General features: G+C 41.2%; 3 protein-coding genes across 3 annotated transcripts; 2 read left to right on the plus strand and 1 right to left on the minus strand.

Moving 5' to 3' along the window:
* Window positions 1-3,516: 3,516 nt before the first annotated feature.
* Window positions 3,517-68,575, minus strand: RBPJL (recombination signal binding protein for immunoglobulin kappa J region like). Its single transcript, XM_081947554.1, has 12 exons — window positions 68,383-68,575; window positions 37,988-38,102; window positions 32,879-33,001; window positions 28,038-28,108; window positions 24,310-24,425; window positions 19,347-19,521; window positions 17,654-17,791; window positions 15,202-15,314; window positions 8,797-8,937; window positions 7,040-7,195; window positions 5,598-5,701; window positions 3,517-3,965 (listed from the first exon to the last, which is right to left on the minus strand). Exons 1-12 carry the CDS (start codon window positions 68,390-68,392, stop codon window positions 3,692-3,694), a joined length of 1,536 nt encoding a protein of 511 aa, XP_081803680.1. The 5' UTR covers window positions 68,393-68,575; the 3' UTR covers window positions 3,517-3,691.
* On the plus strand, window positions 38,047-110,037 carry MATN4 (matrilin 4). Its single transcript, XM_081947553.1, has 13 exons — window positions 38,047-38,176; window positions 82,993-83,102; window positions 85,063-85,632; window positions 86,402-86,524; window positions 87,536-87,658; window positions 93,122-93,244; window positions 94,014-94,136; window positions 94,607-94,729; window positions 96,799-96,921; window positions 99,440-99,853; window positions 106,623-106,775; window positions 108,127-108,231; window positions 108,652-110,037. Exons 2-13 carry the CDS (start codon window positions 83,027-83,029, stop codon window positions 108,708-108,710), a joined length of 2,115 nt encoding a protein of 704 aa, XP_081803679.1. The 5' UTR covers window positions 38,047-38,176; window positions 82,993-83,026; the 3' UTR covers window positions 108,711-110,037.
* Window positions 110,038-124,550: 14,513 nt separating this feature from the next.
* On the plus strand, window positions 124,551-126,994 carry WFDC5 (WAP four-disulfide core domain 5; the record flags this gene model as incomplete). Its single annotated transcript, XM_081949180.1, has 3 exons — window positions 124,551-124,635; window positions 126,084-126,218; window positions 126,864-126,994. The coding sequence occupies 3 exons, from the start codon at window positions 124,551-124,553 to the stop codon at window positions 126,992-126,994; spliced, it is 351 nt and encodes a 116-aa protein (XP_081805306.1).
* Between the last annotated feature and the right edge of the window lie 17,185 nt (window positions 126,995-144,179).

The following is a 144,179-nucleotide window of genomic DNA, read 5'->3' on the forward strand; positions in this document are numbered from 1 at the left end:
TTGAATCCATAAAACAATTTAAAAGAAAATAAAACATTTTCAAAATAGCCAAGGGGTTCTCTGTATAATACCTCTAAATATCCATTTCCAATATCTTATCTTTTATATTACACATCATTCATCCAAGAGAAATTCTAGATGCCTTTCTGAATGTACATTACATTTTTAAAGGGATGCATCAAACAAAACACAAACATATAAACCAGAGAAATTATGATAAAACTATAGCTGATTCACATAGTACAGTAAGCCACAATGCAGTTTAATTTTAGTCAACTTAATGCCCTCCACATAATGACAATTCATGGCACAGGTTTCTCCTTTCTGACAGTGATCGACATGATAGTGCACCAGCTCTGGTGAAGGCTCATAATTTAGTGGAAATTACATTTGGCACTTATTTAAGTAAACAGGTACTGTATACAATAAATTCATTTTGCTTTCAAATGTTTGAAAGGCACAATCAATGAAACCCACATGGTAGAAGACTAAATTATTTGCACTGCAGCTCAGAGATATTTTTTCTAATCTGGTGTCATCCAGATATGGTAGAATCCCTGGATTTCTTCACACGTGGGAATTCTGGATGTGGCAGTCTCATCCTATTTGGATAATGTTAGCTTAACATATTAAAATAGCGATACTGTAGTGTGACACTCTCCTGACTCTCACCGGTATCTATAAGATTGTTGTGAGGGTAACATAGAGAGATGTAGGTTTAGTGCTCTAGACTTGGGAATGAATAATAACAATGCTGTATATGAAAATAAAGTACACCTTGCCTTGCAAAGGTGTAGTTAGAATTGGCTGGGCGCTGAACTGGGCTGCAACAGTAATCTGTGAATGGCTAGAAGTACTTTGGTGTGTCAAAGGTGGGTCACCTGTTAATGAGATTAGCGTTCTTAATGAATAAATGAACTGAATCTTTGATACTGTAGAAGTACCCGAGTTAACATAAAGCGATATGGATGAGAGCCCAGACTTAGAAACTACTGGCATTAAATGATTGCTGTGCTAATCTGAAGCACATCAACCACAGGATTTCAAATGGCCATAAAAATAAAATAGGCTTCTTGTTGGCATGGCTCACTTGGCTCTCTTAGGAAACTGACAGTCATTAGCCTGAGGTCTGTTCCACCCATCTCTTTTATAAGCTTTCAAGAGTTCATCACAGTTAGAAAAGTCAGTACAGTTTTGGCAACAGGTTCTCTTCTAAATTGGCACTGGATGCTAAAACAACATTTCTTATAATTTTGGATTGCCCCTTTGGTGCTGTATTCATCATTCAGAGTAAACCTTCAAGCCAACGTTGTGTATGGGACATTGCATAGGCTTCCCCAAATCCTTTGAAACTTGCAAGAAACTTATTAATAAAGAACTGTGCACACATTTATATATGAAGGGGACCGCATAGTGGTGGTTCAATGAAGGGCCTTCTTTAGGTGGACCAATGAATGGAATATTGTTTAATCTGCCCTCCTCCTTTTCTACTGCCTCTTGCAAGAAAATGTCAAACTTTACTGCCTTCTCTCTCTCTCTCCTCCAATAGCTTTCAGGATTGCATTGCTTGCTTAAAATTAATTGGCAATTGGACTCACAGCTCTATCTAAAAGGGGGTATAAATCTTTTTCTGAACACTTAAAAAAGGCCCACTAGCATGCTATTTTCCAGCACTTTCGGATATTATTACTTCCTTAAAACTAGGATTAGTTAAAAATTGTAGTTAAGAACTGGAGACAGCTTGCCGATTTTGACAACTGAAGTTGGAGAACTTAAGCGTGTGGTGGCAGCTCTTTGAAGCAACAATCCCAAAGAGCGATCTATTTCTCTGGGAAAAGGCCACCTTGTATAAAATGTTGTGTTTCAGATATTTGACGACTATGGGAAAGTGGTTCTACAGTAGAGGTTCCTGGAGGTTCATTCTCAGCTATTAAAGTGAGGAGCTGGTATCTCAGTGACTCAGGGGTGGGTTCCGGCTTCTACTACTGCCGGTTCACTCATGGACACACTTCGGGTGCACTTTGGGGGTGTGCACTTGATGCGCACTATGCACGCATTCACAGAAGCAAAAACCAAGATGGAGGCACCTACAGCGCCACCGATAGAACTGATTTGGGAGTGTGGCAGGCCGAGTTACTACTTACTCGGCCAAACCGGTCCAAACCAGTAGGAACCCACCTCTGCAATGACTGTTAAATATCAACCGAATGGTTTGGGTGGGGGCAGTGGTGGGATTCAATCGGTGTAGTTGAGCGCGTGCTCTGTGCACTTGAAGAGCATTTGAAAACAGCTCAAAAACTTACCTTCTACTTCAACCCTGGTGAGTAAAACAGCTGAGGTGCGGCAATGCGCTCTGCCGCGCCTATCAGCTGGGCTTCTAACGAAGGAAATATAGGTCAGTATAGTGCAGGGGTGGGGGGGTGGGCCCACCTGATCATCGGAAAGAACTGGTTCACTTTCAGCTGATCGTCGGAGTTACCGATTTGCCCGAACCAATCCAAACCAGCTGAATCCCACCTCTGGGTGGGGGAGGCTTTTGTTTGAAGCAAAAAGCTTCTAAAGATATTCCTCCCATTGACAATTGGGTATCTTCTTGAAAGTACATAAATGGGGGATGTCCTCTTTTTAAAATGAGATTTGTTTGATATGATTTGTTTCATCTTATTTATGTAACCATGTAACCACTTCACATATTCATTTGACCTTCATTGGTTTAGAAGTGCTCTGAAAACCAAAGGGAGGTGAAGAGGAATACATTTCTGTACAGCAGAAACTGGTCTAACTACAATTCCCTTCAACTGCCCAACAGACTAACAGAATAGCAATAACACTTAGACTTATATGCCACTTTATAGTGCTTTACAGCATTCTCTAAGAGCTCACAGCATTCTCGAAGCAGTTCACAAAGTCAGCATATGGTCCCCAACAATCTGACCTCAAGAAGGATGGAAAGCTTGAATCAGCCAGAATCGAACTCCTGGCAGTTGGCAGAATTAGCCTGGGATACTACATTCAGACCATTGTGCCACCGTGTCTCTTGTTGGAATAAGAGAGTTGGAAGGGACCTTGGAAGTTTTGTAATACAACTCCCCATCAAATATTCTTTTTTGGATCTCCAATAGATAAAACCACACCAGCAAATAAAATAAAGAAGTTTTAAAAAAAGCAATTGTGACAGCAGTTCTGATATTTTTTATCTCCAGCCTTGCAAATACCTGAATGCACCCTTTTACCAACTCTCACATTTACATTAAAACTATCACTGCAACATGAGCACTAGAATTGCTCACTGTTGCTGTGTTTTAGTAGATACTTGATAAATATGCAACATGAGTTTCTCTGCCTACATTGATGCAGTTACAATTATATTAAATATACACAGAATTATATAATATATATTAATAGTATATTCTACTGAGAATCATATTCTTTAAGATGCCAAATAGGGAATCTAGGCTAAAACAGCAATCTTGTTCCCTAGTAAAGCAATGCATTGCTATTAAGTAACTCCCGGCCTTCTTGTGTTGAAGCACAGAGCTTTATGCTTTAATATGTGTACAGAGCATGGTTTAAAAATAAAATGCTCATACGATCCTATTTTAGAAAAACCACATTCCATAATTTTAGAAAAACCATGTGTCTGCCACAATTTCTGCTCTAGCCAAACAATGCTGACCATACAGTTCCAGTTCTAACTTTGCATGAAAAGGTGATAATTTGTCTTAGTGAATTCTTGATGGATGGTACTGAGCAAGGTGTCAGAATCCTGCACCATTTCTGGCAGGAGGGGTTGGCCACACAGAAAACTCTGTTCTGGTGTGTATGTGAAGCTGAATATACTCGAATAAATCGGACCATCGTTCCTTAGTAGCAGAAGGGGAACAGTGATTGGGTATCGCAACCATCTCCAATCAGGGCTGAATGCAGAGATATCAGGAACAACACACACTAGTGACCTGGAATTCCTAAACAAAAACAAAACAAAACAAAAACATGGGTTTGGCTGTGTGCATGAACACATATTTATATACCGTATTTTTCGGAGTATTAAGACGCACCTTTTTCCCTCAAAAAAGAGGCTGAAAATCTGGGTGTGTCTTATACACTAAATGCAGTATTTTTTGCCTCCTGAAACCCCACCCGCTTCACCAAAATGGCTGTGCAGAACCTTTAGGAGCCTTGCAGAGTGCTCCTGGGGGCCGGGGAGGGCAGAAATAAGCGAAAAATTGGTTGTTTTTTGCTCAATTTTCCCCCAGCCCCCAGGAACACTCTATAAGCCTCTTAAAGGCTATTCCTGCCCTTTTTTGAAAAAAAAAAATGGGCCCGTTTTCACAAAAAATGGGCCATTTTTGGGAGTTCTGCAGAGCTCAAAAACTTTTTTTAAAAATTTGCCTCTTCAAAATCTTGGTGCGTCTTATACTCCGAAAAATACAGTACATATCCACAACATGTGCTTTTTCTCCTCCCCGCTCTCCTCACAGGATAAGCTCACTAGATTTTTCAAGCAGCTAAATTGGAACAGTAGAACAGCCAGGGGTGGGATTTGGAGGTTCTTCGAACTGGCCATAATGTTAGCTACGGGTTTTCCTGCGAATTCGTAGCAGCCCACGCCTGCATTCACAGATGCTAAGCCTGTTAGACTCAAACAGCCACTTTCTGATTGTCGACATTCATCCATGAACTCTCCAGTCTTTATCTTTCAGGCTAAACCTGGTTTAGCAAAGGGGAAATCCCACAGGCCAGATATGTCACATGCTGGCCATGCCAACCCTGGTTTAGCAAAGGGGGGAAAAGTCACAATACGTCATGTGATGACAACATGACGCCGTGGGTTTGACACCCTGGGGCTAACCCATCATGCAGTGTTGTCTTGTGAATGAAAATTAAATACCTTTATACACTTCATCTTGATTTTCTAGCAAAATACACTGTCTACGAGAACTAGTGTGGGCAAAGTCAGAAGCAAACAATCTGAACCTAAACCTATTCATTATAGTAGTTTTCCATTAACCTCTCTTCCATCAGAAGTAAGAGACCTTGAGCTGGTTGTATTGTATAGCCAAGAGAAAGAGGCATATTGTTGAAATGTTGATTTTACTAGATAGAAGGCTTGGGTTTTCTAGTTCACAGTGAATTGATTTTTCCTTTGTAGCTTTTATAGTTTTTTCAATAAACTTACTTAAATCCCTACCCGTGTGGTAGATCTGGTATCAGCCACAAGATGCCTGACATTATATACATGAAATAAAAATTGGAGATTTGGGGACCCTGTTTCCAAACTTATCAGAAAGGGAGTGTTTGTCTTCTTTTCACAGAAACCATACAGTTACATTGCTGCTGCTGTGCGATTTAGTTATCTCACTTTTCTTTGTCAGGCACAGGGAACTCGATATTTTAGAAGGTGCTGCCTTCTACTACCGGTATAAGTAAAAAAAAAATGAATTACTAAACACAGCAACCAATATTGCACCGCTCCATTTCACTCAATCCTGATTTCTCTGGAAGAGATGCTTTTGGAGGTTGTGCAAATAATAGTTGCTGTGAGCCTTGCCCAACCGATCATGCTGTGGGTTCAGGACAGTCTGTATCTGCTTTACCTGTACATAGTCTCTGCTTCCACATCTCCAAACCAAATTTTCATGTTTGCATGGAAATAGTTGCCTTGGACTTCCAGCATTGCCACATCCCCTCCACCGGTCAGCTATGAAAAACAAACCCAAGCATAGGATCGTCCATCTTATCATGAAGGTACAATATAGCCATTCCTCCCAGCACTTTGTCCTAATTTTGATAATTAATTAATTTTGACAATCTGGAACTGCGCCATCTGCGATTGAACCTAAGCATGGTACACAAAATTGTCTGATACAATGTCCTACCTGTCAACGACTACTTCATTTTCAACCTCAATAATACTGGGGCAAACAATCGATACAAATTCAAGGTAAACCGCTCCAAACTCGATTGCAGAAAATACGACTTCAGCAACAGAGTGGTCAATGCTTGGAATGCTCGACCTGACTCCATTGTTACATCCTCAAACCCCCACAGCTTCAACCTTAAACTGTCTACTGTGGACCTCACCCTATTCCTAAGAGCTCCATAAAGGGGGCATGCATAAGTGCACCAGTGTGCTTTCCATCCCTGTCCTATTGTCCCCATTTATTTGTACTCATTTCCCTTGTTCATGTGCGTGTTCATACTTATACCTGTTATCTTGTACATGTTTGACAAACTAAATAAAATAAAAAATTTATAAAATACATTTTGCACCTCTATGGACTTTAAAACAAAGATACTCATATTTTGACCTGAAAGTTTTTGGCTTTGCATGAAAGTCTATAAACTGTAACACCTGTTGCCATACACACTATCCATTAAATCTAGGGCTGAGTGTTGAATACCTGGAGAAATGTGGTTTCCCAGGTTTCTGATATATCTGAGCCATGCTCGGAGGGGTAAAATGTACTGATGCTTATAGAAGTCACAGTAATATATAAATAATTTAAATGGGAAAACAAAAGACTTTGATATGGTTCATATAATGTAGTTTCCAAACTGCATTAAGAAAATGTGAAAAACCCTCAGGTTATGCTTACTCTTATGCCTCCCATCGGAATGCTTCCAAGATACAGAAGAACACAAGGCACCAATGTAATTCTTCATTTTAGTCTTATCAATAAACATATCTTTCTGCAGCCACACTTCAGTTGCTGCTTTCTGTTCCCCAAGGAACTCCACATTAGTCTTGCACTTTCTATATTAATTAATTCATACAAATTGCCAGTCTCTGATTCAGTGAAAATGGAATGTTTTATCTAAACAACTGTTTGTAGAGATGATTGTAGAAGTAAAGAACAATTTAATACACTCTGCACAATCTTTTATTGCCATTTCAAGGAGAGGAAGACTAAATGAATCTTTTTTTGTTGTTACAACTCGGGATAAAGTTATTAAGATGAAATAGCCAATGTTTTGTCCCCTGATTTTTTGCACAAAGCAGCAAGGCAAAAGAGCATGAAAAAACACCTCTATGTACCTCCAAAGTTGTTATAAGAGGGACAGGACCCACTGGATTCTGGATGCTGGTTGGGTTGAGGCTGAATGAGTATTCCACAGCTTCTGTCCCAATGATGGTCCAACAGGAACTGTCATTGAGCAATTCTCGGTTTATTTCTTTGGGACAAGGAGATGCCTGCATAGTAATAAATATCAACTTTGAATATATTCATCAATGTGATTATAAATCATTTTTCTGCCTACTGAAATGCAATTATTCTACAAAATCATCACAAATACAAAGCAGAGAGATAGATACTGGTAGATAGATTTATTTAAAACAATCCAAAGTAATAATAAAATTATTTAAAAGCCAGCAAATTCTTGATTAAAATGCAAATAGAAATGGAGCCCGCCTGTCTTACTTTGAAAGAAAATTCTTTCTACTTAGAGCTAAGGAATGGAATTAAGGCAATCCCTTTCAAAATTGGCAACTTTAAGATGTATAGACTTCAGCATGCCCGCTGGGAATTTTGGGAGTTAAAATTGCAAAGTTTGAAAATCACTGAACTAAGCGAACCAAGACAGCACTGACTGCACTGACCATACAAATTTCCATGCTAGCTAGGGATCCTCTAGTCCAGTTATTGTGAATGGCAGGTTGGGCAAGCCTAAAGCCTGATCGGTTATGGTAGTTGCCATTTTCTACTAATGTTTGATAGAATGATGTTAGTGAAATAATGAAATGCTCGAATGGTTAAAACAACTGAATTATACTGGTCACGTAAACTTTCAACTTTCCATTTCAGTATTTTTACCATGCAACAAAAAAGAGCAAAGTTTTTTTTTTTTTTTTAGTATCTCCCCAATTAATTTTCCCATTTCTACGTTGCTGAAGTGGCCTTGATTATGGCCATGGGAAACTGTAATCATATCCAATTGAGATAAATCTTGGTCAAGCTTTGGCAATTACTTCAGTGTGCTCAGGGGATAATGAAAATAGCCATCTGTAATTCTCCAGTTGTGTCCAATTAATATAGCGATATACAATCATGCACTTTTCCTTCTCACAAGTCCCAATTTTTATGGGGAAAAGGGCTGTAGCCAGGGCCGGATTTAGATGAAAAGAGGCCCTAGGCTATTCCACTTATGGGGCCCTTTCACCTCCCATTTTTAAGTTTGTAAATTACATCAGAGATAATAAAATACATCATTACTGTGATATATATCAATATATTAAATGAAACATGTTGCAATTGGTACTAACCTTTATAAAAAATGTGGCACAGATAATAAATAAAAATAAAAGCCCCCTCTTGATCTTGAGGCCCTAGGCTGAAGCCTAGTTAGCCTAAAGGAAAATCCGGCCCTGGCTGTAGCGTCAGGGTGGTCTATTCAGATAGTCTTCTTTATATACTGAACACATGAAGAGAAGAGTGACAATGTGCATCTTGGCCATTCTCTTTACCCTTTATGGATAGCAGGTAAATTTCACAGGTATCTAACAATAGTTTTCTAAAGGTCTAAACCTTTTTGGAGCCTGTGCACTCCTAGAAGTTTTACCAGCTCAAAAGATTTGTTTATTCTTGAAGATTAAGGAGAATGGGGAGGAGGGACTTATTTGCTCACATTTGCTTTCACTTCTCATTAGTTGATTTGATTTCCTCCTCTGACTACAAGCAGGACCATACTTATTTATACTCAAACAACTTGAACAGCTTCAAACTTTGTGGCTACCTGCATTACACTTAATTCCAAGCTAGGTTGGTTCCTGAAAGGCAACTGCATCCACATTACCTGGTACTGGATAACTTTTTCTGTTGAGAGGCAGAGGTACATCCTATCACTCCCATGAAACTGGAATGCACATTTATGCAACTGGGAAACTGGTTCATCCACATCCAACATTACCAATTGCTTAGCAACTTTGCGAATGATCTCAAGAATAAATAGACATAACAAAAGCTCAAAAGAGAACATAAAACCATTTGACATTTGCAGTTCAGATTTTTAAAACTGTGCTTCAGAGGGCAGAATAGGAAGAAAAATGGCAAGCTATGCAAAGTCCAAGGATTGTACTCGGGACTGATGCAAAGCACTCCAACGACGACAACTATCTACTCTTTGAATGGGAACTTACAACCAAGCGTCCTCCACCCAAAAAACTGTGCACTAGCTATGGGAGGTTCCCAAACCTATAGCCATTCAGTCTTGCCAAATTGAGCCTGAGCCTGTCCTTTCCATGAGATGCTGAGCAAGCATCTTGATGATATCACTCATCAACCAATTGTATTTGACCATGGAGGAGGAGCTTCCGGAGGAATGGCGGTCGGCCGATAGAGCTCCGTGTTTTGCGGGGCGTGTTCCGGGGAATTAGGAGTGCTGCCGGCCCCTTTTCCAGCATGGGGGTCGGGTCCCCCAGTAAACAGCTACCCTGGTTTCGTTTATGACCCGAACGGGTCTTCCAGGGTAGCTGGGTGCCTGGGAAAGGCTTGAAGAACGAAGAATGAAGAACGAAAAATGCAGCCGATGGGGGAGGCGCCCGGAGGAGCCGCAGAGAGACCGTCTGCGTTTGGAGCTGTTGAAGGAGAGGCAGACGGTCTCGAAATGGCGGACGGAGAGCCAGGAGACGTGCCGATACCAGCGAATTTGGATTTCAGGCTGGAGGCTGGCAACCTAGGACCATCAGAGACTGTGGATTGAGGAGGCAAAGGCTGGAAGCGCCGGAGGACAAATCCCTTGGCCTGCAGCTTATTATGAAAGGTAGCTGTGGGAGCTATGGGAGGTTTGAAAAGGTTTAAAATCCATGTTGGCTGAATTTGCGAGGATTGGAGACCGGCCAGGACTTTTGAGGCCGGTAAAGACTGGATGGATAGACCGAGAAGGAGCTGGAGGAAGGAAGGAAGGAAGCTGGAGGAAGGAAGTTGGAGAAGGAAGCTGGAGGCCGAGGAGAGGCCGGTGGGAGCGGCGTTGGGGCCTGGAATGGTGTTTTTTGGGGGACTAATGCGCAGTTACAGGCCAAGGCAGGATTGAAAGCCTTGAAAGCCTAGGACCTGGTAGGAATAGGACCATGACTATGATGCAGGAGGCTGCATAGAGACTGGGGGGGGGGGGAGTTTTATTGGCGGATTGCCAGGAGGCCCTTGTCATCGTGCATTTGACTGCACCCCACCTACCCCCCCGGCTGACTATTTATTAACAACTGCCCGGATTCCATCTGCATGTGCCCTAGAAGATCTCTGCCTACCCTATATGATTCACTGCTGATTGACCATCTGCTCCCTGCCTATTTCCAATTACAGTCCAACTACCCCTTGCCATTTGCCACCTACCACCCACCGCCCCCACCTTTTGATTGTCATCTAACCAATTCATTATTATTACCCCCATCTAAGTCTAATGACCGGACTATTCTGTTTTTGCTGCAATTGTGTTCTTCAAATTTTATTGGATCATGACATCTTCAGCACAGACCCTAAGCCCCGATGACGAACTTTTTAACGTTTTATGTATTCAAGGTCAGACCTTATCCTACTGCGAGAGTCCCCCCTCTCGCAGGTGTGGCCCTCCGCCCTTTCGAGGGCCCACCTTGATGACGGTTTTATTAATCCCGAGAGGTGGAGGAAGCGGAGACTCAGGGGGTTTTTAGTTAGTTGCTTTTTAAATATTTGTAGGGGTGGGGTTTTAGGGGTTGTGGGGCGGGTGGGTCAGATCAGGAGCGATGTGAGAGCCGGGCCCCTAGGTGTGGTCGCGAGCAGAGGGGGCGGAAGGGAGGAGGAGGGGGAGGATACCATTCCTATACAGGGCTCTTTAATACCAACAGTCGCAGGGAGGGGCAGATACGAGGACAGTTTAAGAACTCACAGTCGGTTGGGAGACCGTGGTTGCTGGTTACACCCGGTCGCTTGTACCAACCCCCGCGTTCTAGGTGGTCAAGAGTCACAGACCCAAGGCCTAAGGCTGTTGTTATGCAATGCGAGGTCCGTTGTTAATAAGGCCCCCCTCATCCACGATCTAATTTTAGAGGGGGAGCCGGACCTCGCGGGAATAACGGAGACCTGGTTGGGCCACGAGGGAGGTCTTGCCCTCGTGGAAATGTGCCCACCAGGATACCGAGCATTTCACCAGCCCCGGGCCCAGGGAAGGGGCGGCGGGGTGGCAGCAATTATTCGGGAGGACTTAGAGCCGAGGGAGTCTACTGTGCCACAGACGTCCGGATGTGAAGCCCTTGTTGTGAAATGGGGGCCTGGGAGACAGTTGGGCCTGCTGATAGTATACCTGGCTCCTCGCTATACATCAGCAGCCCTGCCTGAACTACTCGAGCTGATCGCATCGGTGGCGGTTGAGACCCCCAAACTTTTAGTGATGGGGGATTTTAACCTGCCGTCGGTGGGAGAAGCATCGGAGGGGGTTCGGGAGTTCATGGCTTCCATGACAGCCATGGACCTGACTCAAATGATTCAGGGCCCAACACACGAGGGAGGACACACTCTGGACCTTGTTTTCGTCTCTGGCCAGTGGCTGAGTGATCTGGGAGGAGGGGACTTAACCATCACTCCCCTGTCATGGTCAGATCACTCACTCCGTCTTGACTTCCCTGGTGCTACCTCCCGCCGCGGGGAGGCGGAACCGGAAAGTTCCAGATGGTTCCGCCCCAGGCGCCTGATGGAACCTGATAGGTTCCAGACGGAGCTTGGGCCACCTCCTGTAACCTTGACCCGCCCCCGGGTAGGGGACCTGGTGGTTGCGTGGAATAATGCAACTACCGGGGCCTTGAACCGGATGGCGCCTTTGCGGCCTCTCCGGCGGCAACGATCCACCCTAGCCCCTTGGTTTACCGAGGAGCTGAGGGTGATGAAATGCCGCAAGAGACGTCTAGAGAGTCGTTGGAGATCCTCTCGCTCCGAATTTGATCGAACACAGGTACGAGCCCATTTAAGGACGTACCTTGTGGCATTGAGAGCGGCCAAACGTCAATATTGTGCCACTCTCATTGCGTCCGCGGAGAACCGCCCTGCCGCCCTGTTCCAGGTGTCCCGCTCCCTCTTGTTTCAGAGGCCGCGGGAGGCCCCTTTACAGGGCAGGGCAGAGGAATTTGGTAAATATCTGCAGGATAAAATCGCTCAAATCCGGAGAGACTGGGTTCCAGTCAGTGGTCCAGTGGAGACGCCCACGGCGAGTCTTGAGGTTTCGATCTGGGAGGAGTTTGACTTGGTTGCCATCGAGGATTTGGACAGATTGCGTGGACGACTGCGACCCACCACATGTTTATTGGACCCGTGTCCCTCCTGGCTTGTACTGGCATCCTGGGAGGTTACACGAGACTGGCTCCTGGGCCTAGTGAATGCTTCGTTGGGCGAGGGGTCCCTCCCGGCCGCCTTGAAAGAGGCGGTAGTGAGACCCTTGCTCAAGAAGCCTTCCCTGGACCCTTTGGAGCTAGCCAATTATCGTCCTGTCTCCAACCTTCCCTTTGTGGCGAAGGTTGTAGAGAGTGTGGTGGCCTACCAGTTCCCACGACATCTGGAGGAAAATGATTATCTAGACCCGCGCCAGTCCGGCTTCCGCCCCGGTCACAGCACGGAGACGGCCTTGGTCGCGTTGGTGGATGATCTCTGGAGGGCCAGAGATAGAGGTTGTTCCTCTATCCTGGTCCTATTAGACCTCTCGGCGGCTTTTGATACCATCGACCATGGTATCCTGCTGCGCCGGCTCGAGGGGCTGGGGGTCCGGGGCACCGTCTTGCGGTGGTTCGGCTCCTTCCTTTCTGACCGGACGCAGCGTGTGTTGACAGGAGAAGAGAGGTCGACCCTACGCCCCCTTATTTGTGGGGTGCCACAGGGGTCGGTCCTCTCGCCACTCCTGTTCAACACATATATGAAGCCGCTGGGTGAGATCATACGTGGTTTCGGGGTGGGATACCATCTGTACGCTGATGATACTCAGCTGTACTTTTCCACCCCGAACCACCCCAACGAGGCCATCGAAGTGATGTCCCGGTGTGTGGAAGCCGTACGGATCTGGATGGATGACAACCGACTCAAGCTCAACCCTTCCAAGACGGAGTGGCTGTGGGTACCAGCCCCCCGGTTCAGCCAATTAATCCCATCATTGGCCATTGGGGGCATTCATCTTGCCCCCGTGGAGCGGGCGCGCAATTTGGGCGTCCTCCTGGATGCCCGGCTGTCCATGGATGACCATGTGACAGCCGTGGCAAGGGGGGCGTTCCACCAGGTTCGCCTGGTGCGCCAATTGCGCCCCCTACTGGACCGGGATGCCTTGCGCACAGTCACTCATGCGCTGGTGACGTCTCGCTTGGACTACTGTAACGCTCTCTACATGGGGCTTCCCTTGAAATGCACCCGGAGGCTTCAGTTGGTCCAGAATGCAGCCGCGCGGGTAATTATGGGGAGTACTAGGTACTCCCATGTGACACCGCTCCTGCGCGAGCTGCACTGGCTTCCTGTGGTCTATCGGGTGCGTTTCAAGGTTTTGATAACTATCTTTAAAGCGCTCCATGGCTTAGGACCTAGTTACTTGCGGGATCGTATTCTGCCCCATACATCCCTGCGACCAATTCGCTCGCACAGAGAGGGGCTCCTCCAGGTGCCGTCCGCTAGACAATGTCGTGGGGCGGCGCCTAGGAGTAGAGCCTTCTCTGTGGCGGGCCCAGCCCTGTGGAATGACCTCCCCCCGGATATTAGGAATACCTCTGACCTCCGCTCCTTCCGTATTAAGCTTAAGACCCACCTATTCCAAGCAGCTGGCCTGGCTCAACTTTGATCTAACCATATCGCTCCTGACGGGTTTTTAACCGGGTATTTTAATTATATTTAATTTCTAGGGGTTTTATATTCTGTATTTTAATTGTTTTTATCAATCGACCTCCTCCTTGTGTATGTCTCAGTGTATGTTTTTGCTTTATGTTTGTTTTGTTTACATATTTATTTCGTATGTTTTGTTGTACGCCGCCCCGAGTCCTTCGGGAGAGGGTGCGGCTAAGAAATAAATATATTATTATTATTATTATTATTATTATTATGTATAACAATATAATGATACCTAAACATGTGCCATTGGATGACTCAATCCAACAACCTCATGTAGATGTTAAATAAGATCAGGAACACAGGTGAGCCCTATGGAACCTCACTTTTTAGGGACTTAGAGGTGGGACCCTTCCCCACAACACCAGTTGGAACTGAATCCAGAGGAAGAAGAATCACTGCACATTCCCAGACTCCCAACACTTCCAGACTCTTATGTTTGTCAAGAAGGAGATTATGATCAATAGCATTTAAAGCCACTTTGAGGTCAAGGAGGACTAGAATGGATATCAACCATTCCAATTCCTTCAGAGGTCTTCTCAACTCTGACTGAAAGAGGTCCACACATCAAAAAAGGAAAATTTGGAAAGATATAGTGCAATTTTATACTAACCAAATGTTTGTGGAACAGATTTTTGCTTTTCAGCAGGTCAAGAGAGAAGTATGAAGGTTAGAAAATGTATTCATTAAAAAAAGCACATGGCAAGCAAAAACAGCCTGTGGTTTTTTATTTATTTATTTAATTTATAGAGCTGCTCATCTCATGAGCAAATGACTGTGCGGCATACAACAAAATCTAAAATCGTTATTGTTAGCAAATATTAAATACTAGAGAATGTTGGATGAATATGGAGTTGAGGTAAGATGCTTGAATGTGATAACAGTATATGGTGGAAGTACAGCATGTGTGAGAATAAATGGAATGCTTAGAAGATATGTCAATTGTCAAGAATATAGTAAATGTTGCTAGTGATATCAGAAATGTATTGATTGGAGATATAAATGTCACTTATATAGTCTCTTCTCTTTCTCTGGTTCTGTCAGTGTCTGTGAAAAAATCCCCAAAAGTCAAAAAGGAAGCTCATCCATTTTGTCACATGGATGATGCCCATACAAAGGGAGCTACAATTGCACAACCACATCTTTTTACATTTATTGTGAGTAATTCTGCTTCTCTATTAGTCTGCAGCAATCTTCTAATATTACGACTGACAAATATCTCTGCTTTATGTAGCCACTATATACATTTTGTGTATGTATAGGATGAAGAGAGAAAATGATCAGTGCAAGCACCAAGATACTATTGTAAAGTTATAGACTACTCCAAAATGTTACTTCTGCAGTGCTTTTATCTTCTAAGTTATTATTAAAACCTTACCAGAGGAGGCAGTGCTAGCCCAGTAGTTGTACAGATAAGCCGAACTCTGGAACCATACCGAATGTAGACTTCCCGCAGTGGAAACTCACCCTGGGATTGAGAACAGAACTCATCTGCATAACAAAAGAAAAGGAGAGAAAAACAAAAGGGAGAGAAAGACTAAAAGATGATGACAACGGGCAGGAACTGGACTTAACCACAGCACTGTATCGAATGACAAAGTGGGTTTTAAAAATGGTACTTAAGATATAATGTGATTTTAGTCCCATAATCATTACTCTATCTGTGCCACTGATTGCTGAATAACAGCAAATGTCCACTGAGAGACAGTAGGAAGTAAGGGGAGAAGCTAAGAAGGAAGACGAGAACAAGTTGCAAAGGAATGGATGAAAGCATCTTGGTACAAAGAGCTTCCCTCTCCCATTATCTGATGTGAAGTCACAAATCATCTATCTTGCAGGAGGGCCCTACTTGTGCTCCATTGGTGTATTTGCAAATAAACTAGACAATAAAAAAGGTTTCAGTATGCTTTTAATTTTATCCACCAATAGGTAAAGGTAACATATGTGCTAGTCGTTCCTGACTAGGGGGCAGTGCTCATCTCTGTTTCAAAGCTGAACAGCCAGCATTGTCCGAAGATGTCTCTGTGGTCATGTGGTCGACATGACTAAATGCTGAAGGTGTATGGAATGCTGTTACCTTCCCACCAAAGATGGTTCCTATTTTTTCTGCTTGCATTTTTACATGCTTTGGAACTGCTAGGTTGGCAGAAGCTGGGACAAGTAACGGGAGCTCACTCTGCAGCACTAGGGATTCGAACTGCTGATCTTTCTGATAGACAAGCTCAGCATCTTAACCACTGAGCCACCATGTCCCTGTAACCCACCAATATAATGGTGTAATTCAGTACATTGAACCCAAATAAACCAAATTATGCTTCAAGACAAAGTATGAATTGAAACATTGATGCACACATATACACCCTCTCCTTCTTAACAGAATAAAAAATAGCAGAGTTGGAAGGGACTTTAGAGGTCTTCTAGTCCAACTCCCTGTTTAGGCAGGAAACCCTATACCATTTCGGAAAAATGGTTGTCCAATGTCTTCTTAAAAACTTCCAGTGTTGGAGCAGGAAGTTCTTCCTTCCTTCCTTCTAGTTCTTCCTTTCCTCCTTCTCCTAGCTTGGAATCTCTAACCTTTGTGGGAGCCATTGGAATTTTTGCAGGACACAGAGGCATTGTGGGGAACATGGATTAAAATTTCCCCTTAATTTCTTTGTAAACGGGTTACCAAAGGACAGACATGGCAACTGAGAAACAAGTTAATGGACCCAATGTTGCCATGCTTAGGTGCATTGTGTACCAAATTTTCTGAATTTGGGGGTATCCCATAATGATCTACATATTATTTAACAATAAATTCTTATGTTAAAAAATATCAACTGCCCATCAAGCTGCTAACAAGCATTGTTTTCTGAAAGCAATACCCTCCATATGTATTGGAATATAAATCCCAGAATTCCCAGCCAGCATACTCCATCCTGATGATTGCCTTCTCGGGAAAGGTTATTTAAACAATAAAAGAATCCATAAATGGAAGAGCAACTTCACAATCAAGGACATCTGCCAGGGAGATCAAAAAAGGCAAGATGGCTCCTATGACCATGTGGTGACATCTCTTGACTTTCTTGAGTTCCCTTACATATGATGTCAAGCCCGAATTTGACATATGTGTAGCCATTTTATTTAGCTCTCTATTATGCTCATTTATTCCTTTTCTTTTTCTTTACTGCATAAGAGGTTTTTTTCAGGGTTGTCACATTCTTAAGGTGGGGAGGGGAGCGAATAGATAATGAGGATTGTTTTTGTGACCCTCTCTCCTCTCTTGGGAACAGAGGCTTCTCCTGCTGACATTGGAAGGTGGTGACATCGGGCAATGTGGACTGAGTGTTTATTGGAGAATGTGACTTTTGTGGGATATTTCTAAATTACAATATTATGTGGTGTAATTCTGGTTTGTGTCAGATCCAGAATTACAACAGACTTTGCCAATTTGATGTCTACCCAAATAAAAATAAATTTGTTTTGGAAGATGAACTTTGCATGTTTCTTTTTTGAACGGGCTTCATCACTTGGAAACCTGACATATGTCCCTAGTCCTAGTATTGGTAACAATGTTACATCCATTCCTTTTAGAAGACTGACATCTATTTCAGATGTTAATGTGATATGCTAAATCACCTGTCTCCAAAGCTTATTGGAGGTTGAAGCCTAATCTCATAGAATCATCATGTATTCTTTCACTTCAGTATCAAAGTTTATTCTGCCTGTCTCCATTTTGATACTCTTCAGCCACTCAAGGTCAAAACGTCATTAAGCAATTGGGTAAACAGATTTGCAGTTAGGCTCCAGCATGAATGATTAAACCTCTGCTTGTCCTAAACCAGCCTCACCTAGATGAAGTGTGAAGGCTGCCCACTGCCGGGCACTTGCGGTGAAGGCATCACCCTCAACAAAAAGGTAGCGAGTGCTGACAGTTTGCGAGCGCAGGCGGTTGAAGAGAGAGACCTTTGACCCAGATAAAATGCACACTAGGAAATTGCAAGTGGGAGAGAGAGAGAAAGAAAGAAACAAGTTTGGAGTTTTTATGTGTATATTTAGATTTTTGTTGCCATATGTATACATGATGCTACTTTTTCACATGCCAGATGAGCATCTATCTTATATGGAGCTCTATCGTTCCTCTCTATTGTAGTTGTTTCCAGAGGTGGTATTCAGCAGTTCTGACCAGTTCTGGAGAACCAGTAGTGGAACTTGGAGTAGTTTGGAGAACTGGTACATACCACCTCTGACTAGCCCTGCCACCATCTACTCTCTGCCTCCCGAGTCCCAGCTGATTGGGTGGGAATGCAGATTTTGCAGGAGCCTTCCCCTGGAGTAGGGAGGGAAGGCAGATTTTACAGTATCCTTCCCCTGCCGTGCCCACCAAGCCATGCCATGCCATGCCCACCAAACCAATCCCACAAAATCGGTAGAAAATTTTTTTGAATCCCACCACTGATTGTTTCCTGTATCACATTGCCACTCTAGGTTTCATCTCTATTGTTCCTGTGATGCATTTCCTGTTCTTGTTGTTCTACTCACTATAACAAGATGGCTTCTGGACATGATGGCTGGTAGTGCGCTTACTACAAGAAGCTACATGAAACATGGGGGCATCTTATACATAGGGGTGTCTTATAAATGGAAAAATATTGATATTGTAGTTCTAGGCACATAGATACAAATGGGTTAAACCGAACAACCCAGGTAGGATTGTTCTACACGGATGTGAATTGATAAAGATGCTGTCGTTGTGACTCTAGCTTTGCACCTCTAGCTGGTCAGACCTTCCCTTGCCCTGAAGCTCTTCTGCTCTGTGTTATCTCCTTTAACATAAGAAGCTACCTAAGCCCAGGGTTGGGCTCCTGGGGGTCCGCAGGGGTTTGGGAGAACTTCTAGCTAAGATTCTGTGCAGTTCAGAGAACCTCCAAATCCCATTCCTGACTGGCCCCACCCACCCCTCCCCTCCTCTCCCAGGGATCCCGACGTGGCCAGTTTTGGATGCAGGTAAGTGCAGGGTGCGCACGGAGACTCAGGGAGGGTGAAAAACGGCCCTACAGTAATTTTGGGAAGGCCAGAAATGGACCTGTTTCTGGCCTCCAAAGGGTCTCCAGAGCCTGTGGAGGCTGTTTTTGCCCTCCTGGAGGCTCGAAGAAAACCTCCGGAGCCCTGGGAGGGCAAAAAGCCCCCCTCCATCATGCAGGAGGCTGACTAGGCCATGCCCACCATGGTCACGCCCAACCAGCAACTGGGCAGAGAACCCCTTGCTAAAATTTTTGAAGCCCACCCCTGTCTAATCACCACCTACCACCCCATCATTGTTTTAAGTGGCAGCATCTCTCCGAAGGCTCAGAAAGAGAACTTTTCCATCTCCGGCTATCTGATTTTATTCCCTGAAATGTCAAAGCAAAGCAACCTTGTCCTAGGCACTAGCCTGTCTTAATACACTACCACCTTCTTTAATGTATTCCAATCCACCACCTCTCCTGGCAACAAGGCCACCCTAAAGGACTTTCAGCAACTTCTCTTCATGGAAAGACTTACGGTCTGTGTTCTTCAGGGACTGCTTTTTCTGTGAGGGCTTGGAGATCACTTTGATCAGCTTGCTGTGGAATGTGCCAATCTCCTGCCCATTGCTGAAGAACAGCTTCAGGGCTAGCTGGAAGTGTTTCCTTTTGTCAGAGTCTGAGATGTAGAGTGCTTTGGCGCAGCTGAATTTCTACATTAAAGGAATAGAGGACATTCATTGTCATGAAGAGAAGGAGGGCTTGAGATCTGAGGTTTAGGCATAATAACCTGGGCAATTCCTTGAGGAGCAGGAAGAAGAGCTGCTAGTCATCAGATTAAAGACGCCTGAGTCCAGGGAAGAATTATAACCTGAGAAAATATCTCAGACAAGACTCTCCATAGTTCTCATGAGGATAAAGAGAGGGAGGGAGAAGGACATTCAGACTTTCAAGAGCCATAGTGGTGCAATGGTTAGAATGCAGTACTGCAGGCTAGCTCTGACCATTGCCAGGAGTTCGATCCTGACCTGAGGTTGACTCAACCTTTCATTCTTCCGAGATTGATAAAATGAAGACCAAGATTGTTGGAGGCAATGTGCTATTTCTGTAAACCACTCAGAGAGAGTGAAATGAAGTGGTATACAAATCTAAGTGCTATTGTCATTGCTATATTAAAACTGTATTGGCCTGATTGGCTCTGGTTTCCTGGTCTGGTCTATTTTGAATGGCTGACAATAGCACCAATTCACTGGGGGAGAAAAATAACTGGAGGCATTGGAGTAAATAACACTAGGAAGTTCTCGGGTGGGACCCAGAAGAAGGGCCTTCTCTGTGGTGGCTCCCTCTCTCTGGAACATCATTCCACCAGAGATTAAAATGGCTCCCACTCTAGTATTCTTCCGGAAGGTGCTAAAGATCCCGTTCTGCTAGTGGGCCTGGGGAACCTAGAGTGGGACGGAAGCTTGTGTGAGCTGCTGTCGCTGGAGCAGGGGGTGGGGGTGGGGTGATTTTGTTATCCTATATTAATTTATTTGATCCCTTTTATTAGTTTTATTGTTTTAAATGTGATTTTATATTCTGCACGCCACCTTGAGTTGCCATGGGTGAATAGGCGGCTGGCTATATAAACTCAATAAATAAATAAATGATTAAAATATTTGAGCATTATTGAGCAATATCATTTCAAGTGGCAGAGCTATTAATATTTTATTTCATAAGGACCTTGGCTAAATATAGAGCTTTTCAGCTTCCTTTTTCTGCAAAGGTTTGTCCCCACAGAAGAAATATGATATACACAAAGTGTTGCCTTTGATATTTACACTCTTTACATTTACACTGCTGGTAGAAAGGTTTTACAGCATTCTGTAATGTTTCCAAAAATTAGCTGATTGGAGGTAGAAATGGAAGAAAAGAAATGGAAACCTTCAAATGATCAGAATGACCCTTAAATTATACCAAACCCCCAGAAACTCTGCACACTCTAGAAGTGTGAATTCAAGTCCCATAATTCTTAGGAATGGCTGTGCTCACTGGAGAATTCAATACATCTTGCATGTGTCCAGATTGGAGAAATTTAAATTATACTATCATTAATCTTAATAATCATTTCTATTTCACCAAGACTTAGCAAGGATTCTTTAAATAACCTGTCATCACAACAACCAACCAATCACAATGACTTACTACTAGTAGTCTGGCTTTATTTTGTGCTACTTAAGATAGTGTACATAATGTTCCCACCTCTTGTTTTCCCTACAACAACACTGATTGGGCTTAGAGAAAGTGTCTGACCCGTGTTATCAAGCCAACTGCCTTGCCTAAGAGATGACAATAACTTCTGGTCCCCCATTTTCTACTCCAGCAGCACTTTAGCCTTTCTAATTCCTGCAACCAATGTCCAGAGTAAGTGAATCAGAGGTGGTATTCAGTCAGTTCTGACAGTTTCTGGAGAACCGGTAGCAGAAATTTTGAATAGTTCAGAGAACCGGCAAATAGGCTGGCCCCGCCCCCGCTGCCTCCCAGCCTCCCAGCTGATCTTCTTTTGTTGCCCTGAACAGGAGAACAGAGTTGGAAAGCAGGCTAGTGGGGTGGGGAGGGAATGGGGATTTTGCAGTATCCTTCCTCTGTCATGCCCACAAAGCCATGCCACATCCACAAAACCACACCATGCCCACAGAACCGGTAGTAAAGTTTTTTGAATCCCACCGCTGAAGCAAAATGATACATTTAATTGAATATACTATTCCGAAAGATTGATATGGAAGCTTTGAAGCACAAAAGGAGCAGAACAAAACATTGTAAAGCATTAGTAAAGAATAAAGTGGTGTGTTTAAATGGTTAATGTAATCATGACCACAATGTTGTCAATAAGAATAAGAAGCAGAATAAGACTTAAGCAAGACTCTATCAGATTAAAAAAAATTCAACTGTAACTGAAGTCCAAATAACGCAACCTCCTTGCCAAATATTGTGAACAAGTGTATAATCAAGAAATATAAAGGAACAAGTTTGAAAGATCTCACTCTATGTCGTCCAGCTTTTAGAGGGTCTCTTATCAACACGGGCTCAGTTTGTCATCGGCGAGAATGACATGTGGGATCAAGTAGCTCCCACTAAAGTTTATAATAGTCCCCATTCAAATCTTTTGTGGTTGATATAAAGGGAAAGGTGGCTAGGGATGTTATTACAGGTGAAATGCAAAATATGGGTCTTGTGGATGCTTTATTGACTTAGCAGTTAGGGAAATCCAGATGGAGAGGCATATTCATACGTATTTGCTTTTCTGACTGCAAAGAGCCTCCTAGGTTTACCATTCCCAGTCATCTTGGCGCTCTCTCTGTTCTGATAGGTTTGCTTTTACAATGAGTTAAACATTGCAAACACAAAGGTTGCTACTGTACCTCCACTGGCCCTCTTGAGGCCTCTGCATTCTTTCAGGGCTGTGATAATGCTGCGGACATTTTTGTTCTATTGAAAAGATGCCAAGAGATCCCTCTCACTCTTGATCTTTCTAGTGTTTTCTTTGCCTCTTTATCTTCCAATAAAGAAGGCACTTTTACTTGGCAGCAATTAGGATCAGGCTTTGCAAGGTAAATTCTGGCAGACCTCCCACTGCCAGCAACATCAAAGGCCATAGCAAAGGGAGATGAGCTTCTTGGAGGCCCCTAAAGTTACATTTTTATGGCTGTCACATTCAGGAAAACAGTACAGAAGAAGAGTAATTGGGCTAAGGATTTTAAGAGCCATGATGGCACAGTGGCTAGAGAGCAGTACTGCAGGCTACTGCTGCTGCCTGCTGGCTGCCTGCAATTTGGATGTTCAAATCTCACCAGGCTAAAGGTTGACTCAGCCTTCCATCCTTCCGAGGTGGGTCAAATGAGGATCCAGATTGTTGGGGGCAATAAGCTGACTCTATACACTGTCTAGAGAGGGCTGTAAAGCACTGTAAATCGGTATATAAGTTTAAGTGCTATTGCTATGAAAGATTCTGAGGAAGTGGCTGATGTTTGAATGGCTTTGATGAATATGCAGGTAGACCTCACTTACTGAGGTCTTATGCAGCAACCATTTGAAGTTACAATGACGCTAAAAAAAATAACTGCAACCAAGGTACACATTTATGACCCTCTCAGCATCACTCAGTTTGTCATTACAGTCATTACTCTTGTCCTGTACCTGACTCATTTTTTTTCTCCTCCCACCCCAAGAGACCAGAGAGATTGCCTAAACAAGGGATTTCTTCCTGAGTTGCTTGGCTTTGGAGCCCAGCTTCAGTTGCTGCTTGAAATTGACAAGACCTAATCCATTTCACACTAAGGACTTTTGTTTGCCTCCTAAGCAGCTTGTTTGGCAAACAGCTAAGGCATTTTCTTTCCATGTATACTCCCCATTATATGCCTGCTTACTCTCTTGTAATCCCTTCCTCTCCAATGAATGTAAATACAAGCATAAATTCCTTTCTTGCTAATTATCCCAGCACCAGGATGAGCATGCCAAAGACAGGGGAGAGGGGGAAAAGGAAAGCTGAAGTAAGCACAGTCTCAATCATACGGTTTTCCATTTACCAACTGCATCCCTTTGCAGTTGTGGGTCCAATTGTGGTCACTAAACAAGAACCACATGTAATAATTAACACTTTAACTTACTAAGGGACCCGAATTTAGTTACTTCTGGGTAGAATCAGAACTTCCCTATTCTTGAAGTATTTTTAGCTTGCTGACTATCATGAGAGTGCATTGTATGATCACAAGGAAAGAGACCTTTCTTTGCAATAGTGCCCTGATTGTGCAGTAACCTCTGTTTGGAAATGTAGCAGCTATACGCTTCTTTTTGACACTAGTTATAAATCCATTTCTCAGATACATTTAGGTCATTCATGCGAGCAATTTACTTTAATGTCTTTTGAGATTTCTTGAATGCTGAAAGTTAATACTTTATCATATTAACTTTAATAATACATTAGGATTTTAAAAATTATATTTCTGTATATAATAAAGACTGTTTAAATAAAAAACCCCAAGAGAATAAATAAGGAAAATGCAAACTAGGCATGACGATAAATACGTCTTGCGTTTATTGCATTAATAAAATTCTTTGAAGCAAGTGTGGAACAGGGCAATTTATTTTGCCTCCTGTCTTGCTGTCCTGAAAAAAATCCTTGTCCTGAACTGCTCTTTGTATTAATACAAGTATTTATTATTGGCACTTAAAGGGAGAGGTTTTTTTTTTCACAATCCAAAAGAATTTTCACCAGAACCATAATAAGGAGGGAAAGGTTAGCTCCCTTTCTGCACTTGCTGAAATGCCAAAAATAATCAGTGTTCCCAAAGGCAGGATTTCTTTTAAAAAGTGTGCATTACACTCTGAGATGCATTTAACACATCTGATCTTCAGAGGAGTTTGGCAGCTGCTGCTAACTGCCAGGTTGGCCTGTAAAATGCCACACACCCCTTACCTGCAGTTTAATCATTGCTACTATATATATATTTGAGCCAGCTTACCTTGCAATCCAATTGTTCTTCGAAGTTTAGCTTCTGCATTTCTCCATGGCTACTTCCCATGCTATCAAGTCCTATATACCCACATATCTGGGAACTGGACCCTGTTACATCTTTGCCTAGACAAAAAAAGGGAGACAGAAATGTCACATCACGTGTCCAGGAAAAAGAAGGAATGAAAGCTGAAACAACTCTGCACTTCTTTTTTCTATATATGCTGTAATACCTGCTAGCTATTTATGTTACAGAATTGCATTTCTACTCCATCTTTCTTCCAATATGGAACAAAACCTGAGCCAGATATAAAACAGCCCTATTTAGCTTTTGTAGGTTAAATGTCTGTTTCAGATTCTCAGTCATCCAGGTCATAGTTGTCTCAAAGGTGTTATTTTTTTTCTTCTCCAAAAGGCTTGTTTTGGATTGTTTTTTTCCTTGACGAAGAAGAAAACATTTCCCTTTGCATCCAAGAAGCTTCATCAGTTCTGATGGGGGGCAGTGGGATGGAAGGATAGGTACTGACAGTTGATGATGGGGAGATGGAAGGGTAGGTTCTGGCAGGATGGTGGGTGGGGAATGGAAGGATTGCATTTCTTTGCAGTCATGAGGTTCTTAGCACTCTCCCTGAGAGCTCTTGAAGCCACTTGAGAGCTTATCCCTGCCCTCAGGGTGACCTGAATCAGGGTGCAATTCAGGAGTGGGTTTCAGCCGGCATTACTGCCGGTTGGCTCATGTATGTGCTGGATGTGTGCTGCGCATACATGCATAGTTCAATGGAAATTGTTCTGCACATGTGCAGAACTAAAAAGAAAGATGGCGTCGACGGCGACTGGGGAACCAGTTCAGGGGTGTGGCCAGCCTGGGTTGCTGCCAGTTCTGCGACCCAGGCCAGCACACCACTACCAGTTCGGCTGAACTGGAACTGGGTAGGAACCACCTCTGGTGCAATTGGCTGTGGAATCTTCTTGGAACCACTTGCAAGGGCTGCGTTGTAAACTGGAGATAGTTGGTGTATTATTCCTCCCTCTCTGTTAAGGAAGAGGTGTTCAAGTCTAACATAGATGGGATTCTTTTACCCCTCTTTCAAACCAATGGTCCTCTATATCCAAAATGTGGACTGTAGTAGGATGAAGGATGAGCAATTGTCTTTGATTTGCCACATTTCTATTTCTTAATTTTATTCATCTAAGTCATATCTTAGTTGCATACCGTATGTAGATTTCCAAGAGAGCATCCGGTATAAAATGCTCAATACAGCTATATGCACAATTTCTTTCAAACACACTTTTATCTGATTTCTTAATCAGACTTTAAAAGATATTTTCTTTAAAAAAAACTCTACAAAAAATTATATACCTAAGCACAAAAAATGGTGTAATGTTCCAATATACAGATTATTTTTTTGCAAAATATGTATTATCATGTAAGCAACTATTGTTAATATATTAAGGGTATTTTTCTTCTGTAATCTATATATATATTTATATATATAAATAAAGCATATACTTTGTGCAAAAGATAAAATATAAAAAAGAAGAAAAAGGATTAAGAAGGAAAAATAGTGAAAGGGACGATGCAAAGGAACAAGGAAAAGAAAAGAAATGTAAGAAGAAGAATTTCCAACTTTCTTTGAAACAAATATAAAATATGTGAATTTTTTGATAGAAAATTCAATATTGCACAGCATTTCAATAATGAAAACAATTCTAATTGCAAATCCCAAAATTAATATAACATTTATTTTGCTTTCCAGCAAAAAGTCCAAAAGGGATTTCCACCAAGAAACAAAGCTAGACAAAATCTTTCTCTATTTTGTATTTTTATGCATTATATTTTTATTTCTTGTTTTTTTGCTTTATTAGAGAAATGTGTTACAAAATTCAAAATACTATGGAAAACTGTATTCTGTGAATTCATTTTTAAACTTCATATTAAGTCAGTTTCTATTTAACTGTGAATCAAAAGAAGCACTATTCCATCACTAGCTGTTTATCATGTAATTTTAGCCCATCCCTGGGAATTAATCATGCATGTTAGCAGCATGAGCTTTGCATGTTTATGCAAGTCAAACTGATATATCTTCCCCCATCAAGTAGATTTGCAAGATCCTTTACCTTATAAAGGAATCAAGTGAAAAGGAAAAGTGTCATGCATGCTTTTTCCTGAGCTGCAATTAGCTTCTGTTGATGAAAGAAGACAAGAAATAGCGTTGCTGGTAAAGTTTTTGAAATTCTCCACCTAGTACACTTTCCTATTTTCCACATGAGCTAAACTTAAATGAACAACTGAATGTCTACCAACAGGGCACAAAACCCCATTCCATAGCAAACTGGCTCTGAATGGGGCATTCTGTATATAAGCATGTAGTTCTTATTCACTCCCTCCATTCCACATGCTTGTTGATATGCTCAGGAAATTCTAAAAGATCATTTTTCCAAAGCTGAGTTTGGCATATGCCTGGGAAATAACCTCCTTCTGCCCTCTTGTTGTGCCAGCAGATCATGAGTCTAAATTCTCTGTGGTCTGGATACAATTCCTGTAACGGCAGGCCAAGCTATAACCCAATTGCCGCAAGCTTTGTGGCATTTTTTCTTTCTTTCAGGCTACCAGTTAAGCTGAAAAAGGAATGCTTCATTCCCAGTGCAATTAACAGATGACAAGTGAACGTGGAAACAGAAGCCAAAGCAACCTTTTTCCTAAAGGAAAACACATCTCCTCTTGTTTTCCCTTGGAGCTCTTTGGCTAAGGTTGTTCGGACAAGGCGGAAGAGCCTTAAATTAAGCAAAAGAGTTGCTGTGACTTCTTGGTTGTACATGGTAAACAAAGTTGCATGGTGCGAGAGTATACTGATGAGTGACTGGGGAACCCAGTGCCAGTAACAATGATGGTGATAAATGTTAAATACTTCAAATTTGTGACTTATTGCAGCTCTAAGAACTTTTCAAGTTTTGCATTGTTTGCTATTTTGTAGTGGGTTTTTTTACCAAGCTGGTAAGTGTTGCATTTGAAAGCAGACACACCAAATCAAGTAGCAGGTGCATGCTCAGTCTTTTGTGGTGATGACCAATAGGAAGTGAGCATCAACTGGCTGCTGAAGGCTGAAGATCTACCACTGCCCCATTTGGCGACAACTCGGTTCCTCTATATCCTCTTTTACAAAAACAAGAAATAAAAATATCATGTATGAAAATACAAAATGCAGGGGGGAAAGCCCATTAGATATATTAATCTGTTGTCTTATTTCCTTCTTAGTTTTTTGTTATATCTTTTGAATGGTGTGTAAATATGGTTTATCTCTATGTGCATATTAATGGTGGATGGAAGGGGAAAAAAGGATGCTCACAGTTTTCTACCACAGATGAAACTATGGCTGAGTTTGTCCACATTTAATAAAGTAATCATTGTGTCTTCTTATTGCTAGTTGATGTTCATGGATGTAATCTTCTAGTCTTAGATAGGCAGAAGATTCCAATACTATATATTTTCTTCTATTGGAACAGTAATATATATTCAATTCTATTAGGATATTAGAATAATAGACTTGGCATTCAGGATTATCATTCTCATCTAGGTGCACCCAGTAATTTTTGTGATGGGTACCTGGATTTTGCAGTCCAGTTACAGTAGGCCAAATAATTTTTTTTATCCTAATACAGAAGGTGTCCACAAACAGTTTCCAAACCTCTATAATTCTAATTATTGGGAAAGGAAGAGTGAACTAAAATGGATTGTACCTTCAATTTCTTCCTTCTTTTGTTTCCAGCCTGGTCCACTGAGATACACACATGGGGGTGGGCAGAAGAATCTGATAAGAAAAGAAAAAAATATGTGTAGTAAACAGTTAAACTAGGAAAGTTTCTTTACATTTCTATTTTTCTGGAGAAATAGATTTCAAAATATTTATTATTTTATAAAGGACCTGCAGAAGGCTTGCAGGTGCACAGGAAATCATACCATAGTTTAGCATGATGTATAAATTCAAAATTATGATGTGGCAAAGAAAAAGGGTAACATTTGTCTTCCTGGTAATTTTATATGGGGCTCTAAAAGTGCCCCTTGATTTCACTAAACTATCTTCTGGGCCTGAAAAATTATTTAATAAGAATTGGAAAGTTTGTTGAAAGAAGTCATCTTATTAAGCTTCAATTGCTGTTTTTAATTGTTTTGGAAAACAAATGTCCTCATACTATTAGTGTTTTTCACCTTATGGATTAAAACAGATAAAGGACCTCTCTCATCATTTAGGTAACATACACTAGTATATATCCTTGAGATTGGATTCATATGGATTGTGCTTAATTTTTGTATTCTTAACTTTTGTGACTATCTCAAATAGTTCATTTTTCAAATAATAAAGTATTGTAACTATGACTGTGTCTATGACATGGGTAACATGTTTTACTCAAACTAATTTTGGGGATTTGCACAACATAGAAAGTAGTGAACTAAAAATAGAGCTGGGTTCACTCAAACCACCAGGTTAATAAATGGCTGGCTAATTCAATGTGTATGTTTAATAGTAATAATCTGCCTCAGAAATGTTGTGAATTAGGGTGCAAAATGTCTAGATTTCTTTTCCATTTTTGATTCTAAGTTTTCTTCATGACCATAACAGAATAGCAGAGTTGGAAGGGATCTTGGAGGTCTTCTAGTCTAATCCATCGCTCAGGCAGAAAATCCTGCACCATTTCAGACAAATGGTTATCCAATCTCTTCTTAAAAACTTCTACTGTTGGAGCATTTACAGCTTCTGGAGGCAAGTCTTTTCACTGATTAATTGTTCTAACTACCACGAAATTTCTCCTTATTTCTAGGTTGCTTCTCTCTTTGATTAGTTTTCACCCATTGCTTCAGGTGCTTTGGAGAATAGCTTGATCTCTGCCTTCTGGTGCAATCTACTACAGCTACTGGGGTGGCAAGAGGATTAGGCTAAGAGTTATTGGCTGAATTAACAAAGCTCCAAGTCAGAAATAAATGGTGCCATATACAATGCCAATGACTGCCCTAAGTCACCTATTAAACTATATAACTCAATGTAGATTTGTTCAAAGCCATGTCTAATCCTAACCCCATGTCAGACAAGCTTTCAGATTAACCCTGCATATATCCTGGAGAAACATAGAAACAACACAAAATGAATAAATGTAAATGTTTTTAAAGCATTAGGCTTGGATAGATTGCAATTATAATTGTAAATAAAAACAGTGACACTAAAACAATAATTCAAACCCATAAATCTTGCTTCTTCTTTGATCATAAACAGTGTTCAGAAATTCTTTGTTTCTTTAAGCACAATGACTTTCGATTGTGTAAAACAAATTTGCTTTTCCTTTTTTTTTAATGTTTCCAGTTTCAGGCATCTGTACAAAGTAAGCATGATCATGAACTCATCAGCCCTGCACTATTGAAGATGGTGATACTTATACAGGGGTAAAACTAAGTAGAAATAAATCTTATTCCTATGATTTTTTTCCTGGCCTGGAATATGGAATCCTCAAGAGATTAAGAACAGAGATTACATTCCCTGGCAAAACCTTAAACCGGCTCTCACCACAGATTCAAAGATTTGAAAACATGTTTTCCTGAGTGGTATTTGGGCCTTCAAAGTGTGATAGGAAAATTCCAATAGGAAACAAAGGCAAAAACACAAGCAATAATTCTTACTTTAAGATCAGAGGTTTAATGTTTCTAATAATTTGGAACATTAGAAATGAATAGATATAAACGATATAATAGCAGTAATACACGGCATTGACATATTAATGCAGAGGGCCAATGAGATATAGCAAGTCCTACAAGGACTGCTAAAAATCAAAGAGCTCCGAGCCGATGTTGAATCCTGTCCTTTATACTGTTCTTCTAACCACATACTTGCTTCACAACTTCACTAACTGTCACTTTCTGTGAACACCTGTGTAACATTACTTTCAATTCCTCATTTCCAACAGTTTCATTCTTCCTGTTTTAAATGAATCCATATAAGTGCATATTTTGCAAAAACACATTTCACAGTTAGCATCATTCATACCACATTGGTACTGCATAAAACATCAGTAACATTAAAGATGATAATTAATGAGAATGAAAAAAAACCATAATGAATAGTTGCATATTCCCGTGCAACAGTAATATCTTTGAGGTTACTAATTTCAGAGTATTATAGAGCCCATTCTATTTCACACTATTTCGTACTATTTCAAGTTTTACTTAAGAAGGTCAGAGGTAAATATTAATTTCTTTTATGGGAAAAAGCTGAATCAAATCAATTTTCTGTGCTATTGCCACAATAGAGTCAGAGCCAAACAACTTTCAAATCATGCCAATTTGTGGAAATAGATGACAGCATGCAATTGTTTAAGGATTTGGCTTGCTTGCAAAGGGAGAAATGTGAACAAATTTGATTCAAATCCTACTGCCTGTGTGCTGCCACAAGCTATACTCCTTTCTGGAACATCCTGGAGCTTTTGCAGAGAAAAAGAGGTAAACAGGTTGAAAGAAGTTGAATGTCAAGCTATCTCTGGCATAGAAGCTATCCTCTTCTAGGTTTCCCTTCACACATGATGACCCAGGAAACAGGACAACCTGACCAGCTCAGTAATGATAAACAAAGTAGGTGAGGAAAAAAGTCACTGTCAATGTATTCAGGGCATGGTCACCTCTGACCCAAACTGTCTCCAAAACATGGGAAATCCCAGTTTTTAGATGTAGATAATTGACAAACCTCCCACTAGGAAATTAAAGTCATCCAGAGTCTGGATAATTCATTCACATCATGAAAGAAATATTTGCAAGAGTGGGAACAGGCATCTGGCCAGGTTCAGACCAGCTATCAGCAGCTCTCTAATGAATTATTTAGGAATGAGTAGCAGTTGCAAAAAGTTTGGTTTCCATTAGGAAATTAGGAAGCAATCCAGAAGGATCTGTGATAATGCAGAACCTTTGAGAAACATTTCCACTTTCTAGTGATGGGACATCTGTCAACTAGATGAGGAGAACATGCGTGCGAGTGTACAACTTCAAGCTGAGATACTGCTTTCCATCTGGCTGTCAATGCACAGCCCTAATTGGAAATAAAAACTGTCCCTGTCTTGCCATGGCACAATTGCCTCTGTCTGGAAGCTTTTTCCTTTCCTCAGTTCAATGGGAAACATGGCTCCCTTGCTGTTGCTTTTAGAAAGATCAGAAAGTACCGCTTTAAAAAAGGAAGAGCCAAATTCTCATACATGAACACAAGCAGTGATAACTGTCAATGAGATTTGAAACTATTTGTTCACTTCAGGGCCAAAGTATGGGATTCTGAATTGGATCAGCATTATATAACCAATAAATATCAAACGGGAAAATACGGTATTACTGTTATTGCAGCTCAGCTAATGGCGGAATTGCCCCTCTCCCCCTTGTTCCCTTGTAAGTTTCCTAGATAGGAGAGTCATCAGGAAATTAATTGGTGAGGGAGAAAAGTCATACTAAAATATAAATCAGAATAGGCAAACCGCTTTTATTAAATGTTTTGGAAAACTAATATAAACAGAGAGAGAGAGAGAGAGAGAGAGAGAGAGAGAGAGAGAGAGAGAGAGAGAGAGATAAAAGAAAAAAAGAATAAAATACAAATAATTGAAAAAATAGGTCTAAATTGTAGTGGAGATTATAGGTTTCTGATATATCATTAATTGCTTATGAATTATAGAAAATCTGCTTTACAAAATTAAGCATTGCTATTAAGCTTTAAACTGAGAATGCATGTTATGGAGCTTGGTCCAGACAGTGCATTAAAAATAACTTACAATACAATAGCAGAGTTGGAAGGGACCTTGGAGGTCTTCTAGTCCAACCCCCTGCCTAGGCAGGAAACCCTATACCGTTTCAGACAAATGGCTATGCAACATCTTCTTAAAGACTTCCAGTGTTGGGACATTCACAACTTCTGGAGGCAAGCTGTTCCACTGATTAATTGTTCTGACTGTCAGGAAGTTTCTCCTCAGTTCTAAATTGCTTCTCTCCTTGATTAGTTTCCACCCATTGCTTCTTGTTCTACCCTCAGGTGCCTTGGAGAATAGTTTGACTCCCTCTTCTTTGTGGCAACTCCTGAGATATTGGAACACTGCTATCATGTCTCCCCTAGTCCTTCTTTCTATTAAACTAGACATACCCAGTTCTTGCAACCGTTCTTCATATGTTTTATCCTCCAGTCCCTTAATCATCCTTGCTGCTCTTCTCTGCACTCCATTAAAATATTGACTCTATATAGAAAAACCCAAATTATGAATGAGATACACATCTATGTACTAAGATATAGTTCAGGAATGTTCCAGTTAGAATTGTCCCTGCTTCCAAATTGTAAAGCAATGACTCTCAGCATCTATCACTATTTGTGAAGCTTTTGAAAATTGAATTTTAGCACCTTCCATAAGATATCTATCTGGGTAAACTAGAAATCAATGGACTATCAAGAGATCCACAGTGTACTTCACATAGTGTGCACTCATGTGCAAAGAAGTAGACTTATGCTATCTAAACTATTGCAGACATTTCCAATGAAATCTATTTTTAACAAGGAGTTCACATTGCTTCCTACCTTTTTTCATTCCCATATGATTTCTGAGCAACTTTTGCATGCAGTATCAGCACTGTCTGATAGGGGAGCTGAAGATATCTATGCACAGCATCTTGGAGAGGGTCAATTTGCTCTGGATTGGACCTTTATGGAAGATAGTCAACAGTACATATTTCGTATTTAGAAAGAATAAAGCAAAGCACCAAGAAAGTGAAAAAGAAATACCGGTAGAAAAAAGTAAATGTAGTTATAATCTTTGTCCAATCAAACAAGTTAATTTTGCCATCTTTGTTATCTCTGTTATCGGTTCAAACTACAGTAATCTGCTGTTGTGGGTATTTCAGAGTCTTTCCATTTTGGGCCATATAATATAGGTAGTCCTCAATTTAGACCAAGGTGCAGTGCAGTGGCTCAATAGTTAGGTTGGTGGGCTTGTTGGCTGGGAAGACAGCAGCCCAGGTTTGAGACCTGAGTGCCATGTGATGGGGGGAGCTCCCATCCTTGCCCCAGCTCCTGCCAAACTAGCAATTTGAAAGCATGTGAATGCAAGTAGATAAATAGGTACCACTTTGGTGGGAAGGAATTAACACTCAATGATGTCATGCTAGTCACATGCCCATGGAAATGTCTTCAGATAGTGCTGGCTCAATGGCCTTGAAACAAAATTGACCAACCCCTCCCCTTATAGTTTGCAAAATTCCAACTAGTGGAATAAAGTTCGCAGGGACTCCCAACTTACAACCATCCGTTGAGTAATGGAAATTCTGGTCCCAGTTGTAGTTATAAGTTAGGGTTACAACACCAGGTCTACATCTTGGCCAAAATGAGGCTGGGGGTGTGGTGTTTAAAAGAATAATGACTATATATGTATATTTTGTTTTCTCTCTTTAAAAAAAGAAGAAGATATATGCTAAAATTAAATATGTATATTGAAAAGGAATTATAAATACCATCAACATAAAATGGAGCTTGCTCAGAAGCTGAAATACACCAAGTAAATGAGATGAAGAGTGTGAAGTAGAGGGGAGAGGTAAGGGAAGAAGAAAAGGAAGGAGAGATGGCAGGGGGGAAGAGGAGGAGAGAAAGAAGGAACGGAAAGAGGAGAGAGGAGAAGGAGAGAGGAAGGGGAATCAGAGAAGAGAAAGATGACAGAGGGAAGAAAGGGGGTAGTGAGGGGGAGGAGAGAGGGAGAAGAAAGTGATGGATAAGGTACAAATATGGTGTATGGAGAGCAGAAGAGCCAATAATTGTTTTTGGGAGTTGATGGCAAGACAAATTGATGTAAACATTTAATAATACAATATGATGTTGGCTATGTAATAGTATACATGTGGTTGTATGTTATGAAAATGGAAACATAAAAAACTTTATTTAAAAAAAAGTTAGGGTTACAGCACTAATCATATCTAAACATAATTTTTCATGGTTTTTTTTTTCAATTGGTTGTCCACTAATCCCAGTGAGAAAAGTTCTGGTTTCAGTTGAATGTTACCTAATCTTTAAACTTCTTTGTATCATTATATGTATTTGAACACTAAAATGTCTTGCTTTTGTATAAGTTCACAGACATGATAAAATGTCCCTTTATTTGTTATCCATCTTTGCAACATAAATTTGAAGTACGGTACCTTTATAAATTCTAGACAATTTTTCTAGAGTCAATAGGGAGGAAGTGTTATATATGTAAAAGTATGCATGCTTATTCAGAAACCCAAGTGAATCAATTTGGGGATAAAGCAGAAAGCATCTGCATGAATGTAAATAGATGAACAAATAAAAGTAATTTCATTATTGGTATCTGTTATCACCTGCTCAACCAAGAAAAAAGGTGCAGTATGCTTTCCAAGATCAAATTGCAGATCTTTCAGAGAGGCACAAAATAGTAATTGAGAACTTCAACTATCTAACATCTGTTGGGAAGCAAATAATAGCCTTATTGGTTATGCTTCCAATGCATTTGAATAAGCCCTCTCATTCTTCTCCCCTCGTTAGTCTATACTATCACTATTAATGTTTCTAATAATAAAGGAGAAAAACAATTTCTCTCCGGACATTACCGTAGTTAGTATGCATAAAAATCTAGGCAGATGTAAATAAATTTTCAATTATACCAACTCAAAATTTGATGAACATGTTTTATCCTTGATATTTCCAGTTGACCAGTCTTCAATTCCACTTGCTTCTGCACAAGCATGAACACAGAAAATCAAGGCAAATTAAAGGGGGAACAATTCTTGTGTGCCAAGAACATTTTATTCAATTAAACATATCAGGACAGAAAGCAATGGAATGTGATTTGAGTTGCTGCACAGACAACTCAAGTGCATTCAAGATGAGGTGCAATAATAATGTGTTCCAAGACGATAGTTTATATTTTTAGGAATCATGTGTATTTTGCAAATTTGAGTCTCAGCCTTTTCATGTTTCTATGCATGGTTTTTTTTCCTGTTTATTGTTAATTCAATAACTGAAATTTAAAGACAACCAAAAGCATCACACCAATGAAACTGGATTGCTAGGAACTTTAAAGACAGTACAACTGAACCTTAACAATGGCCATTGTAAAAGCCCATCATAATGGAGAATTGGATTATGTAGACTAGGAGAAGGTAATTTTTTGGGGTCGGTTTTGACAGTACAAAAAGTGCATTCTCATAAAAAGTGAATTCTCATGAAACAGAACAGGGATGTGATACTCAAGGCTCAGGAGCTGTTGCTGGAGCTGGCCCAGAGGGTGCTTAGATCTGGCCTGAGGGGCCACCCTAGAAACATCAAAGGACTGGCCTGTGATGCCTCTGTCAGCAAAAACAGAGCTCGGGAGGGCCACGCGAAGGAGGCCATCGCAGCCAAAAATGGAACTCGGGAGCCCGTTTCCATTGGCAGAGTGCTTGGGCTACCACAGGCACCCCCAACACGAGTGATGTTGAACTGGCTGCACCCATCCTGGCCATGCCCACCCCAACTCCCCAAGGTCACACACAACCCTGATGCGGCCATCAATGAAATTGAGTGACACCCCTTCTATAGAAGAAGTCTCAGCATTTACACAATATTTAGGGCAGTAGGCATGGTCACATGTCACACATTTATCAGATGGCAAACTGCTGCATTCACTCCTCATACACCTACTGTATTTTAGCCATTTTTCTACCAGCATTTGCCATCTCCACCAACATGATGCTTCCTGAGTTCCTTCATGCCTTTCATTTCTCCCGTCTCTTTTGTTGATACCAATTTCTCTTCAGGCTTCCAACAAGGGACTGCAGAGGAGAGCAGAGTACCACAATTCTATTTGGGAAAGAAGGCATGGTCGCACTACTACGATTTTAGCAGGAGTGTAGTAGAAGAAACTAGGGCATAATTGTGCAGTTATGAAATGATGTCCAGAACTGTAACTTCCAGATGCAGCATTATTTTCAGAATGTGGCTTGACCACTCTTACTCATTTCAGCATTCTGAAAACAATTAGCTGAAGCTGAAGAAGCTTCTTGGATGAGAAGTGAAACATCTTCAAAGAAAAACCAGAAAGTCCAGTTGCCTCTTGAAAAAAGCACCTTTGGGACTTCAGAATGAACGGACCCCCAACCATCATAGGTAGACTGGTCAATTGTTGTACACATCGTACATCAGAAAAGCTTTCCTTAGATTTAAACAAATTTTAGATAGCAATAATTGTTTCTGGTCCAAATTTCTGTGGCCAGAGAAATTAGTTCTCAACATTCCTTTTTGTAGCTTCCTTCTATATACCCGAAAATGACTAATGTCTCACTCAACATCATGGAGGTATAAGACTTAGGATTCCATCTTCACTGGTTAAGTAGAAACATTAAACTTAGGCTGAGAATAATGGAAAGGATGTGATTTGCAAGCATTAAGAGTTGGCGAATTTTTTCTTGTGCCAGATGGAGAGAGAAAAATCACTCCAGCAGCAACGGAAATATGAGTCAGAGATCTAATTTCTCTAGCAATAATGTTACTAGGGATCTGGATTGTTACATTAACATTCTTTTAAACATTTTTATTGTATTAAAAGCAATGTACTGAATGCAATTCACTTTGCATTTTTCCACAGAGATTACCCTTCTGATTGCCCTTTAATCAGACTATGGTGTGTGATACTCACAATTAGACCCATTACAGAAGTCTTAGACAACAGGGAATTGCAATTCCTCTAGTTGTCTCGTTGTATGACCCGCAACACCAAATAAATCTGTATCATCCACATTTTAATAAATGTATTGCGTTTGCACATTTTAAAGTAAAATACTGGTGCAAAGTTTTTAAAACGGTCTTTAAAGTCTTTAAAGCTGTCTAAGGAAAATCTCTGAATCTTTGCACTACTATATGTCGATGAAGATTCTCATTCATCCAGGTCATGGTTGTCCCCAGAGGTGCTTTTTCCTTGAAGACCTTTCCCTTCTGACAGAACTGAAGAAGCTTCTTGGATGAGAAGCAAAACGCCTTCAAAGAAAAACCAGAAAGTCCAGTTGCCTTTTGAAAAAGCACCTTTGGAGTTGCACTACTGTAGCACTCCTGTGTTTGGCTTGCTCTAAAGCTAGGGAGGCTTAATGTGCAGAAGAAACGGAGGGGAGAGTTACTCTGCATTCCCCCATTCAGGAGATGTGCCCGATTTTCATTTGCGCTAAAGTTGGACTTCGCTTATCTTCCAGATGTCAGGGATTGTGCGGGAACGCAGACACATTGCTAGAGACACTACTATTAGGATTTCCTGCCCTTGACCTTGTCTCAAAGGCGCCCAGCTAAGCCCATCACTATCACTCCTCCGGAGACAGGGTCCAAGGAGATCTTCGTGCAGAGGGGGTTGGTGCTTGGCAGTGTGGAGGGGGGGGGACCCCGCGCGCGGCGCCACCCATCCTGCCCGCATGGGTGGTTGGGTGGGGCCGAGGCAGGGCAGCCCCGCTCCCCGCAGAGACAGCCCCGCTCTTTAGCCCCACAGAGGAAGGGGTCAGCCTTCCTCCACCTCCCCCTTCCCGCCTCTCCTTTCCACCTTCTCGGTTAAAGACAGCGCTCTCCTCTCTGGCTCCTTTCAGTCCGAGCAGCGGCTGTAGCGCGAGTGTTTGAGCGGAGCTGCCTCCCCACCGACGGCTCCGCTACTCCCTCCCGCTTTACCTGGACCAACACCGCGGGGAAGTCGTCCTCCCAGCCTCCGCTGTTCTCGCTGGTTCTCCCGCCGAGCTTTCCTGCCGGCCCAGGTGAGTGAGGGGTTCCGGGGACAGTCGGGCACCTGCAAGACGAAAGCACGACGTTGAGCTCGGCTCCCGGGGCAAGGCTCGCGATTGATCTCCATCATCTCCAAAGGTGAGTTCCCCAGGAACCGCCTGGCCACGTGCAAAGTGCAAAGTGCAAAGCCCAAGGATTCTCTTGGCCGCTGCTTTGAGAAAGCCTGGAAGGCTAAGAAGGGGCAAAAGTCGCGTGGGGCTGCAAAGATCTATTCACACTTGAGTGTGAGAATAGGGCTTTCCCCTCACTCACAAATCTGACTTCATTTACCATCAGGTACCACCACAAGGCCTGTAGAAAATAAGGCATTTGTGGCATTTTAACTTCTCTTGAAAGCCCTTTGGGAAAAGATTGCAAAATATTGAAAAGAAACAAGCGGACTAGCAGTTCTCCAAATAGCCAAGGTAGCTTTGTACTTATTAGTTTCTTACATTTCCACTGACAGTTTGTTAAGCAGTAGTACAACTTATTTTTATGGTACTTGGTTAAGTGTATGAAGGCAATTTAGCAACAGGACTTTCTTGTTTTTTCTTTGAAGATGTTTCGCTTCCCATCCAAGAAGCCTCTTCATCCCTCACTGGATGATTTATCCATATCCATATCCATATCCTGATTTATTCTTCCATTACCCACCATCCAGTCAGAGCTGAAGAAGCTTCTTGGATGAGAAGCAAAATGTCTTCAAAGAAAAAACAAGAAAGTCCAGTTGCCTCTTGAAAAAAAGCACCTTTTTGGATGCTTGAGAATCTTCTATTCTCCAAGGCACCTGAGGGTGGAACAAGAAGCAATGGGTGGAAACTAATCAAGGAGAGAAACAACTTAGAACTGAGGAGAAATTTCCTGACAGTTAGAACAATTAATCAGTGGAACATCTTGCCTCCAGAAGCTGTGAATGCCCCAACACTGGAAGTCTTTAAGAAGATGTTGGATAGCCATCTGTCTGAAACGGTATAGGGTTTCCTGCCTAGGCAGGGGGTTGGACTAGAAGATCTCCAAGGTCCCCTTCCAACTCTACTATTGTATTGTATTGTATTATTCATGAACTATTTATTGGCTTGATTCTCACTAAGAAGTATATATAAAATCTTTATTTTCTAGTATGTATGATCAATCATTTACTTTTACTCATACTCTTTTTCCCCTCACTTGATTTATTATTCCCTATCCTTATAAAATTTCTACCAACCTCCCAGTTAAAGTCTCTTGCCCTTAAAATCCCAAGATTTGTATATCCTTCTGACATCAGTATTTCTCTTGGCAGAAAGTGGAGGGAGATAATGAGGAACCATAGGGAACAATCCTGTTCCCACCAACCTGCTGACTGAGGTTTGTCAGCCTGAAGTTTCAGCAAGGGAGACAAATTAGGCAACTCATTTGTGAGGAGGGGAGATAGTGTCTTATTCTGAGCCAGATTATTGCTCCTCCGCCAGATTAGGAACCTCCAATGATATCAAGGGAGACTTAGTTAGAATTGCAGCTAACTTGTTGAAGCTTTCATTTGAGGCACATCTGTAGGTCAAAGCCAGCAAGTGGCTGAAGCATACACTGGCCAGAGGTAGCAAGAAGGCAACATGCATGCCCTGAGATATTAGATATTTAATTCTCAAATGCAGATGCTTGGCACATACAATGATTCTCTTATATTTATTGCTTTCACAATATGTCAGGGCAACACTCAGTCAAAGAGTATATTTACTATTGACAAATGACCTAAGTAAAATGGATATAGACATATAGCCCCCACCCACACATTATAGAAGCATATCTTTCTCAAAATGGTATTCTAGATATATTGGACTATGCTGTCCAATATTCCTGCTTATCTTGCTGATTAGGGATATTGTATATAATAGACAAACCCACTTGTAAAAAGAAAACCATCCAATATCCAATTGGCCTTCATAGACTTTCAAAAGCAGAACTCCACTTTTTCTTATTGTTTAGCACAGACCTTCCCATTTATTAAGTATTTCTTTCATAGCCTATGATCCATGCTACTGACGATCTATGGTTTCCAGCCAGTTTTATCTTAGGAGATGGTGATTGGCCTCATTGTGAGCCTTGTGGCTTAGTAAGAATTGGAATCTGGTTCTAATCATTCCACTTCCACCATGCAGTTGCTATTCATCAAGCTATCTTAAGAGTTGCAAAGATGAGTTGCCACTAGAGAAGAGAGAAATCAGGTGTATGAATTTAAGATGTAATCAATTATGTTTTTCCCCCTTTCTTAATCAGTAGTTCAGAACAACACCAATAATTTAAATAACTGGATTTTTCTAGATAGAGAAAAGATAGAATTACAATTTGAGATATTTTTTTTCTCTTCCCTCACCCTTTGTAATTTTTGACTTCCTGCCACCCACATATGACTGATACAGAATGTCAGTGGACCCTAAAAAATAATCTCTACATTTTTCTTGGCATTCTAAATCCATTTGTGGCAGAAACACAGAATAGTGGGAATATCCTAAGACATACTTTTTGCTATATAATATGAAATCAGAACATTTCCTATTACAGTTATAATAAACTCGAGTTTATAGAGATGCAACAATCATGGTACACTTCCTGCTGTTTTTAATATTGAAGACTTTTGATTTGCTCAGTGCTGCTCTGGAATGTGAAATGCTTTTTACAGCTGTCTCTTTGTGGCTGTACATTTTTCTTTTGCTTCAATTAAGATGCTTCACTGCAGTGCTCTTAAGCATGACAAGTTCTAAAAAGGTATATCAAGGTTTATTCTTTACATTTATTGAATGTATACCTTCAAAATACATACCATAATGGTTGGTGCATGCAGTAATGTTTGCATAAATAACCAATGACTTTCAGCATGTTCTCTAAGTTTTTATGCATGCAGAATCAATTAAGGAACTATACGTATCAGGCCAGAGTTTGTTTTTATAATTCCTTAATTGAATAAAATCAAATCAAATCAGTTGTTCTTCCACATAGTCCTGGGAGATAAGCAAAGTTAATCAACATATTATATTTCCTACATAATGTCTATATCCTTTGTGCCAGACATGAGCAAACTCTGAAAAGACACTTGCTTATATGTAGTTTTTTTTAAAAAAAAAGATTTGGCTAATTCTAATGATTCTAATACATCAATTTATTATGGAAGCCATCTCCAGAGAATGTTAACCATTGATTAATGGTTCAATTTTCATTCAAAGCGTTCAGTTGCTTACACCTAAGACTTAAAATATCACCCCAATTTCATTTAAACATGCATAGTGTATATTTACAGAGTAGCTATAAACTTGCAACAGGTATCGGCATGCCAGGTTATCAGTGATGCCCCTTTGAGATGATCTTTAGTTTCTGTGCTTTATGCATTAGTATTAAAAACATTTGTTTAAAATTGTCCCAAGAATGAAACAGTTTAACAAGGTTAGGTAGAATACACATCACCCCCCCCCCCATGATGTTGAGACCCTAGGAAGAGTGCAGAGAAGAGCAACAAAGATATTAGGGGACTGGAGGATAAAACATATGAAGAACAGTTGCAGGAACTGGGTATGTCTAGTTTAATAGAAAGAAGGACTAGGGGAGACATGATAGCAGTGTTCTAATATCTCAGGGGTTGCCACAAAGAAGAGGGAGTCAAACTATTCTCCAAAGCACTTGAGGTAAGGACAAGAAGCAATGGGTGGAAACTAATCAAGGAGAGAAGCAGCTTAGAACTGAGGAGAAATTTCCTAACAGTTAGAACAATTAATCAGTGGAACAGCTTACCTCCAGAAGTTGTGAATGCCCCAACACTGGAAGTCTTTAAAAAGATGTTGGATAACCATTTGTCTGAAGTGGTGTAGGGTTTTCTGCCTAAGCAGGGGGGTGGACTAGAAGACCTCCAAGGTGCCTTCCAACTCTGTTATTCTATTCTCTTCAAAGCTGCATATCTTCAAAGGAAAAAAGTCTATGTGTTTTAGGTGAGAATCCCAGGGCTAAATTGGGCTAAGTCCAACTTGAAATCAGCTGCTTCAATAAGTTAGTTTTTTTAAAAAAGTAAAGCTGGGGCTAAGTTGCAGAGAAAACTAGTTTGGTGTAGTGATTAAGGCATCAGGCTACAATTTGGGATACTGTGAGTACTAGTCCGCCCCCTCTACCTGCCCCCAAGGTCTGTGACTTTGAGCCAGTCACTTTCTCTCTTTTCTGAAAAGTCTTGCCAGAAAAATGGCAGGGATTTTGTAGGCAGTCTTGAATGAAAGGGAGAAAAAAAAGAATTTTCTGTGATTGAGTGAAATTCTTATTAGAAGCCAATCGTGTATAGCAGAAAATGGGAATGGAGAGAAAAATATTCTGTAGAATGTTCCATTTTTCCAAGAAGTCATTTAAGACTGGCTCCAAACCCCTTGAGTTATTGTGACTTTCCCCCTGAAACTGAATGCTTAAGGCAAGCAAAACAAATTATCTTTCAAATTTAGGCCTCCATCCCCTGCAGGGATCGCCAAATCTGTATATGGTCTCATAAAAGCTGTGGTGTGTGAGGACACAGAAGTTATTTTTTTGGAGCAAAACTGCAGAACCTTTCTTTGGCATTTGTCCCTAAGAGAGTAGCCCAATATAGTCAATGGGATTTACTTCAAAGATGAAACTGGCCCCATTTCAAATATGAATTCCTGTCTGGTATGCGGTAGCAGAATTTGGTATGTCTTATTTATTTACTTAGTAAAATGATACTATCTACCTAAACTAGTAAGCTTTTTCTTCAGCCTTCTGGAAAGACTGTGCTTGAAAATGTTGTTCTCTGCTTCAAAAGGATGTTTTTCTCTTTTTTTCCAAAGTATTTCATCAGATGTTGTTCATTAAGAGAGTGGTTACATCGTTTTTTCTTTCTTCATTTGATTTTTATTGGCTTATATTTTTTTAAAAAAGAATTCCATATAAATTAATGCTTGGTTGGTCAAAACATAATATGTCTCTCTGTGTTAAATATCCTAACAGTACATATAATCTGGGGTATTTCTTTTAAGGAAAGGGAAAAGTCTGTTCAGCCTTAAAATGTGAAGCAAAAACAGAAGTGAAAAGTTAGCAGATACATGAACATTACATCTGACATTTCTGCAAAAGTGTTCAGTTTGCAAACTGGAGCGCTCCAATTTAGAAAGGCATAATGCAATCTTATGCATATTTCTCTTGAATATCGATTCCATTATCTGGTAAATAGCTGTAGCACTATAGCACTTAGACTTATATACTGCTTCACAATGCTTTACAGCCCTCTCTAAACGGTTTGCTGAGTCAGCATATTGCCCCCAACAAACTGGGTCCTCATTTTACACACTTTGGAAGGATGGAAGAATGAGTCAACCTCAGCCCTGCTCTGCTTAAATGTCAATTAGAATTTTTTTAAATTTTATTTTTATACTATTTTTTTCTCCTGAAGAAACTGGTGGATAATATTCCAATGAACACAATGCTTGGGTTCAGAAAATTCAGTTAACCAAGCTTAACATGTTGCAATGATGATGCAACCTTTAGGTCTTTTAATTAACCTATTGAAATCATATCATGGGAATTCAGACATTGGGGCATACTCCTAAGTAAATGTGATGAAGTGAAGCTGCGTAAGGCCAAAATGTTAATGGTTGCAATAACTCAGCATACCACTAGCATTTTCTGCATAGTATGATGGTGTTCCTCAATGTGCAGGACACTTCAGTTTTACATCTATGGAGATTCTCAGTCACCCAGGTCATGGTTGTCCCAAAGATGCTTTTTCAGGAAGCAACTGGACTTTCTGTTTTTTCTTTTCTTTTGAAGACGTTTTGCTTCTCATCCAAGAAATGTCTTCAACTCTGACAGGATGAGGAATGGCAGGATTTTTATTCCTTGCAGACAGCTGGTCATTAGCATCCTTTTAGAGGGTCTTTGAAGATTTATCTGCATCCTCAGGGTCAAATGAAGTAGTGCTCCTGGTTCCTGTAGTCTGCAATGTTTTTCCCTCTGGAAATCAATTCCTACTCTCGCACCATTCAAATGATGTTAATCCAAATTGTATAGCAAAAAGGCTGTATAAATGGAGGAAAAATTGCAGACTACAGGAACCAGGAGCACTACTCAGTTGACCCTGAGGATGCAGATAAACCTCCAAGTGCCTCCTTGACCCTCTAAAAGGATGCAAATGACCAGCTGTCTGCAAGGAATAAAAATCCTTCTATTCCCCACTATACTGTCAGAGCTGAGAGAGACGTCTTCAAAGAAAACCCAGAAAGTCCAGTTGTCTCTTGAAAAAGCACCTTTGAGACTTCAGTTTTACATATAATAATAAAATAATAATAATAATAATAATAATAATAATAATAATAATAATAATAATAAAAACAGAGTTTAGATTTAGTCTGCTCTAAACATGACATTAATATCCACAGTATTTGACAAAGTTACTTAGATCTCACTGATCTTCAGAAGTTTCCTCTAAAACATGCCTATTTATGGAACCAGCACAAAATCTATGGCTATGTGCATACAAGGGATTCAGGTAACCAGTAAATATTGTGAAGAGTGAAGAGATAACACCTTCCCTAGCATGCAGAATGTACCACCAATTCTGAAGTCCAGTTCCTTACTTGATTTTCTTCTTGTAGATTAATAGTCTTCTCCATAAATACAAAATAAGATATAAACATTGTCATAATTAATATGGCTGCTGAAATTCAACAATAAACTCAACAATAGCATCAAGAAGATAAGTGTGATGTTTCAGGATGATAATAATGATAATAATAGCTGCAACATGCTGACTAGTCTACTGATCAGAATGTGTCCAATGACAGTGTGAATGCAAGAAGAAAAATATTTTTGCAGGTCTTCCTAGGTATCGGGTTGCACAACCATTTGGGTGAGTAGCATTGTTAACTGTATCTCAGCAACAGAATGCAGGGTCAGGACTTCAAAGTCAATCTGAAATCTTGTGTATGTGTATTGCAGAGAGATTGGGTCTTTGGCTGTCCAGCCTAAACTAATTCAGGATTCAATCTTACTTACCAGGGAAATAAACCCAATTATTTCTGAGTCAAAAATGTTGAGTTATATTCTAATAATAATCTATTCTAATAATGATAAAGTTAACTCCACAAGTATTTTGATAAGTTTAGGAACAAGTAGATAGCTAGGAAATATGATGTAAGATCCAATCTGCCTGCTGAGCTCCAGATAATTTTGAGCTATTAACTGATTTCACTGTCACTCACCTGGGGAGCAGGTTAAAGCTGTTGCCATCTCTAAATGTGACTTTCTGTTCCTGGCAATACTGAAGAAGCCTCCCCCTCCCCTCAATATTTGCAGAGATTTCTATTGTGCATAATTGCAATATCTGCACAACAGTTTTCTAAAAAAAATATGAAAAGCATACAAATCAGCAATAAGATCTATGCCTTGGAACATGAATTATTGGCTTTGACCATAAGACTTCCATTAATTATTTTTATTGCTTTATTTGGTATTTAAATTATGTAACCCCCTACTTGATATATGACTTTAGTTGGCTAACAATTGGAATTAAATAAAGACAAATTGAAGCAATTTAAAAGGAAATTAAAAACATTCACAATGTGTTTGGAATGACGCAAAAATATACAATACAACGCTAAGGGTGGGTTCATCAACTGTCTTGTCCAATACTCAAGGGCATAGGCAGATCTTCAGAACCTTTTGAAAGGCTGCTAGGACTGAGTTCAGTATTTTTCAACCTTGGCAATTTTTAAGATGTGTGGACTTCAATACAATACAATAGGAGAGTTGGAAGGGACCTTGGAGGTCTTCTAGTCCAACCCCGTGCCTAGGCAGGAAACCCTATACCATTCCAGATAAATGGCTATCCAACATCTTCTTAAAGACTTCCAGTGTTGGGGCATTCACAACTTCTGGAGGCAAGCTGTCCACTGATTAATGGTTCTAACTGTCAGGAAGTTTCTCCTCGGTTCTAAGTTGCTTCTCCCCTTGATTAGTTTCCACCCATTGCTTCTTGTTCCACCCTCGGGTGCCTTGGAGAATAGTTTGACTCCCTCTTCAAAGCATGTTGAGTGGAGAGTTTTGGGAGATGAAGTCCACGCATCTTTAAATTGCTCCTTTTAGAAACCACTAAGCTAATTGAAGGTATGCAAAGTGATAAGAGAAAGGGTATGATGGTCTAGCGGTTAAGGTGCTGGGTTTGTCGACTGGAAGGTTGGCAGTTCAAGACATAAGATCATATGATGAGGTGAGCTCCCATTCTTGTCCCAGCTCCTGCCAACCTAGCAGTTCAAAAGCATGTAAATGGAAGTAGATAGGTACCACTTCAGTGGGAAGGTAACAGTGTTCTGTGAGACTTGGGATATAGTGATGCTGGCCACATGACCATGGATGCATCTTTGGACAATGCTGGCACCCTTGACTTGGAAACAGAGATAAGCCCTGCCCCCTAGAATAAATGGACTGGACTTTTTTTCAAAAAGTTTTTAAAAGGGGCCAATGCCATACTCCACCCAGTGAAAAGGAATGGACAAGTTCCAATTATTACAGGCATGAAATATGATTCAAATAGTAAATAGTTTGGGGGAACAATAGATTTTCACCCAAAACTACAATATGATATTAGTTCATTCCATTGGAAATGTCAAAGGTTCGTTACACTGGGGAAACATACTTTATATTGGTTAAAAATAAACACGTGTGTGCAAAGTTTTCAATTCAATTTCAATTTCAATTTATTTGTGCTTCTAGACCGCCCCCTCTCCCAGAAGGGACTCGGGGCGGTGTACAGTCCATAGAGAATATCACAAAAATACAATAAAAAATTAAATATGTACAGTTTGGAGGAGGTTAAAATGCAATTAAAAGAACTGTACAAAGCTAAATAAATATATATTTTTTTAAAATCCCTAAAACAAAATCCATGGCTCAAGAAACTCATTTCTTACTGACTTATAATTTGATAAAAAATATTTCATTGAGTCTGCAGCCATAAAGAGAGTTAGATGACTCTATAAGTCCAGGCTATTTATGTTTTGTTTTTTCAAATGGGAAGGGGGGACCCTTTTGAGTCAATCTTGACAATCTTAGTCCCAGTGCTCTTCAATATCTTCATCAATGATTTAGACGAGGGGATAGAAGGGGAACACATCAAATTTGCAGATGACACCAAGCTGGCAGGAATAATAATAATAATAATAATAATAATAATAATAATAATAATAATAATAATAATAATAATAATAATAATAATAATAATAATAATAATAATAATAATAATAATAATAATAATAATAATAATAATAATAATAATATAAGATACACAGCTGGTATAGTTAACTGGACACAAGCTGATTTGGACATTTTGGACCGAAAAACCAGGAAACTAATGACAATGCACTACAGTTTACATCCACGCAGTGACACTGATAGATTATACCTGCCCCGAAAATCAGGTGGCAGAGGATTATTACAAGTGAAGCAAATAGTTGAAGAAGAAAAAGATGCACTGGCTGATTATTTAAAAGAAAGTCAAGAACATCTATTAATCGAAGTAAAGAACAAAAATCTATTGAAGACCCAACAGACAAAACAAGAATACAGAAAAGATGTGATAAAATCAAGAATGGAGAGTTGGCAGAACAAAGCATTACATGGTCAATTTCTGGAAAAAATAAAAGATAAAGTGGACAGTAAAAAAACTTGGTTATGGTTAACAGCAGGTACATTAAAGAAAGAAACAGAGTCACTAATCCTGGCTGCGCAAGAACAAGCTATCCGCACAAATGCCATTAAGGCCAAAATCGAAAAATCCTCTGATGATGCCAAATGTAGACTTTGCAAAGAGGCTGATGAAACTGTTGACCACATACTCAGCTGCTGTAAAAAAATCGCACAGACTGATTATAAATTGCGGCACAATTCAGTAGCACAAATGATCCACTGGAATTTGTGCAAAAATTATAACATTAAAACAACAACAAACTGGTGGGAACATAAGCCTGAAAAAGTCACCGAAAATCAGATGGTCAAGATCCTGTGGGATTTTCGTATACAAACAGACAAAATACTAGCGCATAATACACCAGACATCACACTGGTTGAGAAAAAGAAGGTTACAATCATAGACATCGCAATACCAGGTGATAGCAGGGTCGAGGAGAAGGAACATGAAAAAGTCGCAAAATACCAGGACTTAAAAATTGAAATCCAACGATTATGGCACAAACCAGCAGTGGTAATTCCAGTGGTAATCGGCACACTGGGTACTATTCCAAAAGCACTGGAATTACATTTAAAACAGTTAAAACTTGACAAAATCACCATCAGTCAAATGCAAAAAGCCGCACTGCTTGGATCTGCATGTATATTACGAAAATACGTTACGACGTCCTAGGCCCCTGGGTGGGGCCCGACTAGTAATCAATGCCAAATCCGGCGAATCAACTGGCCGCTGTGATACAATCTAATAAAAATAATAATAATAATAATAATAATAATAATAATAATAATAATAATAATAATAATAATAATAATAATAATAACAACAACTTTTATTTCTAGACCGCACCCTTTCCTAGGCAGGACTCGGGGCGGTGTACAGTCATGTTAAAACCATATACAAATACATAGACATGAACATAGACATAGACATAGACGTGGACGTAGACGGAGGAGGTAAAAAATATACTGTACAATATTTAGTTAAAATACAAATATTAAAATTCCCTTAAAAATTCCCCAATAAAATGTTTGCCAGGAGGTGGAAGATGGAACTGTCAATCAGCTAAGCCAGCTAGTCGGAACAGGTGAGTCTTGAGCTTCTGTCGGAAGGAGCAGAGGTCATTGGTAATTCTAATATCGGGAGGGAGGTCATTCCAGAGGGTTGGGCCCATCACAGAGAAGGCTCTACTCCTAGGCGTCACCCGCTGGCACTGCTTGGCGGATGGCACCTGGAGGAGTCCCTCCCTGTGAGAGCGGATAGGTCGTAGGGATGTATGAGGTGAGATGCGGTCCCGCAGGTAACTAGGTCCCATGCCATGGAGCGCTTTGAAGATAGTAACCAACACCTTGAAACGCACCCGAAAAACCACAGGCAGCCAGTGCAGCTCGCGCAGGAATGGTGTTATGTGGGAGTATCTTGATCCTCCCATGATAACCCGCGCGGCCGCATTCTGAACTAGCTGCAGTCTTCGGGTGCATCTCAAGGGGAGCCCCATGTAGAGAGCATTGCAGTAGTCCAGGCGAGACGTCACCAGCGCATGAGTGACTGTGCGTAGGGCGTCCCGATCCAATAGGGGGCGCAATTGACGCACCAGGCGAACCTGGTGGAATGCCCCCCTCGCCACGGCTGTCAGATGGTCATCAATCGACAGCCGGGCATCAAGGAGGATGCCCAGATTGCACGCCCATTCCACGGGGGGGCAATAATTCGCCCCCTATGGCCAGTGATGGCGTCAACTGGTTAAATCGGGGCGCCGGTAGCCACAGCCACTCAGTCTTGGAAGGGTTGACTTTAAGTCTGTTGTCCCCCATCCAGACCCGCACGGCTTCCAAACACCGGGACAACATTTCGACGGCCTCGTTGGGGTGGTTTGGGGTGGAAATGTACAGCTGTGTATCATCAGCGTACAGATGGTATCCGACCCCAAAACCACGGATGATCTCACCCAGCGGCTTCATGTATGTGTTGAACAGGAGGGGTGAGAGGACCGAACCCTGAGGCACCCCACAAGTGAGTGGCCTCAGGGTCGACCTCTGCTCCCCTGCCAACACACACTGCGTCCGGTCGGAGAGATAGGAGCGGAACCACCGCAAAACAGTGCCCCCCACGCCCATCTCTTCCAGCCGGCGCAATAAGATACCATGGTCGATGGTATCGAAAGCCGCTGATAGATCTAATAGAACCAGGATAGAGGAACAACCCCTATCTCTGGCCCTCCATAGATCATCTACCAACGCGACCAAGGCCGTCTCCGTGCTGTGACCGGGTCGAAAGCCGGACTGGCGTGGGTTAAGATAGACTGCTTCCTCCAGGTGACGTGGGAACTGTTGTGCCACCACACTCTCTACAACCTTCGCTAAAAAGGGAAGGTTGGAGACAGGACGGTAATTAGCTCTTTTTGTGCCACCTATAACAAAAGCCTTTATTTTCCATTTTACCCAGATGGTGATTTTATGCTATGCTATCATTGGAGAAGACAAGCTATTGAATCAGTTTAAAGTACCGAAAGTATATTTTGAAAGTAACTCTACTTTCCATATAATTGTCTGAATGCAGTAAATCCTATATATATGCACCTGTGAAATTCAGGTTAGATATGCATACTGGATAAGAAGCTTTCCTTAATGAAAACCTCTTATTCGTGTTTTGCTGGATATGGAGATTTCCAATCCTCCAGCATATGGTTGTCCCAAAGGTACACCCCCCCCCCAAAATAATCCTGTAAAAAAATAAGCTTGTAAACTATATTTGTGCAAATTATGTAAAACTTCAGAAATGGTTCCATGGTAATATAGGTTTTTAGTTTTTAGTTCTGTGTAGATTACTCTATGTTTCAAACTTGCATAGAACAGATGACAGCCATGCCATAGCTTGACTTAGTCACACATTATTAATGAATATAAAAATATTTTATCTTTAAAATTCACAAATCTTACATTTCAGTTTGGAAAGAAAAACCAAATCCAACTATTCACCATCAAGATTAATTCCTTTTTCAGAAGCCTTGCAAACTTTGATTAAAAACTAAAGGGCATCAAATATAACTCTGGGACTTACCGTAAATACCCCTCTCAGATTGCAAAGGAAATTGGACGGGATGCATACATTCCTACTAGCTTACAGCAATATTGTTTTGATTCCTGATCTTCTATGTTATTTTCACACATGGAAAATCATACTATCGGAGAAAATCAAAATATAAATGTGGAAAATTCCAGTGAAAGTTCCGGAGAAATGTAATGAGAAAGGTACCCATTAAAATGTATTATTAAAAATATGTATTTGTATTCACCAAACCATGTCATATAGCATTATTAAAAAGAAGCACTATTTCCCCTTTAAATCTGATGATGAAGAATTGGGATATCAATGAACTGAATAATAAACCTAAATGATGATCTTTTGGATACGCCTCTCCAAGCTAATACTCTCAAGATATGTTAAATTACATTTCCTACATGTCAGCCGGCAGGGGATAATGGCAAATGCATTTGAGCATATCTAAAGGTCAGCATTGGATGACTTAGAACAGGGGATGTCAAACTTGATTTCATTGAGGGCCACATCAGGGTTGCGTTTGACCTCAGGGGTGGGGGTGTGTGGCCAGCTCAACATCACTCATGACAGGGGTGCCTGTGGTGGCCTGAGGGCTCTGTCAGTGAAAACGAACCACGGCCCTCCTGAGCTCCATTTCGCTGGCAGAGGCACCGCAGCCAGTCCTTCAGTGTTTCCAGGGTGACCCTGTAGGCAGATTTAAGCACCCAGTGGGCCATATCCAGCTCATGTGCCTTGAGTTTGACACTCCTGATTTAGGAGATCTAAGAAACCTTAAGTTAAAACCCCAGTGAAATGGGTTGGAATGAGAGGAGAAATGCACATGTTGTCCCTGACTCCTTGAAGAAGAGGCCAGATTTTTTTTTAAAAAAAGAAAGATAATAATAAACCCCTAAACTAGGATTCATAAAATATATGGTACAAGACGTCTAGCACTAGCAGTTTCTGAATAATTCCTCTGCTGTGATTAGATGCTACCTTGTTGTGTTGTATTATGGAGGACACAGTCCTCTTTCTTATCCAATTTTTCATCCAACAAATGATGTGGAGCAATTCTGAGAGGACAAGTCCAGAAAATGTTCTTATAAACCAAGGCAGAAAGAGCCGATTCTACTCTGCATTGGCAGAAATCCAGTACACGATGCATCTTTACCATCTGAATTTATTTAAAGATTCAGACGTTAGCATGAAGCAACCTTCCTGCAAAGGCACCTTCCAGATGTATTGGATTATGCACCCTATATTTCTTACTCTCATGATCCTTGCTTAATTCATTTTGGGTGTATTAGCTGAAGAGTTGAACACATCAAATTGTGTAGGTTTGGAGAAGATTTGTCTGAGGCGTTTGAAAATCATATTAGATAGACAAAATACAAGTTATTATAGATGTTGTTGTTAGTTGCAAAGTTATGCCCAACTCATTGCGACCCTATGGACAACATTCCTCCAGGCCTTCATGTCCTCCACCATCCTCTGGAGTCCATTTAAGCTAATGCCTACTGCTTCAGTGACTCCATCCAGCCACCTCATTCTCTGTTGTCCTTTTCTTCTTTTGCCCTCAATCATTCCCAGCATTAGACTCTTCTCCAGTGAGTCCTTCCTTCTCATTTGGTGGCCAAAATATTTGAGTTTCATCTTCAGGATTTGGTCTTCTAAAGAGCAGTCAGGGTTGATCTCCTCTAAGACTGACCAGTTTGATCGTCTTGCAGTCCAAGGGACTCACAGGAGTCTTCTCTAGCACCATAGTTCAAAGGCCTCAATTACTTGGCGCTCAGCTTTTCTTATGATCCAGCTTTAATAGATATTAATCTATTTAATAGATACTTAACAGATCTTAATTTCATTAAAATAATAAAGAGAAGAATTGATACTGAAGGTATAGATGTCCAATGGTTTAATGCAATAAAAACATTATAGCTCTATTAATAAAACAGGAGCACAACAATAGTGACTGGGTTTGTCATTATAAAAATACTGGTACGGAAGCCAAGTATTTATTTGCATAAGTAGCATTTTGTCTCAGCAGTGACAACATCTGGCTGACCTTGTCTTGGCCTACATCAGTGCTTCTTAACCTTGGCAACTTTAAGGCTGGCTAAGGAATTTTGGGAGTTGAAGTCTTCAAGCTGCCAAAGATTGAGAAACATTGTCTTAGATGCTTAACTGAATGGGTAGAACCAGGTAATACCAGCTAGGTTGGGAAATTAAAAACAACAACAAAAGAAGATGGCAGGCATGGCTGATTGATCTTCTATTGTTTCAAGAGAACAAAAATGCATCAGAGGTGGGTTCCTACCGGTTCGGACCAGTTTCGCTGAATTGGTAGTGGTTTGGCGGCCTGGGTCGCCCCTGAACCGGTTCTCCTATGGGGCCACCATCTTGATTTTTGGTTCTGCGCATGCGCAGAACAATTGTAATTGCACACATTTAATTTTTTTCCTTTTCAAACATTTTGCGCATGTACCCACCTCTTTTTGCATGCACCGAACCAGCAGTAATGCCGGGAGCAACTCACCCCTGATATGCATCCATGTAATTATAGGGAATAGAACATTTTTTAGAACCTCTTCTGTAGGTATGGCCTGTTTTGTGGGAGTGGCTTGCTGGCCATGCGACCGGGTGGGAGTGGCTTGGCAGTCATGTGACTGGGTGGGCATGGCCAACTTGCAAAATATGGTGAAACTCACTTAACAACACTCTTGCTTAGCAACCAAAATGTTGGCTCAGAAACTCTGGCATTTGAAGCACACAAGTCTTAAAGCTGTCAAGTTACAAGACCCTTGCACCCCTAACCCTTTAGAAAAAAAACCCCCCAGGGGTGTTCAAACGTAACAGCTTTAAGACTCATGGACTTCAGCTCCCAGAATTCCTACATCCATCCATCCATCCATCCAGACCCACCTATTCCAAGCAGCTGGCCTGGCTCAACTTTGATCTAACCATATCGCTCCTGACAGGTTTTTAACTGGGTATTTTAATTATATTTAATTATCTAGGGGTTTTTAAATACTGTATTTTAATTGTTTTTATTTATCAGCCGACCTCCTCCTTGTGTGTGTCTCGGTATATGTCTCTGTTATATGTTTGTTTTGTCCACATATTTATTTCATATGTTTCATTGTACGCCGCCCCGAGTCCTTCGGGAGAGGGTGCGGCTAAGAAATAAATATATTATTATTATTATTATTATCCATCCATCCATCCATCCATCCATCCATACATACATACATACATACATACATACATGCAATTTTTATGACTCACCAGCATCTGCATCTATAGATAAAAGTATGCCAATAAAATGTACATTCATTTCACTGTCTCCCATCTATGATCCAGCTAGAAGTATTCATCCATCTATGATTTTTTCCCCACATTTAAAATGACCTTCATCTTGACAATATTCATTTTACATTTAGCATAAAAGATAGATAGTGGATATTGCATATCAAACATTTTGTATATCATCTTAAAACATGCTCACTAAATATCGGAATTCCATATGATACCAAACAGAAAATTCTTTTTCCTATAAAAAAATTGTACTGAGAAAATGGAATTAATTTATTACATCATATTGTTCTTACCTTGATATGTACTTTTTAAAAAATTTAAAATGAACGATAATCTAACTAGTTTCCTCCTCTTGCTTTATTAATGTTATCACATTTCAGAACCTAAAAAGCCTCTGGTATTTGATCGTCCTCTTAAATCAGTGACAATAGATGAAGGCAAGATCCTGCAACTTGCTTGCCATGTAGTTGGATCACAGCCCATTAAGATCCAGAGGCTCAAAGCTGGGAGAGAGCTTAGATAAGTGTTTCTCAACCTTGGCAACCTGAAGATGTCTGGACTTCAACTCCCAGAATTCTCCAGCTGGCTGGGAAATGCTGCTTCTGGTTGGCAAATGGAGCAGCTCTCTTAGAGATCCAAGCAGTAACTAAAACTGATTCTGCAGAATATGTGTGCAAAGCCTCAAATGCAGCTGGGAGTGATTCTTCTAAGTCAAAAATGGCAGTGAAAGGTACAGTTAAATTGAATATTTAGAGAGAGAACAACAATTCAAAGGCTGCCTGATCCTCCATCGCTCGCTTGCTGTTTCGCCCGCCCGGATTGCCTTGGCACCACTCTGGCTACCTATGTCCGTCCTCGCCTGGCAGCTGCGGCAAAGTCATCAAGATGAAGTGGCTTGGAAGCAAAGGGCCCTTGGAGCCCTGCCTAAGCAGCGGCGGGGTCCTCTCCCGGCTGGGCTCTTCCCTCTCACTCTTCATCTTGATGATGTTGTTGCAGCTGCTAAGTGCGGACGGGTGAAGATAACCAGAGCAGCACCCAAGCGGTCCAGGCGGGCAAAAGAGCAAGCGAGTGATGGAGGATCAGGCAGCCTGATCCTCAGTTGCTCACTCACTCACCGGGAGGTGCGGAGAAGAGCGCAAAGTCCAGTGGAGGCAGGAAGGTTCTCGGCGCTCTGGGAAGCCACGAAAGTGACTGGGTAGTGCCGAGAACCTTCCTGCCTCCGCTGGACTTTGCACTCTTCACGTTCTCCTTGCGACTGCAATAGACGTCCAGAAGCGGCCTTTGGGGCTAATGGGGCCTGGGCTTCCAGCCTGGCAGCCCCCGCCGCTTCTGGATGTCTATTACAGTCACGAGGAGCCCACGAAGAGCGTGAAGTCCAGCAGAGGCAGAAATGCAAAAAATGACGCCTACTACTCCCTTGCAAGGGGAGGTCTCCGCTCCCCACCCCACCTGTCTGGAGCTGCCAAAAGCTTTAGACTCTGGTGGTGGTGCTAGTTTCCTGCCACTTCAGCATCCCTGAAAGGTGACTCTGCATCTCCCTTTCCTTCACCCCTCCTTCCTTCAAAAGCTGTGAGTCGCTTTCTTAGTGCCAGTTGCCCCGCTGGCATGGCCCCATGCATGCACCTCCTTCTCCCCCTCCTCCTCCCTCCTCCTCCTCCCTCTCCAAAAGCTCTTCTCCTCCTTCCCGGAGCTCAGCGGGAGCCAGGCACAAGGGATGGGAGGCTGCTTTTGAAACTATACCTTGGAAAATTTCACTGGGAAGGGAGGAGGGGAACCAGTGGGGGGGATGCCCTGGAATGCCCCCATGCTTTGCTGGTGGCCACGCCTCTTAGGCAAGTTCAGGGAGTTCCTAGGAGGCCGGCAGCACCGGACAAGCTACCACCCGCGAGCGGCGATGGAACAGGCGGGGAAGCAAGCGAGGGGGTGGGACAGGCACTCCGTAAGGAACCTCTTCTAACTGGTTCGGTAGATTTGTGGAACCTCTTCTACCGAAGAGGTTAGAACCGGCAGAAATCCACCCCTGGAATAGAACTTCATTCAGGGACTCTCACATTTTATATGGCTTTCAGAAGAAGGTTAATAAGAAGTCTCACTTATAAGCATAGATTCTTGATCCACATTAACTTTCTATTTTAATTGAACTGGATGATAGGATTCATACGTTATCTTACTATGGTTTACTGAATAAAATACATTTGCCTGTCAACATTGCATGCTAGACCAAAACCATTATGACTTAGTTCAGTGTGTGAATCTGGTCTGTATTACTTGGTTAGGTAGCTATAGATAAGATTGTACTCGAAGTCATTCCATTTTCCACTGTGTGAAAGTTTAGCAAAGTCCTTAAATACATCCTTTAATTAAAATGGTTAGATATGCCGATAAACTTCTGGTTTATCGGACTGTAACTTGCACTATCCCTCACCATGTTCATGGTTGTACCTATGTAATGCCAACATCTATAATATGTTATGATCTACAGCCGGCTTTTTTCCTGATTTCAACAGTTGAAAAATAATAATGAAATAATGCAATGGCATTATATCGGTAGAACAATGGCAGGGATAAATAGACCTTATGAGAAGTTATATTAACTTGATTTTAAAAACAGTGCTCTTTTTAAAGTTGTCATCTCTTGCTAAACACCCCTACAGGACAAATGAAAGATACTTCTTCAAATGCCTAATGAGGTTTATTTTAGGTTGATGGTCAGTTCAGAACATAGTTGGCTATGTAAATAGATGTTACATAGCTGTGGTTGTAATGATGTTAGCTTTGTAAATATAAGCAAAACAGAGATTCAGACAGGAATTCCTTGTGGTATATCATAGAAAGCAGAAAGCACACATATTAAAACCTTTTGGAAACCTTCCCAAATCATCATGTACAATTATTGACTAAAAGAAAGTTGATTGGAAACTAGTTTCCCTCTCCGCCCCATACACACAAAAAAGTATTAGTATTTTCCTCCTTTTTGGCTTAGATTAGCTTAGATTGTGTAAAGGCATCTGAGGACAAAAACAATTGTGTTGGCTGCCTGTCCATTTTTCAACAAACTGACATCATTTGTATCTATGTATTTGGGTTTTGATTCAGCTGGAAGATTAATCACTTCTCTAATTCTTTTCCAATGAGGACTTTATCTTCATGCAGTTGATTTATTTTCAGTCTCATTTATTTCTATTGATTCCTTTTCTTCTATATCATTTCCCCCCTCTAAGGTTGATTCTTAACTTCACAAAAAAAAAAAAATATTATCTGTCTCACATTCAGCACCAAATATACAAATATATCCAAACTTTATTATAAACTGTCGATTCAACCATGCTTTCAGTCTTATATTAATTCTTTTGACATATATGCATATCGGTGGAATTATGGTTAAACTATGAATTTATAATAAATTATTTTCTAAGATTTCCATTCTAATTCATTCTAGGGTCTCTGAATGGCTGAATCATTTTCTCTTTATTCTTTCATCTTGATTTCATCCGCCCATCCATTCATGTCACCCAGCACAATCAAGTTTTCCCCTTGATCAGAATGCATGCAATCCTCCCAGTTTTTTCCCCATGATCACCATTCATTAGAGTACGATATGACAACTGTCATCAATTTATCATTGTATACTTTTATATGCACCTGGATGACACCAATTCATACCTTTTGGCATACAGTTTAGACCAGGGGTGTCAAACTCGCGGTGTCACATTGTCATCCCGTGACGTATCGTGACTTTGTTCCCCTTTGCTAAATCGGGGTGGAGGTGGCCATCACATGACACCTCTGGCCTGTGGCCCACGAGTTTGACACCCATGGTTTCGACCTTTCGCTCATAATTAAACTTACATTTTTATACACACAAACACTCACACAGTTCCACTTCATCGGATTCGTTCGCTTTTATTAAAGTCTGTTAGATTCTTAATTTTGCAGACTCACGCCACATTTACATATATATATATATATATATATATATATATATATATATATATATATATATATATATATATATATATATATATATATATATATATATATATATATATATATAGTATTTGTGCTGATAAATAAATAAAGGGAGACTAGTATAGATCTATTTATTTATTTATCAGCACAAATACAACACAAACATAGCAAAGGCAACATTAAAAATAAAAATATGGTTTTCTGCCTGGATGGTCTTCTGTAATGAGCTGAAGGACAGAAAGGGGGAGTAGTGAGCTCCCTCCCATATTTGGGCATACCAGGGGTTGTAACACAAATACATATATATATATGTATTTGTGTTACAAATACCTGTGGATTAGTGGCTAATACATCTGCCTAATATGTAATACAGCCCAAGTTCAAATCCCAGTAAGGGTATGGCTAACTAATGAGAGCTAAATAGCTTGAAATAGATCTATACTAGTCTCCCTTTATTTATTTATCAGCACAAATACAACACACACACACACACACACACACAATTTTTTGAATAAACAAAAACACCTTAAAATCATCTTCCATTACAAATTGTAGAAAGTGTGTCAATTGGTTACAAAGAACTTTCGTGCATCCCTTCCACAGTCATCACCTATGATTCATATCAAGTTATATATTTTACCTCACATATATTTATCTATATATTGCTATCATCATACCTCATCCTTCATATGACTATAGTTGTTTTAACGTCCCTTTATAACAAACATTCCAAAATTCAAAACAAAATCACATAATGGCATTCCCTTATCTATTTTCAATATCATCCAGCCACATTATATCTTTATAACACATTCAAAATAAAAATTAATTATGTTTAATAACAAAATTTTTAGATTTATTTTCTTAATCATTGTTTACAATTTATATCCAATTTCCCTTTTATCATGTCAATACAAATTATTACATTATCATTATCAGTCATTTATTTAACAATAGTTTGACTGTTTAACTTACTTTTTTCCCTTTTTTCACCATTTAAAATGTATACCAAATTTCCTCTTATCAAATCAATACATATGTATACATTGTTATCATTATCAATTATATATCAAACTTTATCCATTATCACTTTATTTTTAACATATGCTCTAATTTAACTAAATTTAACTAGTATTTTATTATTAATTTTCATATCTCAACCTGTGTCTTTCCAGTAATAGTGTAGTCCTATTTCTTTTGCCATTTTTGAAATTAGTCTTCTGGTTATTTCCTTAATCAAATTTGTTTGGACTTCTCTTTGCAACTTTTTGCTTGTTACATATCTTGTAAAATCTCGAAACCCTCCATCAACTTCTTTAATCAGCTTATCTTTGGTTATCAGTAGTGTTTTTGTCAAAGTTTCTCTCCTTAAGTCCATAAATTTCTTCTTCTTCTATACCTTGAAATCTGGAGTAAAGCACCTTTCCATCTATCTTCCCTTTCCTTGTTCCACTCTTTCCATCTCCAATCACACTCAGTTCACTGTCAATATCCACGGTTATCTTGCCTCTTTGTTCATTTTTTCCTTGGGTTTTTAAGACTCTAGCCTCCACTTTTTCCATTTGCTGGATATCTTCCATTTTTCCATCAGGTTTTACCACATTACAATTTATATTTTCAATATTTTCCCATCTCTTTTCAATTCTCTCTGTTGTTTCTAATAATTTTTGAATTCCAAACATAATCTGTTGTAACGTTATGGGGTTTTTTTTTTATGTCATCCCATTCTTCCAATTAGTAAACACTACCACTCTGGTTTTAAAACAAATCTTTGTTTTCACTTCTTTCCAGCTACCAACAAGCATCCAAAGAGCACCTGTGTAAATAACCCATGCTCTTCTCCTTATTTCTTCTATAAACAAGCTGAAGCCTTTGAAGTGCAAGGTCAAAATGATCAAAGGGAAAAAAAGAAAAAGCAATGTTTCCAGATCTCAACCTCCAACCTCCAAGTGGCAGTGTAACATCTTTTCCCTCTAAGATTACTACCCTCTTTATATTCCTTTTATATCTTCTTTATGTTTCAGACTTAGAAGAAACAAAATTCTTAAATGAAACAAAATAAAAAGAAAAAAAATCCATCCCAACAGTATTGTAGAAATAAAGGGAAAGATTTAATCCATAGGTAAAAAAAGAAATAGAAGAAGAAAATTCTATACTTTCACTTTAAAAAGTGAAAAATGTTCACAAAACTTCCATCCATAAAAAAATAAAAATAAAAAAGATAACATACTGTCCAATAATACTTAATTTCGCCGCTTATTTCCTTTTCTTTACCAGTTTAATTTAACTTCAATCTTTTTTGGGCAGTCTTTTATAAAAATAAAATTTCCTCACCAAATGGACACACTTTCTCTTTCCGCTTTCCTCCCGTTGCGGAGCTGTCCTGACTTCAGCAGCTTGAGGCTGTGCTTATTGTCGCCGGCAAGAAGAGATCCTCTTGGATCAATCAGGGACTTTGCTGTGTCCCTGAGATCAGCAAGATGTACTCTTCCCTGTCACCATCTCTTCGGGACGGTTTAGGTCCGAATGGACCACCCAGCGGCAAAAGTGTCGACTGCGATCTCGGAGCTCCGAGATCGCACATCATACCGTCACGGCGTCAGCTCCTTTCTCCCTTGCCATGTTTATTTTTCAATCTTTAATTTTTGTTCTGCTCTTCACCATTTATTTCTCTTAGATTCCAAGTCTCAATGTTCTATATGCTATGAACATGACCACATGCTCTTTCAGTTTATTGTAATCTAGCATACAGTACAATATATTACAAGCCTTAGTCATACCCATGGCACATAAGCTGTTCTTTGCCAGTAGTTATGGAAATCCCATGGCACATAAGCTGTTCTTTGCCAGTAGTTATGGAAATCCTGATAAATTCTGACATATTTTGGCCGTTCCATCATGTGTAAAATTATTCCAGTTTTATTCCAAGTATTCTCACTCTGTTCTGTGCAAATTAGGATCTCTAATCTAGAGATTATCTTGCAAACCAACATATTATCACACTGTTCTGACCTAGGCTTTCCCAGCAGCATGAAGCTGTGTCCGCATCCTAATAAACCCCTTTTATTTAATTTACACTGAATTCCTCTCCAGCAAAGTCTTTCTTCTCCCACAGTCTTTCAAGATAGTTCACAATTACTGATGTTTATCAGGCCGATATCTTTAAGACACCACAATACTTGGCAAGACTGCAGGAATGAACTAATTGTCTCCTGCAAATAAACACCTGTCTCCTCTTTTATTCCCAATGGGGGGGGGGCATTCACCATCCAACTGTGGCCTTACTCCCAAGTTCCAGGGGTGGGGGGTGGGAAGTCAGGAGGGATGGGAGAGCCAGGCACCTAGGTGTGGTCGAGGGGGGAGGGAGCGGAGTGGGGGAGGAGAGGGAAGATAGCATTCCTGTGCAGGGCTCCTTGATACCAACGGTCGTGGGGAGGGGCAGGTGCGAGGACAGATCAAGAGCGCGTAGTCGGTTGGGAGACCGGGGTTTTTGGTCATTCCCGGTCGTTCGTACCAACCCCTGCAGACTAGGTGGTCAGGTTCTACAGACCCAAGGCCTGAGACTGATGTTATGCAACGCGAGGTCCGTTGTCAATAAGGCCCCCCTCATCCACGATCTAATTTTGGAGGGGGTGCCGGACCTCGCAGGAATAACCGAGACCTGGTTGGGCCACGAGGGTGGTTTACCCCTCGTGGAAATGTGCCCGCCAGGTTATCGAGCATTTCACCAGCCTCAGGCCCAGGGAAGGGGCGGTGGGGTAGCAGTGATTATCCGGGAAGACTTGGAGCCGAGAGAGTTCACTGTGCCACAGACATCCGGGTGTGAGTCCCTTGTCGTGAGATGGGGCCCAGGGAGGCAGTTGGGCCTGCTGATAGTATACCTGGCTCCTCGCTATACGTCAGCGGCCCTGCCTGAACTCCTCGAGCTGATCTCATCGGTGGCGGTTGAGACCCCCAAACTGTTAGTGATGGGGGATTTTAATCTGCCGTCGATGGGAGAAGCGTCTGAGGGGGTTCGGGAGTTCATGGCTTCCATGACAGCCATGGACCTGACCCAGTTAATTCAGGGCCCTACTCACGAGGGAGGCCACACGCTGGACCTTGTTTTTGTCTCTGGCCAATGGACGAGTGATCTGGGAATAGGGGATCTAGCTATTATTCCCCTGTCATGGTCGGATCACTCACTTCTCCGGCTTGACTTCCCTGGTGCTACCCCCCACCGCGAGGAGGCGGAACCGGAAGGCATTAGATGGTTCCGCCCCAAGCACCTGATGGAACCAGATAGGTTCCAGACGGAGCTTGGGCCACCTCCTGTGGATCTGACCCGCCCTCGAGTAGAGGACCTGGTAGACGCATGGAACAGTGCGACTACCGGGGCCCTAGACCGGGTGGCGCCTTTGCGGCCTCTCCTGCGGCGACGAACCACCCTGGCCCCTTGGTTTACTGAGGAGCTAAGGGTGATGAAACGCCACAAGAGACGCCTAGAGAGTCGTTGGAGATCCTCCCGTTCCGAATTTGACCGAGCACAGGCACGAGCCTATTTGAGGACGTACCTTGTGGCACTAAGAGCGGCCAAACGTCAATATTGTGCCGCTCTTATTGCGTCCGCAGATAACCGCCCTGCCGCCCTGTTTCGGGTGACTCGCTCCCTCTTGTTTGAGAGACCGCGGGAAGCCCCTTTACAGGGCAGAGCAGAGGAGTTTGGGAAATATCTACAGGACAAAGTCGCTCAAATCCGGATGGGATGGGCCCCTTTCAGTGGTCCAGTAGAGACGCCCGTGGCGAGTCTTGAGGGACCGCTTTGGGAGGAGTTTGACTTGGTTGCCATCGAGGATTTGGACAGGTTGCGTGGACGTCTGCGACCCACCACATGTTTATTGGACCCGTGTCCCTCCTGGCTTGTACTGGCATCCTGGGAGTTTACGCGCGACTGGCTCCTGGGCCTAGTGAACGCCTCGTTGGGTGAGGGATCTCTACCGGCCGCCTTGAAAGAGGCGGTGGTGAGGCCCCTGCTCAAGAAGCCTTCCCTGGACCCAACGGACCTAGCCAATTATCGTCCTGTCTCCAACCTTCCTTTCTTAGCGAAGGTTGTAGAGAATGTGGTGGTACAGCAGTTCCCACGTCACCTGGAGGAAAATGATTATCTAGACCCGCGCCAGTCCGGCTTCCGACCCGGGCACAGCACGGAGACGGCCTTGGTCGCATTGGTTGATGATCTCTGGAGGGCCAGAGATAGGGGTTGTTCCTCTATCCTGGTCCTATTAGATCTCTCGGCGGCGTTCGATACCATCGACCATGGTATCCTGTTGCACCGGCTAGAGGGGCTGGGAGTCAGGGGCACCGTTTTACGGTGGTTTGGCTCCTACCTCTCTGACCGGACGCAACGTGTGTTGGCAGGGGAGCAGAGTTCGACCCGGAGGTCACTCACATGTGGAGTGCCACAGGGATCGGTGCTCTCGCCTCTCCTGTTCAACACATACATGAAACCGCTGGGCGAGATCATCCGTGGCTTTGGGGTGGGATATCATCTGTATGCTGATGATACTCAGCTATACATTTCCACCCCGAACCACCCCAATGAGGCCGTCGAAATGATGTCCCGGTGTTTGGAGGCCGTACGGGTCTGGATGGATGGCAACCGACTAAAACTCAACCCTTCCAAGACGGAGTGGCTGTGGCTTCCGGCCCCCCGGTTCAACCAGGTGCTTCCATCGCTGGCCATTGGGGGCGTGCAACTAGCCCCCATGGAACAGGTGCGCAATTTGGGCGTCCTCCTAGATGCCCGGCTGTCCATGGATGACCATGTAACAGCCGTGGCTAGGGGGGCGTTCCATCAGGTTCGCCTGATGCGCCAATTGCGCCCCTTATTGGACTGGGATGCCCTACGCACAGTCACCCATGCGCTAGTGACGTCTCGCCTGGACTACTGCAATGCTCTCTACATGGGGCTTCCCTTGAGATGCACTCGGAGACTACAGTTGGTCCAGAACGCGGCCGCGCGGGTGATTATGGGGAGGTCTAGATACTCCCCTGTAACACCTCTCCTGCGCGAGCTGCACTGGCTTCCTGTGGTCTACCGAGTGCGTTTCAAGGTTTTGATTATGATCTTTAAAGCGCTTCATGGCATAGGACCTAGTTACATGCAGGATCGCATCCTGCCCCACACATCCCTACGACCAATTCGCTCACACAGAGAGGGACTTCTCCGGGTGCCGTCCGCCAAACAGTGTCGGGGGGCGACATCCAGGAGCAGAGCCTTCTCTGTGATGGGCCCAGCCCTGTGGAATGACCTCCCCCGTGACATCAGGATTATTTCCGATCTCCGCTCCTTCCGTGTACAGTTGAAGACCCACCTCTTTCAATCATCCGGCCTGGCTCAACCGTAATCTTTTCACATTCCTCCTGACTGTCTTTTTTAAATTTTAAATTTTTATTGTATATTGGATTTTTTATTTGTTAATGGTTTTAATTTGTCTTAATGTTTTAATCTATTACCTCCTCCGTGCATGTATGTCTTTGTATATATGTATGTTTATATATGTCTTGGTGTACGCCGCCCCGAGTCCTGCCCGGAAAGGGAGCGGCTAATAAATCCAAATTTATTATTATTATTATTAAGTTGGCCCTTGTTCCTTAGCTGCTCCCTTCATCTGGCAACTCTGTGCATGCGCACAATGAGAACAGAGTCCAGCTGTTCGTCTGCCTCTTTGATGTCTGCCTCTGACGGCAGCTGATAACTGTCAGATGGCCCTGGCCCCATCTCTGCCTCTGATGCAGAGCCCTCATCAGAGCCTTCCCCAGACTCCAGGACTGGCCCATGTTCCTCCCCAACCTCCTCACTGTCCGAATCTTCTGCCAGCTCTGCTGGCCACTGGCGGGCCAGAACACACACATTACAGCAGGTAGGAGAGGTAGGCCCAGAGGTGGGTTCCTACCGGTTTGGACTGGTTTGGAGAATAGGTAGTAACTCGGTTTGCCAGGCCCCCAAACTGGTTCTCTCATTTTGTTTTTTGCTTCCGTGCATGTGCAGAAGCATTTTTTTAGTACTGCACATGTGTGCGTGGAGTGCATCAAGTGTGCATGCTCAGCCCATCCCAGAAGCTGCCAGAACCCACCCCTGAGTAGGCCCTTGATTGATATACTTAGGATTGTCCAGAAAAATATGATTTTTGGAATTTAAAATATACCTTACAATTACAGTAGAATCGTAGAGATCTGGACTAAAACAAACAAACAAACGCTGGAATCTTTGAGAGAAATTCAAGGTCTTCTGAAACCCCTCTTTGTATCTAAAGAATTTGCATCTATTTTAGCATAGTTTTACTTTAAACGTTTTAGTGGTTTAGTGCACTGTTTTTAATCTTTTCCCATGGGAATAAATTTGGAGCTATTTTAGACAGACTAGTTCAAAATCTGGAGACATCCGCTCTTGCTCTGTAATACATAAAAGGTAAAATGATCTCTCTGCTTTACAAAGAGCATTTTGTTCAGCTCTCTCTCTCTCTCTCTCTCTCTCTCTCTCTCGCTCTTGCTCTCACTCACTCACTCACTCACTCACTCACTCACTCACTCACTCTTTCTCATCACCAGCTCTGACTGTAAGGAGCTGGGTCAGGAATTGAACGTGTGGTCCCATGTGGGAAACTATTTGTTACTGTGTTAAGGACAAGGACAGATTCATGTTTCAATTATTCTGGATTGGTTTGTTGGCTGGTAAAGGGGACTTGATCAAAGACTAATGAAAAAAATGATTACCAGCCCAGTAGAACATTTTTCTGAGAGCCATTCTTTCCTCAGGATGACACACAGAGAGGCTAAGAGATAAAATAGTTACCAGACCTCTTACAGGTGTGAATTTGCTTGGATATTTTCTTGCTTTGACAACATGGCTCAGCAGTCCTGGAAGAATCAGGACTTTTTGTTGAATGTAGTACAGGTAGTCCTCGACTCAAAGAGGACTTTTATTTAGTGACTATTTGATCTTGCGGTGGCACCGAAAAAAAGGACTTATGAGCAGTCCTTGCACTTACAACCATTGGAGCATCCCCATATGGTCATGTGATCAAAATGGTGGCCGTTTGGCAACTGGCATATATTTATGATGGTTGCAGTGTCCTGGGGTCACATGATCACTATTTATGACCATTCTAGCTGGCTTCCAGCGAGCACAGTCCATGGGGAAAGCTGGATTTGCTTAATGACAGCCTGATTCACTGAACAACTGCAGTGATTTACTTAAGTGGTCTAACATTGGTCACAACTCACTTAACAGCTGTCTTGCTTAAAAATGGAAATTCTGCTTCAAATTCTGTCATCAGTCGAGCACTAACTGTGATGCTTAGGAACAAAGGAAGTTGCCACATTTCGAGCCAGATCTCGGTTTAATTTAGTGATGGGCAACTGTAGCATTCTGTATATAGTATACCATTTTTTCAGAGTATAAGACACACCTTCTGCCGCTCCCCCAAAAGAGCATGGAACTGTTGGTGCGTCTTATACACCAAATACAGCCATTTTTGGGCTCCTGAAGCCCTATCCCTGCATCCCATTTTTGCGAAAAAGAGCAGTTTTTTTGCAAAAATGGAGGTGTTTTTGCCTTCCCCCAGCCCCTAGAAGCACTCTGCAGGCTTCAGCAGGGCTGGGGGAAGGCAAAAATGCCCCATTTTCCACCTGTGTTTTGCAAAAATGGGGGCATTTTTGCCTTCCCCCAGCCCTGTTGAAGCCTGCATAGTATCCTGGGGACTGGGGAGGACAAAAACTTTTTTCTTACTTACCTCTTTGAAATCTTGGTGCCTCTTATACACCGGTGCGTCTTACAGTCCAAAAAATATGGTAATTTGAAATAAAGCTTCCATGATCCTTCTCTATTAGCCATGCCAGCTACATCTGCTGGATTTTACAGTTCAACAATATCTGGAGTGCCAAAGTTTTAACTAGGATTTTTTTTCTTGATTGTATCTATTATTATTTTTTTTGCCATGAATGGAGTCTGGAATTTTTGACATGTCTGATGTGCTCAAAACTGTTCCAAATATTTCCAGGCAGACTCTTTGCAATCTGATCTGAACAAAGTGGACCACATGTCATCCTCCTGTTCTCCCATTATATAATCCTTTCTTCAGTGACCTATAGCCCTCCTGGGTTATTACACTTTTAAAAACATTTTATTATTTTAAAAATAATAACAGAAAAAGTAAAAGAACAAAAACATACATATACCATTAGATTGGTCATTTGTATGACCAATGTAGCACTAATGTACTGTACAGCATGTCAATTTCTCACATCATGTGAAAAAGAAACCAAAAGCCAACAAAAGATCCATTTTTCAGCATATTTAATTTATACCTTCAGAAAGTCAGTGAAATTTTAATATTGATAATTTCTCACTGGCTGTTAATGCAGAGCTCTGTGGGGGTTGCTCCTCCTTAGGCTAATACCATTGGATATGTAATCTGGGCCACTTTCCACTTATAACTGATACATGGTGGACTTCTTCATCCCAGAAGCTTTGTTTAAGACTGTAGCCATTATAAGTGCTAAAATCAAAAATAATGCGAATCTATTAGTCTCAAAGTAGAGTTGTAGTGAATTATAATGTACTGTAATATCTAAAGTGTTGGACAAAGGAGACCTAAGTTTAAGACTCTTTCAACCAGAGAGCTCCTAGAGTGACTTTGGGCCAATCATTCTCCTTCCACTGAACCTACTTCACGAAATTTGGGGAGATAAAATTGAATTCTCCGTGTCAGTCAATCAGTCAACCCATCCATCCATCCTAACTGAAATTAAAAAGCGCCCTCAAGCTTAAGTTCAAATGTATCTTGCAAACTCAATCAGATGTTTCTTGTTCTGTTCTGCAGAGATTCTTTCAATCTTTTCTCCTATAAAATTGCTTTGCCTGCCAATATCCTCCATAAAATGTTACACCTCAAGTTGAGGATTGTACGATATTTTTCAGGCTTGCTAAGAGAGCAGTATCAAGAGAAAGAAACCTTTGATGATGCTGGGTAGGAATTTGGAGAGTTGGAATAATAAGAATCAGGAGACAAAGAGTGGACATCTCTGTTTGTCCCAAAGGATTTCAACTGGAATATTCCAAGTATTTCTGATAAAAGGTAGCCAGGGATAACAATCAGAGGAATTATTACTGTGCAGGCTGTATTGAAACCCAAAGCAACAGCTTTTGCTGAAACTCAGTACGTGACCAATAGTTCATATATGAAACTTGGGAAGGAACAGGGCAAGATATTAGTAAGCAGAGTTGAGTTTCATATTAGCTTACCTGGCTCCATTACGTGATGAGGGATCCCTTTTTGCTTGTGGTTACAGTATTCTAGGAAGTGAAAGGCATCAGCTGGGTTTTCTGTTCACTCTTTGTTCTTCTCTTTGCTTGTTTTTATACACTTACAGTAAGTTGCAGGTAGAGATAAGGCTTTTGGCTGATTCCTGTCACGTCTTGCACGAGGCTACTTACCTCCTGGCTAGTTTTCATGTGAGCACAAATATGTTATTCCCTCCATTTAGATTACAAAGGTCTTTGCTTTAAAACAAACAACCAGTTGAGAGCACCTTGGCTCTAGAGCAAAATGTCTTTGTTTGTTTTTTTAGGTCCCAAGGCCTCCTACTCAGATGCTAAGTTTCCAGTGCTGCTCAGTATTTGCACTTCCTTTCCCCAGCTGTTCTCTAATTGTTGATTTCCCACACACATTCTGCTACCTTCTCCAGCAGGCATAATAGTGGATAAGATGGGGAAGATACCACTTAAACTGGTTGCAGATTATTACATAAGAAACCAAGGAGTTGGAGGAAATGTTGCAGTGGGCTTCCTCCTGTTCCCTGTTGTTCCCTGGTCATGGATCTTCTGCTTCTAGGCCAGAGGTAGTATTCAGCTGGTTCAGACAGGTTCACGCCAACCGGTAGTGGAAATCACGGGTGGGCCTGCCCATCCGCCCCGGATCTATGCCGTCCTAGTTAGGCATGTTTTTGTGGCCAGGAGCATGCACGGAAGGCGTGTGCATGAGCAAAGTGCATGTGCAGAAGGCCAGGAGCATGCGCAGAAGGAAGTGGGCATGCGTGGGGTGAACCGGTGGTAACAAAATGTGAAACTCACTGCTGTTCTAGGCCAAACTAGGAAGAATAAAAATGTCTTGGCTCTTGTCTTTCCATATTCTCCATAGGAATCCAATAGCAAATAGAAGAAAAACTAAAGAGCAAGTAGTATATTCAGAATAGTTCTACTAACAAGTAGCCTGGACTAAAAAGAAGAATTATCAAATAAGCTGCACTGAAACCCCAAAACGGCTTTTTTTTTTAGAAACTCAGTCCTTGACCAACAGTATGAAGTGCAAGACATTGCTCTGTATGATACTGTAATGTATTCTGCAGTGTGGATGATAGACACTTGTCCTATTGAAAAAAAGAAAAAAAATACAGTTATAATTGCAATTCTTAAAGTTTGTGTGCTGGTAGAATTAACGGCATATTTAACAAACTCCAAACATTTAAAGCGGGAAGTTTACTGACGTTCTGCATGTTTTAGTCTTATCTTTTCTTGATCTGCCTCTACTGGAATTGGTAGTTCGACTCCCCTACTCTGAGCCAAGAATGCATGTATCAGAAACAGTTGGCTCTGAGGAGCTGCAGAATCATCTTTTTCAAAAGAAGAAAGTCCATTATAGCACCGAGTGAGCCACTGTTCTAGGCTTTCTCCTTTCAGAGCAGAAATATACTTGCTTTTTGGATTGTTCCAAATTGTGCAATTATTCCCCTGTTAAGGAAACTCTTGCTACTCTTGCTACTGTTAAATAAAGTGAAAACAATCTATTTCCTATTTTTGCTTTCCAGACTGGCATCTCGTCTCATGATTCAATCTTAGAAACAATTTTAGCTCTGCTCAGGTTTTCATCTGAACATAAAAGTTTGAAATTGAGTAAAAGAAAATCTTCATAGGCTGGCCCCTCCCACTTATTTCACGGCCCCAACCTTCCTTAGCTGGAGGCTGTTTCCAGACTCTTCCTCTCAAGCAAAAGATTTGAAGGATGGATCACATGGGAAAGCAAATATTGATGAAGCTTTCCCATGTGATCCATCTTGGGAACGGAATAGCAAGACAAGGATAGGACTGGCAGGATGCAAGGATAAAAGGAGCGGTTCCACCATCTGTGTGTGTATGTGCCCCTCTTAGCCCGGTTTTAGACACACCAGGCAAATAAATTGGATTTGGGCAGATAGTTTTGTCATGACTGTGAAGTCTATAAAAATGGTCAAGGTATTGCACATCCCCAGTCATGAACTGTTGGCCGATAGGATAATAAAACAACAGAGTTGGAAGGGACCTTGAAGGTCTTCTAGTCTTACCCTCTTTTTGAGCAGGAGACCTTATACTAGTGATGGCTAACCTTTTTGCCCTCATGTGCCAAAAGCGTGTGTGTGCGCATGACAGCATGCATGTTACAACATGTGTGCCCCTGTGCACACACGTGTTCCACCCCCTGCACCCCCTTTTGGGCCTAGCAGGCCTCCCTGAAGTCTCCTGGGACCAAAAAAGCAGCATGGGGGTGCACCCTTCTGCCCCCTCTACATGCCTACGCTGTTACAGGTGTTATGTTGGCCTTGTATGCAGCTTTATTCCTCTTTAGCATTCATCTCCATTGTTCAGCGATGCATTTGTATATAGTTATATTCTCGAAGGCTTGTATAGTGTTTTGCAGAGACCCGAAAATCAGCTGGCTGGCATGCACATGCTTGGTGGGGCTCAGCTGGGGGACAGCTCACGTGCCAGCAGAGAGGCCTGTGCGTGCCACCAGTGGCACACATGCCATAGGTTCGCCATCATGGCCTTATACCATTCCCGACAAATGCCAGCCTAATCTCTTCGTAAAAACCTCAAGTGTGATGGAGCACCAATAATTCCTGAAGGCAAGCCGTTCCACTGATTAATTGTTCTGTCAAGAAATTTCTCCTTATTTCTAGGTTGGCTCTCTCCTTGATTAGTTTCCATCCATTGCTTCTTGTTCTGCCTTCAGGTACGTAGTCGAGAGTGCATAATAAGAGAGGCTACTCATTCATGGATGTAATGATGGAATCATTCACATTGTGGGATCATCCCAACAAATAACATATAATGATATAATAATCTCTAGTATGTCCATTGTCCACAGTCTAGTCAAAGCCTTTGGGATGAGTTTCTTCGAAAGCTGCGTCCATTGTGATCACCAGGGAAATGAAGTAGTTGCAGATGGGAGGGAATAGTTTTTAAAGCAGCTGCATGAGCCCTTCAAAAGAAGCAGTTGCTTTGATGATTCAAGGAGAGATGGTTCGTTTATAGACATGTATCCTGCCAAATACCTCTTTGGTATCTTGTATATTTAAACGTACAGCTTCACAGTACCTATACACACACAATCACAGTATTTCAGCTTCATACATTATGAACACATGTGCACATTATGCACATTATTTAGTCCAACAAATTAGGATAGTGTGTATTGTGTAATCCTTCAGCTTTGTAAGTTATTCGTCTTTCATTTTTTGGAAACAGAATAAACCAGGCTCTTTGCCCTCTTGCTCCTGAGGTGAGGTTTGGTCACAATAAACCTCTAGAAATGTTCACAGCACAATTGCCCCAAACTGTTTTTGGGCTTTGGTTTGCCAAGTGTCAGGGAAGTGATCAGGTGCTGAGACAATCGGGGGTTTGTTTGTTTTTTTAGCTCCAGAGGCAATGTACAACTAGTAAATAAAGGGATTTTAAACCTTATTGTTAAGCAAGCAAACAAATTTAAAAGCATAGCATAAAAAGCATACATGCCAAGTAAGATGACACCCACATCTCTTACAAGCTGCCAGGAGCTCTTTAATAACAACAGCAGAGATGGCCTAAGGGTGAACAGTTTCCACCATACCCATTTTTTTCGGAGTATAAGATGCACTGGAGTATAAGACGCACTGGAGTATAAGACACACCAAGGTTTTGAAGAGGCAAATTTTTTAAAAACGTTTTTGCACTCTGCAGACCTCCCAAAAACGCCCCATTTTTTGCGAAAATGGGCCCATTGTTTTAAAGGGCATGAATAGCCTTTAGGAGGCTTGTAGAGTCCTTCTGGGGGGTGGCCCCCCAAAAACTGAGCAAAAAATGGCCCATTGTTTTGCAAAAATTGGTCCTTTTGTCAAAAAGTAGCCAATTTCCCCCTCATTTCTGCCCTCCTCAGCCCCCAGGAGCACTCTGAAAGCCTCCTAAAGGCAATGCACGGCCATTTTGGGTGCGGGATTTCGGGAGGCAAAAAATGCTGTATTCAGTATATAAGACACACCCAGATTTTCAGCCTCTTTTTTTGAGGGAAAAAGGTGCGTCTTATACTTTGAAAAATATGGTAACTAATGCTAGGTTTTGTGTAGAAGCTCCCCACCAACAACAGCAACCTGACAGTTTTTATCAAAAATTGCTACCATGATTTCATGGCCCTGCTATACTCCAGAGACTGCAAGACCTGTTCTTGATTGTCTGGCTCATGACTCTGGGATGGGAATCAAAAGTCTTTTACAGTGGGAAAGTCTTTGAAGCTACATGATATTTTCCACTCCCCTTCTCCTTTGTTCCGCAATCAAGAGTTGAAAAACAAGCAGGCTAGCTTAGAATGAGTTCGAAGTTTCTAGATTTTTCTTAATATAAGGAGAAATCAGAGTATGTCACTAAATCCTCACGATAACAATGATCTTCTGCATTACCACTGTAGGCTTATCGCTGCTTTCCCCCACTCCTGTCAAGAGGAAGAAAAAAGAACATAAGATATGAATGAAACAAAATTGGCTTTAGGAGGAGATAATAATGCATACAATCCAATATTCTGCATCAGGGGTCCTTTAAGCTATGTCAGTGTTTCTCCATCTTGGCAACGTAAAGGTAACAAGATGTGCCAAGGTTGGGAAACACTGGGCTATGTTATGGAAGGAATTGGATGACCAGAACAGTGTATAAACCCACATTTAAACCTAAACCATATGGTTTTGACTTGGTCTTATAGCTCAACAATCCATTCTGAGTATACAAGAGTTCAGTCTAATAAGATTTGTTTTGTGTACTGTCTGACTGTTATAATATAAAATAATTGTACCATGACTCCATTTGCTTGTTATCTGGTTTTCCAATTTAGACAAATACAGTTGCTTAGGGCAGACATAAACTTTCCCTTTAGACCCTTATCCAATAAAATGCATTTTCCTGTACACACACATACACACACACACACACACACCACAAACACACACATTTTGTGAAAGCACAAGTCTGGGGTGATACATTTGGCTTCTTACCCAAGGACTGTACTCATGCATTGGGTTATTCCACCTCAAATTTGCTGCAGAATCGACAGCTGTACGCTGCTTTTTCACCTATCATGCTTTTACCCTAAAAACAGGGAGAATAATAATTTAGATAGATCTTAATTGGCATGTTTCCCTTTCTATGTTTATTTATGTTGATAGCCTTTGGTTTCAACTGCTGCTCAGAACAGAAACTGCATTCATGCATCAACCCCCAAGGAGTCTTTTAAGCGCCTGCTAAATAAAAATGGTCAATTTTCTTAACTGAAATTCTGTATGCCTTAAGCTTTCTAGGCTTATTTTTTTGGCTCTGACACAAAATTGAGTTGGAAATTTTGCAGAGGCATGAACAAGACATTTCTGGTGTTCAGAGAAGAGAAATGGCTGACATGGAGAATATTGCATATATACAAAAGAGGCCTTTAGTAAAATGGAGGAATTATACCCCTGTTTTTAGAAGTGTGAAAGTAGCGTAAAGTGACAAGGTATAAAATGATTTAGAATGAATAAGTGAAATCTTGTTTAGCTTGTAGCATCTGGAGAGTGAAATCAATTTTATGGCTACGAGTGGAAATCTGCTGAATAAATCTGTGGTATTTATTTAGATTTGTTCATAATAAATAGTCAGCTTATCTAAGGAGAATTTTTTTAAACTAAGTGACTGGGTATTTGTCTCTTGAAATAGATTAATTAAGTGCCCTACTTTTAAAAAGCAATATCATTAATTGAGTAATAAGAGTGAAAAAAATTATAAGGAAATGCTTGAAAAGAAATACAAAATCAAAGCTTTTGCTATATATACTCTCTCTCTGTGTGTGTGTGTGTGTGTGTGTGTGTGTGTGAATGACACTATTTTTTCTTGATCTGATTTGGTTGTGGGTGTCTTGAGGATGATTGTTGTTGTTATTTTTTATATCATTAGTTAGATTTATATCCTGATTTTTTCAAAGAATTCAAGATTAGGTATATAACATCATTTTTTCCCAATTTTTCCCTACAACAATGAACCTGTGACCAAAGTCACTCAATAGAGTTCTGTTTGTGGAACTTGGCTTTCTCCAGTCCTAATATAACTTAATCATGACATCATGTTCTTGTTTATTTGCTTTTGATTAGCATGATATATGTACCCACCCATTAATATATACACCACATAATAAATTCTGGCTATAACAGTGTATCTCCATACATCCAATAACTGAGTTTAATCTTGGCATACGGGAGCATGTCTGCAGTGTTATTCAGAAATCTTCAACAGTTGAACTCAACGCGAAGAGGGCTTTATGACAAGAACAGTCCTGCTGAATTGGAGCAAGTGCTCACAACTCGTTGCTTATTTAAAGCAAAGAACAGAAAACTGAGTTATGTATATCTTGTCTTTAAAACAGAGACTGGAATGAAAGAAGCTGAAGAAAGATAGAATGTAAGACATAGAACATAAGTAGGATTTTAGAGGATAAGACCAAAAGTCCTGATAGTCCAGAATTCTGCATCTAAGAAGCTCACAAACTGGAAATGTTAGAAATGAAGACACCTGCCCTTTAGAAATAAGCCAAATAATTATAAGTATAAATAATATTAGTTATTTATAATCCCCCATTTTATAGGTTTTACATGACTTCTGCACCCTTTTCTTGGGTGGAAGTCATTAGTGTATATATCCTCTATGGTGTTTTTACTTACATTGGCCACTAGGAGGCAGTCCATGACCAGTTTCATTCTTTCTCAGTAAGATTTCTCCTGCCTCCAAAACTTAGCCAGAATTATATGACAAAGCTGTGGAAAAAAGTAGCTTCTGCATACCACACTCCCTTTTCAAAACAGAAGGAAAACACTACATTTTTTAGCATAGTCTTCGAGAATTCCTCTGCTTTTTTTGAGAATCTCCCGGCATTGTTCACTAAGCAGGAGCATACTACCACAAAGCCTTCTGGTGGATAAAGCAAATGCTATTACACCTTTAGCATTCTGAACATATCTGGGTCATTAGAAAATTTAAAACCATGACTTTTCACCACTCCCACCCAGAGATGGGTTTGACCTCAGTCGCATAACTGGCAGTGACCCAGGCTGGCCACGTCCCTGAACTGGTTCCCTGGTCTCTGCTGCCATTGCTGGCGTGTTTTTAATCAGTTTTTAATGGTCTTTGCGCATGCACAGAAAAAATTACAATGAACTGCGCATGTGTGAGCAACACATGTCTGGTGTGCATGCACGAAGTGAACCACTACCAACATCATTAGGAACCCACTCCTGCTCCCACTCCATAAGCTTTTTCAATCTCCAAGTTATGGAAATTTGTTTCTATAACAGCAGTAAGAGTCGGAAGACTGGGCTCTGCTGATTGGCCTGGGGAGCATCACACTGGAGGTGGCTACTAGATTGATAGAAAGTCACATCCCTACCCCCACTTGCTCCCTGCTTCCTCACCCATCCATCTTTCATTCCCATAGGGTGACATTTTCATTGTTTCCTTTTTCACTGTTTATTCTAGTGTTCCATTACTTTGCTATTGTTACGTTTACACTTCTTTACTTTTTCTGCTTTTATTGTTGTAAGCCACCTAGAGTAGTCCCATGGCAAGATAGATGGCAAATAAATTTGATAAATAAATAAATTGGATAAATAAATACATTTGACAGATAGATAGACAGACAGATAGATAGATAGATAGATAGATAGATAGATAGATAGATAGATAGATAGATACATACTGTATTTTTAAGCGTATAAGACCACCTTTTTCTCTCAAAAACAGAGGGTGAAAATCTGGGTGCATCTTATACACTAAATACAACATTTTTGGCCTCCTGAAACCCCGCCCCCTTTGCAAAAATGGCTGTGAATAGCCTTTAGGCGGCTTCCAGAGTGCTTCTGGGGGCTCGGGAGGGCAAAATGAGCGAAAAATGGATCATTTTTTGCTCATTTTTGCCCCCCCCCAACCCTCAGGAGCACTCTACAATCCTCCTAAAGACTATGCATGCCCTTTTCTTTTGACAAAAACAGGCCCGTTTTCACGAAAAACAGGCTATTTTTGGGAGGTCTGCAGAGTGCAAAAACTTTTTTAAAAATTTGCTTCTTCAAAATCATGGTGTGTCTTATACTTTGGTGCGTCTTATACTCCGAAAAATACAGTAGATAGATAGATAGATAAATGTATGTTAAGGCTTTTCTGGACAAACTGTTAGGAAAAGTTATTGCACTTGTGGAATCTCTGAAGCTTCAAGGCTGCTTTCTTTAAAATCACATTGTATGTTCATAGTACTTTGACCTCTAAAATTGTTGCTGACAAGATTATAATAATCTTTGCTAATCTGGTGGTTTTCATTGCAGTTTCTGCTATGGAGATTTGGGGGCTGTCCAATCCTGCACGGTCTGACTGTTTTCTTCAGACATTCAGAGCCTGATCATGGGAGAGAGGTGCCCTTTTATGCATCCTGCTTCCTCCCATCATTAGAATGCTGAACACTTGAAATGAATTTATTATTATTTTTCTGGCTAAAGCTGCATTCCGCTCCCAGGATTCGATACTCACCAACACAAGGTTGACTCAGCCTTCCATCCTTCTGGAGTTGGTAAAATGGGGGCTCAGATTATTGAGGTCAATAAGCTGACTCTGTAAACAGCTTGGAGAGTACTATAAGGTACTAGGAAGCCGTATATAAGTCTAAGTGCTATTGCTATTGAAATCAAGTGCCAATCTTCCTAAACATACTTCTGAACCAAACAGGAAGGTTTTGCCAGCATTACCAGTTAAGGTCAGACTATTGTGAAGACTGTGACCCCTTGGTACCTTTTCATCAATATCCTTATAAGGTGACCAACTTTTTTACAATGAAAAGGAGGACAAAATACATTTTATTGTCCAAAATGCTAAAGTGACCAACTTTTCTACAATGAAAAGGAGGACAAATAAATTGGAAAAAATATATCGTAAATAAAAGAAATATTTTATTCATTGCAACAATAATACACTAAAATATGATATATGCATAATAAAACATTTGTAACATTTTATATTGTAATTATGCTTACATGCCTGTTAATTATTATTTAAATGAGTACTTTTCCATTGAATTAATATTTTTTGTCAATGTGTCATCTTCTAACAATATATTGGAAATATCTGAACAAGAAATATCCTTCATATTGAATTTTACGGCAAGTGCTGCAGCTAGAGTATCAACATTCAATCTCGATTTCTCACTTGTCCAAAAATCATTGGCAATTGAAAAAACTCTTTCAACTGCTGCATTAGTTCCAGGGCAGCACAACGTAAATTGAACAAGTATAAATAAATTTTCACATGGAATATGTTCATTTTTGAAATGGCTGAAAATATCCACCCATCTTTTATCAATTTCAACATATTGATTTTCCCATTGTATTAATTTTTCAAAACTTAAATATACATTCAGTCTTCTAATTTCTTCAAAGAGACAATTGTCGTCTATTTTAATGTCTGGCATTTCTTTAGATAAAAACTCAACACAAGATTCAATATCTGTCCAATATACTTGCGATGAAGTAAAAAAACACCATTGAAAGCTGTTATTTCCCGTGATGTTTGTTTCAGACCATTCTTCGATATATTGAAAACATGTTTGGTAAAAATTCTGCACTTCTTTGATAAACTTTTCCATTATGCCCGGATTTGATTCCTCTAAATCTGACAATTTTCTTTTTATAATTAAAGGAAGAAATTTATCTTCAAATCGAGATTTATATTGAAGGATAAAGTCATTCAAAATAAGACTAACTTCTGTAGCTGAAATGCGTTCACCTTCAATCTTTTGAATTGCTTTGTGAAAAATAGATGCTTGACTGTGTACAAAATACATTAATATCTCAGATATTTCATTATTGAAAAACGATTCCAGGATTTTAGGACATTTATCTAAACTTAAAAAATATGAACGGAGAGGCTCAAATAATTGTAGAACACGCTCTACAGCAGGTGTTAGAGCAAGCCATCTAACTTTTGAATATCCTAAAAGTTTTTTGTATTCAACATTCGCTTCTTCACAAAATTGTTTTAAAGTAGCCACACGAACGGTAAAACGACTAAAATACAAATAAATCGTAGTTATAATTACTTCTACATCAATTGGCATGGCACATGATGCCGTGTTGATTGCATTTGACAAAATATGTGCATTACAACCTATTCCTAGTATTTTCTTTTGGAGTAAATGTTGTAATTTTACATACACATTATTCACCCCTTTGCGTCTTCGCCCACCAAAATTTGTGTTTGTATTATCAGCTGTTAGTGCAACAACTTTGGATTTCAAATTGTTTTCATTTATTACTCTGTATAGATGGTTTGACAAAATTTCAGCAGTTTCACCCTCAATGGATTCTAAATTTAAAATTTTTACTTGAATCCCCTTGGTAACATTAAAATATCTTACTAGTATTGGATACAATTTGGTTTCATTATGATTTGATGCATCAGATAAAACCGTTACAAATGCTGCAATTTTCAAGTCTGCTGTAAGTATTTTATCACAGTAATTTTTAAATACTGATTTAATAATAGCCTCGCATTTTGTCCTGGCACATGAAAACTTAGCATTGTGAAACTTTTTCAATAAATTAGTTGTACAATCCATACTACGAAAACTTTGATTGTGAATTATGGTATGAAATGCAAATGTTCCCTCCATTGCAGCTAACTGTTTTTCATCTTCAGAATAATTTGAAGTTTTAAAAAAACGTGTTACTTTACTACTGGAAGCTGATCCATCTAATGATTGATTATGTTTGTTGGTAGACAAGTGTTTTGTTATAGCTGCTCTGCCCCCAACTGCAATACAAAATTCTCCTCTGCAAATATTGCAGAAAACAATGGCATTTTTCTTTGATATGAGGAAAGGAAATTCCTTTTTCAATTGATCGTTGAAATGGCATTTCCTCTTTTTTGATTTTTCCATCCCTAAATGAAATTTAAAATTAAAAATAAAATATAAAGCTGCACGAACGATGCAAGCACATTATGAATAAATAAAATTAATTATTACAACTGAAACTTTAACATAAGCAAATAACTTCACTAAAATTTAAATTTAAATTATTTTACACTTCTGTTGACAACAGGGTTACAACTTGTAAATAAAAGTATACATATTTGCAGTGAGGTTTATAGCTAGTGAGGCAGCAATTTTTTTAGACTTGTGGACTTCAACTCCCAGAATTCCACAGTCAGGCATGCTCAGTTGCGACTTGCTGCCCTCCGCCCTGGGATTCGGCCACGGCACCGCCTGCCAGAGCTGCGCGGAATCCGGGGCTCGCTTGTCAGGCGAGGGCAGCGCAGATGGGGAGCGGACGGAGCGGAGGAAGCCTCTCCACCCCCCCACTTCCCACACCCAAAAGAACAAAGGGAACCTCTGCCGCTGCCCGGGCAACCTGGCCAGCCTCTCTTGCAGCGGCTCTCTGGTGCCGAGCTTGGGAGTCCCTGAAGGACTGCAAGCACCGCAGGGGGCTGCAAGCACCGCAGCCTGGACTGGAGCCTCGAGTCTAGGGCAGTGAGTCATTCGATAGGAAACTTGCCTCTTGGAAGGAATGACTCGGCTTGGCTCCTGCTTTGTCTCTCCTGCCTCTTCACTTCTCCGTTCGGTCATTGGGCGGCAGATCGAAAGCGGGAGCCAAGCTGGGTCATTCCTCCCAAAAGGCAAGTTTCCCATCAAATGACTCACTGCCCTGATGATGAAAGGTTAGGCTGTGCCTCACTTGCCTCACCAAATTATTAAATGGATAAATTAATGAATTAATAAAACGTGAATTGTACTTGCCTCTGTATTATTGAATATTCACTGAGAAAGAAATAATTACCGGGAGTCATTCAATTGCCGACGTGCCGTGTCGTGTTTTGATAAACAAAGCCACTTGCACGCGGCGCTCTATCTCAAGATCTCTCGTGTGGAGCGCATGCGTCTCATAATTACTGGAAATATCGAAAAGGAGGACATGTAGGAGGACACTTTTCGAGGGAGGACAGAACTTACAAAAGAAGGACTGTCCTCCCTAAAGGAGGACGGTTGGTCACCTTATACATTAATATCTAGAAGTTCTTATTATTTCTTTTCCAGAGTTCCAAAACTATAATATTGTCCATATTACTTATATTACTACACTTTAATACTATTTGCTATTGCTGCATTTCTTATTCTTCTTAAATCAGTCGGGACCTTCCACGTCTAGAAGTCATCGCACTGAAAAATATGCTATTGATTAGACATCTTGTTTTGAATTATTCAGAAGGCTCTGGTTCTGCTAATGTCCTTTCTTTTCCTGTGGTTTCTGTCAACTGGGTTAGAGTATTTAAAATTATCCGGAATATGACTAGAGAAAGGTGAAATTGTCAGTGGGATTTGGTAAATTGCTCATTTCCCCAATGTTCTAAATTGTGAAAATATGGCGGCCTGTTGACCTCCCTGAATAAGCCGTTGTATACCATATATAGGAACGCAGTGGCTCAGTGGCTAAGATGTTGAGCTTGTTGATCAGAAGGTTGGCAGTTCAGTGGTTCGAATTCCTAATGCCGTGTGAGCTCCCGTTGCTTGTCCCAGCTTCTGCCAACCTAAAAGCATGTAAAAAATGCAAGAAGAAAAATAGGGACCACCTTGATGGGAAGGTAACAGCACTCTGTGTGCCTTCGCCATTTAGTCATGCCAGCCACATGACCACGGAGATGTCTTCAGGCAGTGCTGGCTCTTTGGCTTTGAAACAGAGATGAGCTCCGCTCCTAGAACCAGAAATGACTAGCACACATGTACGGCAGAGGTGGATTGCTCCCGGTTAGGCCCAGATTGGGCAAACCGGTAGTATTGGTGGAGGGAGGCTCTGCCCACCCATCCAGACACTTCTACAAATGTGGGAACGTGCTTGAACCGGTAGTAGAAAAATTGGCAATCCACCTCTGATGTGCGGGGAACCTTTACACCATATATAGCTAAGGTAGCCATGGATATTCTATTTATCCACTTCTTGGGTCATACAGTACACAGAACCATAAACTAACCACCCAGTGTTGGCTTGCACAACATACTAGTCTAAAATGTATATTTTGGCATGTTGCACAAAACAGTAATAGAGAGAGGAGTTTGGGGAAAGGAATATATTATTCCAATAAATTATTCTGGCTTATGTACTGAAATGAAGTTCATTAGCATGCAGCTGGTCTCTCCATCAGAAAGCCACAATGTTCTCTCGTTTTGCTAGATGATGAAGAATTTTAATATAATATAGCAGGAGGAACACCACGAAACCACCCATTGGGATAACTGCTTTTACATTAAGAATAGTTTCAATAGTAACTTGGTATTTTTAATATCAACATTTACACAACTGCTGAAATTACATGGGCACTTGCCTTACATTCCCCAAAGAATTGAAGCACTGCTTTAGATTCTCAGAACTCTGTATAATATAATATGGAACAAAGTAACTTAAGAGTGGTAAGAGCTATATGCTCAGTAGTTTACCACTGAATAACCAACTTTAAAATGATCTTTTACTTTCAAACCATGTTATCTATATTGAGATTTCAAGCTAGATGGCTAACCTTCAAAAACCATTTATGAACAACTGGATACGAAAGTAATATTATAAAATTTTATCAGATAAAAAAAACATATCAAAGAATTCTGGTGACTAATACACTTTATTGAAAGGCTTACTTAATTCCACTGTGAGAGGTGGTTGAACTCACCTGCACCAAAAGGCTCCAGGCAACCTCAGATGATCTCAACAAACACAATAGATTTTTAATACATTACAATTATTAATCTGTAAGATACTGGTAATCAGTCTCACGTGTAACCTCCACCTGCAAAGCCTTTTGGTCTTTCTCTCACTCCCCAATTATCCAATTTAGGTCCTACATCAATGTAACCACTCTTTTCATTGGATGAACTTATGGTTTACAAAAAGCGTATGTCTTGCAATAAAATGTATTAGTTTGAAATGGTTCTATTACCCTGTTTCCCTGAAAAACGGACCTCCCCAGATAATAAGCCCAATCAAGCTTTTGAGCGCATGTGCTAAAATAAACCCTCCCCAAAAATAAACCCTCTCCAAAAATATTGCAACACAGCAGAAGCCATGAGGTGACTATGCTCTCTGCCTCCTGCACCTCAAAAATAATAAGAGTTCCCCAAAATAAGGCCAAGTGCTTATTTTGGGGGTCAAAAGAAAATAAGGCCCTATCTTATTTTCAAGGAAACATGGTAAACTCCTGATTTTTTGTTGTCATATATTAACATAGAGAGCTAGTACATTGGATAAGGCACCAAACTAGAAACCAGGAGACTGTGAGTTCTAGTGTCACCTTAGATACATGGCCAACTGAGGTGACCTTGCACCAGTTATACTCTCTTAGCCACAAACCACTTCTGAAATCGTGCAAAGAAAATAGCAAGGATTAGGCCAGTTAGTTGACTGGAGTCACACATACACCCATACCCAAATTAACATGACTCTATTACATTATCAGATATTTTTGTCAGTCTTGTGAGAAGACACTCTAAAAATCTGGTTAAATGAACAGATACATTCTCTTTTTGCACTTTAGACTTTTTGCTGAGATCCTATCATCTTGAAAGAAAATGATGAAGCTGCTGTATGGTATACCCTTTTTAATGCTTGCTTTCACCATGATGGAAGGTCGTCCAAAACTCTTAGGTAAGTATCAGCTAATTTTTGGGTTTTTAAAAAAATGAAACCTGAATTAAAACTCAAGATAAATCTAAAAACAGATCAAAATATAGACAGTCCAGCAGCACGGTAGATTCAATCACTGTTGGAAGACCTGAAGATCTAGGTTGGAGACTGATAGTCCTGGGCAAAATCTATCTCTGTGGTTACATCAATCAATGTATCATTCAGCTGACAATCAAAATTAACTGACAAAAAGGTACTCTTTTCAATTGCTCACTCATTTAAGAGGGAAGATTTGTTACATACCACTATTCAAATGCATCTTATAAGGTACAATCTGAACTTCTGACCCGAAAAACATCCATCATTAAATTTGAAAAAGTAATGATTACATTTGAACTAGACCCTATTTCTCATTTATCCTTTCTTATAGGTTGGTGAGGGTTTTTTTTCCCTGCACACTATGCAGCAACATAATGCTGTAGTGTATATACTTTATAGGAAGTCATATAAGGCTTTTCTCACTAGTCCAGTATCTATACCAGGGGTGTCAACTCACATTGTCACGGTAGCATCATGTGACGTATCACAACTTTTTCCCCCTTTGCTAAACTAGGTGTGGGCGTGGCCAATGCATGACGCATCCGCCCCGTGAGCCGTGAGTTTTACAGCCCTGATTTATGCTATGTCTGTCCTGTCTGAATAGAGATTCAGTATCCCTAATCTTCGATTATTAAAGTTCCACATGTCATTACTGAAACTTTAAGGTAGAAATCATGGAAGTATTTTAAATAAACAAATAGAGGTAGTGGAAGAATTTCAGATTAAGAGTGTAGCCTAACACATGTTTAATCAGTATGTTTAAGTTGGACTAACTTCAATATACATATACGGTGAAATTGGCACAATAATTACTGGAAACATTTGGAAAAGGAGCCATTGACTAAAACAGTTGACTTTGAATTAGCAAGTCAGTTTAATGCCTTTTGGATCAAAGCATCCTAACAAACCCTAATTTTTTATATACACTCCATGCAATTTTTTTTAAAAAGTGGGTTAAAATGTAATGTATGAGGCAGTTCTAAAATGTTGGTGTCTAATAGTGGCTCTTCTAATTTTATTTTTTTGCTAGATAGATTATATGCAAGCAAAACCAAAAATGTTATATTCATCTACATTTTTCTCAATCTTTTTTCAATGAATAACAGCAACTTTGTGGTCAAGATATGTTAACACCAGAAAACGCAATCTGGCACCTCATAATGATTTTGAGTAGAACTCTCATTGGTATTGCCAATTGACCTTGTTGATGTTGAGTATTGATAGCAAGTGAAGTTTAAATACATTTGTGCATTAAATTGCCTGCCATTTTCTAAAAGATAGTGTTTATTTATCAAATGGAAGAATGAATTGTACTGAGTGTTACTTTCCATTTAAGGCAGTGGTGAAATTCAATTTTTTTACTACCAGTTCTGTGGGCGTGGCTTGGAGGGTGTGGGCTTGGTAGGCATTGTGTGGGCTTGGTGGGCATGGCTTGGTGGGCATGGCAGGGGAAGGATACTGCAAAATCTCCATTCCCACCCCACTCTGAGGCCAGCCAGAGCTGGCATTTGCCAGTTCTCCGAACTACTCAAAATTTCCGCCACCAGTTCTCTGAACTACTTAAAATTTCTGCTACCAGTTCTCCAAATTACTCAAAATTTCCACTACCGGTTCTCCAGAACCTGTCGGAACCTGCTGGATTTTACCGCAGATTTAAGGGTATTTTACCTGGAGTGGCAAATCTATAATTTTGTTTTACAGGTCTTTACAATTTGTGTGTGTGCGCGCATTGTGTGTGTGTATGCTTGTGCCCTATATCAATCATGTTCTTTAGTTGATACACTAAAAAAGCCTAAATACAATCTTAATTAATAAAGAAGGAATATCTTTTTCAAAGCATATACGATGATTAAGCCAACTTTATCTTTTTTTCCTCCTCCAGAAACTAAATGTAAAACTCGTGCATTGGATATTGTCTTTGTGATCGACAGCTCACGTAGTGTCCGTCCCTATGAGTTTGAGACCATGCGGCGCTTCATGATTGACATCATCCATAATTTGGATGTAGGGCCAAACGCCACACGGGTTGGTGTGATTCAGTACTCCAGCCAAGTCCAGAACGTCTTCTCTCTCAAGTCTTTCTTCACCAGGGCAGAAATGGAGAAGGCCATCAATAGCATTGTCCCCTTGTCTCAAGGCACCATGACAGGCTTGGCCATTCAATACGCCATGAATGTGGCTTTTACCATACAGAACGGGGCCCGGCCACTTCACAGGAATATCCCCCGTGTGGCTGTGATTGTAACTGACGGGCGGCCCCAGGACCGTGTCACTGAAGTGGCTGCTCAGGCACGAGCTGCTGGCATTGAGATCTATGCTGTGGGTGTTCAGCGGGCAGATATGAACTCTTTGAAGGCCATGGCCTCCCCCCCACTGGAGGAACATGTCTTCTTGGTGGAATCCTTTGATCTCATCCAACAGTTTGGCAAGCAGCTCCAGGACAAGTTATGTGGTGAGTAAAGGAATAAAGCTTGCATTGAGACTGATTTTTATCCTTCTTGTTTTCCTTCTCTGTACCATGGGTAGGCAAATCTTTTTGAATGTGAAAGCTTCATTAAATTTGAAATCCCAAGTGCTCAAGTGGTGTTTCAAATGTGGGTCCATCTGTTTTGAGCATTTTGGAAATATTTCCAGTTGGAAAACAGCTCTATTTCCAACATTTCCCAAATGCTCAAAACAGACTGTTTACATTCAGAAGTGAAGGTTTGTGAAGGTTTTTCACTCAAAACTGTTCAAAAATAAAGCATGTCCTATATAGTAGCACTAATATAATTCGATTTATATTTATTTATTTAAGCACCCCTTTTGGGGTGGTTGTGATCTTCAAACTGGGCATATGTACTGATTAAAGATCTCAAAGATCCACCTTTTCAGCAGCCGTTCTTGGTTTCAAATAACTTACTGTATTCCAGAAATATGTATTGTATATAAGTAATGGGAGGGGATTATTTCCATTACTATTTTTGTGTTCTGGTTATTGCTTCATTTCTATTATTCCATGTTGCCTGGGGAAATCTGGGAGTTGTCACCCCGCCCCCTCCATGTTGCAGAATGGCCAAGGTTGAGAAATACTGCTAAAGGATCTTTTCTATCCAAATTTCCAGCTAAAGAGAAAGAAATTTAGGTGGAGGCACATGCTTCCACAGGAGCTCTGCTGCTTTAACAATATGACTGTTCCCAGCACATCTTTCCTTCTCAATATGCAAACTTACTTCTTCCAGGTGTTGATATGTGCACAGAACTTGACCATGGCTGCCAGCACACTTGTGTCAGTATCCCAAGCTCCTTTTATTGCCAGTGCAAACCAGGATACAAACTTAACACAGATGGAAAAACATGCTCAAGTAAGAGTAATAGATTATTTAATTGATGGGTGAAATTTTGAAACCATGTTGCGAACAGTCACAAAGTTGTTTTTCTGCACCGAGGAAAAACATTTAAGTATTATTCTGCTATTTGTTTGCTATTTTTGTTTTATCAATAATGGCTGTGGGATCCATTGGTTATGGGGGTTGGAACTCTACAGCATGCTGGCTCCCTTTTTGCATTTTTTATTAAAAATATCTAGGCAATCAAGTGATTTAGTGGTCATAACGGGATGAGATAGATGATTACTGATGCAAATGATAATCTGCTGCCCCCCCCCCCCAGAAGTGTGCGTGTGCGTGCGTGCATGTGTACGTACATACATACATACATACATACATATACACATACATACATATGTACACACACATACACACCAGGGGTGGGTTCCCACAGCCATTACTGCTGGCTTGCTCATAGGTGAGCAGCGCACGGGCGTGCTTGATGTGTGCTGCACATGCATGCACAGTACAATAAAAATTGTTCTGTGCGTGTGCAGAAGTCGAAAACAAGTTTAGAACTGGTTGGAGGGCATGGCAGGTCTGAGTCACTGCCGGTTCCAGCGACCCAGGCCACCAAACCATTACTGGTTCGGCCAAACTGGTCCCAACTTTAGGAACCCACTACTGATACACAGACACACAATTAATAGCTATTGATTATATATTAGTTATGGTACCCAACATGGTGTTCAAAGAAATCAGTGCTCACGCTGTGTCATTTGGAAATTTTATCTCTTTCTGCATGTCTGTGAGTTCTTTGTTAATGGAAATAGCAAAGGGAGAGTCAGAAGTGCTGCTTATAGACAGAAATAAATGCTTGTAGCTAATGTGAAAGTAATAAACTAGAACATATATCTGTATCGAAGGCATTTTTTTCCTCTTTTTGCAAAATTGGGATTGGGTTCTCTGTTAGTTTTCCCAGTAGGAAACACTCCTCTGGCTTTTTCCTCTGAAGTTCAAACTCTGAATTCTGTTTTACTCCTGCAGTCATTGATCCTTGTGCTAATGAGGGACATGGCTGTGAGCACCAGTGTGTTAATTCACAAGGCACCTTCACTTGCCGTTGCCGGACGGGCTACAAGCTTAACCAAGACAAGAAGACCTGTAGCAGTGAGTAAAATCTGCATTGCTTCAGCAGCTATAGGGAGAAATAACCATTCTGCAGCTGCTGTTGAAAATTGGGTGTGCTTGATGTGTGCTGCGCATGCATGCACAGTACAATTTATTTATTTATTTATTTATTTATTTATTTATTTATTTATTTATTTATTTATTTATTTATTTATTTATCTATCTATCTATCTATCTATCTATCTATCTATCTATCTATCTATCTATTTATTTATTTATTTATTTATTTATTTATTTATTCTTCGCACTTCTAGACCGCCCCCTCTCCCAAAAAGGACTCGGGGCGGTGTACAGTCCACACAGCAAATAACAGATAATAAATACAAATATAAATATAAATATAAATATACATATGGAGGAGGTTAAAAAATTAAAAGAACTGTACAGAAGAATATGAATATGGCTCTAAAAGCCCTAAAATCAATTAGATTTAAAACAATACCCTTAAAATACCAGTTGAGAATATATTTCCAGGAGGTAACAGTTGTAACAGTTATAGTTATAGTTATGCCAGGCCAGCTAATCGAAACAGGTGAGTCTTCAGTTTTTGTCGGAAGGAGCGGAAGTTTGTGGTGGTTCTAATATCGGGGGGGAGGTCATTCCAGAGGGTTGGGCCCATCACAGAGAAGGCCCTACTCCTTGGCGCCGCCCGCTGGCATTGCCTAGTGGACGGCACCTGGAGAAGCCCCTCCCTGTGAGAGCGGATTGGCTGCAGGGATGTATGTGGGAGGACGCGATCCCGCAAGTAACTAGGTCCTATGCCATGGAGCGCTTTAAAGATGGTAATCAGAACCTTGAAACGCACCCGGAAAACCACAGGCAGCCAGTGCAGCTCGCGCAGGAGTGGTGTTACGTGGGAGTATCTGGAACTCCCCATGACAACCCGCGTGGCCGCGTTCTGGACTAGCTGCAGTCTCCGGGCGCGTCCCAAGGTAAGCCCCATGTAGAGAGCGTTACAGTAGTCTAGGCGAGACGTCACCAGTGCATGAGTGACTGTGCGTAGGGCATCCTGGTCCAGTAGGGGGCGCAATTGGTGCACCAGGCGAACCTGGTGGAATGCCCCCCTTGCCACGGCTGCCACATGGTCATCCATTGACAGCCGGGCATCTAGGAGGACGCCCAAATTGCGCGCCCGTTCCACAGGGGGCAATTGCTCGTCCCCTATGGCCAGCGATGGGGTCAGCTGGCTGAACCGAGGTGCCGGTAGCCACAGCCACTCAGTCTTGGAGGGGTTGAGTTTGAGTCTGTTGTCCCAAATCCAGACCCCGACGGCTTCCAAACACCGGGACATCACTTCGACAGCCTCGTTGGGGTGGCTTGGGGTTGAAATGTACAGCTGGGTATCATCAGCGTACAGATGGTATTCAACCCCAAAACCATGGATGATCTCGCCCAGCGGCTTCACATATGCATTGAACAGAAGGGGCGAGAGGACCGACCCCTGCGGCACTCCACAAGAGAGTAGCCTCAGGGTCGATCTCTGCCCCCCTGTCAACATATATTGCATCCAGCCGGAGAGGTAGGAGCCGAACCACCGTAGAACGGTGCCTCCGACTCCCATCCCCTCCAGCCGGCGCAGTAGGATACCATGGTCGATGGTATCAAAAGCTGCTGAGAGATCTAATAGGACCAGGATAGAGGAGCAACCTCTATCTCTGGCCCTCCAGAGATCATCAACCAACCAAGGCTGTCTCTGTGCTGTGCCCGGGTCGGAAGCCGGACTGGCGTGGGTCTAGATAGTCGGATTCATCGAGGTGACGAGGAAATTGCTGCGCCACCACATTCTCAACAACCTTCGCCAGAAAGGGAAGATTGGAGACTGGACGATAATTAGCTAGCTCCATTGGGTCAAGTGAAGGCCTCTTGAGTAAGGGCCTCACCACCGCCTCTTTCAAGGCAGTTGGTAAGGATCCCTCACCCAACGAGGCATTCACCAGGCCCAGAAGCCAGCCTCGTGTCACCTCCCAGGATGCCAGTACCAGCCAGGAGGGACACGGGTCCAATGAACATGTGGTGGGTCGCAGCCGTCCACGCAACCTGTCCAAATCCTCGGGGGCAACAGAGTCAAACTCCTCCCAGAGTGGACTCACAAGACTCGCTGTTGACGGCCCGTCCAGACCACTGGAGGGGGCCCATCTGCTTCGGATCTGAACGACTTTGTTCTGCAGATATTCTCCAAACTCCTCTGCTCTTCCCTGTAAGGGTGCCCCCCGCGTCTCTTGCACCAAGAGGGAGCGGGTCACCCTAAACAGGGCGGCAGGGCGGTTATCCGCAGACGCAATAAGAGCGGCACAATGTCTACGTTTGGCCGCTCTCAATGCCACAAGGTAGGTCCGTAAATAGGCTCTTACCTGTTTTCGGTCAGACTCGGAGCGTGAGGACCTCCACCTGCTCTCTAGACGTCTCCTATGGCGCTTCATCACCCTCAACTCCTCGGTGTACCAAGGAGCCCGGGTGGGTTGCTGCCGTATGAGAGGTCGCAAAGGCGCAACCCGGTCCAAGGCCCCAGCCGTCGCCCTATTCCAGGCGGCCACTAGGTCCTCCGACCGAGCGTGGGTCAGGGCTACAGGTAATGGCCCAAGCTCCGTCTGGAACCTATGTGGTTCCATCAGGTGCTTGGGGCGGTACCAGCTTGGACAGACTGGCTCTGCCTCCTCGCGGTGGGGGGTAGCGCCAGGGAAGTCTAGCCAGAGACATGAGTGATCTGACCATGACAGGGGAGTAATATCTAAATCCCCTATTCCCAGATCACTCGTCCACTGCTCAGATACAAAAACAAGGTCCAGTGTGTGGCCACCTTCGTGTGTGGGGCCCTGAATTAGTTGGGTCAGGCCCATGGCTGTCATGGAAGCCATGAACTCCCGAGCCATCTCGGATGCTGCTCCCGTCGACGGCAGGTTGAAATCCCCCATAACTAAAAGTTTGGGGATCTCCACCGCCGTCTCCGAGATCAGCTCGAGGAGCTCGGGCAGGGCTGCTGACATATAGCGAGGAGCCAAGTATACAATCAGCAGACCCCACTGCCTCCCTGGGCCCCATTTCACACCAAGTGACTCACACCCGGGTATCTGAGGAACAGTGAACTCCCTCGGCTCTAGACCATCCCGTATAACTACCGCCACCCCTCCACCCTTACCCAGGGCCCGAGGCTGATGGAACGCATGGAAACCCGGTGGGCACATTTCCACGAGGGGTAAACCACCCTCGTGACCCAACCAGGTCTCCGTTATTCCTGCAAGGTCCAGCTCCCCCTCAGAGATCAACTCATTAATGAGGGGGGCCTTGTTGGTCACGGACCTTGCATTGCAAAGCATCAGCCGCAGGCCCTGTCTCTGTAGTTCCCGACCACCTAGGTTGCGGGGGTTGGTACAAACGACCGGGCGTAGCCAGCAGCCATGGTCTCCCAACCGACCTTGTGATCTTCTCTTGTCCTCGCATCCCCCCCTCCCCGCGACCGTTGTAATAAAACAACCCTCTACTGGAATAGCTTGTTCCCTCTCCCCCCCCACTCCGCTCACTTCCCTCCTGGACTCACCTGTTCATCTGGCACTGGCTTCCCTCCTGGCCTGGTTATCCCCCCCCTTCCCAGAACCCCCTAAAAACAATATAAAACATTTGGATAAAAAGCCCCTCAGCTTCCTCTTCTTCCACCTCTCGGGGTTCACAAACCCGTCATCAAGGCTGGCCCTTGAGAGAGCCAAGGGCCATACCTGCGAGAGAGGGGCCTCCCGCAGGCGGAGCAGGTCTGACCTCGAATAAATTGATAAGTTGTTAACAGTCCCAGTAGGGTAAGGGTGCAGATAATACAAAGTTAATAGTTAATAGCCGGTAGGGCTAGAGTCTCAATGGAGGGCGGGTTTTTTTTTAGCATCCAGGTGGTACTTGGTACTTGGAGGAAGGGGGGGGGAAGGCAAGAGATGATTAAATATCCCAGATGGTGGGGGAAAGCAAAGGTGGTAGAAGATGGTAAAGGGTAGATGATAATTCAGCTCAGCTGTTTCCAGGTGGATGTAGCCCCCCTGATGGATGGGGGGTGGGGGCATTCTTGGCCCAGCTGCTTAGCTCCTAGGGTTGACCCTCTAGAGTCAGCAGGGCCCGGGAGGGCTATGGGAGCAGCCAGGAGCGACAAAATATCCCAAAGGAGTCCCTGGCTGCGGCTCCCTCCATTCGTCCATGGCCGTAGCCATCTCCCTTTGCCTCTTCAAGCTGCCTCCGGCTGCTTCCCAGTCCTTCTCACCTATCAGATGTCTCTCCAGCATCCCGTTACGTTCCGTTGCTCCCCTTGTGCCCTTCGATGTCTCTGGGGTCTCTCCGGTGTCTTCAGTGCCTCGGGAGCCTCTCGCCCCCTCCTCTTTACTTTCTTCCGGCTTTTTCGGCATTTTTCGGCTCCAGCGCCGCCAGCGCAGCCGCACCGCGCAGCCGCACCGCGCCATCGCCATTGTTCTCTCCTTGCCGCTAGCTGTTTACAGCCCTCCGATCCTCTTCTCCCTCCGATCTTCACCGACCACCCTGGCGGGCCAAAACAAGCCCGAAACATGCCTGGGTGGTCGGGTTATCCAACTCTCGGCCCCCTTCGATGATATGGGGGCCGGCAGCAATCCCCTACCCGGTCGGGAGCTCCATGGTGCTCCTGGAGCTCAAGAGGCGACCGCCATCGCTGGAAGCTCCTCCTCCTTTTCAATAAAAATTGTTCTGGGCATGCACAGAAGCCAAAAACAAGTTGAGCATCGTTTGAGGGCAATACATTAAACATCATCCTATATTGTTTTTGTAGAAGAAAAATTCTGCCCAAAGCCAGTTCTTTAGGTGCATCCTTGACCTTGGATAGGTTATTAGTTTCATATAATAATCTGGCTGTTATGCAGCAATGGTCTGAGTCACTGCCGGTTCCAGCCACCCAGGCCGCCAAACCATTACTGGTTTGACCAAACCAGTCCGAACCGGTAGGAACCCACCACTGATACACATACACACAATTAATAGTCATTGATTATATATTAGTTATGGTACCCAATGTAGTGTTCAAAGAAATCAGTGCTCATGTATGTAACAAACTAGAGTCTAGATTATTTTGTTTTTAAAAAAATCTGTGGTTCAGAGACAGGTGTCATTGGAGGGAGCTGGTTTTACAAAATTGCTAAGTGGTACAAGAAAAAAAATCAGAAGCTGTGCCATTTGGAAATTTTATCTCTTTCTGCATGCCTGTGAGTTCCTTGTTAATGGAAATAGCAAAGGGAGAGTCAGAGGTGCTGCTTATGGACAGAAATAAATGCTTGCAGCTAATGTGAAAGTAATAAACTAGAACATATATCTGTATCGAAGTCATTTTTCCCTCTTTTTGCAAAACTGGGATTGGGTTCTCTGTTAGTTTTCCCAGTAGGAAACACTCCTCTGGGTTTTTCCTCTGAAATTCAAACTCTGAACTCTGTTTTACTCCTGCAGTCATTGATGCTTGTGCTAATGAGAGACATGGCTGTGAGCACCAGTGTGTTAATTCACAAGGCACCTTCACTTGCCGTTGCCGGACGGGCTACCAGCTTAACCAAGACAAGAAGACCTGTAGCAGTGAGTAAAATCTGCATTGCTTCAGCAGCTATAGGGAGAAATAACCATTCTGCAGCTGTTGTTGAAAATTGGGCGTGCTTGATGTGTGCTGCGCATGCATGCCCAGTACAATAAAAATTGTTCTGGGCATGCACAGAAGCCAAAAACAAGTTGAGAAACAGTTCAGGGGCGTGGCAGGTCTGAGTCACTGCCGGTTCCAACCACCAGGCTGCCAAACCATTAATGGTTTGGCCAAACTGGTCCGAACCGGTAGGAACCCACTACTGATACACATACACACAATTAATAGTCATTGATTATGTATTAGTTATGGTACCCAACGTAGTGTTTAAAGAAATCAGTGCTCATGTATGTACAGTATCTTCTAGCTAGTTAAACAAACTAGAGTCTAGATTATTTTGTTTTTTAAAAAATCTGTGGTTCAGAGACAGGTGTCATTGGAGGGAGCTGGTTTTACAAAATTGCTGAGTGGTACAAGAAAAAAAATCAGAAGCTGTGTCATCTGGAAATTTTATCTCTTTCTGCATGTCTGTGAGTTCTTTGTTAATGGAAATAGCAACAGGAGAGTCTGAAGTGCTGCTTATGGACAGAAATAAATGCTTGCAGCTAATGTGAAAGTAATAAACTAGAACATATATCTGTATCGAAGTCATTTTTCCCTCTTTTTGCAAAACTGGGATTGGGTTCTCTGTTAGTTTTCCCAGTAGGAAACACTCCTCTGGGTTTTTCCTCTGAAATTCAAACTCTGAACTCTGTTTTACTCCTGCAGTCATTGATGCTTGTGCTAATGAGAGACATGGCTGTGAGCACCAGTGTGTTAATTCACAAGGCACCTTCACTTGCCGTTGCCGGACGGGCTACCAGCTTAACCAAGACAAGAAGACCTGTAGCAGTGAGTAAAATCTGTATTGCTTCAGCATCTATAGGGAGAAATAACCATTCTGCAGCTGCTGTTGAAATTTAAGTGGTAAGGTGGCATAGTGAAAAAGGTCACCCCTTCCTTGCAATGCTGGGATCTTTTCTGTCCTCATTAAATTATAGAAAAAAGGAGAATCTGTGGGCCCTTTGATGTTGTTGAACTAGAATTCCCAGGAGCCTCAACCCTGCTGGCCAAGGAAAGGGAGGTGCTTATGGTAGTTCAACAACTTCTGGGACATCTCAAGCTTTCCACACTGTATTAAATATATTCTCCTGTATTTTATGCCAGTGTTGTTTGATGCAAAGGAAATGGAGCCATCTTACAGGAAGGAAAATGTTTGCAGCAAATGCTGGATCTTGAGTCCAGCCATTGGGTTAAAATCAACAATGCAGGTTGTTTTATTGCACATGTGAGGTCCTCTAATGGTTTCTTTCTTCTTTCAGTGATCAATTTCTGCAATTTCAACAACCACAGTTGCCAGCATGACTGTGTTAATATAGTCAATGGATATTATTGCCGATGTCGCGATGGCTTCACTTTGCAGGCAGATGGCAAAACTTGCCAAGGTACATTTTATATATGGCTGGCTGTGGCTTTGTATGCTTTAATCTATCACATATAGCACACACTTAAATGGGCCAAATGATCTGTAGAATTAGACTAGCAGAGTTGTGCAAATAGTCATCCACTTGGGTTATGAATATGATTCTGATGCTCTAGATCAGTGATGAGTAAACTTTTTGTAGTTGTGTGTTGAAAGCATGCACCTAATGCAATGCATGCATGTCCCCACACATCACCGCATGCGCACAACTCCTGTGCATGCCGCAACCCGCCCGCTCTCCCCCCTGCCCATTGCACATGCACGGCAGAGACCCAAAAACTAGCTGGCCGGCGGGAGGCATGCACAGATGCACACTGGAGCTGAACTATAGTGACGGCTCAGAGGCCCGCAGAGCGGGTTCTACATGCCCCCTCTAGCATGCACGCCATCACGGCTCTGGATTAATAATAAATGACTGTAATACAAAAGGTGCTCTTTAAAAGTTTGGAATATTGTGAAGCATTGAGAAATATGTTATTTGTATATTTAATATTTCATCTATAAAAAATCCCTGTTAGAAATAATCCTTTGGTTTCATGAGAGGTATCATCCATAGGTTGATGGTATTTGGTGGTATACCACCATTCCATGCCTAGGGAGAGCTGTTATGGAAATCTTGAACCAATGTCTGGAGCCTCTGATGGACTGGGTGGAAAGAAACAAGCCCCAGCAAGCTGGATATACTGTCTGTCTCAAAATTCTGGGTTTTTAAGAAATTTTGGTTCCAGGATTAGTTTAGGTGGGGTAATCCTTCTCCTGAAACTGCAGATAGAAACTATGGCTATATGTTTGCCCATATTTTGCTGGTATGCCACTTACGTCCTCCCGGAAGCACTGAATCATATCCTTACCACCAAATATTTGGATTGTTGCAGTGTGCTTCACTTGGTGCTACTTTTGAAGGCAGTTCAGAAGCTGAAACTGGTCCAGAATGGAATGACTATGTTAGCTGACGAAACTCACTATTCAGAATAACACCTGAACACCAGAATAATACCTGCACTGTTTGCTGATAAACTTCTGGGCCAGGTTCAAAGTGCCAATAATTACCCATAAAGCTCTCTGTTGTGATTCAGGTTTTATTAGGAACTGTCTTTCTCAGAATGATTCTGTCCATCCTATGAGTTGGCTGGGAGAGGGCTTGTTTCTATTAGAGATGAAGGGTTGATGGGCTACAAGGCAGGATTTTTCTATGGCAGGCCAACTTTCCCTAGAAAAGCTTCCCTTCTCCTCTCCTCTCCTCCCCTCTCCCCTCTCCTCCCCTCTCCCCTTGCTATTTAAGCAAGTTTTCAGAGTTAAATTGATGGGTAGAATATTTTATCATGTATATTTTCAGTATGATTATGGTGGGTAGTGGTGGTTGTGTTGCAATGATTATGTTATATCATACATACTGCCCTAAGTTGCCTGAGCAGATGTTATGGCACTTTGTAAAATAAATAAAATGTGGGGAACACTTTTGTACAAGTTATGAGACTTGTATGGGGTGTTTCTTACCATCCTCTTAAGGATAGGATATTTCAGCATTACCTATAGATAAGGTGACTCCACTGTCTTGAAAAAAATAAAAAGAATAAATTTGGAAAAAAGATCTGAAACTGAAAGCAGTTCAAAAGGATAAGAAAAAATAATTGTTTATGTTTATAACTTTGCTTTACAAAGGGAAATTCAAGAGCAAACTGGGAAAATAAGTAATTAAACAAATGTAAACTATAACTTTCTGAAATAAAGGATATCTTATATAATAAAGGACACATGGTCCCTACACATTTAGGTGAACCAACCTGGATATTTGTTAAAGACATACTCATGTTTATTTCTGAAGATATTTGAGAAAACCAGGACTAACAACAATAAAAACAATATTGTATCTATTACAGTACTGCACAAGTCACCATTCAGTCATAATACAGCTATTTCCACTCTAACTGTGGAGGAAGCCAACTGTAGTTTGACACATATAAAGGTTACCCTATTTGGCAAAATATATTCTCTGAGTGATACATGACATGCTTCTTATTGGTATTTCAGCCAATGATCTCTGCAATACTGTAGAGCATGGATGTGAATTTAAATGTCTCAGTACGCCTGGCTCTTACCATTGTGTCTGCCCAGAAGGTCAGCAACTACAGGCAGATAAGAAGACCTGTAACAGTGAGTATCAAGGTCTTTGTGCTTGATGAAAGGCTCCTCCAATGTATTGGGTATTTTTCCCAGCTAAGCATCTCATTAAAAGTAGCCATAGAGATTATTCCAGAGATAGCAGACAAGAAAGAGTGGCATTTTGAATGAGCGCCATCACTTTTGCTAGTGGGTATTTTTACTGAGTAAGGGTGGCTCAGTGGCTAAGAGCTGAGCTTGTCGAGCAGAAGATCAGCAGTTTGGTGGTTCAAATCCCTAGCGCCGCGTAATGGAATGAGCTCCTGTTACTTGTCCCTGCTTCTTCCAACCTAGCAGTTTGAAAGCATGTAAAAATGCAAGTAGAAAAATATGAACCACCTTTGGTGGGAAGGTAACAGCGTTCCATGCGCCTTCGGCATTTAGTCATGCCGGCCACATGACCACGGAGACATCTTCGGACAGTGCTGGCTCTTCCACTTTGAAACGGAAATCAGCACCGCCCCCTAGAGTTGGGAACAACTAGCACATATATAAGAGGGGAATCTTTACTTTTACCTATTTTTTCTGAACTGAATTCAGAGATGTGTTTCTGATCCTTGGAGACATTTTAAGCCAGCATACTAAATCATAAATGATTTGGTAAAACTTAGAGTCATCGTGACAGTTATATTACTTTCTGGAGCTTATTGGATGTCCCAGAGTAAGCACCATGACTTTGAAGAAGACAAAAATGCATTTGATTGAGAAATGCTTTTAGGATTTGTGGTGAAAGAATGAAAGGACTGCTTGATTCCCCTATAATCTAGCACAGTGTTTCTCAAACTTGGCGACTTTAAGTCCTGTGGACTTCAACTCCCAGAATCCCCCAGCCAGCATAGCTGGCTGGGGAATTCTGGGAGTTGAAGTCCACAGGACTTAAAGTCGCCAAGTTTGAGAAACACTGATCTAGCAGAAAGCTTAGGGTACAATTCAATGAAGGGGCATGCAAAGATTTTGATGTATAAACATATTCAATGTATCAGCCTTGGCTAGAGTTAGAGACAGATATGGTTCGCATGCAACCCCAAAGGGTTAGTAGGAAAAACAAAGGTTGACCTAATATGAGCTAGTGTCTGGAAGAAAGTCAGACAAAATTCCAGTAATCTGGATGCAGAGAATCTGATTTAAGTTATGCCAGTGGTGATTCTGTGTATTTGGATTCCTTTTTACTTAGCAGCCTCTGTGAGTGATAGAGGAACTGCCTTGACTATTTTGGCTTCACATGTTCTGATTGGATTGTAGTGGTCTGAATCCTATTGGCATATGTGAACTTGCCTGTTTAACTGAGAAGTCGGTGCTCTGTGGTAACTAAATTACTTCCAGAAAGGTGAATTTGAACCACTGCTTCATCCCCACTCTGATATTCAATGAGTAGGTAAAGGAACAACCATATCTTCTATGACAAAGAAACACACAAAAAGATCAGAAGCAATAATACAGATGGTCCTCAATTTACGGTCACAATTGCAGAGGTGGGTTCCTACTGGTTTGGACCGATTCTCCTGAACTGGTAGTGCTGCTTTCAAACAGAGAGTGAACCAGTTCTCTGTTTTTTTAAAAAAAGTGGGCCTGCCTGCCCGCCCCAGAGTTATACTTACCTTTATTCCAGCTTCCAAAGTCCAGCTGATCCGGGGCAGCAGCTTGAATTGCTGCTCCTCAGCTGTTTTCCTTTTTTTTCTGACTAATTTTAGCTCAATTGCACACACGTGCACAGCACATGTCTGGCACGGGCTCAGCAAACCGGTTGTAAAATGGTTAGGAACCCACCACTGCACATTTGGGACCAGAAATTCTGTTGGTAAGCAAGGCAATTGGTAAGAGAGTCATGCCTGATTTTTCAACTTTTTTTGCATGGCTGTTAAGCAAGTCAGTACAGTTATTAAGTGGATTGTGTGATCATTAAGTGGAATCCAGCTTCTCCCATTGACTTTTTGTCAGAAGCCAACAGGAAAGGTTGCAAATTGTGACCACATGATCCCAGGACATTGCAACAATCATGCATGCTATTATACATGCTAGTTGCCAAGGTCTTGAACATATGACCATGGGGATGCTGTGTCAATTTTAAGTGCAAGGACTGGTTGTAAGTCACCTTTTTCAGTGCCATTGTAGCTTTAAACAATAGCTAAATGTAGGATTGTAAGTCAAGGACTACAGGCTGGAAACAAGCCTGTTTCTGGACTTCCGGAACTTCCAGTAGGCCTGTTTTCCCTGCTCCTTGAACCTCTGTGCGGGCCCTGCACTTACCTGGCATGATGAATGGGCCACGTGGAGACTCCTGGGAGGGACAGGGTGGGGCGAGGTGGTAGGGGTGTGATGGGCATGGCCAGCCAGGGGTGGCATTTGGGGGTTCACCAAACTGGGCAGAATCCTAGCTATAGGATCTTCTGAACCCATCTGAGTCTGCAGCAGTCCACCCCTGCTGACAGGGACTTGCCTCTCTTTTCTTTTTCTTTCTTGAAGTCAAAATCAAAACAGCCTCATCTCAACTTTTTTTCCCCTTGGGCAATAGAGTGCAAGGCTGGGCACATTGACTTGGTGATGGTCATCGATGGCTCTAAGAGTGTCCGGCCCCAAAATTTTGAGCTGGTGAAACAATTTGTCAACCAGATAGTGGATTTCCTGGACGTGTCTCCTCAAGGCACCCATGTGGGGCTGGTTCAGTATTCTAGCCGAGTACGCACTGAGTTCCCACTCGACCAATTCACCACAGCAGATGATGTTAAGGAAGCTGTTCAAAGAGTGCAGTACATGGAAAGGGGCACCATGACTGGCCTGGCCCTCAAGCACATGGTGGAACACAGCTTCTCTGAGGCAGAAGGTGCCCGGCCTCTTTCTCAGAACATTCCCAGGATTGGCCTGGTCTTTACGGATGGACGCTCTCAGGATGACATCTCAGAATGGGCTAGAAAAGCCAAAGAATCAGGTAAGGCAATTAATGGAAAGTGTGATATATTTGCATTGTTGAAGGTAGCATACATATATAGTGCTCTCTCACTTTAAATTAAATGTTAAAATTTTAAGATAATAAAACAGATTTAAAAATGAAATTAAATTTTAAATTAATAATTTTTTTTAAAAAAAATCACATTTATTTTTTAATTTTTAAATCAATAAATCAATAACAATTTTAAAATTAAATTAAAAATTTAAATTTCCTAACAGTGAGAACACTTAACCAGTGGAACAGCTTGCCTTCAGAAGTTGTAGGTGCTCCATCACTGGATGCTTTTAAGAAGAGACTGGACAGCCACTTGTCTGGAATAGTATAGCGTTTCCTTGAGCTTGAACAGAGGGTTGGACTAGAAGACCTCCAAGGTCCCTTCCAACTCTGTTATTCTAATTCTGATTCTTTTGTCCAATTCTCCTTCACATCAACAACCTTGCAAGAGACGTTGAGCTGCAAAAGAATGACTGCCCCATAGTAAACCCTTGAGTTTCCATGACTGATGGTGTAATTGTGCTTGGATCTGCCCTATCATAGTGCGGTACTTTAAACTCTATAACACGTTAGCTCTTTCTGTGTTTACAATGTGTTTAATGGATTGCAACACTATTATTCATAATTGCATAGATGCTAGTGATATAAATAGTATAATAAAGGGCTCTGAACTGGTTTAATCCTTGAGAACACCTCCCAAATGGACACACTTTGCTATAACCCATGACAGAGATATACTAAATTATAGCTTTCTTTTGAACAGCAGCTTGATCACTAAGCTTGTGTGAAGTGGTTTGGTTTCACGTCATTGAGGTGCTTTGTGCCACAGAAACAGTGCAGTTCTTAACCAAGAGATTTGAAACGCCTCAATCAGCAGTTCCACTGCTCTTCCAACTATAGGAACTGTTGTATGGAATTTCTATCGTCTCCAGGAGAGCTGAGAAATGATGCTTTAGGCCTTCAAACTAAAGTATTTCTTGAAAGCTTTGCATAGCACATTGATCATTTATCCAGTGGCAGAATAATTTATCTGCCGCTTCCAATGTCAGGACTTAATAAAATAATTAGCAACTTACTGATCTCACAGTGTTTCCATATGGTCTTCCAGATGTCCAACTCTCAAAAATCCTACCCAGCATTCCAGCTGAAATTTATGAGAGGTGCACAACATATCTAGAGAGCATCAAGTAATGAAAGACTCAATTGTATAAATTTAGACAAACTTTTTAATATTTGAAATGGAAAATAGGATGTTGCCATTATTTTAGAACTAGATTGTCCAGCTGGGCATGGGGTGGAATACAACAGCTGGAAGCTGTTGGACTCTAGTTCCTCATTCAAATTGATCAGGGATGGTGGGAGTTAAATACAATTAATCAGGTACAACTTTCCTCCAAAAATTGCAAATGCTCCAACACTGGAAGTTTTAAAGAAGAGATTGGATAACCATTTGTCTGAAGTGGTGTAGGGTTTTCTACCTAAGCAGGGGGTTGGACTAGAAGACCTACAAGGTACCTTTCAACTCTGTTATTCTATTCCAACAAGTTTTCAATCCTGGTCAAGCGAGATTCTCAGATACCTCCTCCTATTTTATTCCTTTAAAAGTAACAATTATTAACTATCTTCATATTGAAGGAGTTTCCTTATGTTGCTTCCATCTCTTTCGAGCCAGGTGTTTGTGGCTAATTAGTCAATTCTCCAATTTCCTTCTGTTATTGCCAAAGGAAAAATGTCTAAGAGTTTCAGATTAATAGTATGTAAAAAGAAAAGAAAAACCCTGAGATACTGATACTGCTTTCTTGGCAGTTATTAAAATTCCAAGTGATGAAACAGATAGACTGCTCATGTTTTGCAAACTGAACCTAGAACTAAGAAAAAAAAATATTTTGTCCATTGCCAGTGTTATTTTTGGATTCAAATGCCTTATGTCTCACTGAAGCTGATCCAGACTTTCTGCCCTTGCTTTTCCCCCAAGAATAACCAAATGCATTAAGTGTGACAAAGTGAATAGGGATTTCTCAAAAGAACTGGCTCTTTGCCTATGTCCAAAATATGATAATTTGAATCTGGTGATTTGTATCTTGAGTGAGAATTCTGCATTGATTTGTTTTGTGACCCATTTATTCATTTTATTGGGTTTGCATTCCCAGGAAACTTCCCCAAAGTTTAAAAGTGTCAATACTCCTTCTATTCTTCTTCTAACTTTCATTTTCAGAGTCTCACGGGGAAGATTATTGTGTACATGACTCAACTCTTTGTAGATATACACTTATTTGTTCATTTAAATAATTTATATGGCTGTCTGCCTCACATTGTAATCTCAGGTGACACACAACAGCCGAGATCTGTTCTATAGTACATAAGACCCTGGCTATATTATTTTTTTGTAAAATTTATTAGCCACCCATCTTACCTCAGGCTAACTCAGAGTGGCTTTACTGCTATTACTAGGCTTTTTAAAAACCTCCTTGTATGAATAAAAGTCAATTTAATATGTGGGCACCCATCTGTATGTACGGGTCATTTTGGTTGTTTGAAAATTATGTTAGCAATTAAGCAGTTGTTGGATTGATAAAACATTCTTTGCTTCATTTCTGTTTGCTATGCTGCACAGTCCATCTACATTTCCCTTCCTGCTGTTTTCAGCTGTCTTTAACCACAAGCAGCACATCTTGTTCTGTCAGTTTCAAATTGTACATGATACGAACAAAGGCAAATATGTGTGTCCCTGGATAATGTAGCAGGATCCAATCTGAGTCAGTCACTGGGACCAGAATGGATCCTGCAACTACCAAACTACAAAAGCCACCAGCCTACTCTGATCAGCGATTGAAGAATAGACCTAGATAATCTTCATATTGAAGGATTGTTCATGAAGTCTAATTGATATTGTTTAGCTACAGATTGCTATATCCATCCTGACTATGATACTCCTCCTCCTTTGCTTTTCATATCCCGAATAGTAAACAGTGTGGGCTTCTGACTCCAAGTCAGAATGGGATTCCAGCCCATTTCAATTCACTGATGCCTAATGTGTAGTTAGTCCATATATGACTTTTTAGCTTTCCCATATTCATGCTTTTTATGTTCTGTGTCCGTATTGCTGCTACTCAATGTAGATGTCTGCTTGCTTTAGAATCCTAACCAGTTGGTTGTTAGTTGAGGACAACCTGTATGTATAAGTAACCCCTATATTGTTTTGCTTCAGTGACAATTTGCAGCTTTTCCATGGATGTTTAAGTGATATCTCTCCACATGTCCATCCACCATGTTATTCCCCTCAATCTTGTCAAACATTGTTATGTTTTCCAACATATCAAGTGTTTGCATTCTATATCCAATGTGGGAATTTCTCCTTGCAAATTATGACTCAAGGAAACAATTAGCCTTTATTTGGTCCAGAACTGATTTATTGGTGTTTCCATGGTACTCTTAGCAACTATTTCCAAATCTATAATTTGAATATCCAATTTGTTGTTATCTTTCTTTCTTTACATTTCTCTCTATTCCTAAACCAAAGGAAACAACATTATTTACTATCTTCTATTCTTTATTAGCAGTGAATTCATTAAGCATGGTAGTTGATATTAGCATTGTCTTAATATTTAACATAACACAGCCATCCATCCTTCCAAGGTAGGTAAAATGAGAATCCAGACTGTAAGGGGCAATATGCTGACTCTGTAAACCGCTTAGAGAGGGCTATAAAGCACTGTGAAGTTTCCCCGAAAATACGACATGTCCTGATAGTAAGGCCATGCCACATTTTTCTGGTGGACAAAAATATAAGCCCTCCCCCGCAAATAAGCCCCCTGGACAACACCCCACCTCTGACCAGGCAGAGCACCACTCACCAACTTAGCAGTATCCTGAAGGAGCCAAGCTGTGGGAAAGGGGGGGGGGCAAAGATGATCACGTTGCTTGGTGCCTTGGGGATGCCGCTAGGTTGGTGAGTGGCGCTGTGCCCAGCTGAAGAGGGGGGTTGCTGGGCTGTTGCTCTTTTTTGAGTGGGCTCCCAAAGAGCCGGGCACAGCAGCCACCCAGCAAACCCCCTTTCCAGCCATGCAGAGCTGACCTAGGGGTATCGCCAAGCCGCGTGAAGGCCTGTGCACCACCGCCTGGCTCTCGCGGCTTGGAACCTTCGAAATGCCAGTGAATGGCACTCTGCAGAAATGAAGAAGGGGGTTGGGCGAGCGGCTGTTCTGCTCCCGCTTTTGCTCCTCCTAGCCTCATGATGCCCTGGCCCAGCTCTCCCTGCAGAGCCAGGGCACCTCCGCTGCCACCGCCGCTGCCACCGCAATCACAGCATGGCTTTTTCGGCGGCTTCCAAACCGAGTCTTCCAGCAGTGGCCACTCTGGGCGTATGCGCTATGGTTGTGGGCTGGCTGTCGGCAGAGCGTATATATTTTGTGTGTAAAAAGAAAATAAGACCTTGTCTTATTTTCGGGAAAACATGGTATTTAAGTCTAAGTGCTATTGCTATTAAGCCAATATTTTCACTATTTTTAGATTTGTAATGAGCTCCTCTAAGCCTTCTTTACTAGTTTGATATAAGTAACAAACAAGCAAGCAAAGAAATAATTTCTGAAAGATGAGGCATTTTTCTCATCTATTCATCCCATTTACCTATTAAGATGCAGTTTAAAATGAGCATTCACACAAATGCTTCAATTTAAAGTTACCATCATATGTTTCTAATCCACTTAGAATATATGCATGTGTTAGATACCAGAAACATTGGTAATGGTTTACACCAAGGTCCTTTACTCCGGCAGGAACAGAGATTAAATCTGATTCGTTGAAGGGTCTGACAGCTCCCTATAAAAGGACTGCTGTCAGACTGAACCTTCCCTGGATTGTACATAGTTGACTTGTGCTAATAAAGAGCTGTTTGTTAATCTGAAGCCGTAGTGTGCCTTCATTCACCCAATCTAACAGCATGTATGCACATCGCAATATATGCATGTATATATAAAGTTAAATGTGCTTAAATGCATTTTTGTACATTGTTTTGCCCTGCAGGGTAATGTTTATCAGGGTTTTGGTTGCTTATTTGTTAAAGAAAAAACAATGGAGGAAATACATTTTGAACTCTTTCTGACACTTGAGTTGCAACACTTGTACAGCACTGTAAAAGGGAATGATTCTAATAGTACCTGAATCACCTCTCTGCCAGAAGACAAGGGGTACAATGCAGTGGTGGGATACGACCGGTACGCCCCAGTACAGGCATACCGATGCCTGCTGGGAGTACCAGGTACCATTCCAGTATGGTGCTCCGGAGGGCCCACCCGCCCGTCCTCCTTATCTCTATTTGAGCCGATTGGGGCATTCACGCACACGCACGGAGCATACATTGCTTGCGTGATGCTCCGCCGAGCAGCTGGAGTGTCATGGGCGGTGGGTACGCATGTGCGTGCTGTGTGCATGCTGTGCATGTGCACATGGTGGATGGCCAGCCCCGTTGCAGCGTACCGGTTGCAACGGGATGTGGAACTCACCACTGGTACAATGGCATTAATGGACAAATCCCCAATTTTCAATCCTATTCACACTGGGGTAGGAGTTGGGGAAGATTAAAATATTTTAAAACCTGGCTTGGCTTCCATAAGACAATATTAAAACATGTTCGAAGAAGATGCCATTTCTCTGTACTTAGCAAAATTTAGCTACTTCATGAAAAACCAGTGATCTAGATAATGTGAAGGAGCTCCCATTTCCATCTGCCAGTGGAGCTGGCAGCAGATTCGGACAGTGAGGAGGTTGGGGAAGAATATGGGCCAGTCCTGGAGTCTGGGGAAGACTCTGATGAGGGCTCTGTGTCAGAGGCAGAGAGGGGGGCAGAGCCATATGTCAGTTATCAGATGTCTTCAGAGTCAGACATCAGTGAGGCAGATGAACAGCTGGAGCCTGTTCCCATTGTGTGCATGCACAGAGTTGCCAGATGAAGGGAACAGCTAAAGAACAGGGGTCGACTTGGGAGTAAGGCCACAAGTGGATGATGAATGGCCCCTCCCACAGGAAATAAAGGGGAGTGGAGTTTGCAGGAGACAATTAGTTTGATTAATTAGCTCGTGACTCTCTGAGACTCCTTGCCATGTTTTGCAGATATCGGCCTGGCAACTCTCCAAGCCAGATAAAGGTCTGTGACTGTAAATCCTCCCTTGAAAGGCTTTGCTGGAGGTGAATGAGCAGAATTCACAGTAAATTAATAAAAGGGATTGTTGTCGGGACAAGGAGTTTGCTTCATGTTCTTGGGAAGCCTAGGTCTGAACACCATCTAAACCACAAGTTAAAGCAACTGCAATCCAAGAATCTATTATGGTGCCTTCAATAGTACAATATTTCACCTGTCATCAGTTTTTAAGATAATCCAGTCAAGATCTTCATGTCATAGATAGGAGTAATTGTCGAAAGATGGTCCAAAATCCCATCAAATACAGCTGGTTTAATCCTCTAAAGCCTTTTGAGTTTTGATTATTGGAACAGCCAGCATTTTGGAAGGAAGATGTTGGTAGAGATTGTGAGCTGAGAGTACAAAGTGGATAGACTTACCTATATCACTTGTGTATGCAAAACTTAATTTTCTATTTCTTCCTAAGTGTTGTGAGAAGGAAACTTGATTTTATTTATCTCTTTGTTCCAGTGGCTGTAAAAACAGAATTAATGGTTGACTATAGCTTGGAGAATCAGGTTGCCATTCCTTGCATAGCTTCGTAACTTGAAATTTATTCTTATGTTGATGGATTTGCAGGAATCACCATGTTTGCAGTTGGCGTTGGTAAAGCTGTCGAGGAAGAGCTGAGGGAAATTGCTTCTGAGCCAGTGGAGCAACATTTTTCATATTCAGCAGATTTCCATACCATGACTCATATAGTTGACAATCTCAAACTCAATATCTGCCCAGGTAAGACATTACAGCTTCAAGTATTTAGATGAGATGTTCCAGTAAAACCCAGGAGTAGCTTGTCCGTTTTACATCTTGGTTTATATCAGGGGTGTCAAACCCAAGGCCTGCGGGCCAGATCCCGGCCCATGGGGTGCTTAGATCTGGCCCATGGGGCTACCCTGGAAACAGCAAAGGACCAGCCCGTGGCCCTCCCGAGGTTATTTTCCCCCTGGCAAGGGTTGCAGGAGGCCATGGCAGCCAATAATGGAGCTCATGAGCCCATTTTTGCTGCCAGAGCGCTCAGGCCATCACTGGTGCCCCTGATACGAGTGACATTAAGCTGGCCATAACCCCTGGCCACGGCCCCCACTCCCTGAGGTCAAACACAACCCTGATATGGCCTTCAGTGAAATCGAGTTTGACACCCCTGGTCTATATCTTGTCCTAACTATCACTCAGGATCCAGGCTACTTTGCATTACAAAATGATGTTGTAATCTGAAACAGCTAAAATTGTTTATCAAATTTGCTTCACACCATAATTATAGCCTTGGGCAAGTCTTATTACATGCACTGTATAAATATGCATACAAAAATAGTCATCATTAAATGTATTTCAGAGTCCTTAAATAAGCACAATACAATACAATACAATACAATACAATAGTAGAGTTGGAAGGGACCTTGGAGGTCTTCTAGTCCAACCCCCTGCCTAGGCAGGAAACCCTATACCGTTTCAGACAAATAGCTATCCAACATCTTCTTAAAGACTTCCAGTGTTGGGGCATTCACAACTTCTGGAGGCAAGCTGTTCCACTGATTAATTGTTCTCACTGTCAGGAAATTCCTCCTCAGTTCTAAATTGCTTCTCTCCTTGATTAGTTTCCACCCATTGCTTCTTGTTCTACCCTCAGGTGCTTTGGAGAATAGTTTGACTCCCTCTTCTTTGTGGCAACCTCTGAGATATTGGAATAATGCTATCATGTCTCCCCTAGTCCTTCTTTCTCTTAAGCTAAACATACCCAGTTCCTGCAACCGTTCTTCATATGTTTTAGTCTCCAGTCCCCTAATCATCTTTGTTGCTCTTCTCTGCACTCTTTCTAGAGTCTCCACATCTTTTTTACATCGTGGCGACCAGAACTGAATGCGACATCAGAACAACATCTTATGGGTTTTAAACTATGAGTTATTAGGCTTATGGTTGAAGAAGACCATGGTTAAAATAAATCAAAGCTTATTATCATGTACGAACCCTCCAAAATGGGCATATTAGATCAATTTATTTAAGATTGTCCGAGGGTGTTGGGGCCTCTGGTTCATGCATAGAGGATTGGATTTCTATGTTTCTAATGAATTTTGTGGTATTTCAGAGGAGGGCACAGGAACAACTGAAATCCGTAGCCCCTGTGAATGTGCAGCCCTCGTACAATTCCAGACAAACACTATTGAAATCCTACAAGACCTCACCAATAAAAATATCCTTTAAATAGTGTAACTTGCACAGAATGTGTGATTGAAGAGAGAGGGAAAATTTAAATTAAATAGGAAAATTGTTTAAACCTATCCTTTTAGCAAAATGTGAACTTTTTACTTTGAATGTCTTTGAGTATTTTTTTAAAAATGAAGATTTAGGGAACTGTTCAATAAACTATTTAATCTAAGTACACATATGATAAATTTCTAGGAACTAACACAGCAAGCAAAAAGTAAAGGTTCAGTGGATAAGGGATTGAATATAGTTGAGTGCTTACAATGATGTGTTTGCAATTTGAGGAAACGTAAGGAAGGGGGAAAAAAAGGATCGCCTGACATGCAGCTGGGATATGTTCCCTGCCATTCAACATTTCAGTGTATCTTCACATTATTTCTTGTTTTGGCTTCCTTAATGCAAGCACTTGCTCAGATGATGGCCAGACTCGATCATTTGGAAAACCAGATTGCCAATAAAAAGTGATTGTCATGAGAAGAGACCCTACATTTTGCGCAAAGAAATTTCTTGTACTTCATCCTTGGCATATCAAGAGTGGTTGCAATGGTTATCTGCTCAGGATCTTTAATGGGACTCTTTTTTCCTCCAGATTGTTTAAATTATATTTTTTTTTTACATTTCCCCCCCTTTTTTTGGTAAAGATGAGAAGTTGAGATGGAACACTAATGAAACTGATTGACTTTCGGTAGGTGGACATTTCAGAGAAGGAAAAGGAAGTGACATGTATAGTGTCTTCAAGAGCTGCTGGGATTATTCAGTAATTATTGATTTTTTTTTTTAAAAAAGGGAATTTGAACCCAGAACTCTTGATTTGCAAAATGGGAGCAGGAAGCAAGAAATTCCTTCCTTGCTAAATTATATTTTCAGAAGAGACAGCATCACTGTCTAACGTTCCCAAACAAAAGAATATGCCGTGGTCGCACAGTGGTTAGAATGCAGTACTGCAGGCTACTTCTGCTGACTGTCGGCTGCCTGCAGTTTGGCAGATTGAATCTCACCAGGCTCAAGGTTGACTCAGCCTTCCATCCTTCCGAGGTGGGTAAAATGAGGACCCAGATTATTGGGGGCAATAGGCTGACTGTGAACTGCTTAGAGAGGGCTATAAAAGCACCATGAAGTGGTACATAAGTGCTATTGCTATAACTCAGGGGTGACCAAACTTGGGAACTTTAAGACTTGTGGACTTCAACTCCCAGAATTCCCCAGCCAGCCATGCTGGCTGGGGAATTCTGGGAGTTGAAGTCCACAAGTCTTAAAGTTCCCAAGTTTGGACACCCCTGCTATAACTATTGATGGTTTTCTATTTTTCATTGTGAACAGCTGACTCCTCAGTCTCTTCCTGATAAGCAGCTTTTCTTACCCAGGAAGATTCGACATCTGTTTATACTACAACTCCCAGAATTCCCAATTAGCATCTTGTAGTTTGAACACACCTGGAAGTACGCAGGGCAGGGGGGAAGCCTTGAATAAAACATTCTGTCTCAAAATCCTTGCTTTTGAAAGTGGATCTTTATTTAAATCATCAATTAAAATGAGTTGGTTCAAAAATTGAACAAAAGAGTCTCATTGGAATATTTCCTAGGTCCATCCTGACTTTGACAGAATTGCTGAAGAATTTATCATGATTTCCCTTTAAAAAAAAATCAGTGAATTCTTTTAAACGTTCTATATGTGTCTGCATATATGTATGGACCTTTGTTTCTAAGAGAGGGCAGGGGTAATAATTTTTCTAAATGTCTTTTTATTATATGCAAATTTTATCCTGATAAATAAACTTGTTATTAATTTCTTACTTCTTTCTATCTTCTTTCTATCTTCTTTCTATTAGAAATATGTGAAAATAATTTATATTTGGATAATTCTCTTTCCCTTCCCTCCAATTATTTTACATATATAAATAAGCTGAACAAAAGTTTCAGGGTTAGCAAAAAGGACATCCTTACTTCAGAAAAAAAATCAAAATCAAAATCAAATCCCTTCCTCATGAACACAGATGCATCCATGTGGAGACAAACATCTTGTCAGTGATTGATGCTCTCCCATTCTATAGAAGATTGCCAAATCTAAAAAGGGAATGTTTTACGTTAGATCTAAATATTCTCTAAACTGGTTCTTCCAAGCATCCTGGACTTTGACTCCTTTAATCCTTAGCCAGATGGCTATCAAAGCAGATCCACAAGGTGAACAGGCACATTTACTTCCCACAGTGAAGTCATGTTTTACTTATGTTGTGCAAGGTGCTATTGTAGCTAAACCAGGAGAGAAATATAAACAATCAGAGAGACTTCAGTGATGGAACAATGCAAAGCAGACAACACCCCAATGATGTCACTCTCTGCCACCTCCAACAGTAAAGTAAGCTTAAACACATGAATAAAAAAACTCTGCTTTAATTCTTCTGCTTTAAAACGTTTGTTACGCAGTGAAGCAACCAGCTATATTATTGTTGTTGGTTCAATAGTCACTAAGTCATGTCTGACTCTTCCGACCCAATGGATCATATGGTACCACTCTGCGGGCACGCAACCCGTCGCCCAGCTCAGCTCCACTGTGCATGTGTGAGTGCCTCCTGCCGGCCAGCTGATTTTCAGGTCTCTGTCGCACATGCGGGAGACACGCATGCATGCACATGGGGGGTGTCTCATGCATGGGGATGGGGGAGTGCGGGGGGCAGTGCACCCTGTTTTTTGTTTTAGGAGACTGTAGGGAAGCCTGCTAGGCCCAAAACGGGTAGCCGAGGGTGGGGTGCGGCTCCCCCCCTCTGAGGCCCATTTCGGTCCCAGGAGGCTTCAGGGAGGCCTGCTAGGCCCAACATGAGGCACAGAGGTGTCATGCATGCATGAGCAGGGGGTGGGGTGCATTGCATTATGGGTGTGGGCTATCACACGCATGCATGCAATTTTGACACGTGAGGAGAAAAGATTAGCTATCACTGCCATACCAGGTCTTCCACTATTTCCCAGAGTTTGCCCAAATTCATCTTCACTGTGTCAATGACATTATCTAATCATTTCATTCTCTGTTGTCCCCCTTCTCCTTTTGCCTTTAATCTTTTCCAATATCTGGCTCTTTTCCAATGAGTATATTGTTGTATATCCTTAAATATTTAATGGAACTTTGTCTTAAGTGCAAAAGTTAGACAGGAGGAATCCTTAACTATCTTACACTGCAAACATCTGTATACTCATGGGAAATCACCATATGGGTATAGCACTGCAAACAGTGCACATGCTCAAAAACAGTGCACCAATTTCAATTTGATTAGAAAATTGGATTTGTTTCGGAGCATATAGGAACATGAATTTAGCATCTTCTTTCAATTCTTTTAAGCAGCTGTGTGGTTCCAGGAAGAAACATGGAGGATTTAATGAGTTGCAGACAAAACTACATTTGCACTCTGAAATACTTTTTAATGAAATGTTTCCAGTGGTGGGATTCAGCCAGTTCGCACCACTTCAACTGAACTGGTTGTTAAGTTTCTGAGCAGTTTGGTGAAATGGTTGCTGAAATAAATCATTAGGGCAGAGAACTGTTAAATTATTTGAATCCCACCACTGAATGTTTCCAAAGCATTGCACAGCCTTAATATCCTCTATAGGCAAAGCCACTTCATAATTCTTCCATTGCCTCTTTTGGGAAATGCCAAGAAAGAATCTTATTCCCTGCACCAACCCCTTTTCCATGCTCTGGAAAACTGGACAATTGAAGCATTTGACCGTGGCAATGAATGAGAACTTGTAAAAAGTGAAAGGACCTACCCCCCCCCCCCTACCTAGAAATGTATATTTCCACCCAGAGCAATACTTGTTTTTACAGGTGAAAACGTTGTGAATGGGACATTTAATCCCCATGATCTCCCAGTGAGATGGATAGAGCCTGTTGTTGGCTCTAAGGGGCTGGTGCAGGGAATAAGATTCTTTCTTGGCATTTCCCAAAAGAGGCAATGGAAGAATTATGAAGTGGCTTTGCATATTGTACATTGTGCTCTCAAGTCCAAGCAGATGGCGAAGAGGAAGAATCACAGCTGTATAAGTTTGATTACTGGTGGCTTTGAATCAAGCAATTCAAACAAGGTGTCTAAGGAACCTAAAATGATTTTGAAGTCAAAGACAAAGAATCTAAAACAAATCATATAAATGAAGCTTTATGAAAATGTGCTTTCTTTGCTATGCTCTGCTTGTTGTGGCTGATTCTAGTACTGACTGCCCACGGGAGCACCATAGTGGGAAGACAAATATAAGCAGATGAGAAATTTAATTTGGAACCCAAATAAAAATATTTCAAAATCCCAAAATATTTAGAACCCAAAAATACAGCTGTGAATTAATTAAAGGTAGTAATTTAAGCAATACTAAAATGCAAGAGGCTCTGAAAAAAAAAATCAACACAAACTGTACTTTTTTTCCCTATCTGAAAACCAACTGCAAGATCCAAGGATATCACATCGAAGTCTAAAAGTCTTTCTGGATTGTGCAGAAACATCCCTCTGCTATCATAAATCTTCATAAACCTCTCACTGCAATTATAAGGATCAGCAGCTTGTAATAACTTTGCTAAGAAAATAAATTTCTTAGCAACAATATGGCAGCGATTTATCATTGCCTTCCTGGATGTTTTTCTAAATTTCTCAGTTGTCTCCCATCTAAATACTAATCCTGTTTACCTTCCAAGCCATGATTAGGTCAGTCAGGTTCTGCCATCTGCCTTATATAGCAAGTCTTAGAGAGGAGCAGTGGTGGGTTCCGGATCCTGTTGCAACCAGTATGGTGCAATGGGGCCAGATCCCCACCACATGCACGTGCACAGCTGCTTGGTGGAGCATTGCGTAGGCACTGTATGCTCCATGCGCGTAAGCCCCAATCGGCTCAAATACAGGTAAGGAGGATGGGCGGGCGGGAGTGTGGGCCCTCGGGAGCACCGTACCAGAACGGTACCTGGTACTCCCAGCAGGTACCGGTACACCCGTACCGGGGCATACCGGTCGTATCCCACCACTGGAGAGGAGTGACTGATGCAGAGACATTAGAGGCACTTATTTTTTTAACTAGACCTTTTGTACTCTCATAAACAATTTGTAGGTAGAAAATTCCATGCTGAATATTTCTGCACAGTCATATGTGAGAAAGTGAGCAGGCATTTTAAATTTTAGAACTATCTAGGAAAGATGGTTATAATAGATGCACCCTCTCCTTAACTGGAGAGATTTTGTTATAAATAAAGAACTGAAAACAAGCATGTGTGTGGGTTGAGAAAAAGAGTCAAGATTAGAAGACAGCAGAAATGTGGGGAACGGAGACTGCCACCCAAAGGCAAATATTACGCTCTAGTCTTCAGAAAACAACAGAAAACTTCAACTGTTGAACTTGCAGGTCTGCTGAAAGGTAGAGCTGAGAGCAGGCAGAAGAATAGAAAGTAAGGAAAACTAGAGCAGGGGTGTCAACTTTTAAGACCTGTGGACTTCAATTCCCAGAATTCCCCAGCCAGCCATGGGAATGGGAGTTAATGTTCACACATCTTAAAGTTGCCAAGGTTGGACTCCACTGGAGTAGAGTCTGCAAATCCAAGCAAGCCTGAAAAGCAAACCAAGTCCATGATGCGCAGCAGTTTAGGCACGGAGTCCTACAAACCAGCTCCAGAAACAGGATTGTGAATGCTTTTGGGGAGAGCCAGGAGAAAAAAAATGACATTCACTAGTGCAGGGGTGTCCAAACTTGGGAACTTTAAGACTTGTGGACTTCAACTCCCAGAATTCCCCAGCCAGCCATGCTGGCTGGGGAATTCTGGGAGTTGAAGTCCACAAGTCTTAAAGTTCCCAAGTTTGGACACCCCTGCACTAGTGTATAAAGCAGGGCTGTCAAACTCCCAGCCTGTGGGTCACACCTGCCTACACCTGATATAGCGAAGGGGAACAAGGTCCCAATACATCATGTGATGCCACTGTGACGATGTGAGTTTGAAACCCCTGTTATTAAAGAATGAAAAGGGTTTTCACATGGAAATGGGTGAGATTGGCTACAAAAGCTAAAGATCTGTGGGGAAAGGAACATTTTTAAAAAGAAACAGTTCAGATAAGAAAACATTTTAAGAACATAGAAATAGAATTTCATAGGTAGAATGTAGAATTATTTGTTGGCCAAGTGTGATTAGACACACGAGGAATTTGTCTCTGGTGCATAAGCTCTCGGTGTGCATACAACAATAGCGATAGATCATTATCATAGTCATTGTAAAAACACATTCATCATAAAACATTTGATACAACACTTTGTGATAGTCATGGATATTAAATAAGCAATCAACATAAATCATTCTAGGACGCTAAGTAAACAATATAAATTGTAAGATACTAGCAACAAAGTTATAGTCATAAGAACATAGATTAAATATGAATAGAAACAGAATAGTTATAGAGTTATAGGGAGATAATAGAATAAAACTGGAGTTGAATTTTGTACAATAAAGCAGTTTTGTGTGGGAAAAACAAATATAGTCTTAATGTGTTCTGTACTATATTAATGAAAACACTAACCTTAATAAAAACTTCAGTGTTTAACTTGCTGATAACATATTCAAATTCTGAACTAAGGGGGGAGGAGTCACGCAGCGTCTTGTACTTGTTGAGTTGGTTGTATAGATGTTCCTCTCCTGGTGATCATACAATTCTAATTGATTCAGAAAAGAATTAAAATGATACTTTTCCAAATCAATTATTAATATCATCTTTTTAAAGTTGACGAGTTTCTTCCTGACTCAAGAAACAGATTAGATTCAGCCAGTTAGCTGGCATAAAAAAATGTATCCCTGCTGCCTCATGCTTCCTAGTTACCCCATCATCTCAAAAATGTGCCTAGCAGCAGACTGGGACAGAAGACCAATAAAAGGATCGCTGGGGTGGGACTCTATTGTAAAAGGGAATAGATTAAATATATGACATAGAGTCAAAAGTTCATAGAAATTTCAGCATTTAAAGTGATGCTGAGAGACTCACTTTTCTCAAACATTTATGTAGCATTAGCCCACCCAAAGCACTTTCTCACAGTCGTTATTTACAATTTTCATATCCCCATTTAAAATAGAATAAAATAACAAAGTTGGAAGGGACCTTGGAGGTCTTCTAGTCCAACCCCCTGCTTAGGCAAGAAACCCTACACCACTTCAGAAAAATGGTTATCCAATATCCTCTTAAAAACTCTCAGTGTCGGGGCATTCACAACTTCTGGAGTCAAGTTGTTCCACTGATTAATTGTTCTAAATGTCAGGAAATTTCTCCTTAGTTCTAAGTTGCTTCTCTCCTTGATTAGTTTCCACATTTATGACAGGGCTACTCTTTTTCAGGCTGAGGCCATGTTTGGCTGTTGAGAGGTGTGCTCAGCAACGAACCCAAGTACTTCATAGGGCCAGATATAAACAACATTGTTTGAACTGAATTTAAATGTAAATTTAATCAAATTAATGGCAGGCAATTAGTATATATCTTATGATTCCCTCTATTTATCATATATGATTGTGTGTCATCAAGTCACTGTCAACTCTTTGTGATCACACAGATACGGTATTTCTTCATGATAGTCTCAACGATCAGGACTATGTTTTTTTTCCCTCAAGGAAGAAGGGAAGTGTTGCCTTCTTCTTCCTCAAGGGACAAAAAACATAGTCCAGTTGCCTTTTAGAATAGAATAGAATAGAATAGAATTACAGAGTTGGAAGGGACCTTGGAGGTCTTCTAGTCCAACCCCCTGCCTAGGCAGGAAACCCTATACCGTTTCAGACAAATGGCTATCCAACATCTTCTTAAAGACTTCCAGTGTTGGGGCATTCACAACTTCTGGAGGCAAGCTGTTCCACTGATTAATTGTTCTAACTGTCAGGAAATTTCCCCTCAGTTCTCCTCAGTTTTGAAAAAAGCACCTTTGAAATGACCTTGACCTAGATGATTGAGAATCTCCATAGACATTTCTCCAGGAAAGTTTTATCATATTAAGCATGGCAATTCAACAGAAACATTTGGGAACTTCATGGGTAGTTGTGAGAGGGATTGTCTTAGAGGTGCCCTTGGGTTAAAGTGTAGTTTCAAGAGTAAAAGGATTGTTTTTGTAACTGTTAAATGGATAACTTACAAATAGCGGACCAGTTTGGTATGGTGGTTAAGGCACAGGACATAAAGCAGGAAATTGGGAGTTCTTGTCGCACCGTAAGCACAAAACCAGCTGGGTGACTTTGGGCCAGTCATTTTTTGTCAGCCCAAGGAAGCAGTCAATGGCAAACCATTTCTGGAATCTTGCCAAGAAAATGTCAGGGACAAATCCAGGCAATCACCAGGAATTAAAACTGGATTTGAAGGCCCTTGTGCACATGTATCCCCAAACACACATATACGCAGAAACCAATCATCCATACTATGAAGAAAAAATATTGCATTGGGATGACCTAAGGAAAACCACAACATTAATTGTCTTTAAAAAAAAAAAACTTCATTTCCCATTAATAACTATAGGTGCCTATAACTCTTAACCAGGATTAGCACATATTTCCCAAGCACTAATCAATGCACATGTATCTGTGGAGATTCTAGGTCAGGGGTGTCAAACTCGCAGCCAGTGGGCCGGATGCATCATGACAAAGTGAGTTTGACGTCCCTAATCTAGGTCGTGGTTGTCCCACAGCTGCTTTTCAAAGGCAACTGGACTTCCTTGTTTTTTTCCTTGAAATGTTTCGCTTCTCATCTAAGAAGCTTCTTTGCTTCTCTCTAAATGGTGAGGAATAGAAGTATTTATATTCTTAAGAATCCAAAGAAGGCTCCACACCCATTTGCACTCTGATTCGGTTGACCCTGAAGCAGTGGTGGGATATGATTGGGGCATACCGGTAACTGCTGGGAGCACCAGGTGCCTTCCTGGTACGATGCTCCAGAGGGCCCACCTGCCCGCCCATCCTCCTTACCTGTATCTGAGCTCATTGGGGCTTCTGTGCATGTGCACAGAGGATATGGCCCCTGTGCAATGCTCCGGCAAGCAGCTGGAGTGTTGCGGAGGCGTCGCGGAGTGTCATGGGCGGTAAGTACGCATGTGCATGCTGCACGCGTGCATGTGGTGGATGCCTGGCCCCATTGCACCCTACTGGTTGCACTGGGATCCGGAACCCACCACTGCCCTGAAGGTATAGATAAGTCCCCCCAAGTGGCTTCAACGACTCTCAAAGAGCTAACAACGGACCTTCAGAATTGTAATGACCAGATGGCTACAAAGATTATAAATCCTTCTATTCCCATTCAGTCAGAGCTGAAGAAGCTTCTTGGATTGAGAAATGAAATGTTTTCAAGGAAAAACCCAGGGAAGTCCAGGGTTTTTGGGAAAGCAACTTTGGGACTGCACATGTGATGTTTCTCTGCCTGCTTCCTGTGCTTTGAGGAAATGGAAAACAAACACTCCCTAAACTTGATCTTATCATCTATGCAGGCAGGTAGCCAAATGTATCAGATGAGGAAGAACAGCCTTTACTAATTAGGTATATATGAACTAAACTAGGGAGGAAATCCAATTATCGTTCTGCCAAGGCAAGATCCACTGTTAAGAATGGTGGCAATTTCTGTTAAAAGATGGTTTCAGGAGTGCAAATTATAATCTCTCAACGGGGGTCACTGAAGCCCTAGCTATCCTCTGAAAACCCAGATGTTCCCATCTTCCAAAATAGGTTCTGCCTCCTTCAATTAGTCACCTTCTCCCAATGGGCCATAGACAGCACTGTGGGTGGTGGGGAGAAACTGAGCAAAGTGTTAATAGATAAGCACCGAGTAAGTAATCCTAAACTATGCAGTCCAGCAGGTATTGGCACCTCTTCAGATCAAAGATGATTGTTGCATGGTAGTGCTACTGGTGTTTCATTGCAACACTGTTTGAGCATGTAGTAAGGAAATGCCAGGTGCAATGAAAAAAACGGTACTGCCAGGGAACAGGGAGCCATCATTTCATGCCTCCTTGCCCTACCCATTAAGGATGACTTAACTGTCAAAATCAGTTTCACGATGGCCCGTGGCTGTCTTCACTGAAGCTGTTGGGAATATTCAGAATGAAGCAACCAATACTCTGTTCAGCAGTGAAGTTGAAAAATCAGCTTTCAACTGGTGCTCTGTTCCCTTATCTTTGCTTCTTAAGTATTTCTTTTTGCAATGGAAAAGTAAAAGTAGAAAAAAAATCAGTGTACAGACGCTAGAGAGCTACCGAGACTTATCAACTATAGAGTCTAACCATATATTGAGTTTGTCATCTGCACCTCTATAACTGTCTGGTTTGGTTCGGCAACCCAACAAAACAGGCACAGACCTCAGAGGATAATTAGAACTGCAGAAAAAACAATTTCTGCCAACCTGCCTTCCACTGAGGACCTGTACACTGCACGAGTCAAAAAGAGGGCTGTGAAAATATCTACAGACCCCTCACATCCTGGACATAAATTGTTTCAACTTCTACCCTTAAAACAACACTATAGAGCACTGCATACCAAGACAACTAGACACAAGAACAGTTTTTCCCAAGCGCCATTACTCTGCTAAACAAATAATTCCCTTAACATTGTCAAACTACCATATTTTTCGGAGTATAAGACGCACTGGAGTATAAGACACACCAAGGTTTTGAAGAGGAAAATTTAAAAAAAAGGTTTTGCACTTTGCAAACCTCCCACGAGTTCCTCTCATGAAAACGGGCCCATTTCTCTCCCAAAAAAGGCAGGAATAGCCTTTAGGGGGCTTGCAGGGTGCTCCTGGGGGGTGGGGTAAGACAAAAACGAGCAAAAAATGGCCAGTTTTTCTTGAAAATGGGCCCGTTTTTCGTAAAAATAGGGCATGGATAGCTTTTCGGAAGCTTATAGAGTGCTCCTGGGGGCGGGTGGGGGGGGCGTTTAAAATTGAGTCAAGAATGGGCCATTTTTTTCTCATTTCTGCCCTCCCCAGCCCCCAGGAGCTCTCTAAAAGCTTCCTACAAGCTATGCACGGCCATTTTGGCAAAGGGGGTAGGGTTTCAAGAGGCAAAAAAATGCTGTATTCAGTGTATAAAATGCACCCAGATTTTCAGCCTCTTTTTTGAGGGAAAAAGGTCCGTCTTATACTCTGAAAAATATGGTATTTACAAAGTCTGCATTACTATTGCTATTAATCTTCTCGTTCCTATCATTCATCTCCTCCCACTTATGACTGTACGACTGTAACTTTGTTGCTTGTATCCTTACGATGTATATTGATTGTTTCCTGGTATGATTTGATTGCTTATTTGTACCTTATGACTATCATTAAGTGTTGTACCTTATGATTCTTGAGGAATGTATTTTTTTCTTTTATGTACACTGAGAGCATCTGCACCAAAGACAAATTCCTTGTGTGTAAAGAATAAAGAATTAAGAATTCTATCTATCTATCTAGAGAGGAAAGAAAGCCAAGGACTGGGAGGAAACCCACCAACGGAAAGCCAAGTTTCCCAGAACAAAAAAGTCAGAATTCATTCCCCACTATCTTGTCAGAGTTGAAGAAGCTTCTTGGATGAGAAGCGAAATGTCTTCAAAGAAAAAAAACAAAGTCCAGTTGTTTCCTGAAAAAGCACCTTTGGGACAACTGTGACCTGGATCACTGACCATCTCTACAGACTTTTAACAAAGTCAGGAACTGTAAAATGGGAATATAGTCATTTGAGCAGCATTGCAACTGAGCTGGGGGCAGGGGAAATCAGCCCAGATACCAATTGGCACCAGTGACATGCAATCAGAGGGATGCAATCTGATCTGGGAATCAAAGTCCTGTATAGAAGTGTCAAGAGTTGAGACCCCTGTGTTCTCGAGCCTTGTGGGAGACCTTATGAGGAAATTACAGTTTTCTTTTGATATTTAGAATGCATTGCATGGGTTTTTTTTAAGTGTCTTTTTTTAAAGTGGGAAGTGACAACTTGCCTCCAGAAGTTGTGAATGCCCCAACATTGGAAATCTTTAAGAAGATGTTGGATAGCCATTTGTCTGGAACGGTATAGGGTTTCCTGCCTAGGCAGGGGGTTGGACTAGAAGACCTCCAAGGTCCCTTCCAACTCTGCTATTGTATTGTATTGTTTTACAATGTACCTCTGTTTTAAAAAAACAACCATAAAAACCTAACTGCTGTCGCAACTTCTCCAGCAATGCATTCGATCTCTTCAAAGGGTGAGGGAGAATGAGCAATGGGAGGGAGGGATAAGAAAAGGCAAAAAAAAAAGGTGGGGGGCAAAGTGTGATGTGTTGCAGATGCCTCTAAAATATTTGCATAGACTCTTTAAGTCACAGGGATACTCCTTAGTCCGATGGTTCTTGGAAACAACCTTGAAAAGGATGATAGAATGATAGAATGGTGAGAAGATGATGGAGAACAGAAAACCAAGTGACCTTACTGTGTTTTTCAAACTACAGGTAGTCCTCGACTTACAACAGTTCACCTAGTGGCTATTTGAAGTTACAACGTCAGTGAAAAATAAGGCTTATGATCATTTTTCACACTTATGACCATTGCAGCATCCCCACGGTCATGTGATTTACATTTGGATACTTGACAGCTGGTTCACATTTATGACGGTTGCAGTGTCCCGGGGTCATGTGATCACCTTTTGTGACCTTCTGACAAGCAAAGCCAATGGGGAATCCAGATTTACTAAACAACCAAGCTGTTACTAAGTTAACAGCTTTAGTGATACACTTAACAAATACAATACAATACAATACAATACAATACAATACAATACAATACAATACAATACAATACAATACAATACAATAGCAGAGTTGGAAGAGACCTTGGAGGTCTTCTAGACCAACCCCCTGCCTAGGCAGGAAACCCTATACCGTTTCAGACAAATAGCTATCCAACATCTTCTTAAAGACTCCCAGTGTTGGGGCATTCACAACTTCTGGAGGCAAGCTGTTCCACTGATTAATTGTTGTAACTGTCAGGAAATTTCTCCTCAGTTCTAAGTTGCTTCTCTCCTTGATTAGTTTCCACCCATTGCTTCTTGTTCTACCCTCAGGTGCTTTGGAGAATAGTTTGACTCCCTCTTCTTTGTGGCAACCCCTGAGATATTGGAACACTGCTATCATGTCTCCCCTAGTCCTTCTTTCTATTAAACTAGACATACCCAGTTCCTGCAACCATTCTTCATATGTTTTAGCCTTCAGTCCCCTAATCATCTTTGTTGCTCTTCTCTGCACTCTTTCTAGAGTCTCCACATCTTTTTTACATAGTGGTGACCAAAAATATGGCAAGAGAAGTTATAAAATGGAGCAAAACTCATTTAACAGCATACATTTTGGGCTCAGTTGTGGTCATAAGTTGAGGACTACTGCAGTGTGCTCAGGACCTATGGAAAAACCTGCCCCTTTATGTGTGTGTTAAAGTGTGTTATCACCATGGAATATGGAAACCAGAAATTAGAGCAATTAAGAATAGTTGGCTCTCTTGCAGGGGTGAAATCTACTTACCTTTGCTACTGGTTCACAAATGTGAGCACGCGCACACAATTGCTCCGCTTGCACACGCCACCACCACACATGCGCACGACTTTCTGCACATGCGCAGAGTGTCAAAAATGGATGTGATGACCTCCGGGCGGGTGTACAGAACCTGCTACCGAGCGTGCCTGCAAAGGTAAGTAGAACAGCTGGGGGGGGGGGAATCCACTGTGCCACGTGATTTAGATTAGTTAGAAAGCAGGAAATCCTGTTATCGAGCTAATATAAATCGCACGTCACAGATGACCGTTGGAAATACCAGTTCGCCCGAGTTGGTAACATTTTTTAACTACCAGTTCGGGTGAACCAGTAGGTTTTTTTACTACTGGTTTGGCTGAACCGGTTCAAACTGGTAGCATTTCACCTGCTCTCTTGCCAATCCCATCAAGGAAGAACTCACTTCCATCTAGAACATTTCAACATTTTTTTGAAGGTAAGACTGGCATTTGGACTTCAGGATGTGTGGTGGAAGCAGCGTTTCAAAATCCAAAGGCTATGCATATGTATTTTCCTACTACCCTTCATCCTGCTTATTGGTCCAGTGGGAAGAACGACAGATACCTGTTTCTCTTTTATTTATAAAATGAAAACTAGATACATTTTAGACATCCACTCCGACCTTCATTTGTGGAATCTACTTTTGGTACTTGTTTTAGATTAAAAACAACGGAAGAAACCCACACAGAAGTAAGGATTGTGTAGTTTGAACTCTGTAATGCTACTCTACTGGATATGTCCTTCAACCTATCATCTGTTATAGCTATTATGAACCTTAGTAATCACAGGGAAACCTGGGATCTGCCCACCAGATCGTATCAGAAGCATTCACGCTAAGGCTAATGAGTTTGAGAGTGATGTTAGGCGGGAAGAAATGTTCTGATTGGGCAATGTGTTTTGCACCCTGCCTAGGCAACATTTCTAGAGAACCTGTGCTCTGTGAAATAGTTGGATTTTACCTGGCAACATCCATTCTTCATTATATTATTTGCCAATTAGTTCAGTTGCTTAACCATTGTCATGAACAGAAAGGTTAGTGGAGAAGTTAACATGTGCTGAAAAATTGTGAGTGGAAGGAAAGGGACTGGATAAAATTATTTTCTTAATAAAATTCTCAATTAATGGAATATTCAACCAGTGATTAAATTAAGCATTTTTTGATTGAGCACTATGTACTGAAATACAAACTAATCACAACACAAAGAGGCAAACAGAGTTAACCAAGGCGAACATTCCCCAAATGTATCATGTGGTAGTCAATTCCATTTATAAATTTAGAAAGGAATTAAGATAGAGATTCCAGATTTTAGGGAATCAGGACATCACTGTTCAAACACCTGGGGAAGGTAATGTTTATGTTCCCAGCTTTGACATATTGATGGGAATTATCTTACAGTCCTAATCCATGTATTTTTTTGTATGGGTCTGTATGCATATGAGAGAGAAGGGGGGATATGATTTAAGTGGTATTACCATCTGTCTCATCTGTCTTTGCTATCAATAGCAATAGCACTTAGACTTACATACCACTTCAACAGTGCTTTACAGCCCTCTCTATGTGCTTTACAGAGTCAGTATGTTGCCCCCAACAATCTGGGTCCTCATTTTACCCACCTTGGAAGGATAGAAGGCTGAATCAACCTTGAGCCTAGTGAGGTACTGGAGCCTTTTCTCTATCATCTTTCCTTCTACACTCGGCTTTCTCATTGGAGTTGAAGCAAATCTCTTATTTAAAAATAAAAATTGCAGACACTGAAGTTTTTAAATCAGAAAAAAAGAAAGACAAATCATTATAAAATAATGTGTATTGTGGAGCATTAGATAGAAAAACTCTTCCTCCACACCACCACTAGTACCACTAATACCACTAGTATCATGTAATAAAAGCAAAATGTGGGATATTCAGAATGGCAAAAATAAACCATGGGCGCCATTGTATAAAACTCTGTTAAATTATTAGATTCTGTTTCACAATATTTAGCGATGGCCTACAATCCTGATTGTTCTATTTATGTTATTAAATTTAATTCTTACTTCTCTACCAATAACAGCTTTCAAAGGGGCTAGAAGATGGCTTTAAAACAATAGTGATAATCACATCCTAAGTCAATATTGATGATGGATCACTTCTTCCCTTGCCTCAGATATTGATAATCAGACTTTGGTGTCATAGGACATGTCTATCCTACACCCACTTATCACTTTCTGCCTGAGGCAACTGCTTCATCTCATCCACTAGAAGGGATGTTCCTCTTGAGAGCATTGTAACTTGATTATATGGCATATTTCTTTAGAAAATTGCTATTTTGTACCATTGAGTTATGTTTCACCACACCCCACCCCACCCCACCTTCTGGCTATTCTGTAATTTTCCTTGGTAAGTAGCAGCCCTAACTATCTCCAATTATTAGTTAGAATATAGGAAGTCCAGCATCCTTAACAAGGAAAGCCCTGCCCTTCTGCTGTTCTCAGGTTGACTGTGTTTTCTTCACGTGTTGGAAGATGCTACAATTAGGCTGTGGCTCACAAGAGTTGTTTGAAGTAAGGATGTTTATATGGGAGCATTTTAGATGTCCCGCCCTTTGGTTTTAGTGCTCGTGTGGCACAAGTCACACATAGAACTATCTATGAAGACAGCATAAAGCAATTATTTCAGGTTTCTGAATGCTGTTATGCGGTTGCTATATCAAGCATGAGGAAGATGTGAAAAGGTGTATTCTGAAAGCTACCCACACATCTGTTTAAATATGAGCCTAATTGCTGTCTGAGAGTTCACATCTGACTTCTGAGGACATCATGAAGACATTGACTGGCTTGCTTCTTGTGGGTCTTCTAGCCCTTTGGATAGAATTACCCTCTACGTCTTCCAAGGTTCTGTTTGGTAAGAGATAAAATCATTGGTAGAGGGGCCTGTTTGACAAAAAAGCTGCAAAATGGTCTGTAGGAAGAGACTGTTCACTTTATTTAAAACTAAAATCAGATCTACTCTATATTTGGTGGGCTTAAATTAAGTTTATTTAAGTAGCTTTATAATTTGCTTTCCAGTGATTAACAGTACAATATGATACAGTACAATGCAGAGCAAGTTGAATATAATTACAAAAAATTATAATTGAAGCAAATAATCCTTCGGGTTTCCCAAATAAATTTAAGTGACTAGCTATAAATTGTTGTAAAGGGTGGTGAGTAATAGTGTTCTGTACAATATTTTCTTTTGTTTTCTTCCTCAAGCTGGTCAAATCAACATTTTTGTTGTCATGGTGCTTACAGAAAATATACTTAGGACTCTTCCAGAGGGGAGTGCATATGCAATGTTAAATTGAATTATGCCTCCTGCTAATTAAATGACATGGAACACCAGTGTGCAGTTTCCATTGCATGTTTCTGCTCTAATCTTGAGGAGATATGTTTTCAGGCAGCAAATGTTGCTGCACAAGCAAGAGTGATTACAACATTGTCTTGTTTGGGATGGCCATTATAAGTAATGCCTTCTCCATCATACCTCCCAAATCCTACTGTCAAATTTTGATAAGAAGGTGGCATAATTATATGAAATGTTCCAATATAGAATCAGTATTCCAAGGGGTGTGCTATTGTGAGAAGTAATTGCTTTTCCCACTCCTGTTTATTTTCCTCCTCTTTTCTTTTTATGGTGAGATAAATGAACGTCTCTTTCCTAGCTGGAAAACAAGCACTGATTGAATAAGATATCTCGGTATCTTTATTTTGGCCAACAACTGTAAGCTCTGATTGGTTGTTGGTTCTCTGTGATTGTTGTAGACTTCCAATATTTTAAACATGTCCATTCTGAAGTATCTGGTAACCATAAAATGTTATTTGCAATAATTGAATTGTGCCCTGAGAAAGCTACGAGAGAATTTGTTTATCTAGAAATGCCTGTTGGTGGGTACATGAATTCATCCATTTGTATTTCAGATTGGGCAAAGGGTAATAAAGAAGGAGCAGTGCAATTATTAAAATAGAACAGGTACAAAAAAGTAGAAACTAAGAATAAAGTATATGTAGGCAAATATAATATAGATTTCATACAGTGGTGGGTTTCTATTTTTTTTACTACTGGTTTGCACGTGTGCGATGCTACTGCACATGCGCAGAAGCAGCTGGGCAGGTGGGCAGAGCCTCCCTGCTACCACTACTACCGGTTCACCCAATCTGGGCTGAACTGGGAGCAACCCACCTCTGGTTTCATATGATCAATACATGATTTTACTCATGATAAGTGCTATGGGCAAGTACATTACAATTAAAAAAATAAATTTGTAAAAGGTATTTGGATATTTTGCATTGTTTTTTTCTTTCTTTCAACAGCATGTGGTATTTCCCCGGGAAATCCATTTCCGTGCTCTTTACCTGGAATTAATCGTTGCAGGAGTGATTACGAATGCCCTCGGACCCTACGTTGCTGTAATTTCAGATGTAGCAAAAGTTGTAGAGCCCCACCAGGTAATCTTAATTTTAATGAACAATCTCATTTCTTACAGCTCTGGGCATGATTTCCTGTGCAAGCAGAGGAGTTGGGGATTCTGGACTGGGTATCTTAATATCAATATCAATTTGGTAGATTTGATTCTCTGAGAAGATTTGTCTTTCAGAAGGAAATTTATGGGTGGGATATGTAAGGCTAATAAATTCAGTAAATTAATTCTTGAAATTAGGAGGCTTACAGACCAAATGACCAGTAAGGATCTTTTCTAACTGTTCCTGAAACTTTACAAAATGTGATTTTTAGGGCCTACTCTGTGATGGAATCTGCTCTTTTTTCTTTTTAATGCAATCTGCCCAATAGGCCCTTATATACTTGGGTCTATTTTTATAGATTCTACCAAGCGGTTTAAGATATGTTTCAGCTCTGACACTGACAGTATGAGTCTGTCTTTAATATGCTTCAAACTGGGAAGAAACATCAAAGTCAAAACATGTAACTGAAGCTCCTCTCTTAATGTGTGGGACTTTTTAATTGCCACCAGGGGTTAGAAAGACACCATAGGGCTACACTACATTCCCCCCAAAATGATGAAAATTATCTGGTGTTTGACTGATGGTTAACAACAGTTCTGTTCCCCCCACACTCCCTCCCCTCCATTTCAGTGATTCCTTGGAGTTGTCCACGAAATCCATTTAAGTGCACCATCCCAGGAATACATCGCTGTCGTTACGACTATGATTGCCCAGGAAGACAAAGGTGTTGCTACTATAATTGCTCTAGGATCTGTAGATAAGGTATCATCATCGATTCTTTCTCATGTATCATTTTACTTTATGTCATTGGTTAGTGGAACAATCTAGAATCCTGAGAGATGAGCCTTAACTTAATTGCTACTAGACCAATCAAAAATACTTTCTGATTGTTTTCAGACATTATTTTTGGGTGCTTTCTTAAATGGCTAAACCCTCTCTTTCAAACGGGACAATTGTGGAAATGTTTTTTATTTATTTATTACTATGCTCCTACCAGACCTCTGACTTTTTCTCTTGCCAGACCTCTGGACCCTGAGTAGGGTTTAGACAAATGGACCATTATGGCCCTTTCAATCCTACAGAAAGGATTGTTCCCATCTTTTTTAAAAATGTTTTTACCAGACTTTTCTCGAAGCACACACCAAATCAGAAAAATTGTGGGTTTTTTTCTTTACAAGTTCCAGGTTTTTTTTTTTTTTTAGCTGCCATTTTTGGGTTGCTGCAAATGTACAAGTAGAAAACTGAGCTGATTTTGACATATGAACTGAACAGAAATTGTATGCCCATGATGGCAAACCTATGGCACGTGTGCTGGAAGTGGTATGCAGAGCCTCTCTGGGCAGACAAGCCATTGCCCGTTGCTCTTAGGGTTCTGACGTGCTAGCCGGCTGGTCTTCACATCTGCAGGAGCACAGGAAACTGGAAGAGCGGCCACCCGGTGAGCATTCGCACACCGGAAACTAGAAAATCATCTTTCGGGTTCAGGCATGTGCACTGGGCGGCTGCTCCTCCGATTTCCGTCAAACGTGCACGCGTGTTCATGCATGCTCCAATTTCGACACTCGGTGCCAAAAAGGTTCGCCAACCCTGTTGTATACTGTATATACACAAGAATATTTGATCACAATTGTTCTGCTTTGCATGATCAAGGTTGTTTTTATATCTTTTTATTCCAGGCTTTCTGTTGTCGGACAATACCAACAATCCCTTAAACACCTAGGGTAGAATTCATCAAATCTTCCACCCTATTTTACTAGAAAATGCTTTCATTTAATTGACTCTCTCTCTCTCTCTCTTCCATCCAGCATCATAGTAGTAATTAGCTGAACAGATTGAATCAAAAGAAATTTAAATATGTGATTCATTATAAGGTTTCCAAGACAGTTGCTTTGGTTTTGTTTTTGCGTAGGCCAGAATTTGACTTGGATGATCAGAGATTGCTTTACACTGAATCAAAGTTACCTATAAAGGCAGTGTACCCGAGAAATCGATCTTGCTTTGCCTGTTTATGGAGAAGAAGACACAGTTGCCAGCAAAATGCTTCTTTACATCATTCTTGAATTCCTTCTCATGAACAGTGGTTACAAAGCACCCATATAGCCAGTTATGTTTTTCTGGGTGTGAAATCTATTACATAAATCTAAAAATAAAATAGGATTTCCAGTCCACCTCACAAAAGCACAACTCTTGAATTTATCTCTGCCACAGCAACTTTTTGATCATATCAGAAGTGATGGATGTTTTTTTTTTCTTCTGCTGTCCATTATTATGGTTATGAAACTTTAACCAAGACCAATTTGATTGCATTAAATCATCACTTGGTTTATTTGACTTTGATAGGGCACGAAGCATGTGATTGGTAAACTATGGATTGTAGTTATGTGTGGATTAAGCCTACTTGATAAAACCTGGTTAAAACAAACCATGATTTTGCTTGTTGGGTGAAAGCATACTAAAAGCAAAGAATAGAAAAAAGCAACCTTGATTTAACGGACCCTTATTTAGCAGACTTTGAATACTACAGACCAAATATCCAAATGTCAGGGTTCCAAGTAACACCCACAACAAAAGAAGACCCTGAGAGTTGAAGTTCCTCAAAGTTCCATTTTATTAGAGATGTCATATTGGCACATCTGGGAAAACCCGAGTCTGAAAATTTCCAGGTTTTCCCCACCAAAATGAAAGTCCCTGCCCATCACCCACATGTCCATCACATGGTCCAATCAAATACCGTCCCAACTGGAGATGCCTCATGCCATTCCAGGTGCAGGGCAGGATAACCTTGACTCTCTGAGAAAGGAATGTTATTTTGACTATATAGGTCCCATATTCCATACAATCCCCCTCCTATTTTCCACAGCATTAAATGTGTCAGGCCTGAAGGTCCAATGCAAATGATGGCTTCCAGGTCTGACACATCCCATATCTCTCCAAAACAACATGCTTGTTTCAGAGATAATACTATGCAAATGATAATCATTCACGTGATTATGTTAATAAAATACATTTGTCCACATAACATAAAATTCATCATTTGCATAATAGCACAATTAAGTGAGTAATGTAAATCATTGCAATGATGTAAATCACTGCAATTATTTATCTTTGAATTTAACAGATAGCCAAGTCTGATAGGCAGCCGTCTCCACAAACAGTCTTTTAAAATGAGATTTCACTCAATATTTATAATGCAAAAAATAATATTGTAATTATAATTCACCATCTAATTTTGATGCTACAAATAATATCAGTTTATTAATAAATGTGTTTGAAAACTTGCATTTTTCTGCAATATATTAACTTCTCCAGAGTCATGATATATTATTTTAATGGAACATTTCCAAGATATGGTACCTCTTCTATAGTAAAAGAAAACAATGTGTGGTGCATTATGTGTCCTGTAGTTTGTTATGTAAACTAACAAAAATTCTGGCCAGGTAGGGGTTAATCCCAGATTGTTCAATCTAAATAAGAAAAGTCCTTTTCGATGGAAGCGGGGCTGATGTCGCTACAACACGACATGCAATCTTGGGGCTCCAGGATTGCTGTCGATATCTCTGCTTCTGGATGGTCCTTTTTGGACCTAAACCATCCTGAAGAGATGGTGATAGAGAAGGGCACATCCTGCTGATTTCAGGGGCACCGCAAAGTCCCTGATCGATCCAGGATAAGCTCTTTCCTCTGGCTACAAGAGAAGCAGCCATTGAAGCTGCACAAAGTTGGGACAGACCCCTGAAATGGAAGCAGAGCAGGAGAGAGAGTGTGTCGAAATTGGTGAGAGCTGCCCCTGCATGGCCCCATGGGAGTCTGACAACCAATCAGAATATAAGCTCAAATTCAAAAGCCCAGAGAGGGTATAAAACTCAGGCACTCTCAGCATCTTTTCCCTTTTTCTTCACCTAAGATCTTGAAGCATGTGATCCTGTTCACCATTAAAACCTTCTTTCCAAGAAAGTTTCATGAATCCACTGTCTTTGTCCCCACTTGGAACTGAACCCAGATGGACATTTCTTCCAACGCTTGAAAAAAATTCACCCAAGAACTTTAATACAGTATGAGCAAAGCATTTAATCAGTTGACTGTCCCCGTGAATTGTCAAAGCAGCTCCAAGTGCCTTAAAACCATGTATCAGAAATAGATTGAAATAGATGTCCAACAGTGAAACAACATAATGGAGAGTAAGAAAAAAACTCACACTGGGGAAACAACAATGAGGTTATGTGGGAGACAGTGGTGGGTTCCGGATCCGGTTGCAACCATGCAACGGGGCCTGGCATCCACCACATGGCCGTGTGTATGCGTACTTACTGCCCGTGATGCTCCACGATGCTCCAGCTGCTTGGCAGAGCATCACACAGGTGCCGTACGCTCTGTGCCTGTGTGCTGAAGTCCTGAAAACCTCAAATACCAGTAAGGAGCCAGGCAGGTGGGTGGGCCCTCCGGAGCACTGTACCGGAACAGTACTTGGTGCTCCTGGCAGGTACCAGTATGCCCGTACCAGGGCGTACCAGTTGTAACTCACCACTGGTGGGAGATCACAAACAAGGGCTCAGTCTGCTCAGTCTGCTGATCTGCTGGAAAGGACAAAGCACCACTGTTTTCCAAAGGCATAATGGTGTAAGGACTTTGCAGATGTGTGGGGGATGCTGTGCTAGAAGATAGGGTCTACAAACAAGACATATCTCTTGGGTACTACAATGGCATTACTTTACCAATGGGATGTGGGTTATTCTGTCCCTGACAAATATGAAAGAACCAGCAGTCCAATAGGAATCTAAGCCTCATTCTAGGCAATTATGTCACAATTGAATATCATTTTTTTGCATAATCCCTCACTAACTTAAGGGCTGATGTAGTTCCCATTTAAAAAAAAGGGGGGGGATGGATCCAGGAAACTAAAAATCTATGTATATATCAGGTATGTTGTCTCCTTGGAGCAAAAATCAAACACATGGCTTATAAACACCTTATTAAAATAATCAAGCCCACACATTACTATTTCTTTCTTCTCCTTCATGTGAAGATGAACAGCATGACAATGAACCTGCAATATCAAGTGATTACGAGTATCTAGGCAAGAAAGTTAAGGAATTGGGAGTACAATTGTTTTCATCATTACTTCCAACAAAAGATCAACATTCAATGGGAGAACAAAGAATTCTAGAAGTGACCCACTGGTTTAAGGGTTGGTCCTGCCAAGAGAACTTCAAATTCTTAGACCATGGTCTGCATCAGCGGTGGGTTTCATATTTTGTTACTACCAGTTCGCCCCACTCTCTGTGCTTTCCCGCATGTGCCTGGCCTCAAAAATGTGCCTAAATAGGATTGTGTAGAGCCGCTGGAGTGGACACAATTCAGTTCGGGTGAACTGGTCCAAACCAGTTGAATACCACCTCTGGTCTGCATTAACAACATGAAGGCTTCTGGCTTCTGGTGGGCTGTATCTCAGAAGAACTGGGAAGAATGTATTTGGAAAATGACTGGCTCAACTTATCAGAGGGGCTTCAAACTAAAATTGAGGGGTGACCAAACTTTAGGATATTTAGGACCTAATCCCAAGCATAAACCCAAGACAATCAATCAAATAAGGAGATAGGGAGTGATGGGAAGGAAGGAAAATTCAGGTATAAAGTAGGAGATGTAGGAAGCATGCCTAGAGTCAGCCAAAAAGGGCTCAAATACACTAATGCTCGAAGGTTAGAGAACAAACAGGATGAAGCTGAAGTACGTATTAGTACAAGAGGGAATGTATAATATACAGTAGTTCACATTACCGAAACCTGGTGGGATGAAACTCAAGACTGGAATGTTCTGATAGAAGGATATATAAACCCTAACCCTAGCCCTCTGGAGAGCCAAAACAGAAACCTCCTATAACACAGACACACACACCAACAAATGCCACAGACTAGAAAAACAACAGAAGCCCAACCCCCCTCCACAGCAACTCATGAAACAAACAGTACACAACTGTATGATCCTGAGCAGATCATATCAGAGAACAATACCATTATTCACCAGAGAAGGAAAGGAAAGAATATGGGGAAAATTAAACTGCAGGGCTAAAGTGAAGAAAACATGGAGGATATTTCCTTTTTTCACAAAGAACATAACTACCTGGAACCCAGTGTGCCCTTGAGAGAAAATTGCACGTAAAGTACTATCTGAATCCCAGGAGGTTATATTCTGTGATCACACAGCAGAATACACAGTGATAAAAACAGCACTTCTGATTGGGTTGGCACTAATGATCTCCTTGGCATTTATCAGATAAATAATCATAGATCGATCAATAGGTATTGGGCACATTCCGCAGGCAATAGCAGAAGGTAGTACAGGGGAAAAAATAATATTGGTGGAATAAATATACATACACGTTCTATATTAGTCATCTCTATTTCTATCTCTATCTATCTATCTATCTATCTATCTATCTATCTATCTATCTATCTATCTATCTATCTATCTATCTATCTATCATCTGTCTATCTATCTGTATCTATCTATCATCTATCTCTATTTATCTATATATCTATATCAGTGGTGGGTTTCAAATCAATTTAGAACCTATTCTGTGGCCTATTTTGTGGGCGTGGCTTGGCAGTCATGTGACCGGGTGGGAGTGACCAACTTGTAAAATGTGGTGAAGCTCATTTAACAATGCTCTTGCTTAGCAACAAAAATTTTGGGCTCAATTGTGATCATGTTCTCTTTCTTTTTCTTTCTTTCCTTTCTTCCTTCCTTCTTTCTTTCTTGTGACTCTCTGTCCCTCTTTCTTTCTTTCTTTCTTTCTTTCTTTCTTTCTTTCTTTCTTTCCTTCTTCCTTTCCTTTCCTTTCCTTTCCTTTCTTTTTTTTCCTGCCTTCCTTATTTCTTATGTCTCTCTCTCTCCAACTTTCTTTCTCTTTTCTTCTTCTTTCTCTCTCTCTCTCTCTCTCTTTTTCTTTCTATCTTTTCTCTCTCTCTCTTCTCTCTCTCTCTCTCCCTTCCTTCCTTTTCTCTCTCTTACTCTTTCTCTTTTTTTCTCGCTGTCTCCCCTTCCCCCCCCTCTCACACACATACCTTACAGTTGGTGAAAACTTCTGATTTGCCAGCTGGGAGGCTGGCAAAGGAGCCTCATTTTTCCTGTCGCCCGCAGCTCTTGGAGGAAGGAGGCAGGGAAGTGAGCCCCGGGCCTCATCTCTGCCTCTGCCTCCTTCCTCGAGAGCTGGCTTTGGGGATGGCCAGCCTCTCCTGCCACTGCATCCTTCATTCAACTTCCACCTGGAAGCTCTGCCAGTGGGGCGCCTCCCACAAGTCTTGGTGTGGCGGAACATACAGTGAAGATGTGTCCATGTCTACTATTGCATCACCACCAGCAGCAACAGCCTCCTCTTCTTTAGGGGTCAGCAGAGGATCGGGTGTGGCAGCCTGGCCCCAGCTCCCTTTCCCCTAAACCCGGACAGCACTACTCTTGCCACCCCAGTGTCCAAGCTGCAACAAGTGAAGTGCTACTTCACTGGCGGTTATCTCCAGCCAGGCTGCAAAGCATGGGCAGCAGAGATCAGCCACCACCGCTGCAGCTGCCCCACTGTTGCTGAGTCCCAAAACAGCCACCTCTGATTGCTAAGTGAGCCCTGATATCTGGGGCCAATGGGGCACCACCCTCTTGGCCTCAACCAGCACCAGGATCCCAGTCAAAGCCATTGTCAGACATATCAGCCTCAGAGTGGCTAGGAGGGTCAAGGGGCATGGCCGGGTGTGGTTTGCTACCAGTTCGGGCGAACAAGCCCAGACCGGCTAAATCCCAACACTGGTCTGTCTGTCTGTCTGTCTGTCTGTCTGTCTGTCTGTCTGTCTGTCTGTCTGTCTGTCTGTCTGTCTGTCTGCCTGCCTGCCTGCCTGCCTGCCTGCCTGCCTGCCTGCCTGCCTGCCTGCCTGCCTATCTATCTATCTATCTATCTATCTATCTATCTATCTATCTATCTATCTATCTATCTATCTATCTATCTTGTAAATCTCATTCTCAAAAGTGACTTTGGACAATTATAGTCAAATGAAGGTTGAGGTATGATTACAATAATATATATAAATATATTTGACTTAAATATATGATTTTAATAAATAAAATGAAATTCAATGGTGAAAAGAGTAAAGTTCTACATTTAGGCAACAAAAACAAAATGCACAGGTACAGTATAGGTGGTACCTTGCTCAACAGTAGTAACTGTGAAAGGGATCTTGGAGTCCTAGTGGACAACCATTTAAATATGTATCAGCAGTGTGCAGCAGTTGCCAAAAAAGCCAACACAGTTCTTGGCTGCATCAACAGAGGGATAGAATCAAGATCACATGAAGTGTTAATACCACTTTATAATGCCTTGGTAAGGCCACACTTGGAATACTGCATTCAGTTTTGGTCGCCACGATGTAGAAAAGATGTGGAGACTCTAGAAAGAGTGCAGAGAAGAGCAAAAAAGATGATTAGGGGACTGGAGACTAAAACATATGAAGAACGGTTGCAGGAACTGGGTATGTTTAGCTTAAGGGAAAGAAGGACTAGGGGAGACATGATAGCAGTGTTCCAATATCTCAGGGGTTGCCACAAAGAAGAGGGAGACAAACTATTCTCTAAGGCACCTGAGGGTAGGACAAGAAGCAATGGTGGAAACTAATCAAGGAGAGAAGCAACTTAGAACTGAGGAGAAACTTCCTGACAGTTAGAACAATTAATCAGTAGAACAGCTTGCCTCCAGAAGTTGTGAATCCCCAACACTGGAAGTCTTTAAGAAGATGTTGGATAGCCATTTGTCTGAAATGGTATAGGGTTTCCAACTCTGCTATTGTATTGTATTGTATTGTATTGTAAGACCTCTTTTTACTGCTCATAATCTTTGTCTGGCAGGCAGAGCATTAAAATCAAATATTTATTCAATAGTCCCAGGAGAAGATAGGAATACAGCTATGAGGATCACAATGAGGGCCATTTTTTCCTTCCTTCCTTGCCTTTCTTGTCACTTTCTCTGTTTCTCTTTCAGGTCTAGGACAACTGACCACTGCCAACTCACTGCGGGACACCTGACCACAGCCAACTTGTTGCAGGACAATTCAATGCTGTATTAATCATTTCATTAAGTTATTTATTATAAGCGACCACATTTTGATTGAAATTATAGTAATAATTTTTGTAATTATTGTAATTCTGATTTTTGGATTGACTTTTCTACTTTATTATTATTGGCCACAGTTCTGTTGAAATTAAATTAACTTTGTATTTGTTTAATTGTTGTGTGGTGAGTGGGCCATTGTGAGTTGGCAGCAGCAAGTCGGCCATGGCATCTTGCCCCATTCTGCTCTGTCTCTGACTCTGTCTCCTTTTCCCTTTCCCCTATCATGTACCCACAACTTCATATACATACATACATACATACATACATACATACATACATACATACATACATACATACGTACATACATATGCGTGCACACCCACCCACCCACACACACACACTTGGCCTTATTTTGGGGGAGGTCTTATTACTTTTGATGTGCAGGAGGCGACGAGCATGGTCACCTCATGGCTGCTGCTATGTTGCAATATTTTCGGGGAGGGCTTATTTTAGCGCATGCACTCAAAAGCCTGATTGGGCTTATTATCCAGAGAGGTTTTATTTTGGGGAAAACAGGGTGTGTGTATATGTAAATGTGTGTGTGTATATATGTATGTATATGTGTGTGTGTGTGTGTGTGTGTATGATGTATGTATGTATGTATGTATGTATGTATGTATGTATGTATGTATGTGTTTATATATATATCCATCCATCCATCCACCCATATCTATATGGAAATCGTTCTTAAATAAATCATAAATAAATTACTTGATCAAATTTCACTTTTGAATTCGTCCATTATTTATCTGCACAATGCCAATTTGGTCATTTCCAATTTTTTAAAGATGGCACTATATACATGGTTACGTAGATTCCACTAAACTGATGTTACACTTCATATTTTTGTGTTGCAGAGAACAAAAAGTTGAGAGGTTGAAATGTAATTGCTTTAATAGTAGTATGCTCTCTAGCTCAGCTGAACACCTCCTGTTTCTCTGTTGGGGGTAAACATCTCATTGACAGGAAATGTCTACTTAATTTTAGGTTGGATCTCTTGTGCATGCTGCATTTGCATGCCACCTTCTGCACATGCACATTGCTCGCACATTACGTTGGGGCGGGTGGGCAGAGTCTCCCTCAGCTGCTGCTACCGGTCCACTCGAAGCTGAAAAATATAAACAGAAGTCATGAGGACAAAACGGAAGATATCTCCTCCTTTTTTCTGGAGGGCAGAGATCCCTAGGATTTAGGACTAACAAAGGAAGAACTGCTCAGAGTTTTCCTTCTCAGTGGTGTAAGACTAGCAGTGGATAGAAATTTTTTCTAAGATAGCTCTGAAAGCATGGCACAAACACAGAAGCTAATTAATTTCCTCTTTGTTAGTCTCCATGAAAATGAGTGCAGCTCTTCTTTTCAACAATCTTTAGTAATAATTTTGCTGTTGGAAACCATAGTTGTGGACAGTCGGGGGAACCTGATTGGTAAGTGAAGAAATGCTTCTGAACTTTCTTCAGCTTTACTTTGTTTGGCAGACCTGGGAAGGTCAGAAATGACAAGAATGATTGTAAAGTTGCTTTTTCATCACAGCCATAGCTGCAAACGGACACTAAATAAGCCAGTTGATAAATGACACTATCTGTACATTGCATTTTTAGCTTTGTGAAAGGTATGGATTGAGTAAACATACATTGATCACACCACTGTTTTTTTTTCCTCTGCACTATCCTCTTCTATTTCCAGGACGAATAATTCAAAGCCAGGATGGTGCCTGTATGTTCTTTGCTATTGCCCTCAGGGTATAACTGAGATATGCGTCAAAGATGAGGATTGTCCAGAAAACAAGAAGTGCTGTCTTATTTGCTGTACAAGGCAGTGTGAGAATCCACAACAAGATGCTCTCAGACTCAGATAGTACTTTATGTACTTCACTCTTCTCAAGAACACACTGGGTTTCACATTATTATCTTGTACTCAAAGAGCAGGTGGCAATCGTGGCTAGGAGAACCTCGCAGAACCTCATTTTGTGTGCCAGTAGGGCCCTTTCCTGGATTGAGAGTCCCTGCGCTCTATAACTCAGACCCTGCTCATCTCCCTTTTTGACTGCTGCAGTGCAATCTTATATGGGGCTATTCTTGAAGCAGTGGTGGAATTCAGCCAGTTTGCACCGGTTCAGAAGAACTGTTCGTTAACTCTTTGTGGAGTTCTACAAACTGGCTGAATAGTCAAGGCTGGCTGCCTGCCTGCCTAATGATTCCGGTAGGTCACACACATCTCAGAACTTCCTGCTCCTTAGTAATTAACCAAAGGAAGGGAAAAGAAAAAGAAGAAATAATCATGTAGCCATTTCCTCAGCAGAAAAATTCTAGCCTCTTTAAAACTGGGAAGGGAGAGGATAAAATGCAAGATAGCTTTTCCCCCCTTCTCTTTCTCTTCAGTTAATAGCTCTGGGCAGACAGCCAAGACCCATTTAACAGGCAAATACTTACTTGTGATAACAAAACTGCAGGAATGCAGCTGGCAAAGCCTTGATTAAACAATAGATATTTGACAAGATTAAGCCAGGAAAGGGTTTTTTAAAATGTTAATACAGAGCAGAAGTTTCTTGTCAGAGTTCTTATGTCTTTTTAAATACATGTTCTAATTAGCAGAATTGATTTTATTAATTTGGAATATGGGTTCAGTGCTGTTTCTATGTTTATGTATTTTGATCCTGCATTTTCAGCATTTAAGAGTTAGCTTACAGTATTAGACTGTAAAGATTTCAAATTATCTTGTAACTGTGTTGCTTGTGTGTGGTGGAGCACCCACAATTTCTGAAGGCAAGCTATTCCATTGGTTGATTGGTCTCACCCTTAGGAAATTTCTTCTTAATCGTAGGCTGCTTCTCTCTTTGGTTAGTTTCCATCCATTGTTTCTTGTCGTGCCTTTTGGTGCTTTGGAAAATAGATTGACCCTCTTATTTTTGCAGGAGCCCCTCAAATTTCCTGACAGTTAAGACAATTAATAAGTGGAACAACTTGCCTCCAGAAGTTGTGAAAGCTCCAACACTGGACGCTTTTAAGAAGATATTGGATCATTTGTCTGAAGTTGTGTAGGGTTTCCTGCCTAAGCAGGAGGTTGGACTAGAAGACTCCCAAGGTCCCTTCCAACTCTGTTATTCTATTCTATTCTATTCTATTCTATTCTATTCTATTCTATTCTATTCTAAATATTGGAACAGTGCTATTTTATTGTGAGTTGGACTAAGGAGAAATTTCCTAAGGGTGAGACCAATCAAGTTGGCCATGCCCACCCAGCCACATGACCATCCAGCCACGCCTACCCAGCCAGTCATTAGGGCAGAGAAAGGGTTGTTAAATTATTTGAATACCACCACTGACTTGAAGACTATTTGATAACTAATGCTGGCATGGCTTGCAGTTGGATGGCAGTTCTTGCCCCCGCCCCCCAGCCCAGAGTGGCCCATATAACACCTCTATACTGTACAACCAGAAAGTTCAGTTACCTCTTCAAAAAATGACCTTTGGTAAGCCACTGGTTGCTGGTTTCCTTCTGGGTTGGATGACAACTGGATGGATGACAACCGACTCAAACTCAACCCCTCCAAGACGGAGTGGCTGTGGGTACCGGCTCCCCGGTTCAGCCAATTAATTCCATCTTTGGCCATCGGGGGCATTCAACTTGCCCCCGTGGAGCGGGCGCGCAATTTGGGCGTCCTCCTGGATGCCCGGCTGTCCATGGATGACCATGTGACAGCCGTGGCTAGGGGGGCGTTCCACCAGGTCCGCCTGGTGCGCCAATTGCGCCCCCTACTGGACCGGGACGCCTTACGCACAGTCACTCATGCGCTGGTGACGTCCCGCTTGGACTACTGTAACGCTCTCTACATGGGGCTTCCCTTGAAATGCACCCGGAGGCTACAGTTGGTCCAGAACACAGCCGCGCGGGTAATTATTTGTAGTACTAGGTACTCCCATGTGACACCGTTCCTGCGCGAGCTGCACTGGCTTCCTGTGGTCTATTGGGTGCGTTTCAAGGTTTTGATAACGATCTTTAAAGCGCTCCATGGCTCAGGACCTAGTTACTTGCGGGATCGTATTCTGCCCCATACATCCCTGCGACCAATCCGCTCGCACAGAGAGGGTCTCCTCCAGGTGCCGTCCACCAGACAGTGCCGAGGGGCGGTGCCTAGGAGTAGAGCCTTCTCTGTGGCGGGCCCAGCCCTGTGGAATGACCTCCCTCCGGATATTAGGAATACCTCTGACCTCCGCTCCTTCCGTGTAAAGCTCAAGACCCACCTATTCCAAGCAACTGGCCTGGCTTAACTATGATCTAACTATATCGCTCCTGACGGGTTTTTTATTTGTGTAATTTAATTGTATTTATTTATTTAGCGGTTTTTAAACATTTTAATTGTTTTTATTCACCAGCCCACCTCCTCCTTGTACATGTGTTAGTATACGTCTTTGTTATATGTATGTCTTGTCTAGATATGTATTTTATATGTTTTATTGTACGCCGCCCCGAGTCCTTCGGGAGAGGGTGCGGCTAAGAAATAAATATTTATTATTATTATTATTATTATTATTATTGGGTTCAATTCAAAGTCTTGTTAAAGATTTTAAACATTAAAGCCCTTTGTGGCATTGGTCCAGGCCAGGGGTGTCCAAACTTGGCAACTTTAAGACTTGTGGACTTCAACTCCCAGAATTCCCCAGCCAGCTCTGCTGGGGAATTCTGGGAGTTGAAGTCCACAAGTCTTAAAGTTGCCAAGTTTGGACACCCCTGGTCCAGGCTAACTGAAGAACTGTGACAGACTCTACCAACTCTGGCAGATGCTCGTTAAAAAGTTTATGGGTTAAAAAGAGCGCCCAGCTCCATTCCATTGTATACCCATTCCCATCTTAACTATTTTTTTTAAATTTTAAAAATTAACATTTTATTTGTTTTTATTTTGTTCTTCTTATCATATTGAAAGGTGCTTGATAACAAGACAGGTGGTATATACATATAATAAATAAACAAAAAATGTTATATATTATTCAACTTCCCATACAGGCTGATCCTTGACTTTTATTTTAAATTCTTCAGCCATATGTTTACAACTGAAGTTCCTTCAACCCAAATTGACAGTGGTTTGTTGTTGTTGTTGTTGTTGTTGTTGTTGTTGTTGTATCATTTGGCTGCCTCTTTGCAAATATCTCCAGCAAAATGTTTCCTCTTGAAAATAGTTTGGAAGTTAAAAATAAAAATGTTCACGTAGTCACTTCTTTGTTGTTGATTTAAATTTGATATGTCATTTTTAATCCATAACAGGCTTCCCAGTTGATGAAAGTAGTTTGGCATCTCCAACTATTCAACTACTTTATAGCATCGCTAATTTCTTCATCAACCTCCAAGAAATGTCTCTTGGAGAAGAGTTGAGAATAGCAATATAGCTGCCATGTTGCCATTATTCAGTATACCCTCCTGTCCTTTTAATTTAAAGGATCTTCCTTCCTTCCTTCCTTCCTTCCTTCCTTCCTTCCTTCCTTCCTTCCTTCCTTCCTTCCTTCCTTCTTCCTTCCTTCCTCCCTCCCTTCTTTCTTTCTTTTTCTTTTTCTTTCTTTTTTCCCCATCTTTTGCTACAGCTTCTAAGATATATATTTAAATATATCATGAAAGATGCAGAAAAATATGTATGTGTTATTCATTGCAATGGAAATATCTCTTTCTGTATAATAAATAAAATTCCTACCTCAAATTTCACTTTTCAATTCCTCCTTTTATTTTCTTTCAGAAATGCCATCTTCATCATTTTTAATAGATGTTTTTAATTACAATGTTTCCCAAACAGGATAATATATCAATGGGAGAGTAGATCCCACTAAAGTGTAAGGTTGCTCTCACATTATGATATCACAAAGAAGGTAAAATTGGGAACGTGGGGGGAAAATGGTTTGTGAGTCTCATTTTCAGTAGACAGATGCAATATTGTGCCATCAACTCATAACTTTCATAGCAGATCTGAAATATACCAGGATTGATAATATCAAAAATCCTTAAGCGATCTAATCGGACAATGTAGATTGCCCTCCAACCATCTGCATCACAACTGAATTAATCCAAACTAGCAGCCACATATCCTTCTATCCCCTGCTTTAGTTTGAGACTAGATTGAAAAGTATCCAAGTAATCCATTTTATCCCTCATTTTAGTCAGCTTTTTCTCATGTTAGAAGATACTGTTTCTCTTTGAAATTCACTTATTTTCCAAAGCCAATATCACCACCCGTACTCCTCAAGACAAGAAAAGTTGTTTCTATCGATTGGAAAGAATTTGATATTCCAAAATGGTCAAATTTTAGGGGCATCTGAATATATATTTTTAATATTTTTTTTATTTTTTGAATAAACACAAACAAACAGCTTAAAATCATCTTCCATTACAAATTGTAGAAAGTGTGTCAATTGGTTACAAAGAACTTTTGTGCATCCCTTCCATAGTCATCCCTCTGATTCATATCAAGTTATCTATTTTACATCACATATATTTATATAGATTGCTATCATCATACCTCATCCTTCATATGACTATAGTTGTTTCAACATCTCTTTATAACAAACATTCCAAAATTTAAACCAAAACCACATAATGGCATTACTTTATCTATTTTCAATATCATCCAGCCACATTATACCTTTCTAATACATTCAAAATAAAAATTAATTATATTTAATAACAAAATTTTAGACCTCTTTTCTTAATCATTGTTTAAATTTATGTCCAATTTCCCTTTTATCATGTCAATACAAATTATTATAATATTATAATTATCAGTCATTTATTTAACAATAGTTTGACTAAGTTTAACTTACTTTTCCCCCTTTTTTCACCATTTAAAATTTATACCAAATTTACTCTTGTCAAACCAATACATATGTATACATTGTTATCATTATCAATTATATATCAAACTTTATCCATTATCACTACATTTTTAATATAATGCTCTAATTTTAACTAAATTTAACTAGTATTTTATTATTAATTTTCATATCTCAACCTGTGTCTTTCCAGTAATAGTGTAGTCCTATTTCTTTTTCCATTTGTGGAATTAGTCTTCAGGTTATTTCCTTAATCCAATCTGTTTGGACTTCTCTTTGCAATTTGCTGCTTGTTACATATCTTGTAAAATCTTGAAGCCCTCCATCAGCTTCTTTAATCAGCTTATCTTTGGTTATCAGTAGTGTTTTTGTCAAAGTTTCTCTCCTTAGGTCCATCAATTCTTCTCTTTTTTCTTCTTCTATACCTTGAAATCTGGAGTAAAGCAGATTCCATCTATCTTCCCTTTCCTTGTTCCAGTCTTTCCATCTCCAACTACACACAGTTCACTGTCAATATCCACTGTTATCTTGCATCTTTGTTCATTTTTCCCTTGGGTTTTTAGGACACTAGCCTCCACTTCTTCCATTTGCTGGATATCTTCCATTTTTCCATCAGATTTTACATTACAATTTATATTTTCAATACTTTCCCATCTCTTCTCAATTCTCTCTGTTGTTTCTAATAATTTTGAATTCCAACCATAATCTGTTGTAATGCTTATGGTTTCTTTTTGATGTTGTGCTATCCTTCCAATTAGTAAACACTGCCATTCTAGTTTAAAAACTTTGTTTTCACTTCTTTCCAGCTACCAACAAGCATCCAGATAGCACTTGCGTAAACAACCCATGCTCTATAAACAAGCTGAAGCCTTTGAAGTGCAAGGTCAAAATTATCAAAGGGAAAAAAGAAAAAGCAATGTTTCCAGGTCTCAACCTCCAACCTCCAAGTGGCAGTGTAACTTTTTTCCCCTCTAAGATTACTACCCTCTTTATATTCCTTTTATATCTTCTTTATGTTTCAGGCTTAGAAGAAACAAAATTCTTAAATGAAACAAAATGAAAAGAAAAAATCCATCTCAACCAGTATTGTAGAAATAAAGGAAAAGATTTAATCCATAGGTAAAGAAAGAAATAGAAGAAGAAAATCCGATACTTTCACTTTAAAAAGTAAAAAAAAATTACAAAACTTCAATCCATAGGAAAAAAAAAGATAACACACTGTCCAATAATGCTTAATTTTGCCACTTATTTCCTTTTCTTTACCAGTTTAATTTAACTTCAATCTTTTTTGGGCAGTCTTTGATAAAAATAAGATTTCCTCACCAGATGGACACACTTTCTCTTTCCACTTTCCTCCCATTGTGGAGCTGTCCCGACTTCAGCAGCTTGAGGCTGTGCTTATTGTCGCCGGCAAGAAGAGATTCTCTTGGATCAATCAGGGACTTTGCGGTGTCCCTGAGATCAGCAAGACGTACTCTTCCCTGTCACCATCTCTTCGGGATGGTTTAGGTCCAAATAGACCATCCAGCAGCAAAAGTGTTGACTGGGATCTTGGAGCTCCGAGATTGCACATCATACCATCATGACGTCAGCTCCGTTCTCGTGGCATCTGAATATTGTTATCATAATAAGTATCACAACTATTAATTACAAAAAATGTGGCTGGATCCTTACTATGTTGATTTCTTCTTCCAAAGGAAGTTTGGATTGTGTGGTAAGAGATTAGAATTACCTTGGTTGACCTGTTGAATGTGAAAAATAACAGACAAGATATTGCTAATGGCTTGAAAGTGAAATGAGTCAACTACAATATAGTTGGAAGAAACTATCAGTTACCCACAAACTGACAAGAAGCCTTACTAGGAAATGAAACAGCCATTTTACATATCTATGTCCAAAAACCAAGGCAAACTAACAGATTATATATTCCATTTTACAGATGACACAAAAAATGGCTGTAAATTGTAGGATCACCTGGCATACATAGGA

The sequence above is a fragment of the Natrix helvetica genome, assembly GCF_964273705.1.
Source record: "Natrix helvetica genome assembly, chromosome: 3".
NCBI classification, from domain to species: domain Eukaryota; kingdom Metazoa; phylum Chordata; class Lepidosauria; order Squamata; family Natricidae; genus Natrix; species Natrix helvetica.

What these genes read in the sequence shown, in the direction of transcription:
- RBPJL (XM_081947554.1), bottom strand. An exon ending in GTCCCTGAAGAACACAGACC is followed by an intron (nt 17,792 to 19,346) that starts GTAAGTCTTTCC and finishes GCAATTTCCTAG; the next exon opens with TGTGCATTTTATCTGGGTCA. An exon ending in GAAGCAGAGACTATGTACAG is followed by an intron (nt 3,966 to 5,597) that starts GTAAAGCAGATA and finishes GTTTTTGTTTAG; the next exon opens with GAATTCCAGGTCACTAGTGT.
- MATN4 (XM_081947553.1), top strand. Translation starts at nt 83,027, where the DNA reads ATGATGAAGCTGCTGTATGGTATACCCTTTTTAATGCTTGCTTTCACC. An exon ending in GCTCCAGGACAAGTTATGTG is followed by an intron (nt 85,633 to 86,401) that starts GTGAGTAAAGGA and finishes TACTTCTTCCAG; the next exon opens with GTGTTGATATGTGCACAGAA. An exon ending in AGATGGCAAAACTTGCCAAG is followed by an intron (nt 94,730 to 96,798) that starts GTACATTTTATA and finishes TTGGTATTTCAG; the next exon opens with CCAATGATCTCTGCAATACT.